This window comes from Oncorhynchus tshawytscha, linkage group LG08 (genome assembly GCF_018296145.1).
Source record: "Oncorhynchus tshawytscha isolate Ot180627B linkage group LG08, Otsh_v2.0, whole genome shotgun sequence".
Taxonomy (NCBI): Eukaryota; Metazoa; Chordata; class Actinopteri; order Salmoniformes; family Salmonidae; genus Oncorhynchus; species Oncorhynchus tshawytscha.
Window position 1 is genome coordinate 28,508,582 of NC_056436.1, and position 144,179 is coordinate 28,652,760.

General features: G+C 42.3%; 5 protein-coding genes across 10 annotated transcripts; 3 read left to right on the forward strand and 2 right to left on the reverse strand.

Annotated features, from left to right (window-relative positions):
- The first annotated feature begins 4,858 nt into the window (after positions 1 to 4,858).
- Positions 4,859 to 38,096, forward strand: pgfb (placental growth factor b). Its single transcript, XM_024430164.2, has 8 exons — positions 4,859 to 5,080; positions 5,254 to 5,522; positions 32,179 to 32,215; positions 35,301 to 35,497; positions 35,639 to 35,718; positions 35,858 to 35,887; positions 36,000 to 36,062; positions 36,185 to 38,096. The coding sequence occupies exons 2-8, from the start codon at positions 5,454 to 5,456 to the stop codon at positions 36,204 to 36,206; spliced, it is 498 nt and encodes a 165-aa protein (XP_024285932.1). The 5' UTR covers positions 4,859 to 5,080; positions 5,254 to 5,453; the 3' UTR covers positions 36,207 to 38,096.
- A 310-nt stretch (positions 38,097 to 38,406) lies between these two features.
- Positions 38,407 to 58,803, forward strand: cipca (CLOCK-interacting pacemaker a). 3 transcript variants are annotated; one of them, XM_024430162.2, is made up of 4 exons: positions 38,407 to 38,596; positions 56,242 to 56,394; positions 56,732 to 56,877; positions 57,833 to 58,803. In XM_024430162.2, the coding sequence occupies exons 2-4, from the start codon at positions 56,298 to 56,300 to the stop codon at positions 58,688 to 58,690; spliced, it is 1,101 nt and encodes a 366-aa protein (XP_024285930.1). In that variant the 5' UTR covers positions 38,407 to 38,596; positions 56,242 to 56,297; the 3' UTR covers positions 58,691 to 58,803. The 3 variants fall into 3 exon arrangements, with proteins under 3 accessions (XP_024285930.1, XP_024285929.1, XP_024285931.1); XM_024430161.2 differs by having other exon boundaries at positions 38,407 to 38,592; XM_024430163.2 differs by lacking the exon at positions 56,242 to 56,394 and having other exon boundaries at positions 38,407 to 38,592.
- Positions 58,804 to 65,609: 6,806 nt separating this feature from the next.
- On the reverse strand, positions 65,610 to 70,482 carry zdhhc22 (zinc finger DHHC-type palmitoyltransferase 22). The gene is made up of 3 exons (XM_024430160.2): positions 69,993 to 70,482; positions 66,675 to 67,232; positions 65,610 to 66,576 (listed from the first exon to the last, which is right to left on the reverse strand). The coding sequence occupies exons 2-3, from the start codon at positions 67,228 to 67,230 to the stop codon at positions 66,293 to 66,295; spliced, it is 840 nt and encodes a 279-aa protein (XP_024285928.1). The 5' UTR covers positions 67,231 to 67,232; positions 69,993 to 70,482; the 3' UTR covers positions 65,610 to 66,292.
- tmem63c (transmembrane protein 63C) lies at positions 66,523 to 121,592 on the forward strand. 4 transcript variants are annotated; one of them, XM_024430155.2, is made up of 24 exons: positions 66,523 to 66,615; positions 71,033 to 71,149; positions 100,496 to 100,753; positions 104,004 to 104,083; positions 106,363 to 106,450; positions 106,942 to 106,979; positions 107,668 to 107,810; positions 109,422 to 109,473; positions 109,600 to 109,708; positions 109,834 to 109,907; positions 110,016 to 110,096; positions 110,181 to 110,301; positions 110,516 to 110,649; positions 110,837 to 110,959; positions 114,647 to 114,800; positions 114,938 to 115,044; positions 115,722 to 115,808; positions 115,958 to 116,023; positions 116,133 to 116,295; positions 116,379 to 116,484; positions 118,339 to 118,506; positions 118,645 to 118,757; positions 119,045 to 119,134; positions 119,256 to 121,592. In XM_024430155.2, the coding sequence occupies exons 3-24, from the start codon at positions 100,544 to 100,546 to the stop codon at positions 119,469 to 119,471; spliced, it is 2,523 nt and encodes an 840-aa protein (XP_024285923.1). In that variant the 5' UTR covers positions 66,523 to 66,615; positions 71,033 to 71,149; positions 100,496 to 100,543; the 3' UTR covers positions 119,472 to 121,592. The 4 variants fall into 4 exon arrangements, with proteins under 4 accessions (XP_024285923.1, XP_024285925.1, XP_024285926.1 ...); XM_024430157.2 differs by lacking the exons at positions 66,523 to 66,615; positions 71,033 to 71,149 and adding an exon at positions 71,377 to 71,594; XM_024430158.2 differs by lacking the exons at positions 66,523 to 66,615; positions 71,033 to 71,149 and adding an exon at positions 86,032 to 86,312.
- A 16,367-nt stretch (positions 121,593 to 137,959) lies between these two features.
- Positions 137,960 to 142,240, reverse strand: ngb (neuroglobin). Its single transcript, XM_024430714.2, has 5 exons — positions 142,003 to 142,240; positions 141,676 to 141,899; positions 140,454 to 140,562; positions 139,440 to 139,559; positions 137,960 to 138,572 (listed from the first exon to the last, which is right to left on the reverse strand). Exons 2-5 carry the CDS (start codon positions 141,771 to 141,773, stop codon positions 138,420 to 138,422), a joined length of 480 nt encoding a protein of 159 aa, XP_024286482.1. The 5' UTR covers positions 141,774 to 141,899; positions 142,003 to 142,240; the 3' UTR covers positions 137,960 to 138,419.
- Positions 142,241 to 144,179: the final 1,939 nt, after the last annotated feature.

Genomic DNA, 144,179 nt, shown 5'->3' on the forward strand with positions numbered 1-144,179 from the left:
CACGAGCCATGATAACTCACTCTGAAAGCGGTTTTTCCTCCTCTGGCTGACCAACTGCATGCTGCGTCCTTCACCGTGGCTGGCTGGTGCAAGTCATGAAACTCTATCTTATAAAAACACTTGGGATTCCCTCTGAAAGTTCCTCTGCTCTGCTGCAGGTCCTCATCAGGCTCAGCTAGAGAGAACAGCCTCACAAAGACAGGAGGGCTCACTTGAGTGGAGAGGGCTATCAGAGGAACTGAACTGCTCATAGATTGTATTTTTTTAACCCTTATTTTACCAGGTAAGTTGACTGAGAACACATTCTTATTTACAGCAAAAACCTGGGGAATAGTTACAGGGGAGAGGAGGGCAGAATAAGCCAATTGTACGCTGGGGATGATTAGGTGACTGTGATGGTTTGAGTGCCAGATTGTGAATTTAGCCAGGACACCGGGGTTATCACCACTACTCTTACAATAAGTGCCATGGGATCTTTAGTGACCACAGAGAGTCAGAACACCCATTTAAAATCCCATCCAAAAGACTGCACCCTACACAGGGCAATGTCCCCAATCACTACCATGGGGATATATTTATTTTAGATCAGAGGAAAGAGTGCCACCTACTGGCCATCCAACACCACTTCCAGCAGCATCTGGTCTCCCATCTAGGCAATGGACCAGGACCAACCCTGCTTAGCTTCAGAAGCAAGCCAGCAGTGGGATGCAGGGTGGCATGCTGCACATAGAGAATTTGGTGAATCTTGCCAGTGTATCGCACCAGTACTGGTAGTTCAGCACAGACCTTGCACAGCTGCAGGTCCCTAGAATTGCTTCTCAGATGAAGACTGAAGAACAGAGCCAATATTTCTATGGATGTTTCCAGAATACTGAACATCTTCCCTCTTGGCTTGTGTTCACTGTGGATGATTGGAGCTGTGTTGTCCAAGTCACAGCTGCATCACGTTACACAATCCTCAAGTTAAAGCTCAAATCAGGGAAAACCCTGTTTTGATTTTTCTATTCGGTTAACGCTGTTTAACACCTTATGACTAAAATAATTTCCTACAAGTGTTGTGCCGGACATCCTTACGAAGGAAACAATACTCGAACAGAATAGACCATGCATGAAAACAGGATGACACCTGACAACCTTGAAGATGTGACGCGGAAGTGTAAACAGGATTTGAAGTGGTTCAAATGAAATAATGGTAATCACCTTAAGCAACAATAAGCAGATTTTTACTCAGGACTGGTGCATTTACCCCCCTGCCACTATATCATGGTTTTTCAACAGTGTGTGGGGGACAAAACATGTCAAGAGTGTCTGGGCCAATTAATGGCAGGAAGACAGGGTCTGGTGATAGGATGATGTAATATCCTGTTGAGTTGCTGGCCAGGTGGTTGAGTGTTGGCCCGGTCAGGCCTCACCGATATGATACAACTCTGAATCATCAGAGAGTCCTCTTGAGTAACCATTCCCTTAGTTTTCCTTCTCTTTATAGATCATACTGTTTTTGGAACTGAAGAACACATTTACCCAACAACAACTTCAGTGCGCCATACTATAAAAAGGGATTCCACAGCCTTTTGTTGTCGACGGGCCATATCATCAACAAAAGACCACAATGTACCATAGGAGTTACTGCAATGACTTACCCATGGTTGATCCTATATCTCAGGAGCTGAGGAGATCTCTGTACTATCAATCAGTCCTCTGAAATGGCAGGAGGGGTTCCCTTGCCACCTCCTCCCTAAAGGGCCCACCATGGAGGAAACCAGAGCTGCCCTAACAATGATGAATGGACGTCATTAATGTTGTTCATCTGTTTACCTTTTTCTCTGCAATCTGGGAAAATGAGGGGTCAACAACGAGGAGGAAATGTTCTTACTTCGGCACCCCAGTTCCTGCAAGCCACCCATTTGGTCTTCAGAACATCAATAGCCACTACAGAGTGTGCAGGGGACTCATTAACTACACGTTGACCTGACAATCTTCTGCACTACATTCTTCTGGAGCACTCCTCACAAGGCCTATTACTATGGAGTTTTAGTTAGGATTTTTTTTATATCACTTATCCTAAATTCCTTGACAAAATAATCATGGACTTGTTACATCTTTTTTAATTAATCTTTGAGATTGGGAATAAGTAATAACTTTTCTGCTCTTAATGGTCTCCTAGATTATCTGTCACTTATCCACATACTGTGGAGGAAGCAGCTCCTTTTCCATTGACTACTCCGTTTGTGGCAGTTTTACAGGCTTATCACCCACATTTAACATGTTAAGGTTTATTACTTGAACTGTGAACTTGGCTTAAAATATGTTTTGTCATTACAGACAGTTCTTGACTTCTATTCATTATTTGAAGTTCTTGAAAATAAACCGCAGTTCCATTTTACTCATACCAAATGTATGATCAGAGCAGGAATTAGACTTTCTCTTGTCTAAACACACAGACAGGCGTCAGAATGTTTGACATTGGACAAGAGAGCACAAGAATAACATTGAACCTCCAGCACTATGTATTGAGCGAAAGCACTGCAGGACCCAGGGTTGTTTCAGGGGACGAAGGACAGCATAAAGATTCATCTGCCTTTAGAGCACAGTCACTCTCACCACGTTTGCTTGTCCTGTCAGCATATATTTATACTGCAAACATACCGAGGGAGCTAATTAGCTCCTATCAGACAGTGCACCTTTAAAAACAGGCATATATCACTGGACAAGATGGTGAGCCAGCAGAGGCATAGCTCTGTACTGAGTGTTTGAGTCTGTCCTCTGAACAAACACAGCCCAAGACCACAGTTGTTGTAGGAGATGACCACTTGGGTTTTTTAGCCCTTCATTTTCACAGGTTGTACTTATTTTTCTTTCCTTTTATGCAAAACGCCTGTGAAAACAAACACCAAGTCCCTAGTCATGGTTGATGGTGCTGGTATTTGTGATATTGTAAATGTGATTGCATTGGATGATTTTAGGACATAATAGATTTGTTCCCTTCCTTCCAGGTCACCGACACCGTTAATGTTTTGCTTAATGGCGGAACTTGGTGAGAAAATGTTCGGTCCAGATAATCAATGTTGTCCGTTTGGTGAAAGTATTCCTTTTGTAAATACATGTTTCCCAAGGATTAACGTGGAGCAAGTGTGTAACATTTTTTAAATGCCCTTTTCTCCTAAAAGGAATTATAAATTTAGCAACTTTCAAAGCAGCGTCCAACTAAAGTGTACGATGCACCATTTTGAAGCGCAGAGTCTGTACTTTTAGAAAATGTAAAAAGAAAGCGAATCACTTAAATTTGATACACCCCCCATAGAGAAATGCAGACACATTTGGCACCAATATATAATTTATGTTTCTGATTTTGAATGTGTGAATACTAAAGATGCACAAAAGATCTTTGAGTTACATTTTTCCATAATCGTGTTCTGGCAGATTCTGGGAGTATATTCTGTCCAGGGTGCTGTTTAGGTAATGAAGGGATGATATTTGGAAAACTACAGATAAAGATTATTATTGCTATGAAGAAAGAATATGTCAGTCTGAACAGGAGTGGCCAGAGGTGGTCATGAGGGTAGAAGGTATCTTCCCTATTATGTAAATGCATACCTATGGTTTCCATGATATCATCTACCTGACTCATATACGCACAACCATATGAAGCAAAATGTGTGGTTTACCTTAAAGGTTCTTAAAATACATATATAAACAGCATTATATATTGTAAGTATATCTGTGTTGTAATTCTATGGTACTGTTTGAGAAGTTGTTTATCATCCATGTCCATTTGCGCTGACCCATGGTCCATAGAGCTGGGCTGGGTCTGTAGGTGGTGCTGGGGGGGGAATCGCTGGGACTCCTCAGAGTGTCTGAAATGTTTACAAACACCATCATCCTACGTGTGGTCTGTACAATAGTGGACGGCGGTGGAATCATTCAGGGCTACTGGAGGAATGTGTGGAAGCCAAGTGAAGAATCCTTGCATTCCTGTGCTACTGCAAACACAGGAGTCCCATACAGAAGATTAACTCTGTGTGTCAACAGTCAAGGAATCTCTCTGTCTCTCAGACCTAACTAAATAGAAAAGTCCATCTCTCTTAAAGAGAAAATCTCCATGCATCCTGGATCCTGAACTTTACCCATGGAGAAGGGTATTAAATTCTCCTGCTAAAAGGGGAATATAAATGTTTGCTTTGCTCAAGTGACTTTGTACGCCCTGAGTACCTTCAGGAACGCTTTCTCAGCCAGAGGATGTCCCGGTTGGAGAAAATAACCTTCTGTATCTCACAAAATTAATAGGATTATCATACACTAGAGGCTGGAAATGGACCAACTGTACAACACCAACAATAAGATGCTCTTACTGAAGCTGCTTTGGTGGCACACCATTGATCTTTTTTTTTGTTGCATTGTGGTACTAATCAGTCTCCCCAAAATCAGACTATTTGCATCAGATTTGATGGCACTGCACACATGGGGTGGGGTGGGGTGGGGGGGGGTCAGAGTGGATCATATAGTTTGACAGTGACTGCCAAAGAGCATAGTATCCTTTCTAATGACAATGTCATCAGTGACACTCATTATTCTGTAAATTGGCACATTTGTAATGTCTAAATCCTAACAGCCTGACAATTAGGGACCATGTTGGTCTCTGGGCCTGAACAATGATACATTGTTGAGAAGAACCTTAACTGCCCAACACATGTCAAAGGATTCATACAGTTATCAACAAGCTGGGCATATGGATGAAAAACTCTACACCATAAGAACACAGCATATACCTCCACTAGTTCCATGAAGTATTTCCCGAGGAGAGGAGGAGTGTATCACGACTAGAGAGAGATTGAGGGAAACTGGAGGGGAGGGGATTTAAATGGGTAACATGTTGAGAGGTAGTGAGGCAATTAGTGACAAGAATGTCACTTTGTCGAAGAAATGCACAGAGCAAGACCGAAATACCACCATTCAAATTAACCAGGTTACCGAAGTGTGACAGCAGCTCCTCGTGCACTTTTTGGAAGGAACATATATGTAAACTTTTGGAAAAATATCTATAGATTTTTTTTCGACTTGCTGATTTGTTGGACACGTTCTGGTAAAAGTATTGTTTGGTTTAGGAGGGATATTTTATGTGCAGTATTACTGTGACATTTTTGTAACCTATTTCAAAAAGGAAACAATATTATTTAAAAATAATAATAATTAAAAATTGCATATAAGATTATACAAATATATATACATTTACGTTCTGAGAGGCTTTTTCTGTAGCTCGGTCAACTTCATCAGGTTACTCTTGAGAGCGGTCATTGCCTCGCCGTTATTGAAGAAGGAACGAGGTAGAAGTGTCTCAGCTGCAATTTCTTCTCTGGACTGGAGAAGAATAATCACTGCTCCGCTTATCTGCACGTTGGAGGATATCGCTTACATTGTAAAACTTCATCATCTGGCCTTCTGACAAGAAACACGAAATGAAACCCTTTGCCTCGTTCGTCATCCAGATTGCAGTGACGCTCCAACTTCAGTTTTCACCTGCTCAGGTATGCTATGTTTCAATATTCTACACAGAACACAGCGCAAATTAAACATTTATTTTCATTTTTATTCAAGCTACAATTCATATCCAGTTTATTGCGATACCAATAGGGTATATAATTGGCCTAAATATTTGAGGATACGTCTAATGTTATAACAAATTATCAACATGATTATTTGTATGATTACACTGAAACGTATGATTATTGTGATTCGTATTGTTAACAAGCTAATATAACTATAAATACATGTAAACATATGTTTTTATTACACTGGTATTGACATATCAGATTAGACCACAAAGACGTCTTTCTAACTGACTCAGCAAAAGCCATTCAGAGCGCTATGTCGATTTCTCATTGTGTCTTGATGATACTATGATCCCTTTTTGAACGCGTGCCATGCTGACACAGTTGTGTTATGAGGTGGAACGTGACAAACTGCATCTCTCTGTCTCAGACCGTTCAAAGTTTTCATAAGGTTTCCAGGATACATTTTGGGCGATTTAAGAACTTTATGAATGATATGCGCAAATGAGCATCGTATATATAATGATTGATTTCTTTATGAACTGTTCAGGTAAAACTCGATCTGTCTCTGACCACTCAGTTCTTTTCTAAGCATAATTGAATATGAGAATTTCAGAGTTAGAAAAGAAAACCATTGTCTCCAAACGTCCTACTCCAGGAAGGCAGGAGAGCAACAGAGCCTTGTAATTCTGCTAGAGGCTTAGAGACTTGGCAGTGTCACTCTGGTCAAACTGACAAGAGAGTGCAGTAATGAGAAATTCACATCTCTGCACTTTTCACCTCACCTGCTAAAAGCTGTCATTTTCTCCACTGTCTTTTCTCCTGCCTTTAATACGGCAGTGTGTGTTTGTGTGTGTGTGTGTGTCCTCTGTCACTATATGCCGTTTTAGTCAGAAGCTAGCCTCAGAAGCCATTAGTGTAATCCAGGGCCCTATTAGGACAAAGCTGGTCTGTGTTCTCAGTGCCTTGTCATTGCCAACCTTAGTCACAAAATGTACCGGCAATACGTTTGCCCGGAAATGAGAGGTAGGCCCCATTCAAAGTCTTGTGCCATCCTGCAATAACACTTGTGCCAACAACCGGACATTGGACATTTGCAAATGTGTCTGCTGTGAGTGCAGTACCAGAGCGAATCCATTCAGTCTCTCTCTTTCTCTAAGGTGAGTAATCGTTGGCTCTGTCTACACTGCCGTTAGTCCTGCCACTCATGTTTAATGGAGAGCAGGTCTCCTCCCAGGGCCCATTCACAACCATTGTCTCACTGTTCATAAACTGACTCTGCCTATTGGTCGTAATGGCACTGCAGTTGTTGCCCTGTGCCCGTAGGCGTTGTGTGAATGAGGAGACTTGAGTTCCACTTCTCTGAGGCTCATCTGAGCTCTAAGGATGGGGGGACAAGAGCCGCACACCCCTCTGGGTTTTTCATGCAGAGCAGAGCCCTGGGTCAGAGCTCAGAGGGAGAGGCTGGCTGGCTGGCTGGCTGCTACAGGAACTGGAGTTAGTAGGAGAGTGGGAGTCTAGGAGGGGAGAGGCAGGGTCTGGGGCTGGGGCTGCCACATCATTAATACTAATCCACATAATCAGCTCATGGCCTGCTTAGTCAAAACATGAGGGGTGAGAAAATCCAGCGCTCTTAACATGTATCAGGTTAAGCTGGTGTCTGCAGTTTGTAGACGGATGGGGAATGTTAACTACCCAACCCTGCGCTACAACATACAGTAAAGGAGGCCTTTAAAATATATATCACACTTGTCAAATGTCACGTTCATATGCTGCAACATCAAATCAAATCAAAACCAATTTTATTTGTCACATGCCCCGACAACAACAGGTGTAGACCTTTACTTGAAATATTTACTTACAAGCCCCTAACCAGCAATGCAGTTTAAAAAAATAGAGTTGATCAAATATTTACTTACAAGCCCCTAACCAGCAATGCAGTTTAAAAAAATAGAGTTGATCAAATATTTACTTACAAGCCCCTAACCAGCAATGCAGTTAAAAAAATAGAGTTGATCAAATATTTACTTATAAGCCCCTAACCAGCAATGCAGTTTTAAAAAAATAGAGTTGATCAAATATTTACTTATAAGCCCCTAACCAGCAATGCAGTTTTTTAAAAATAGAGTTGATCAAATATTTACTTATAAGCCCCTAACCAGCAATGCAGTTTTTAAAAAATAGAGTTGATCAAATATTTACTTACAAGCCCCTAACCAGCAATGCAGTTTAAAAAATAGAGTTGATCAAATATTTACCAAATAAACTCAAGTAAAAAAAATCAAATAGATCAAAAAGTAACACAAGAAATGTACATAATAATGAGGCTATATACAGGGGGTACCGGTACTGAATCAATGTGCGGGGGTACAGGATAGTCAAGGTCATTTGTAAAGTGACTATGCATAGATAAAAAACAGCGAGTAGCAGCAGTGTAAAAACAATAGGAGGGGGGGGGGTCAATGTAGACAATCCGTATGGCCATTTGATTAGTTGTTCGGCAGTCTTATGCCTTTGGGGTAGAAGCTGTTAAGAAGCCTTTTGGTCCTAGACTTGACGCTCCGGTACCACTTGCCGTGCGTTAGTAGAGAGAACAGTCTATGATTAGGGTGACTGGAGTCTTTGACCATTTTCCTCTGACACCGCCTAGTATATAGGTCCTGGATGTCAGGAAGCTTGGCCCCAGTGATGTACTGGGCCATACACACTACCCTCTGTAGCACCTTACGGTAAAATGCCGAGCAGTTGCCATACCAGGCGGTGATGCAACCAGGATGCTTTCAATGGTGCAGCTGTATACATTTTTGAGGATCTGGGGACCCAGGCCAAATCTTTTCAGTCTCCTGAGGGGGAAAAGGTGTTGTCGTGCCCTCTTCACAACTTTATTGGTGTGTTTGGACCATGATAGTTTGTTGGTGATGTGGACACCAAGGAACTTGAAACTCTCGACCAGCTCCACTTCAGTCCCATCGATGTTAGTGGGGGCTTGTTCGAGCCCCTCCCTTTCCTATAGTCCACGATCAGTTCCTTTGTCTTGCTCACATTGAGAGAGAGGTTGTTGTCCTGGCACCACATTGCTAGGTCTCTAACATCCTCCCTATATGCTGTCTCATCATTGTCGGTGCTTGGCCATGCCGTCGTGGGTGAACAGGGAGTACAGGAGGGGACTAACCTCGCACCCATGAGGGGCCCCAATGTTGAGGATCAGAGTGGCAGATGTGTTGTTTCCTACCCTTACCACCTGGGAGCGGCCTGTCAGGAAGTTCAGGATATAGTTGCAGAGTGAGGTGTTTAGTCCCAGGGTCCTTAGCATAGTGATGAGCTTTGTGGGCACTGTGGTGTTGAACACTGAGCTGTAGTCAATGAACAGCACTCTCACTTTGGTGTTCCTTTTGTCCAGGTAGGAAAAGGCAGTGTGGAGTGCGATTGAGATTGAGTCATCTGTGGATCTGCTGGGGCAGTTTGCGAATTGAAGTGTGTCTAGGGTTTCTGGCATGATGGTGTGTTTGATGTGAGCCATGACCCGCCTTTCAAACCAATTCATGGCTACTGATGTGAGTGCTATGGGGCGGTAATCATTTAGGCACGTTACCTTCGCTTTCTTGGGCACAGGGACTATGGTGGTCTGTTTGAAAGGTATTACAGACTCGGACAGGGAGAGGTTGAAAATGTCAGTGAAGACACTTGCCAGTTGGTCAGCGCATGCTTTGAGTACACGTCCTGGTAATCCATCTAGCACCACAGCTTTAGGAATGTTGACCTGTTTAAAGGTCTTGCTCACATCGGCTATGGAGAGCGTGATCACACAGTTGTCCAGAACAGCTGGTGCTCTCATGCATGCTTCAGTGTTGCTTGCCTCGAAATGAGCATAAAAGGCAATTTGCTCATCTGGTAGGCTCGTATCACTGTGCAGCTCGCAGCTGGGTTTCCCTTTGTAGTCCGTAATAGTTTTCAAGCCCTGCCACATCCGGCGAGCGTCAGAGCAGGTGTAGGACTCAATCTTAGTCCTCTTATTGACGCTTTGCCTGTTTGATGGTTCCTCTAAAGGCATAGCGGGATTTCTTATATTAGTGTCCCGCTCCTTGCAAGTGGCAGCTCTAGCCTTTAGCTCAGTGCGGATGTTTCCTGTAATCCATGGCTTCTGGTTGGGTAATGTACCAGAAGTCACTGTGGGGACGACGTCGTTGATGCACTTATTGATGAAGCCGGTGACTGAGGTGGTATACTCCTCAATGCCATTGGATGAATCCTGGACATATTCCAGTCTGTGCTAGCAAAACAGTCCTGTAGCGTAGCATCCCCATCATCTAAACACTTTTGTATTGAGAGAGTCACTTGTACTTCCTGCTTTAGTTTTAGCTTGTAAGCAGGAATCAAGAGGATTGAATTATGGTCAGATTTGCCAAATGGAGGGTGAAGGAGAGCTTTGTATGCGTCTCTGTGTGTGGAGTAAAGGTGGTCTAGATTTTTTTCCCCTCTGGTTGCACATGTGACATGCTGGTAGAAATGAGGCGAAACGTATTTAAGTTTGCCTGCATAGACATTGTGCACCAGCAGTTATTGACAAATAGACATACACATTGTCTTATTACAACTTTATAACAGTGTTTTTCTGGGCTAGAGCCTGGATGGAATGCTTCTCTTTATCTGCTGCCTTGCTAAAACTGAATATACACTCAATGCTGTTATTGGGGCTGCCAGGGTATTCTGCATGTTTTTCCTAAGTGCTGGTCCAGGGTATGTTCCCAGCTTACTGTAAGATTGTAAAATGAGTGTAAACCATCTTCCTACAGTTATTCCAAGATAAGATGTTTTACTTTCCCTTTTAGGAGTCTTGATATGCAACAGTAAATAATTTCCAGACGTCTCACACAGTAGCCAAAGGATTTATCCAATGCAGGGTTTTCTACTTTTTCCCAATCCCACACACTTCATCATGAATTCATCATGTGCAGCATTCCAGGGGCACTCCATGCGTTACTTTTGAGGATCGCAGTAAGATCAGAATTGATCTTTTTCCACGTTCACATCTGACCAGAAACATTAAATCTTACTGAATGTGATGTAGTACTTGAAAACCAGGTCTGGATGGGCTTTGGGTAATGGCCTATTTGAACAAGCTTAAACAAGGTACCGAAACTTAAACAAAGTGCTTATGCTTTGGACGCAGTATGCTGTGTGAGGTCATCCTCAACAGGGTTACCTAGGTGACACTGAGTGCTCAGAGTAATTCTGCTTATGTGAGGAGGAGGACTGGGATGTTGGTACAGTTGAAGTCGGAAGTTTACATACACCTTAGCCAAATACATTTATATTCAGTTTTTCACAATTCTTGACATTTAATCTTAGTAACAATTCCCTGTCTTAGGTCAGTTAGGATCACCCTTTTATTTTAAGAATGTGAAATGTCAGAATAATAGTAGAGAGAATGATTTATTTCAGCTTGTATTTCTTTCATCACATTCCCAGTGAGTCAGAAGTTTACATACACTGAATTTGTATTTGGTAGTATTGCCTTTAAATTGTTTAACTTGGGTTTCGGGTAGCCTTCCACAAGCTTCCCACAATAAGTTGGGTGAATTTTGGCCCATTCCTCCTGACAGAGCTGGTGTAACTGAGTCAGGTTTGTAGGCCTCCTTGCTTGCACACTCTTTTTCAGTTCTGCCCACAAATTTTCTATATGATTGAGGTCAGGGCTTTGTGTTGGCCACTCCAATACATTGACTTTGTTGTCCTTAAGCCATTTTGCCACAACTTTGGAAGTATGCTTGAGGTCATTGTCCATTTGGAAGATCCATTTGCGACCAAGCTTTAACTTTCTGACTAATGTCTTGAGATGTTGCTTCAATATATCCACATCATTTTCATTCCTCATGAAGCCATCTATTTTGTGAAGTGCACCAGTCCCTCCTGCAGCAAAGCACCCCCACAACATGATGCTGCCACCCCTTGCTTCACGGTTGGGATGGTGTTCTTCAGCTTGCAAGCCTCCCCCTTTTTCCTCCAAACATAACGATGGTCATTATGGCCAAACATCTTTGTCCCCACGTGCATTTGCAAACCGTTGTCTGGCCTTTTTATGGCGGTTTTGGAGCAGTGGCTTCTTCCTTGCTTCCCGGCCATTCAGGTAATGTCGATATAGGACTCGTTTTACTATGGATATAGATACTTTTGTACCGGTCTCCTCCAGCATCTTCACAAGGTCCTTTGCTGTTGTTCTGGGATTGATTTGCACTTTTCGTACCAAAGTATGTTCATCTCTAGGAGACAGAATGCGTTTCCTTCCTGAGCGGTATGCATGCTGCGTTGTCCCATGGTGTTTATACTTGTTTACTATTGTTTGTACAGATGAATGTAGTACCTTCAGGCGTTTGGAAATTGCTCCCAAGGATGAATCAGACTTGTGGCGGTCCACCATTTTTTTCTGAGGTCTTGGCTGATTTCTTTTGATTTTTCCATGATGTCAAGCAAAGAGGCACTGAGTTTCAAGGTAAGCCTTGAAATACATCCACAGGTACACCTCCATTGACTCAAATTATGTCAATTAGCCTATCAGAAGCTTCTAAAGCCATGACATCATTTTCTGGAATTTTCCAAGCTGTTTAAAGGCACAGTCAACTTAGTGTATGTAAACATCTGATCCACTGGAAATGTAATGCAGTGAATTATAAGTGAAATAATCTGTCTGTAAACAATTGTTGGAAAAATTACTTGTGTCATGCACAAATTAGATGTCCTAACCGACTTGCAAAAAAACTATAGTTTGTTAACAAGAAATTTGTGGAGTGGTTGAAAAATGAGTCTTAATGACTCCAACCTAAGTGTATGTAAACTTCTGACTTCAACTGTATCTACCCTGCTGGGCCCACAGTAAACCATTCTGCATGCCGGCCAACCAGAATGGAAAAGCAAACATAGGCTATGCGGTTGGGGATACCATTTATAAATGTCCCTCTCCTGCTCTGGCTCTTTTAGGGTGGAGTTGTTTCTCCTCTCTGAAATATCCACCTTTAATTGATGATGATTTCTCGTCAGTGTCATTGCTGCCACTGTGGACACGTTTTTTTATGACTCTTGTCCGAGAGGAAAGTTTAGGCAGACTGGACCATGAAGGGAAGTGTTTTCAGACCTGTGCCAATTACCCATCCTGCTCCTTTCTCAGGAACAAAAGCACACTGAAGAAGGTGCTATCTAGAACCTTAAAGGGTTCTTTGGCTGTCCCCTTTGAAGAACCCTTTAGGTTTCCACGTAGAACCCTTTAAACATAGGAGAACCAAAAAGGGTTCTGCTATGGGGACAGCCAAAGAGTGTGTGTGTGTGTGTGTGTGTGTGTGTGTGTGTGTGTGTGTGAGTGAATGCATGCGTGTGCGTGTGCGTGTGTATGTGTGTGCGTGCCTGACTGTCTGTGCATCTCTTGTGTTTGCTGACATGCATTCATCAGAGTGTGTATTTTTTTTGTCAGTGTTCCATTCGTTAGAGACAGTCACTGTCGTAGATGGGTTCTCTCCATACAGTCAGGATAGGAAGCACCTGGGTTTCCTTCTAGAACAATGGTGGCCTGGCTGTCTCACCGTCTGACGATCATCCAGTCACCAACCCCATCTTACATCAGAGACAAACGCTCACATTCCATTTATTTTCTGCTCTGTCTTTCCTGTTCTATGTATTTTTAGCACTTCCTGCCCTGGGCACCAAGGTGTGAGGGTACTGATGGTCGTGTGTGTAAAATGACGACTGTAGCACCGTGTGTGTACCAGCACTGACATCCTGTCTTCACTAGCTGCATTCACACTAAGGGCCAATGACTCCACTCCAATCAGCCCACTGCCCTGACAGTAACCTTCCAACACCTGCTACCAAAACCATGGGAAGTGTCTCAATGATGTTGTTACCTTATAACAGATTCCCTATGAAGATGAGTAAGTAAGAATTTCACACAGTGGTGGCTGTCTCCTAATGTTCTCCTCTATAGTGGATTATCTATGCATTGAAAACCTCTATGATGAATGAACGGGTAGAACACTGTTCCTCTGTCTCCGTTCCCAGAAGAGGGTTTGTGTTTGATGAGAATTTCCCTCCTTGTTTACCTCCTTTGACTCTCTGAGAGAGTGCTAGCCTCTGATATGGGTGAAGGTCTTTATCATAACATTTCACAATTGATTCATTTCCTGAGCGTCCCTGAGCTGGTGCACAGAGGAAAGCCTCTAACACCCGGTGCTGTGTTTGTGTGAGTGAGGAGATGATTCTGTACAGGTGTTTCCTTTACATCAACACTCAGAGCAAAACAATACTTGAGTCTGACCATCTGTGTCACATACAGCCAATTACCTCGGCCTGGCCTATACTGAAGAGATGTATCTATTTATACACTGGCCCTGTGGTAGGCAACCCAGCCAGGCCTCAAAGTAAACACCTGACACTAGGTTACACAGCAGATAACTGGTCACACTCTCTCTCTATGATCACAAACACAAAAACACACACACACACACACACACACACACGCACACACACGCACACACACACACACACACACACACGCACGCACACACACACACACACACACACACACACACACACACACACACACACACACACACACACACACACAGATCAATTCCACCTTTAACTTCCTCCTCATGCTCAGGGTAGCTCTATTTCAGAGGTGGTCTTATGTGATCCAGATGAGGTGAATGAGCATGCCAGACTGTTTGGACAGACAATGGCAAGGTGCTGCTGGCTGTCATGTTTGTTGTAGTTGTTATGTTGTTATACTGACAAAGGTCTTTAGGTCTTTACTCCTCTTTAGTTGTATTCCCTGGCCCAGGGGAGTTGTACAATCACAATCAGGAAATATGGATTTCTCCTTCCTCCTACGGGGGTGGGGACTGGGGAGCGGTGGCGCTCGGGGCAACAGTCCACTCACCAGGCTTTAATCTCCCATCTGGCTGTAATTTACTGTAGTTTACACAGGGTGTACAGCATTTACTGTAGCAAGGACCACAATTACCACCGATCACCCGTATTCTTTAGATTGTGTGGGTGTGTGGGAGTGTGTGGGAGTGTGTGTGTGTGTGTGTCCTTTGTTACTACAGTATACGTCGTTTTAGTCAGAAGTTAGCCTCAGCAGCCATTAGTGTAATCCAGGGCCCGATTAGTGTGTGTGTGCTCGCATATACATATGGGGAAATGAACTCTATCTAAAACAGCATTTAACAAATTTAAATAGGCCCTTATCTACATAGCTAGTTTGCATGCAGGTAGCCTAGTGGTTAGAGCATTGGACTAGTAACGAAAAGGTTGCAAGATTGAATCCCCGTTCTGCCCCTGAACAAGGCAGTGTTGTCACGCCCTGACCTTAGAGGGCCTTTTTATGTCTCTATTTGGTTTGGTCAAGGTGTGATTTGGGGTGGGCATTCTATGTTTTGTTTTGTATGATTTTGTGTTTCTATGTTTTGGCCGGGTATGGTTCTCAGTCAGGGACAGCTGTCTATCGTTGTCTCTGATTGGGAACCATACTTAGGTAGCCCTTTTTCCCTCCTTTCGGTGTGGGTAGTTATCTTTGTTAGTGGCATTTTGCCCTTAAGCGTCTTTTTTGTTGGCATCATCCATAATAAAAAGGAATATGTACGCTCACTACGCTGCACCTTGGTCTTCTTCTTTAAGAAGACAATGCAAGTTGCACCCAGTGAAGTACTGTGCTCCCTGTAGACTTCCTTTGACAGGTTTTGGTTTTCAGGACTGTGTTCTTCCAGACAGTAATCCCACCCTTCATCAAATGAATACATCACAAGCTATCAGCAGAGCCTACTGTGGTGTTTTCTGTTTCTCCCCAAATGGATGTTTATGTTCCTGAAACACGCAGTAACACAGCTACTATACTACCATTAATACACTTGTACTCTTCCATTAACCCAAGCCCAATAAGTACTGCTCTTTTAGGAGTATATTTTTGGCTTTATATCCCGTTTTTAAATTATCCTACAATGTTTATATTTCACCTGTATACTAAAATGTATCTTAAATATGCTGTGTATACTGATGAGACGTGTGTTCAGTGGGCGTTGGATTGGTGGTATTTGGGAATGCTCTCTGATCACAGAGCTATGACCACCCTGGAGCTCCAGATGGACATTGTCAGACCCACAGGGGGGCTGCTGTCATTAGGGCTATGTTCACCTAATATATACAAAACAGCAGTGCTCTCCCTTTCAGACAGTGGTGATCGATACAGTGTTACACCAGCTCATTGAAAACCTTGTTATTCATGTTATGGTGGATTTTTGGAGCTGGTATCCATGACCATTAAATGTCAGTTATTTGATTGTCAGTTTGTTGTGTGTCTTTGCTAGTGACTGACCACTGACCTGTGTGGTCTCAAGTTTAGAGCCAGACTCACCATTCAGCAGGAGACCTACAACATGACACAGTTCCAGTGGAACCTGTGTTTTGGACCAGGGCACCCCAGGAGGGGAGCTGCTGTGCTCCACTGGATTGAATCCTGAGGTGGGGGTGGGATGGTGGCTGGTTTTCCCTTAGCTCTCCTAACCCATACACTCACTGACCTGCAACTCATCCAGGGCCTGCCAACCCACAATGGTATTGCCGCAGATTCAGGCCACCTTAATTTGTGCCTGAGTTTTCCCCGTTCCCGGTCCCTTTCCCTGAAAAAGCTTACGTGAAAGACAAGACAAAGAACATTATGCTTTCTGTCCTGTGTATTTTCTACACTGTAATGAGACACACTATCACAGTAATGTTTTGGGGCTGGTGTGTGTCTGCTGGATATCAACTGGCTTTTTGTTTTACTCCACTATCAACTAGTGATTGAAGATGGCCTTATTGCCCAAAATGGGCCTATTACTATACGATCTCTTTCTAGTTTCTAAAACCGGCTCCTCTGTCCGGTAATAACTGGTCATCTCACGCTGTACTGTAGCAGGTTGACAGTCCAACAGGAGAGGAGACAGACAGATGATGTAATCAAGTGCAGTGTAACTTCCACCAATACAACCATTCAGGAGAAGAAAAGGCCCTGTCTAGTTGGACCATGGAGCTATGGTTTTAAAGGGATACTTCAGGATTTTGGCAATGAGGCCCTTTATCTACTTCCCCAAAGTCAGATGAACTCGTGGATACCACATTTATGTCTATGTGTGAAGTATGAAGGAAGTTAGAGGTAATTTCGTGAGCCAATGCTAACAAGAGTTAGCGCAATGACTGAAAGTCTATGGGTATCTACTAGTATGCTAGCAGATACCCATAGACTTCCAGTCATTGCACTAATGCTAGTTAGCAATTGCGCCGGCGCTAGTTAGCAACTTCCTTCAAACTGCATGCAGAGACATAGAAATGGTATCCACCAGTTCATCTGAGTCTGGGGAAGTAGATAAAGGGCCTCATTGCCAAAATCTCAAAGCATCCCTTTAAGACTTTGATGTGTGTTATGAACGGGAATGTTTGATTTGGCAAAACCTCTTGCAGGACTCATAAGAGGTTATACACATGGCTGTTCCTGAACAATATTATCCTAATTTTATGGGACTTTTCATCTTTCAATGTCATAGTTATTGTAACAGTCTCCCATCATCTCTTCGACCTCTCAGGGTAAGAAGGCAAATAAGTACTAGTGTTTGTCTGTAGTCCTCTATTATGTACTGGAGTGTTGTGATTGGTGTGGTGGTAATTAGCAGTACAGCAATTGCAATAAATGAACAGGTCGTCTCAGCCTCTCAGCTGACATTTGAGACTCACATCCAAGAAGTCCTGAAGGACAATTATTGTTTGGTCTCCATTTTGTTTTATTTTTGCTCCTTAAACTTCCTGCCCTGCCTCCCACAGACGGCATCAAGAGCGAGAAGGTTAATAATGACACAGCTCAGCTGTGTGGGAGTCAGGAGAGAGGAGTACTGTAGTAGCATGAAGCACAAGCACAGGGCCTCGGAGCATGAAGCCCAGCTAGGGCCTCCTATCTGACCCAGGGAGGGAGCACACTCTCATCCAGCAGTTAAAGTTGTTTCATAATGCAGGAGAGAGGGTGAATCAGGGACAGGAGAGAGGGACAATCAGGTACAGGAGAGAGGGACAATCAGATACAGGAGAGAGGGTGAATCAGGTACAGGAGAGAGGGACAATCAGATACAGGAGAGAGGGACAATCAGATACAGGAGAGAGGGAGAATCAGATACAGGAGAGAGGGACAATCAGATACAGGAGAGAGGGACAATCAGATACAGGAGAGAGGGACAATCAGATACAGGAGAGAGGGTGAATCAGGTACAGGAGAGAGGGTGAATCAGGTACAGGAGAGAGGGACAATCAGGTACAGGAGAGAGGGTGAATCAGGTACAGGAGAGAGGGTAAATCAGGTACAGGAGAGAGGGTGAATCAGGCACAGGAAAGAGGGACAATTAGGTACAGGAGAGAGGGACAATCAGGTACAGGAGAGAGGGTGAATCAGGTACAGGAGAGAGGGTGAATCAGGTACAGGAGAGAGGGTGAATCAGGTACAGGAGAGAGGGTGAATCAGGTACAGGAGAGAGGGTGAATCAGGTACAAGAGAGAGCGTGAATCAGGTACAGGAGAGAAGGTGAATCAGATACAGGAGAGAGGGTGAATCAGGTACAGGAGAGGGGGTGAATCAGGTACAGGAGAAAGGGACAATCAGATACAGGAGAGAGGGACAATCAGATACAGGAGAGAGGGAATCAGATACAGGAGAGAGGGTGAATCAGGTACAGGAGAGAGGGACAATCAGATACAGGAGAGAGGGACAATCAGATACAGGAGAGAGGGACAATCAGATACAGGAGAGAGGGACAATCAGATACAGGAGAGAAGGTGAATCAAGTACAGGAGAGAGGGTGAATCAGATACAGGAGAGGGGGTGAATCAGGTACAGGAGAGAGGGACAATCAGATACAGGAGAGAGGGACAATCAGATACAGGAGAGAGGGTGAATCAGGTACAGGAGAGAGGGTGAATCAGGTACAGGAGAGAGGGACAATCAGATACAGGAGAGAGATAATCAGATACAGGAGAGAGGGTTAATCAGGTACAGGAGAGAGGGTGAACAGGTACAGGAGAGAGGGACAATCAGACACAGGAGAGAGGGAATCAGACACAGGAGAGAGGGAATCAGACACAGGAGAGAGGGAATCAGACACAGGAGAGAGGGAATCAGACACAGGAGAGAGTGAATCAGACACAGGAGAGAGGGAATCAGACACAGGAGAGAGGGAATCAGACACAGGAGAGAGTGAATCAGACACAGGAGAGAGGGAATCAGACACAGAGAGTGAATCAGACACAGGAGAGAGGGAATCAGACACAGGAGAGAGGGAATCAGACACAGGAGAGAGTGAATCAGACACAGGATAGAGGGAATCAGACACAGGATTGTTTGGGTAAGATTTTCTGATCAAATCTTTTTTAATACAAAATATACACGTACAAACGACAACATACAGACGCACACAAATATCCGCAACATCACCCATGTCCAGACCCACCTGCTCACACCCCCATCTTCCGGGGCTGACAGAGATGGCCGCCTCGCTTCGCGTTCCTAGGAAACTATGCAGTGTTTTGTTTTTTTTACGTGTTATTTCTTACATTAGTACCCCAGGTCATCTTAGGTTTCATTACATACAGTCGAGAAGAACTACTGAATATAAGATCAGCGTCAACTCACCATCAGTACGACCAAGAATATGTTTTTCGCGACGCGGATCCTGTGTTCTGCCTTTCAACCAGGACAACGGAATGGATCCTATGCGGCGACCCAAAAAAAACGACTCCGAAAAAGAGGGAAACGAGGCGGTCTTCTGGTCAGACTCCGGAGATGGGCACATCGTGCACCACTCCCTAGCATTCTTCTCGCCAATGTCCAGTCTCTTGACAACAAGGTTGATGAAATCCGAGCAAGGGTAGCATTCCAGAGGAACATCAGAGACTGTAACGTTCTTTGCTTCACGGAAACATGGCTCACTGGAGAGACGCTATCCGAGGCGGTGCAGCCAGCGGGTTTCTCCACGCATCGCGCCGACAGAAACAAACATCTTTCTGGTAAGAAGAGGGGCGGGGGCGTATGCCTTATGGCTAACGAGACATGGCGTGATGAAAGAAACATACAGGAACTCAAATCCTTCTGTTCACCTGATTTTGAATTCCTCACAATCAAATGTAGACCGCATTATCTACCAAGAGAATTCTCTTCGATTATAATCACAGCCATATATATCCCCCCCAAGCAGACACATCGATGGCTCTGAACGAACTTTATTTGACTCTTTGCAAACTGGAATCCATTTATCCGGAGGCTGCATTCATTGTAGCTGGGGATTTTAACAAGGCTAATCTGAAAACAAGACTCCCTAAATTTTATCAGCATATCGATTGCGCAACCAGGGGTGGAAAAACCTTGGATCATTGTTACTCTAACTTCCGCGACGCATATAAGGCCCTGCCCCGCCCTCCTTTCGGAAAAGCTGACCACGACTCCATTTTGTTGATCCCTGCCTACAGACAGAAACTAAAACAAGAGGCTCCCACGCTGAGGTCTGTCCAACACTGGTCCGACCAAGCTGACTCCACACTCCAAGACTGCTTCCATCACGTGGACAGGGATATGTTTCGTATTGCATCAGATAACAATATTGACGAATACGCTGATTCGGTGTGCGAGTTCATTAGAACGTGCGTTGAAGATGTCGTTCCCATAGCAACGATTAAAACATTCCCTAACTAGAAACCGTGGATTGATGGCAGCATTCGCGTGAAACTGAAAGCGCGAACCACTGCTTTTAACCAGGGCAAGGTGACTGGTAACATGACCGAACACAAACAGTGCAGCTATTCCCTCCGCAAGGCTATCAAACAAGCTAAGCGTCAGTACAGAGACAAAGTAAAATCTCAATTCAACGGCTCAGACACAAGAGGCATGTGGCAGGGTCTACAGTCAATCACGGACTACAAGAAGAAATCCAGCCCAGTCACGGACCAGGATGTCTTGCTCCCAGGCAGACTAAATAACTTTTTTGCCCGCTTTGAGGACAATACAGTGCCACTGACACGGCCTGCAACGAAAACATGCAGGCTCTCCTTCACTGCAGCCGAGGTGAGTAAGACATTTAAACGTGTTAACCCTCGCAAGGCTGCAGGCCCAGACGGCATCCCCAGCCGCGCCCTCAGAGCATGCGCAGACCAGCTGGCCGGTGTGTTTACGGACATATTCAATCAATCCCTATACCAGTCTGCTGTTCCCACATGCTTCAAGAGGGCCACCATTGTTCCTGTTCCCAAGAAAGCTAAGGTAACTGAGCTAAACGACTACCGCCCCGTAGCACTCACTTCCGTCATCATGAAGTGCTTTGAGAGACTAGTGAAGGACCATATCACCTCCACCCTACCTGACACCCTAGACCCACTCCAATTTGCTTACCGCCCAAATAGGTCCACAGACGATGCAATCTCAACCACACTGCACACTGCCCTAACCCATCTGGACAAGAGGAAAACCTATGTGAGAATGCTGTTCATCGACTACAGCTCGGCATTCAACACCATAGTACCCTCCAAGCTCGTCATCAAGCTCGAGACCCTGGGTCTCGACCCCGCCCTGTGCAACTGGGTACTGGACTTCCTGACGGGCCGCCCCCAGGTGGTGAGGGTAGGCAACAACATCTCCACCCCGCTGATCCTCAACACTGGGGCCCCACAAGGGTGCGTTCTGAGCCCTCTCCTGTACTCCCTGTTCACCCACGACTGCGTGGCCACGCACGCCTCCAACTCAATCATCAAGTTTGCGGACGACACAACAGTGGTAGGCTTGATTACCAACAACGACGAGACGGCCTACAGGGAGGAGGTGAGGGCCCTCGGAGTGTGGTGTCAGGAAAATAACCTCACACTCAATGTCAACAAAACTAAGGAGATGATTGTGGACTTCAGGAAACAGCAGAGGGAACACCCCCTATCCACATCGATGGAACAGTAGTGGAGAGGGTAGCAAGTTTTAAGTTCCTCGGCATACACATCACAGACAAACTGAATTGGTCCACTCACACAGACAGCATCGTGAAGAAGGCGCAGCAGCGCCTCTTCAACCTCAGGAGGCTGAAGAAATTCGGCTTGTCACCAAAAGCACTCACAAACTTCTACAGATGCACAATCGAGAGCATCCTGGCGGGCTGTATCACCGCCTGGTACGGCAACTGCTCCGCCCACAACCGTAAGGCTCTCCAGAGGGTAGTGAGGTCTGCACAACGCATCACCGGGGGCAAACTACCTGCCCTCCAGGACACCTACACCACCCGATGTTACAGGAAGGCCATAAAGATCATCAAGGACATCAACCACCCGAGCCACTGCCTGTTCACCCTGCTATCATCCAGAAGGCGAGGTCAGTACAGGTGCATCAAAGCTGGGACCGAGAGACTGAAAAACAGCTTCCATCTCAAGGCCATCAGACTGTTAAACAGCCACCACTAACATTGAGTGGCTGCTGCCAACACACTGACACTGACACTGACTCAACTCCAGCCACTTTAATAATGGGAATTGATGGGAAATGATGTAAATATATCACTAGCCACTTTAAACAATGCTACCTTATATAATGTTACTTACCCTACATTATTCATCTCATATGCATACGTATATACTGTACTCTATATCATCGACTGCATCCTTATGTAAAACATGTATCACTAGCCACTTTAACTATGCCACTTTGTTTACATACTCATCTCATATGTACATACTGTACTCGATACCATCTACTGTATCTTGCCTATGCTGCTCTGTACCATCACTCATTCATATATCCTTATGTACATATTCTTTATCCCCTTACACTGTGTATAAGACAGTAGTTTTGGAATTGTTAGTTAGATTACTTGTTGGTTATTACTGCATTGTCGGAACTAGAAGCACAAGCATTTCGCTACACTCGCATTAACATCTGCTAACCATGTGTATGTGACAAATAAAATTTGATTTGATTTGATTTGATCTCTAGAGCCTGTATCACACTCCATGCCGCATGGCCTCAAACGGCATCATTCTGTTTCTCTACTTCGCCCACCCACTTTCAACATTTAGATAATAAAGCATTTGACCTTTCCATTGTGTTAACGATTGAGAACTGGTTGACTTCCAGTTTTTAAATATACCTTTTTTCAAGATGATTGACGAGAACATCATCCAACCCATCGGTTATCTCACTGCACCCTCATATGCCATGTCTTGACATATGCAGACAGACAGATTAAAAGTACATTTACATTGTAGTACATTGTAATACTTCTGACATTCCCAGAATGCATGGATTATTGAGTAATAGTTAGTGTTACACTTAAGGCATGACTCTACTGTTGGGCTGTGGAATTTGTGAATTTTGTCTCGTGTAATACATTCTATACATAAGCAAAAATAATATAAGCAACATTTTCAGTTTCGTTAGTTATGCTCCAACATTCCCTCCATCTTGTGCCAATGTCAATTATTTTTAAGTCTTGGTTCCAGTAGTTTATATATTTTTTCCCTAAGAGATTGTGAGTCATTTAAAAGTATCTGCATGTACTATAAAGTTGCATACGAGCCTGTTCTTTAATGGGTGACAATATCTGAGTGAAACCTGAGTTTTCAGACAAAGGAAAGGAGCAGATGTAATGAGTGAAGAGCATTAGTGCCCTGTCTTAGGGAGCAGTTTTCTATTGAGTACAGTAACACTCAGCACAGTGGCCTTGAGGAATGGATGTGAAGAGATTACCATGCAAACCTCTCCAATGAATACAGGGAAAGGCATGGAGGAGCTTGAACTCTGCTTCTCCTCCAGACAGTGAGAATTGCCTCTCTCTGGGAGCCCTCTGGCCCAACACCAGCCTATTGACCGGCATACAGACCCGCTCCCTCATCCAGCCAATTGACCGACTCCCTTAGTGCTGTATTAGGCCTACTGCTTCTGAAATCCCCAAGGAATTGATATTGAATTCTCTTCTGATACCCGCATAGGACACAGGTTAGCTGTTCAATACCTATTAATACAGCACATACAAATGTGGGCTATGGTCTTATTCTACGCCAGGGGGGTCTGTATATGTGTCTCAGACAAGCTGAAGGAATGAGACGAACTGTGATGAGTCTAGAGTGGGACAAAACTAAGAACAGTTTCCCAGTTTATACTGAGTCATTTTGGAATTTTTCCTCAGACCTGAATTATCTCCCAAGCCTCGCTCTTTCTCACATACTCACACACCCAAAGAGTAAGGAGTTGCTACGTGAGGATCTTCATGCAGCCTTGCTAATCTGCCAAACCCCGCTCCCCTGCTCATGGCCACAGACGGTGCCAAGAGACTACCTTGTCGTGTCCAGATGCCAGACTTACGCCAGGCTCGGAAAATCCACACCAAATCCTCCCCGCCCCATCACACACCCAAAGGCATGTCAGACCTTGGCCAAAAAGACCTTGTGATGTGGTGGAGTGGAGATCCTCCCAAACCGCATGAAAAGAAGAGGCCCGAATCATATGCCAATTAACACTGGTAAAGGATTTATGTTTTTACCTCCGCATATGAAGACATTAAACAATGCCCCGCTGAGTGGGAAATTACTTGAACAATAACGCTGGTGAACTCTGCCTTCACCATGCTGTGCATGAAGAAGGATGTGTTATTGGTGGCCACTGTAGTTAACTGATGTTAAATGTATCCCTTCATAGAGAATTGCGTAGCAGTTTCACAGTTAGTACACAACAGCCACGCACAGGCCTACACACAGGCCCACAGGGGGACTACCCACAGGCCTATGATGGGAGGGGTGGAGACGCCAAGGACCAGTGACAGCCAGGTTATCCTGGTGCTTGTGTGCAGAATGTCAGGAGATATTGGGAGGACTTGCATGTTTGGTGGTTTCTGCGCTCCCTGCTTATGACTTTGTAACATCTCTTGTATCTCTGTAATGTCTCCTGATGTTGAACAGAGAGATTCTGAACCCTCTTCAGCCAAGGCCTGACTGCCACAGGAAAATGAAAGGCACTTAGGAGGAAGTGTGTGTGTCAGGCGTCTGCTGTCACGATAACAGATGGATCATAGTTATGAAAGCTGGACATTCCTCTTCATTCACATTGTTTGGACAAATTTAGCTGACCGCAGCGAACCACTGACAGCTATCATCCTCCCTATCTGATTTATTCTGGTCCACAACAGGAAGGAAGCCATTTCTGTGATGATCAGTTAGTGGGGGGTGGGGGGGACACAAGAGGCTACGGATATTAATAATATATACAGTGCCTACTCATAACCCTTCAATTATTCCACGTTGTTGTGTTACAGCCTGAATTCAAAATGGATTCACACCCATCTGCACACAGGCGGCAGCGTAGCCTAGTGGTTAGAGCATTTGACTAGTAACCGGAAGGTTGCAAGTTCAAACCCCCGAGCTGACAAGGTACAAATCTGTCGTTCTACCCACTGTTCCTAGGCCGTCATTGCAAATAAGAATTTGTTCTTAACTGACTTCCCTAGTTAAATAAAGGTAACAAAATACCCCATAATGATAGAGTCTTTAAAAAATGTTTCCAAATGTATATAAAATACAGAAATATCTTATTTACATACAGTAGCAATCAAATGTTTGGACACACCTACTCATTCAAGGGTTTTTCTTTATTTGTACTACTTTCTATATTGTAGAACAATAGTGAAACATCAAAACTATGAAATAACACATATGGAATCATGTAGATTCTTCAAAGTAGCCACCCTTTCCCTTGATGGCAGCTTTGCACAATTTTGGAATTCTCTCAACCAGCTTCATGAGGAATGCTTTTCTAACAGTCTTGAAGGAGTTACCACATATGCTGAGCACTTGTTGGCTGCTTTTCCTTCACTCTGCGGTCCAACTCATCCCAAACCATCTCAATTGGGTTGAGGCTGGGTTATTCTGCAGGCCAGGTCATCTGATGCAGCACTCCTTCACTCTCCTTATTGGTCAAATAGCCCTTACACAGCCTGGACATGTGTTTTGGGTCATTGTCCTGTTGAAAAACAAATGATAGTCCCACTATGTGCAAACCAGATGGGATGGTGTATCGCTGCAGAATGCTGTGGTAGCCATGCTGGTTAAGTGTGCCTTGAATTCTAAATAAATCACAGACAGTGTCACCAGCACAGCACCCTCACACCATCACACCTCCTCCTCCATGCTACTACTTCGCGTCTCACAGAGACAAAGCGATTGGAACCAAACATCTCAAAAAATGCACTCATCAGACCAAAGGACAGATTTCTACCGGTCTAATGTCCATTGCTCTTGTTCCTTGGCCCAAAGCAAGTCTCTTCTTCTTATTGGTGTCCTTTAGTAGTGATTTCTTGCAGCAATTCCACCATGAAGGCCTGATTTACACAGTCTCCTCTGAACAGTTGATGTTGAGATGTGTCTGTTACTTGAACTCTGTGAAGCATTTATTTTGGCTGCAATTTGAGGCTGGTAAGTCTGATGAATGTATTCTCTGCAGCAGAGGTAACTCTCGGTCATCCTTTCCTGTGGCGGTCCTCTTGAGAGCCAGTTTCATCATAGTGCTCCATGTTTTTTTCAACTGCACTTGAAGAAACTTTGAAATATTTCACATTGATTGACCTGACCATGTCTTAAAGTAATGATGGACTGTCATTTCTCTTTGCTTATTTGAGCTGTTCTTGCTTTAATATGGACTTGGTCTTTTACCAAATAGGACTATATTCTGTATACCACCCCTACCTTGTCGCAACACAACTGATTGGCTCAAACACATTAAGAAGGAAAGAAATTCCACAAATTAACTTTTAACAGGGCACACCAGCTAATTGAAATACATTGCAGGTGACTACCTCATGAAGCTGGTTGAGAGAATGCCAAGAGTGTGCAAAGCTGTCATCAAGGCAAAGGGTGGCTACTTTAAAGAATCTCAAATATATTTTGATTTGTTTAACACTTTTTGGGATACTGCAGTACATGATTCCAAAATGGTGTTATTTCATAGTTTTGATGTCTTCACTATTATTCTACAATGTAGAAAATAGTAAAAAATAAAGAAAACCTCTGGAATGAGTAGGTGTTTCCAAACTTTTGAATGGTACTGTGAGTACTCACACTCCTGAGTCAATACATGTTAGAATCACCTTTGTCAGCGATTACAGCTGTGAGTCTTTCTGGGTAAGTCTCTTAAGAGCTTTTCACACCTGGATTGTACAATATTTGCACATTATTCTCTTAATATTCCTGTCAAGCTCTGTCAAGTTGGTTGTTGATCATTGCTAGACAGCCATTTAAGTCTTGCCATAGCTTTTCAAGCCGATTTAAGTAAAAACTGGCCACTCAGGAACATTCAATGTTGTCTTGGTATATTTGGCCTTGTGTTTTAAGTTATTGACCTGCTGAAAGGTGAATTTGTCTCCCAGTGTCTGTTGGAAAGCAGACTCAACCAGGTTTTCCTCTAGGACTTTGCCTGTGCTTAGCTCTATTCCTTTTCTTTTTATCCCCAAAAAACTCCCTAGTCTTTGCCGATGACAAACATACCGAGTCAATGTGCGGGGGTACAGGTTAGTCGAGGTAATTGAGGTAATAAGTACATGTACGTACAGTAGGGATAAAGTGACTATGCATAGATAATAAACAGCGAGTAGCAGCAGTGTAAAAAGGGGTGGGCAATGCAAATACTCCGGGTAGCCATTAGCTGTTCAGCAGTCTTATGGCTTGGGGGTAGAAACGGTTAAGAAGCCTCATGGACCTAGACTTGGCACTCCGGTAGCACTTGCCATGCGGTAGAAGAGAGAACACTCTATGACTAGGGTGGCTGGAGTCTTTTGCCATTTTTAGGGCCTTCCTCTGACACCGCCTGTTATAGAGGTCCTGGTTGACAGGAAGTTTAGCCCCAGTGATGTACTGGGCAGTACGCACTACCCTCTGTAGCGCCTTCAGGTCAGAGGCCGAGTAGTTGTCATACCAGGCAGTGATGCAAACAATCAGGATGCTCTCGATGGTGAAGCTGTAGAACTTTTTGAGGATCTGAGGACCCATGTCAAATCTTTTCAGTCTCCTGAGTGGGAATAGGCTTTGTCGTGCCCTCTTCACGACTGTCTTGGTGTGTTTGCACCATGATAGTTTGTTGGTGATGTGGACACCAAGAAACCTGAAGCTCTCAACCTGCCCCACTACAACCCCATGGATGAGAATGGGGGCGTGCTTGGTGGTGATAATTGCGTTGTTTGCTCTATAACCAGTTAGTTAATTCGCCTTGACACCGTGATATATAGGCTGAGGCAATAAGAAGACACAGTGGCAGAATAAATTCAACCACACATTTGTTTCATCACAAAACCGGAGAGCATCCTCTGTCCGGTGAATTCCACAAAGCATATTGAATGTAACAAACAGTTACATGACCTAGGCTACAGCATGGTCAAGCAAGTTCATGTTTACAACATTTTTGGACAACTAAACAACTATTGATTTAGAACCACAGAGTTCCCGCAAGTCACAAAGGAAACAAGAGCTGTTTCCACTATTCCAGCACCATTTCAACTTCATCAAATCATCTATGTTTAGTCTAATACAGTGACAACTAAAAGATACCAAAGACAATTTAGTCCAATGAACGTAAGCTAAATATGATGGCTGTCAATGGTTCTGATTTGTGTTTGTGCGCACGTGCGTTCATGCAAGTAGAAAAAACATGATGACTCACCTTACTTGCAGAAAGACGCCAATGCCATCTTCCTCACTTTCTTGTTGATGAAACGGTCTATGACTGTGTCATACAGTACACGCTTTTATGTTTCGTTGTCCCAGGCTACCTGGCAAAAATGCTTGCTCGCTACCCTAACTTCCTTTCATGGGCAACGTTAGCTAGTTGACATTAGCCTTCTAGATCTAGCTACATATTGGACTTCCATCCTCTCAGTCCAGGGTCACAATGTATGAATTTATGGTTGGATCAGAATCGCTGTTATAATCATTGGCCAGTACAGAGAATTAAGTAAAACCACATGTCCAGATACCTATCTCCAACCATGGCTAATTTAGGAAAGGGACAATTTTAGCTAGCTAGCTAGTCATCGGAGGACAACAACACAATGACCTATTTCTCTTGATGTGATGTGATTTGGAGTGAAGCCAAATCCAACTGGCTTCACTTGACACTTTGTTTTGGTGTGCCAGGACCATTCAGAGTTGAACTCACTCAGTTTAGCTTAACGCTGATTGATTATTATTTTATACAAAAATTGTATCAAGGGAGGCCAAATGCTCGCTGGCTTCCCTTGCATTCAATGTTACAGGCTGCAAAAATGTCATACTCTTTATGACCAGATAGTATCAGAAAGATGGTGCCACGTGTGCTCCCTCTCCGGCCTCTAAGTCACCAGGCTGCTCGTTCTGGTGCAGTTACGCGCAGTTACGCGCAATTTGAGAATTGAAGGAAAAGTATGAAAACACAGAGAGACAAAAGATGAATTATTTTCTATGTTTTTTTATTTTACATTTTTGGGGGAAGCCTGGCTTCCCTTGGCATCCATGAATACACAACACTGCTGGGTGTTTTGATATACCATCCAAAGTGTAATTCATAACTTCACCATGCTCAAAGGAATATTCAATGTCTGCTTTTTTTTACTCATCTCAGCTAAGCCCTTCTTAGCAAGGCATTGGAAAACCTCCCTGGTCTTTGTGGTTGAATCTGTGTTTGAAATTTACTGCTCGACTGAGGGACCTTATAGATAATTGTATGTGTGGGGTACAGAGATGAGGTAGTCATTCAAAAATCATGTTAAACACTATTATTGCACACAGAGTGAGTCCGTGCAACTTATTATGTGACTTGTTACTCCTGCACTTATTTAGGCTTGCCGTACCAAAGGGATTGAATACTTATTGACTCAAGACATGTTTTATTAATTTGTAAAAATGTCAAAAACATAATTGCACTTTGACATTATTGTGTGTAGGCCAGCGTCCCAAAAATCTCTATGTAATCTATTTTAAATTCAGGCTGTAACACAAAACAATGTGGAAAAAGTCAAGGGGTGTGAATACTTTCTGAATGCACTTTATATAAAGACTTAGACAACTTTTTCTCAGAATGCCTTCCCATGAAATCAGAATGAACCAATATAAATACAACAACACAGGGAATGCAATTTGACTTTAATGTATTAGCTATTTAATATAAATGATCAGTCACAATCAATGTTCCCTCTAACTATTTTAGTCACTGAGCAAATTTCAGGTCTGCTGAGCGCAAACTTTATCGTTGTGAAAATTCTGTGTAACTTCCGGCTAGCGTTTACTGTCAACACTGAGGGTACCCACTTTAAGTTAGTTTTAACAGTGGTCAGGTAGGTTACTGTGGCTATTTGATCATAATGTAGGCCTACTATAAAACATTTTTTGGTACTTTTTACCCCAATTTGTAGTTACAATCTAGTCCCATCGCTGCAACTCTCCTACGGACTTGGGAGAGGCAAATGTCGAGAGCCATGCGTCCTCCGAAACACGACGCTGCAAAGCCGCACTGCTTACTTAAGACAAGGAGATGTTGTTGTGTTGTTTGATGCAAGAAACCACTTTACAAAATAAATTATTACAAATAATCAGACAGATTATGCTACCCTCTGCCTATTGGCTACTTAGCTTATTCACGCCTGTCTCAAAATACAACACTGCCTGTTTAAGACAAAAACAAAACATTGATAGTGTTAACTAAAGGGGGAAACTTAAGGTGAAAACTCTAGAAAGTTGAGTGAAGTTCAATCTTGTGCTTCTCTGCGAGCTCTGATATTTCTTCTGCAGTGGCAGTCCCAGGGGAACTGTGTGTCCACGCATCACACGCAGCTTAGAGGGGAACATTGGTCACAATATAAAAATAGAAACCCCCGGGTGCAGAATGCATTATTAAAACTTAGTCACTGAACCTGTTCGACATAGCAAGCTTGCAAGCTAACGTCGGCACACGTTTGAGCTCAATGGAGGCACAAGGAATTATTCAGCAAATGAATGGGAAAACCCAATGTTACTCACAGTACCATAGCAAGCTCCCAGATACAATAATTCCAAGACCGATGCCTGTCTTTAGTCCATTGTGGGAAATGCCCTGCATGCCATAGAAAAGATGTCAAAAGAAATCTGAATTTGTTACAGGAAATATTCACGGCCACCTTGTGAGGTTAGCATGTAACAGTTCACGTAATGGGAACAGCAAACATGTAGCCTTTGATCACATGGAACTACATTGACAATTTGAATTGGCTGATCATCAAACGAATGTTTGCAAGTATGGTTGAGGTGTTTCTAATATATGTTTTCTTTTGTATATATATATTTTTTCATGATATCTAATTGCGACTTTGTCTCGTCGCTGCAACTTCCCAACAGCCTCGGGAGAGGCAAAGGTTGAGTCATGTGTCCTCTGAAACATGACCTGCCTAACCTTCTTAACACCTTCCCACTTAACCTGGAAGCCAGCCGCCCCAATGTGTCACAGGAAACACCTTTTACCTGATGACTGAAGTCAGCCTGCAGGCCCGCCACAAGGAGTCACTCGACCACAATGAGCCAAGTAAAGCCCCCCTCCCCTCCGGCCAAACCCTCCCCTAACCTGGATGACGCTGGGCCAATTATGTACCGCCCTATGGGACTCCCGGTCACAGCTGGTTGTGACACAGCCTGGGATCGAACCCTGGTCTGTAGTGACACCTCAAGAACCTCAGGAGGCCTCTAATAGATGGTTTTAACAGAGTATTAAACAGACCTCCGATTTACTTCATCTGACTGTCCTTTGTCTCTTTGCTCGTGTGCCGTTATTTTCCATTGTAGGCAATGGTAACTGTTGGACCAGCATTGTTACACACACAGTAGTTGGATGGATATCCAGACAGTGTATCAAAATACTTGTCATCAGGTACTCATCACAGACAATCAGCCTGTGAAACTCAACACTGGTGTCGATGACAGAATGAGGAAGCAAGTAGTTCGTCGCCTGTCTGTCCAATGGTCCTGCTGGAGGTTATTTGAACAAATAGAGGTTTCTCTTCCTGAGATCATGCGATGGAGTCACCCAGAGGTTTTGTGTTATTCCAGCCCAATGAGAAATGCATACTGTTTATCATTGGACGATGGGAAAAATCAAGACAGAGGGGGAAGCCGCCAACGGGAAAATAAATAGAGAGCTGAATCTTACACCACAGGAAACAGGTTTTGAACCTAAACAGTTGGGCACCGAGAGGAATGTGGTATATAAGAGACTCTGGATCTGGTGTTTGTCAAAGAGAGTTTTCCATTGAAAGAATCACACAAAAAACTGCTCCTTCTGCAAGATGTCTCCGTCTCCTTGCAATTCCAACCTTAACCACCAGAGGACATAGCTGTAAAGTCAGGCCAATACATTTGGCGTGTTACTTTATGGCACACACTTTTCCAAGAACTATAACTGTCCAAGACACGCATATACTATCTGTAGCTTCTGGCAGCGCAGTAGATCTTCCAAGTCTCTATATACTGTCTGAGATGGCTGGAAAGCATTTTATTTGTCTGAAATAAATTATCCTGTCCAGGTGCTTTTTTAAAACGTTAAGTTCTTGTCTATTTTATTTTTCAGAGTACTCCCTCACCCAGCGCAAACAGCACAACTGGAGGTAAGAATCTTTTCTGCATTTTTACTGCACAAATGAGATAATGTTGATCATATATATTTCAAAGCAACATACATTTCCTGATTTGTGTGTGAGGGTTCTGTAGACAAGAGTAGCTAGCCTACAGGTGATGCTGAATATCCATTTCTGTTTCACAGAAATTGTATTTCTGGGATACCAATACCACTGATGTCCTGCTCACTGTTGTACTGTATGGCAAAAGAGAGCTTTTTTTTCATGAGCATGGCCTTATTTCTATTACAGCATATTGGATGACTGTCATTCCCATTCCATTCTCCCAGTTTAATGTAACAACAATAGGGTTAAGCTACAACATGATACTCACATTTTCCCTATACTCATCATGAAGTTTCTACAACCTAGCCTAATGAATGAAAGTTTACAATGTAGGTGCACACAGGACGAGAGAAAATGTTGAGGTGACAGACAGTGACACATGGACAGACAGTGACACATTCAATACTGTCTTGCATCCAGCTGATCTAGGGTGTAATCATTAGTTCAATAGTTGCAAACAAGAGTTTCTATTGGACAAATTCAGGTATGTTTATCCCTGTTTTGTTCCGTTTAAGAAACATTTTTTAACAGAATCGGTGGAATGAATACACCCCTGATCACACATAAACACAGTTCACTTTCATAACAACCATGTTTGATTCCTTCTCGCATATATGTGCTCTCCTCCTCTCACCTTTTCCCTTCGCTTATGGACTTCAATGCACAACACATCAGCTGTATGTGGCCAGGTGAAAAAAAACTTTCCAAACCATATCATAACCGCTACACACAGCCTACATCGTTGTCACCATATTAGCTAAAGTAACATCATAGTCAGCATAGCTAATAGAACTAATGTGTTAGTAAACCTGCTACAATCATGTAGTAATGTTAGAGTGTACCGTCAGTAAGCAGTTTTACACAAACACCGGCGGGCCCCGGGGGCAATAAATTAGTAAAACCAAAAGCTTACCTTGACTTGGAAGAGTTCCAGTGTTGTGTTGGATAGTCATAGCCACCTAGCTAACATAGCATCCCTCTGTTTGAGTGGGGTGTTTGAGTAGGCTAAACTAGCTAGCTGCATTTGCTAGCTATGAAAGTGAAAAAAAAGGATGAAATCACTCTCTCTCTCTGTCTTGCTTCTCCTTAATTTTGGAAGAAATTAATTTGTTCAAAACTGTTCAACTATTGTCTTTCTCTTTGAGTCAACTTCTCACCACATTTTATGCACTGCAGTGCTAGCTAGCTGTAGCTTAAGCTTTCAGTACTAGATTCATTCTCTGATCCTTTTGATTGGGTGGACAACATGTCAGTTCATGCTGGAAGAGCTCTGATAGGCTGGAGGACATCCTCCGGAAGTTGTCATAATGACTGTTTAAGTCTATGAAAGGGGTTGAGAACCATGAGCCTCCTAGGTTTTGTATTTCAGTCAATGTACCCAGAGGAGGGAAGCTAGCTGTCCATCTATGCAGCTTGTCTTGCTGACAGACAGACAGATTGGTGAAAGAGAGGCTGACGCTCACTGTTTTTACAGTCTACATCCTCCTGCCGTAAACCATGGGGTGCTTTCCCTCCTCTTCCTCACATGCTGCATAGCCATTTAGTACAGTGAGATATTTCCATGTTGAAATACACAAAGTACTACAACACTCTCTGTAGCTTGTTTTCTCTGAACACTCGAAATCAGAATTGATTCATCTATTAGCAGCTTAATTATAGATATGGTTGAACGGCATTAATGAATGGTCCTTGATTGGGGTGGAGGATGTCAGGTTTGTTAATAAGCTCTGAGGGTTGAGGTTTCAGGGTTGAAGGGGTAAGTGAGGACAAGCAGCTAGGGATTACAGGGGCTGCTGAAGGAGGTACTGGGGACACCCTTAAACCCCTTTGACACACTTCCTCTCACATCCTCTCTCCCCACTATATTGTAAATCACTGCAACAACAGTGAAAAAGAAAAGGAATGTGTCACTTAATGTAATGTGCACCTATAACCTGTTAGGAGGATTGAGACAACATATCCTTCACCCCTCACTGGCCTGGCCTGGCTCCCCCTGACCTGTCTGCTTTTATAAACAGCTGTTCTGGTGCCGGGCTCCATGCGGTGACCCCAGGGTCAGCCAGATCCCAGAGGTGCCTGGGGGGGCAGCTCAACTCGGCTCTGCTCCCGGGCAGGTTCTGTTCATGGAAAACAATTTCCAGTGTTTGTTTTCTCTTTCCTCTCTGTTTGTTCGGGCAGAGTTGGTCCTTGTTTTTCTTTACTGACGATGTTATGGGGACACTTTCACACATATGCTCCCACAGGAAAGCTCGTATTACACAACATTTTTTCTTAAAAATGAAAACCAGGATAGACACCAAGCATTTCACAGTGTTTCAGCATCTACACTTGATGAGTGTCCTAAATCTTTTTGAAACAATCTGCAGATGGCTCTATTTTTTGCCCTAGTGGTTGTGATAACATAGACAGTGAGTACAGTACATTATGGAGAAAAAAACAGTAAGGCAGACTGGGAAATATTAAGAAAGGATGTTGTGCCATCTCAGAATTAAGCTGACAGACAACACACACACACACAAACCTCAGCCGGTTGGTGTAAAACTCTGCTTGTTGAATTGCACAGTGTGACAGATGATATGAGACTAGGCTAATGAGGCACACTGTAATTGTGCAAGTGTGCGTCTCTATTGGCTGAAGTGTTGAAACGGGTAATCCCCTCTACGTGCAGGTTCAGCACCAGCCATCACACCAGCCATCTTTCCTCCAGTCCAGATCCATCAGGCTGGGGAGCTGCCAGGAGGCATGGGTGGATGTGATTGGGGCATCCAGGGAACTGTACAATGGCTTTATGAGGCTATATGTCCTGTGATGGACAGCTGTCTCACTCCCTCTCCTCTCTTCTCCTCTCCTCTCCTCTCCCTCTCCTCTCCTCTCCTCTCCTCTCCTCTCCTCTCCTCTCCTCTCCTCTCCTCTCCTCTCCTCTCCTCTCCTCTCCTCTCCTCTCCTCTCCTCTCCTCTCCTCTCCTCTCCTCTCCTCTCCTCTCCTCTCCTCTCCTCTCCTCTCCTCCAGTACTAATGTTCCAGGATGTGTGGGGCCGTAGTTTCTGCCGGACTATAGAGAAGCTGGTGGAGGTGGTCCAAGAGTACCCTGGGGAGGTGGAGCACATCTACAGCCCCTCCTGTGTGCCCCTGGTGCGCTGCGCTGGTTGCTGTGGCGATGAGAACCTGGAGTGTCATCCTACTCAGACCTCTAATGTCACCATGCAGGTAATAGGACACATCCCTTCTGAGGATGGATGCCATGTTGTGAGGTCGTCGGTGTATTTGATATTTGTATGCCAAGGCAAGGAAAAATGCTTTTTTCTACTTTTTCCCCTGCAACTTGTTCAACAACGTGTTCATTCTCAGCTGTTGAAAATCAAGCCAGCGGAGCAGGGTCAAGAATACGTTGAGATGACTTTTGTGGAGCACCAGACATGTGAATGTAGGTAAGAGAAAAAATGACTTCCTGTTTTGGTAGTATGTGTTTGTTCACTGTAAACCAGCTGCATTGTAATATGATATTATGTAAAATGATATGAGTGATGTTTATATAATTAATCAGTGGTGTTCATATTTAATTCCTAGAATCAGGAAGGCTGTGGTGAAAAGTGAAAGGTGAGCCTGTCAATTGCCATAATGTACATTGTAAAGTTAGAGAGTGGGACAGAAATGTTGCTGTCTCTATAATACTTGATAGTTGAGCTCATATCGCTGATAATTTCTGCAGAAGGAGACAGAGAGGGAGAGGAAAGAAAAGAAAGGAGAGACAGAGAGTGAAAGATTGTGACAGGTGAGTAATGACGTCTGGAAAATTGAGCAAAACATTTGTCCATCGACCATACATTACATCTTTCTATGCGAAGTAAAAATGCCCCACATATTAATGTATCATCTATCTCGTTTGTGTCCAAGGTGTCAGCCACCTCGCAGATAACTGCAGTAGCAGCCCTACACCTGTTGCAACCGGCATCTCTATTTATTCCCTGCCCAGCGCTAACAGTATCAAGAGTCTTCAAAACAAACACGTCAATACTGTGTGTCTCCATGCACCTAGAGACTTAAGCAGCTGGGTTGTTATGGTGACAGGCCCTCTTGCTGTAGGGGAGTGTTTCTAACTTAGGTTCCACAGGAAGCACATGTTGCTTGGTGAAAAAAATACCTTGGTGACAACTGACCTGAGAGACATTTTTGTGAAGCAGTGCAATTGAAGACCAAACATTTAAAGGTTTTAAAGTTAAAATCATGATGGATGTTTTGCATAATTACATGATTATTATTGTTTAGTGTTGTTTATTTTATTGCTGTGGTTGTTTTAGCTGCTTATCCCATTTAACATGAATAGGCCTATTTATGAATAAATGTTCCATTCATGAACTTTCGATGTTGTTTCATTAAATCTTTAGGACTAACCGACTAACCAAATACTTGGGGTCCTCTCATGGCAAGTAGGTTCATTAGTAGACTAGCAACTCCTTTCCCAAACGGAATAAGTTATATTTAACTTTTTGTGTTGTGATATAAAACATTGCACTGTCATACATGGACTATGGACTAGTACAGTCAGTGAGTTTCAGCCTTATGTGGAGTCTGGGCGTACTAAGTGCTCAGGAGCCCCTGCAGCAGCAACAGGTCTATACTAGTAGAATATCACCCTCCAGTGGTTACCAATGGCATTTTCAGAGTCATTTTTTAAAAAGAGATTTGTTTAGTATGAGGTATAGAATTATATTATTGATATAATAGGTACAGTTATGTCCATCATAATTTTTTCATAGGACAAGGTGTTGGTGTACTTTTATTTAATTAAATAGAAAATATCATAAAATAACCACAAAATCAATATACATATAGGCTATGCAATATACTGTAACATACACATTGTATTTTTCATCTTAATGTTAAAAAAAAAAATCAGACAACAAGTCACTGTTCATGTAACATAATAGTCAATAACTCCAAAGCAAGTTGACCTACAAGTAGACCTACACTACAAGTAGACCTACACTGCAAGTAGACCTACACTGCAAGTAGACCTATACCCCAGTATCAGTTTAAGGAGTTGCATTAGAAAGAGCTGAGTTAAACCAACTTAAGCTATGAACAATCATGGAACTTGAACTGACTGGTTGCTGTGAAATGGCTAATTGGACCATATAAACTCTGTTAACATTTTAACTTGGTGATCAAGACCCTCAGACTAGGTGTGTTCCTTGTTTCTCTATTTAATTTATAGGCCTATAACTTCTGCTGTCATTTCTGTTTCATGACTTACGGCGTTATTGTGTTTTTTCCAGACTACTTTGTGTTTCTGATTCTTTCACAGCTGAACCAAATATTAAAATGAGTTGCTGCTCTTAGAGTTTCAATGTTCTCTATTCCCCTCTGTCATTCACTCACCTCAAGTCATTTTACAATCTACACACTAATCGAGTACACTATCACATTGCTCTCCACCTGTGGTGGGTCTGTTTTTAACATGACTTTCATATTGGCATTTTTGTGTATTATCTGTTGAATAAAGCAGTGGGTTGATGTACAGAACCATGAATTACATTTCACGCTTAAGAGTAGAGAATTGTTTTATCATTTGTGCTTGTTGTGTATTTATTAGACAGTGTCCTTTAATATGACTAAGAACACATTTGTTCTGGAGAAGTGTATGCCTATTTTATCTAAAAAATAAAATAGAATCTGTGATGTTGTAATCAAATATGATAAAGGATATGCCCAAACATCTGAGTGAGTATTATATATTGTAAATAGATATAGATATATTATATCTGTGAAGAGTGTGCAACAGTTAATAAAGAAATATATCATTGTCTTATGTGGCTCAAATATCATACTTTTTGTGAGAAACCATTTGTTGAGAGGGTGGTGTGTGTACGTGTGTGAGTGAGAAAGATATATGTTGATCACAGCTCAATCTGTTTTGGATTATACCTAACAGTATACAGGATAATCATGGCACAGACAGTTCCATAATATATTACACATCGCACATATGATGTTACTGTTGGTTCTGATCAAACCATATCACGTGGGTCACGTTTGCTAAATACATCGCTCTGGTCGCAATGCCAATGTTGTACACCAATAGGAACGCTTGAAAAAAATAGAGGGAGTGACGTCTCCACAGTTTCCTTAGCAACGCCTGCTGCCCAGTTATACGGCAAAGGCTAGAGTGTTGAATCCGTTTTATAATTGAAAAGTTTTGGTCTTTCATCGAAGCGAAAGCAAATGCGAACTATTTTAGTTTAATAGTTGTGAATGTGAACACGTCTACGTTGTCGAATTTTCAAGAGGACTCAACACTTAAAGTAGGTACAAAACGATATATTTGATTTTGTGATCTCGTGATTGCATTGTTGGCAGTGCTCCGCCACTTTCAAAGTCCGATGTAGCCTACACAGCACCGTGTTTTGACTGAGCAGAGCCGGACAACAACAATCTCGGTTCAACCAGTCCAGACATGGCGGGCGAAGGGGCGCAGCGTAAACGACAAGCTAGCAAACACAGCTGGCTAATGCAGTTAGCTGTGTAGCTAACTTTAGAGATTGATATCCACCTCATTTTCGAACGCTTTTAAAAAACGGAAGCCAAACGGGGAAACTATGGATACAACTTCCCCCTGCGCTCGCGCTCTTCATGTGCGTGCCACTAGAAATCCCCGAATTAGCTTGTGTCTGTTAGCCGTACAGAGGAAGCAGAGGGACAAACTATTTTTATAGACGGACAGCTATTCCGAGACAGCTCCATAACACCATGGCTGTAGTAAATTCTAAAGGGACTTCAGGTTACGAAAAAAAAGTACGGGAACTGTAAAAATATCTGAACACTATGAGGTGGATATGAACACATACTACTCAATTACATGCTCGCTTACACATACGGACTTACACATACACTTGATCTCGCTCTCTTCTCTCACTCATGTCTTTCTCACTTTTTTTTCTCCCTCTATTGTCGAGAACTGTTCTATAATTTAATATGTTTAGTGTTTGTCTATGATTGGAGATGTTTGACTCATATCAAACATCTCCAATCGAAAATCAAATCAAGAGTCGGCTTTCTATTCCGCAACAAAGCCTCCTTCACTCACGCCGCCAAGCTTACCCTAGTAAAACTGACTATCCTTCCGATCCTCGACTTCGGCGATGTCATCTACAAAATGGCTTCCAACACTCTACTCAGCAAACTGGATGCAGTCTATCACAGTGCCATCCGTTTTGTCACTAAAGCACCTTATACCACCCACCACTGCGACCTGTATGCTCTGGTCGGCTGGCCCTCGTTACATATTCGTCGCCAGACCCACTGGCTCCAGGTCATCTACAAGTCCATGCTAGGTAAAGCTCCGCCTTATCTCAGCTCACTGGTCACGATGGCAACACCCATCCGTAGCACGCGCTCCAGCAGGTGTATCTCACTGATCATCCCTAAAGCCAACACCTCATTTGGCCGCCTTTCGTTCCAGTACTCTGCTGCCTGTGACTGGAACGAATTGCAAAAATCGCTGAAGTTGGAGACTTTTATCTCCCTCACCAACTTCAAACATCAGCTATCTGAGCAGCTAACCGATCGCTGCTGCTGTACATAGTCTATTGGTAAATAGCCCACCCATTTTCACCTACCTCATCCCCATACTGTTTTTATTTATTTACTTGCTCTTTTGCACACCAATATCTCTACCTGTACATGACCATCTGATCATTTATCACTCCAATGTTAATCTGCAAAATTGTAATTATTCGCCTACCTCCTCATGCCTTTTGCACACATTGTATATAGACTCCCCCCTTTGTTTTCTACTGTGTTATTGACTTGTTAATTGTTTATTCCATGTGTAACTCTGTGTTGTCTGCTCACACTGCTATGCTTTATCTTGGCCAGGTCGCAGTTGCAAATGAGAACTTGTTCTCAACTGGCCTACCTGGTTAAATAAAGGTGAAATAAAAAATAAAAATAAAAAATAAATTTGTTTACATGTGTATATATGTTTACAACAAGCAAAGGGAAGATATCAGAATAGGGGCATTGGGGAATTTAAACATATTGTACGGGATACATATGTACTAGGGATGCGCGATATATTGGTGACCATATCAGAATCGGCCGATATTAGCTAAAAAATGCCAACATGGGTATCAGCCGATTTCTAGTTGTTAAACTAGACCGATGTTAGAAATCAATGTCAAAGCTACTATGTATATCTTATATAAAGTAGGTACATGACATAATAACGCCACATTCCTAACCTAGCCCACACAATGTCTGCTGTGTGGATCGAGCAGTCAACATTTTGAGGAGTCATTTGAAAGAGTAAGAACATTTCAGCGAGACAACTCAAAGGCAAAATCCATTAAAGCCAAGATAATGGAATTCATTGCCCTTGACAATCAACCGTTCATGTTGCCCTACCAGAGTTGCACAGTAATAGCGTCAATGCTATTATCTTCACTACGTACTATGGAACGCCGTTTGGGTCTTTGCGTGTCAAAAAAGATAGTGTCACTGTCAAAGCTGTACAAAAAAACAAACACAGACCACGAACAATGTGTTTACAATACTGTGTTCATAATAAAACATAATTTGTTCAATCGCAACTACTAGGGCTAGCTTTAGCTTGGTACCTAGCTAGCACCAATACAACCAGCCTGAAAATAATAACCAGTAGGAACTGCAGTCATTTTCACTATTCTTAGCAATGATTAGGAATCATTGTAAGTAAGTATTAGCTAGGTTGCCACTTGTTGTTCGCCTATTGAAATTGAACTTCAGTTCATGAAAGTAAATAGCTAACCAGCTAATTAACCCTGTTGCCCAAAGATAGCTTCATCTGGCTAGGGAGGCTCAACTGAATGGGGTTATGAGTTGTGAAGCTAGCCATAATAAGGATTACGCACAATAGTGGAATTTGCAGTTTGCCTTCAAAATAAAAGTAGGTCATTGACAGTGATGCAAATGAATACAAATAGTAGAATTATGCCATACTTTTATTTTGAAGGATAACCGCAAAGTCCACTATTGTGGCTAATCTTTATTGTGGCTAGCTTCACATAGATGGGTCCGAGCACCATTAATCAAATAAGAACTCTCTTATAAATTAGGGTTATTTTAGATGACGACACCTTGGCTAGCTAACTATATAGCTCCTGAAACAGATTATCTTGTGTTATTTGACACGTGAAATAGTGTTATTTGACATGTCAAATGAACAACGAAAAAGCACAGCAGGTAAATGAAAGAAATAGGTTTGATTATGTTTTACTGGTAATGGGGACATATGTAAATGCCAACAAAATAACTTTTTGGTGTGTGTGTGTGTCCTTTATTTAACTAGGAAGTCAGTTAAGAACAAAGTTTTATTTACAATGATGGCCCGGACGGTGCTGGGCCAATTGTGCGTCGCCCTATGGGACTCCCAATCACGTCCGGATGTGATACAGCCAGGATTCGAACCAGGGACATTAGTGACGCAACTTGCACTGGGATGCAGTGCCTTAGACTGCGGCGTCCTTGAGTGTGTGTGTGTTAACTATTTAACTGTACTAGAATGCTTAAAAGTCCGCTAGAATTTTAAATATCGGTTATCGGTGTCATGTTTTTTGGTAAGGAAAATATTGGATATCGGTATTGGCCAAAAATGTCATATCGGTTCATCGCTAATTTGTACTGTAGTGAAGCCGTCTCTATAGTAATGCAAGGTCTCTTTCTCGATCATGTGAAACGTCAATTGCTATGGAAATGCTGGGATGTTTTTCAATGATGTTAAAGGTAATTATGATGCAACTATGATGGTGATACGATATGGATTACAATTATCATCCTGAATATTTTGGTTGCACTACATTTTACACACATAGACACTCAACCATGCAAATTGGCAGGGTTATTAATTATTTGGACATCACACATTATAGTTTTACTCTTATACAGACATCATACACGCTCTCACTAAATCACGTCCAATATCATACACATCAATCTACTCAGATTTACTACACACATAATATCTTGTCTCAATTTCCTAACATCTGTGGCATTGGCTCACAGGAAAACAGGCAAGGGAATAAAAACAAATATTGCTAGAACCTATTTCTTGAATTCTAAATATCAGACATTTGAAAGCTCTAATTTTGACTGTCATAATACCTCTTATGACAGTAACTTTACAAGCACTAATTATGGTCAAATTAGACTGAGAAAAGTATCTAGTTATGGTAAGGGATGAAATAAGTATAGCTAGTTATAATTGTAACGGTTTAGCAGATTATAAAAAAAGATCCGTCTTTACGTGGCTAAAAGAAAAGGAATATAACATATACCATTTATAGGAAACTCACTCTACAGCCTTAGATGAAGTTGTGTGGAAAAAGGAATAGGGTGGTGAAATAATTTTCTGTCATGGACAAAGGAACTTGAAAGGTGTGATTTGATATTAATTAACAAACATTTCGATCTGAATGTGCAATTTAGAGGTCGACCAATTATGATTTTTCAACGCCGATACCGATTTTTATTGGAGGGCCAAAAAAAGCCGATACCGATTAATCAGCCGATTTGTTTTTAATTATATATATGTGTGTAATAATGACAATTACAACAATACTCAATGAACACTTTTATTTTAACTTGACATAATAGATAAATAAATAATGAAACATGTTCAATTTGGTTTAAATAATGCAAAAACAGTGTTGGAGAAGAAAGTAAAAGTGCAGTATGTGCCATGTAAAAAAAAAGCTAACGTTTAAGTTCCATGCTCAGAACATGAGAGCATATGAAAGCTGGTGGTTCCTTTTAACATGAGTCTTCAATATTCCCAGTTAAGAAGTTTTAGGTTGTAGTTATAGGAATTATGATGCGTTGACTATTTTGCTCTATACCATTTTTATGTATTTCATATACCTTTGACTATTGGATGTTCTTATAGGCACCTTAGTATTGCCAAATTAATCTTGGGACTTGATAGGCTTGAAGTCATAAACAGCGCTGTGCCTAAAGCATTGCTAAGAGCTGCTGGCAAACGCAGTAAAGTGCTGTTTGAATGAATGCTTACGAGCCTGCTGCTGCCTACCACTGCTCAGTCAGACTGCTCTATCAAATATCAAATCATATACTTAATTATAATATAATAAACACACAGAAATACAAGCCTTTGGTCATTAATATGGTCAAATCCGTAAACTGTCATTTAGAAAACAAAACGTTTTACGTCTTCACACAACGAGCAACGAGCCAGGCGGCCCAAACTCCTGCATATACTCTGACTCTGCTTGCACTGGGTGCAAGAGAGGTGACACAATTTCCCGAGTTAATATAGCCTGTTAACATTAATTTATTTGAACTAAATATGCAGGTTTCAAAAAATATACTTCTGTGTATTGATTTCAAGAAGGGCATTGATTTTTATGGTTATGTACATTTGTACAACAATTGTGCTTTTTTTTCGTGAATGCGCTTTTGTTAAATCATCACCCATTTGGCGAAGTTGAAGAAGGCGGTTATTCTATGACAAATTAACAGGAAACGGTTTGATTATATGCAATGCAGGACAAGCTAGTTAACCAAGTAATATCATCAACCATGTGTAGTTAACTAGTAATTATGTGAAGATTGATTGTTTTTTATAAGATAAGTTTAATGCTAGCTATCAACTTACCTTGCTAGCTAGCAACTTACCTCCTTGCAGCCACAGGGTCCCTTTGATGCTGAACCGCGTAACAGGTGGTCAGCCTGCCATACAGTCTCCTCGTGGATTGCAATGTTATCGGCCATAATCGGCATCCAAAAAAGCCGATTGTTATGAAAACTTGAAATCGGCCCTAAAGGTCAACCTCTAGTACAAATAGTCAGGAATGATTCGCATGGTAGGTGGATCTTTTTGAATATGAAAGTGAATGAAAAAGAGATTTGGCTCATTAATCTATACGGTCCAAATCAGGATGATCCATACTTCTTCGAAAATATTTATACCAATTTATTGAACTTACAGGCAACAAATGATCAAATCATTATTGTGGGAGACTATAACATAGTGTATAACACAGACTTAAATCAAGCTAGTCGACTAGTCGTCTTGACTACTTTCTTGTCTCATTCTCTCTTGCATCAAAGGTCAAAAAAAGTTTTAATAGGAGACAGAATATGATCAGGTCATCATCTAATTGGCCTTCACATAACTCTAATATAATTTCCACGTGGATGGGGATATTGGAAATGCAATCAAAGTTTACTGGAAGACAACTTATTTTTAACTAAGTCAAGTTTGGACACACCTACTCATTCAAGGGTTTTTCTTTATTTTTACTATTTTCTACATCGTAGAATATTAGTGAAGACATCAAAACTATGAAATAACACATGGAATCATTTAGTAACCAAAAAAGTGTGTATATTTTATATTTCAGATTCTTCAAAGCAGCCACCCTTTGCCTTGATGACAGCTTTGCACACTCTTGGCATTCTCTCAACGAGCTTCATGAGGAATGCTTTTCTAACAGTCTTGAAGGAGTTACCACAAATTCGGAGCACTTGTTGGCTGTTTTTCCTTCACTCTGCGGTCCAACTCATCCCAAACCATCTCAATTGGGTTGAGGTCGGGTGATTGTGGAGGCCAGGTCATCTGATGCAGCACTCCATCACTCTCCTTTTTAGCCAAATAGCCCTTACACAGCCTGGAGGTGTGTTTTGAGTCATTGTCCTGTTGAAAAACAAATGATAGTCCCACTAAGCGCAAAGCAGATGGGATGTTGTATCGCTGCAGAATGCTGTGGTAGCCATGCTGGTTAAGTGTGCCTTGAATTCTAAATAAATCACAGACGGCGTCACCAGCAAAGCACTCCCACACCATCACACCTCCTCCATGCTTCAAGGTGGGAACCACACATGCAAAGATCATCCATTCACCTACTCTGCGTCTCACAAAGACATGGCGGTTGGAACCAAATATCTCAAATTTGGACTCATCAGATCAAAGAACAAATTTCCACCGGTCTAATGTCCATTGCTCATGTTTCTTGGCCTAAGCAAGTCTCTTCTTCTTATTGGTGGCCTTTTAGTAGTGATTTCTTTGCAGCAATTCAACCATGAAGGCCTGATTCACGAAGTCTCCTCTGAACAGTTGATGTTGAGATGTGTCTATTACTTGAACTCTGTGAACCATTTATTTTGGCTGCAATCTGAGGCTGGTAATTCTAACTCCTTATGGTATAGGGGACGCTTGCGTCCCACTTGGCCAAAAGCCAGGGAAAATGCAGCGCGGCAAATTCAAATAAAATGATATAAAAATCAAACTTTCATTAAATCACACATGTAAGATACTAAATTAAAGTTACACTCGTTGTGAATCCAGCCAACATGTCAGATTTTTAAAAGGCTTTTCGGCGAAAGCATAAGAAGCTATTATCTGATGATAGCACAACAGTAAACAAAGAGGGTAGCATATTTCAACCCTGCAGGCGCTACACAAAAAGCAGAAATAAAATATAAAACATGCCTTCGCTTTGACAAGCTTCTTTTGTTGGCACTCCAATATGTCCCATAAACATCACAATTGGTCCTTTTGTTCGATTAATTCCGTCCATATATATCCAAAATGTCCATTTATTTGGCGCGTTTGATCCAGAAAAAACAGCTTCCAAATTGCGCAACGTCACTACAAAATATCTCAAAAGTTGCCTGTAAACTTTGCCAAAACATTTCAAACTACCTTTGCAATACAACTTTAGCTATTTTTAAACGTTAATAATCGATCAAATTGAAGATGGGTCTATCTGTGTTCAATACAGGAAGACAACAAACCAAGCTACTTTTCAAGTCTTGCGCAACTCTCAACAGTGTTACGCAGTTCCTAGATGGCCGTACTTCTTCATTGCACAAAGGAATAACCTCAACCAAATTCCAGACTGGTGGCATCCAGTGAAAGCGGTAGGAACTGAAAACAAGTTCCTAAGAAATATAGTTTCCCAATGAGAACTCATTGAACAGACAGAGATCTAAAAAAATAATTTCTGAACGGTTAGTCCTTGGGGTTTTGCCTGCTACATAAGTTCTGTTATACTCACAGACATGATTCAAACATTTTTAGAAACTTCAGAGTGTTTTCTATCCAAATTTACTACTAATATGCATATCTTATATTCTTGGCATGATTAGCAGGAAGTTGAAATTGGGCATGCTATTTATCCAAAGGTGAAAATGCTGCCCCCTTTACCTTACGAAGCTAACTAACTTATCCTCTGCAGCAGAGGTAACTCTGGGTCTTCCTTTCCTGTGGCGGTCCTCATGAGCCAGTTTCATCATAGCGCTTGATGGTTTTTGCGACTGCACTTGAAGAAATTTGCAAAGTTCTTGACATTTTCTGCATGGAGTTACCTTCATATCTTAAAGTAATGATGGACTGTCATGAAACATTTACGAACATTTGAACATCTTGGCCATGTTCTGTTATAATCTCCACCCAGCACAGCCAGAAGAGGACTGGCCACCCCTCATAGCCTGGTTCCTCTCTAGGTTTCTTCCTAGGTTTTGGCCTTTCTAGGGAGTTTTTCCTATCCACCGTGCTTCTACACCTGCATTGCTTGCTGTTTGGGGTTTTAGGCTGGGTTTCAGTACAGCACTTTGAGATATCAGCTGATGTAAGAAGGGCTATATAAATACATTTGATTTAATTTGATGCTTATTTGATCTGTTCTTGCCATAATATGGACTTGGTCTTTTACCAAATAGTATATTCTGTATACCATTCCTACCTTGTCACAACACAACTGATTGGCAAACACATTAAGAAGGAAAGAAATTACACAAATTAACTTTTAACAAAGCACGCACACCTGTTAATCGAAATTCATTCCAGGTGACTATCTCATGAAGCTGGTTGAGAGAATACCGAGAGTGTGCAAAGCTGTCATCAAGGCAAAGGGTGGCTACTTTGAAGAATCTCAAATATATCAAATATATTTTGATTTGATTAACACTTTTTTGGTTACTACATGATTCCATATTTGTTTATTTCATAGTTTAGATGTCTTCACTATTATTTTACAATGTAGAAAATTGTAAAAATAAAGATACCCTGGAATGAGTTGGTGTGTGGTACTTGTGTCTTACATATATATACACACTGCTCCAAAAAATAAAGGGAACACTAAAATAACACATTCTAGATCTGAATGAATGAAATATTCTTATTAAATACTTTTTTCTTTACATAGTTGAATGTGCTGACAACATAATCACACAAAAATTATCAATGGAAATCAAATTTATCAACCCATGGAGGTCTGGATTTGGAGTCACACTCAAAATTAAAGTGGAAAACCACACTACAGGCTGATCCAACTTTGATGTAATGTCCTTAAAACAAGTCAAAATGAGGCTCAGTAGTGTGTGTGACCTCCACGTGCCTGTATAACCTCCCTACAACGCCTGGGCATGCTCCTGATGAGACGGCGGATGGTCTCCTGAGGGATCTCCACCCAGACCTGGACTAAAGCATCCGCCAACTCCTGGACAGTCTGTGGTGCAACGTGGCGTTGGTGGATGGAGCGAGACATGATGTCCCAGATGTGCTCAATTGGATTCAGGTCTGGGGAACAGACGGGCCAGTCCATAGCATCAATGCCTTCCTCTTGCAGGAACTGCTGACACACTCCAGCCACATGAGGTCTAGCATTGTCTTGCATTAGGAGGAACCCAGGGCCAACCGCACCAGCATATGGTCTCACAAGGGGTCTGAGGATCTCATCTCGGTACCTAATGGCAGTCAGGCTACCTCTGTCGAGCACATGGAGGGCTGTGCGGCCCCCCAAAGAAATGCCACTCCACACTATGACTGACCCACTGCCAAACCGGTCATGCTGGAGGATGTTGCAGGCAGCAGAACGTTCTCCACGGCGTCTCCAGACTCTGTCACGTCTGTCACGTGCTCAGTGTGAACCTGCTTTCATCTGTGAAGAGCACAGGGTGCCAGTGGCGAATTTGCCAATCTTGGTGTTCTCTGGCAAATGCCAAACGTCCTGCACGGTGTTGGGCAGTAAGCACAACCCCCACCTGTGGACGTCGGGCCCTCATACCAACCTCATGGAGTCTGTTTCTGACGGTTTGAGCAGACACATGCACATTTGTGGCCTGCTGGAGGTCATTTTGCAAGGCTCTGGCAGTGCTCCTCCTGCTCCTCCTTGCATAAAGGCGGAGGTAGCGGTCCTGCTGCTGGGTTGTTGGCCTCCTCCACGTCTCCTGATGTACTGGCCTGTCTCCTCAAATCAAATCAAATTTTATTTGTCACATACACATGGTTAGCAGATGTTAATGCGAGTGTAGCGAAATGCTTGTGCTTCTAGTTCCGACAATGCAGTAATAACGAGCAAGTAATCTAACTAACAATTCCAAAAAAAACTACTGTCATACACAGTGTAAGGGGATAAAGAATATGTACATAAGGATATATGAATGAGTGATGGTACAGAGCAGCATAGGCAAGATACAGTAGATGATATCGAGTACAGTATATACATATGAGATAAGTATGTAAACCAAGTGGCATAGTTAAAGTGGCTAGTGATACATGTATTACATAAGGATGCAGTCGATGATATAGAGTACAGTATCAACGTATGCATATGAGATGAACAATGTAGGGTAAGTAACATTATATAAGGTAGCATTGTTTAAAGTGGCTAGTGATATATTTACATCATTTCCCATCAATTCCCATGATTAAAGTGGCTGGAGTAGAGTCAGTGTCATTGACAGTGTGTTGGCAGTAGCCACTCAATGTTAGTGGTGGCTGTTTAACAGTCTGATGGCCTTGAGATAGAAGCTGTTTTTCAGTCTCTCGGTCCCAGCTTTGATGCACCTGTACTGACCTCGCCTTCTGGATGGCAGCGGGGTGAACAGGCAGTGGCTCGGGTGGTTGATGTCCTTGATGATCTTTATGGCCTTCCTGTAGCATCGGGTGGTGTAGGTGTCCTGGAGGGCAGGTAGTTTGCCCCCGGTGATGCGTTGTGCAGACCTCACTACCCTCTGGAGAGCCTTACGGTTGAGGGCGGTGCAGTTGCCATACCAGGCGGTGATACAGCCCGCCAGGATGCTCTCGATTGTGCATCTGAAGAAGTTTGTGAGTGCTTTTGGTGACAAGCCGAATTTCTTCAGCCTCCTGAGGTTGAAGAGGCGCTGCTGCGCCTTCCTCACGATGCTGTCTGTGTGAGTGGACCAATTCAGTTTGTCTGTGATGTGTATGCCGAGGAACTTAAAACTTGCTACCCTCTCCACTACTGTTCCATCGATGTGGATGGGGGTGTTCCCTCTGCTGTCTCCTGAAGTCCACAATCATCTCCTTAGTTTTGTTGACGTTGAGTGTGAGGTTATTTTCCTGACACCACACTCCGAGGGCCCTCACCTCCTCCCTGTAGGCCGTCTCGTCGTTGTTGGTAATCAAGCCTACCACTGTTGTGTCGTCCGCAAACTTGATGATTGAGTTGGAGGCGTGCATGGCCACGCAGTCGTGGGTGAACAGGGAGTACAGGAGAGGGCTCAGAACGCACCCTTGTGGGGCCCCAGTGTTGAGGATCAGCGGGGAGGAGAAGTTGTTGCCTACCCTCACCACCTGGGGGCGGCCCGTCAGGAAGTCCAGTACCCAGTTGCACAGGGCGGGGTCGAGACCCAGGGTCTCGAGCTTGATGACGAGCTTGGAGGGTACTATGGTGTTGAATGCCGAGCTGTAGTCGATGAACAGCATTCTCACATAGGTATTCCTCTTGTCCAGATGGGTTAGGGCAGTGTGGTTGAGATTGCATCGTCTGTGGACCTATTTGGGCGGTAAGCAAATTGGAGTGGGTCAAGGGTGTCAGGTAGGGTGGAGGTGATATGGTCCTTGACTAGTCTCTCAAAGCACTTCATGATGACGGATGTGAGTGCTACGGGCGGTAGTCGTTTAGCTCAGTTACCTTAGCTTTCTTGGGAACAGGAACAATGGTGGCCCTCTTGAAGCATGTGGGAACAGCAGACTGGTATAGGGATTGATTGAATATGTCCGTAAACACACCGGCCAGCTGGTCTGCGCATGCTCTGAGGGCGCGGCTGGGGATGCCGTCTGGGCCTGCAGCCTTGCGAGGGTTAACACATTTAAATGTCTTACTCACTTCGGCTGCAGTGAAGGAGAGACCGCATGTTTCCGTTGCAGGCCGTGTCAGTGGCACTGTATTGTCCTCAAAGCGGGCAAAAAGTTATTTAGTCTGCCTGGGAGCAAGACATCCTGGTCCGTGACTGGGCTGGGTTTCTTCCTGTAGTCCGTGATTGACTGTAGACCCTGCCACATACCTCTTGTGTCTGAGCCGTTGAATTGAGATTCTACTTTGTCTCTGTACTGGCGCTTAGCTTGTTTGATAGCCTTGCGGAGGGAATAGCTGCACTGTTTGTATTCAGTCATGTTACCAGACACCTTGCCCTGATTAAAAGCAGTGGTTCGTGCCTTCAGTTTCACACAAATGCTGCCATCAATCCATGGTTTCTGGTTAGGGAATGTTTTAATCGTTGCTATGGGAACGACATCTTCAACGCACGTTCTAATGAACTCGCACACCGTATCAGCGTATTCGTCAATGTTGTTGTCTGACGCAATACGAAACATCTCCCAGTCCACGTGATGGAAGCAGTCTTGGAGTGTGGAGTCAGCTTGGTCAGACCAGCGTTGGACAGACCTCAGCGTGGGAGCTTCTTGTTTTAGTTTCTGTCTGTAGGCAGGGATCAACAAAATGGAGTCGTGGTCAGCTTTTCCAAAAGGGGGCGGGGCAGGGCCTTATATGCGTCGCGGAAGTTAGAGTAACAATGATCCAGGGTCTTTCCACCCCTGGTTGCGCAATCGATATGCTGATAAAATTTAGGGAGTCTTGTTTTCAGATTAGCCTTGTTAAAATCCCCAGCTACAATGAATGCAGCCTCCGGATAAATCGTTTCCAGTTTGCAGAGAGTTAAATAAAGTTCGTTCAGAGCCATCGATGTGTCTGCTTGGGGGGATATATACGGCTGTGATTATAATCGAAGAGAATTCTCTTGGTAGATAATGCGGTCTACATTTGATTGTGAGGAATTCTAAATCAGGTGAACAGAAGGATTTGAGTTCCTGTATGTTTCTTTCATCACACCATGTCACGTTGGCCATAAGACATACGCCCCCGCCCGTCTTCTTACCAGAAAGATGTTTGTTTCTGTCGGCGCGATGCGTGGAGAAACCCGCTGGCTGCACCGCTTCGGATTGCGTCTCTCCAGTTAGCCATGTTTCCGTGAAGCAGAGAACGTTACAGTCTCTGATGTCCCTCTGGAATGCTACCCTTGCTCGGATTTCATCAACCTTGTTGTCAAGAGACTGGACATTGGCAAGAAGAATGCTAGGGAGTGGTGCACGATGTGTCCGTCTCCGGAGTCTGACCAGAAGACCGCTTCGTTTCCCTCTTTTTCTGAGTCGTTTTTTTTTTTGGTCGCTGCATGTGATCCACTCGGTTACACTGGTTGTAAAGCAGAACACAGGATCCGCATTGCGAAAAACATATTCTTGGTCGTACTGATGGTGAGTTGACGCTGATCTTATATTCAGTAGTTCTTCTCGGCTGTATGTAAAGAAACCTAAGATGACCTGGGGTACTAGTGTAAGAAATAACATGTAAAAAAACAAAAAACTGCATAGTTTCCTAGGAACGCGAAGCGAGGCGGCCATCTCTGTCGGCGCCGGAAGCTAGCTAAGCTCCTGGTAGCGCCTCCATGCTCTGGACACTACGCTGACAGACACAGCAAACCTTCTTGCCACAGCTCGCATTGATGTGCCATCCTGGATGAGCTGCACTACCTGAGCTACTTGTGTGGGTTGTAGACTCCGTCTCATGCTACCACTAGAGTGAAAGCACCGCCAGCATTCAAAAGTGACCAAAACATCAGCCAGGAAGCATAGGAACTGAGAAGTGGTTTGTGGTCACCACCTGCAAGAACCACTCCTTTATTGGGGGTGTCTTGCTAATTGCCTATAATTTCCACCTGTTGTATATTCCATTTGCACAACAGCATGTGAAATTTATTGTCAATCAGTGTTGCTTCCTAAGTGGACAGTTTTATTTCACAGAAGTGTGATTGACTTGGAGTTACATTGTGTTGTTTAAGTGTTCCCTTTTATTTTTTTGAGCTGTGTGTGTATACATGCAAGACAAGATGTTGCTCTTGCTGCGGGCGATTCCCTGATCCACCTCTACGCAGACGACACCATTCTATATACTTCCGGCCCGTCCTTGGACACTGTGCTATCTAACCTCCAAACGAGCTTCAATGCCATACAACACTCCTTCCGTGGCCTCCAACTGCTCTTAAACGCTAGTAAAACCAAATGCATGCTTTTCAACCGTTCGCTGCCTGCACCCGCACGCCTGACCAGCATCACCACCCTGCATGGTTCCGACCTTGAACATGTTGACATCTATAAGTACCTAGGTGTCTGGCTAGACTGTAAACTCTCCTTCCAGACCCATATTAAACATCTCCAATCGAAAATCAAATCAAGAGTCGGCTTTCTATTCCGCAACAAAGCCTCCTTCACTCACGCCGCCAAACTTACCCTAGTAAAACTGACTATCCTACCGATCCTCGACTTCGGCGATGTCATCTACAAAATTGCTTCCAACACTCTACTCAGCAAACTGGATGCAGTTTATCACAGTGCCATCCGTTTTGTCACTAAAGCACCTTATACCACCCACCACTGCGACTTGTATGCTCTAGTCGGCTGGCCCTCGCTAAATATTCATCGCCAGACCCACTGGCTCCAGGTCATCTACAAGTCCATGCTAGGTAAAGCTCCGCCTTATCTCAGTTCACTGGTCACGATGGCAACACCCATCCGTAGCACGCGTTCCAGCAGGTGTATCTCATTGATCATCCCTAAAGCCAACACCTCATTTGGCCGCCTTTCGTTCCAGTTCTCTGCTGCCTGTGACTGGAACGAATTGCAAAAATCGCTGAAGTTGGAGACTTTTATCTCCCTCATCAACTTCAAACATCTGCTATCTGAGCAGCTAACCGATCGCTGCAGCTGTACATAGTCTATCGGTAAATAGCCCACCCATTTTTACCTACCTCATCCCCATACTGTTTTTATTTATTTACTTTTCTGCTCAATTGCACACCAATATCTCTACCTGTACATGACCATCTGATCATTTATCACTCCAGTGTTAATCTGCAAAATTGTAATCATTCGCCTACCTCCTCATGCCTTTTGCACACAATGTATATAGACTCCCCTTTTTTTTCTACTGTGTTATTGACTTGTTAATTGTTTACTCCATGTGTAACTCTGTGTTGTCTGTTCACACTGCTATGCTTTATCTTGGCCAGGTCGCAGTTGCAAATGAGAACTTGTTCTCGACTAGCCTACCTGGTTAAATGAAGGTGAAAAAAAAATAATAATAATATATCTCTCTGTTTAGCAATATATATTTATATTGCTAAACAGGTAGGGCTCAAAACAGGTTTGGCTCTGCCGTGTCGACACTGCTGATGATGTGCCTGGACCTTGTCGGCTAATTTGCTGAGAAAAAAACCATAACTGACCCAAATGGTTGCCCAATCAGGCAGGCTTGATGCAGTTCTTTCGAGGTGAATATGCATTCAAAAGGCAGGCTTTTGAGTGGTTATACAAATGACAGGCTATTCACTGCAGTTTACAGCCTAGACTAGAGTTGTGTACTAACTTAGTGAAGTTCTTCATTACTTTGTGTTGTGGTAGCCTAGGTATGATACATGTCTTGTCCCTAGAACAATAGGTTAGCTTTTCTAGCTAGGTGTGCACCAGGGTACTGGGAGGGAGCGCACTCAGTCCAACCTCGGGAGCGCATGTAGTGTAGAGGCAACCTATGATTTCGTTATCTGATTTAACTTTTTTTTATTTTGCTGTGTAATTGGACTGCATATATTCACTGTGATATTAAGCCTAATGTTGAACTATGAATTATGGGCAAATATGCATTCGCATCTTAGGCTATAGCCTACATCTCGAGCCTGTCTGTCATCATTCTTCTGTTGCGCAATTACGCACCTGGCCTCTCCGCTGCCATGGCTATTCCTCTTAAATCTGGTGGCTTCTCAGGAAAATACAGTCTACAAAAACATGTTGGACACTTATTTTGACTGATTTTCTTTAGCCTACTAAGAGCCTATTGGAGGAGAGATGCACGCTTGCTCTTCTTGCTGAATGTAAAATAGGCTACAGCATTAAGAACGCGCGGAGAGTTGGATAAGTCCATATTTTCTTATAGTAGTAGGCCGATTTTCACCGGGCTACATCCTGACAAAATACACAATATGAGTAGCCTGCTAATGTACCTTTCTGGACCTTCTAAATTGTTGAGAATAGACCCAAACCGATCCAAATGGTTGCATAACAAAGGCTTAGGCTGTAGGACTATGCAGTTATTTAGGCACTAAATGAAATAGGACGTTTGAACGGTTATTCAAATTTGTCTAAATCGCTGCAGTTTACACCCTTTTAGACAATAATTTTGTACTCACTTGATAACAATATATTCCTCATTGCATTGGGTTTAGACCAGGTATAATATTTTTCTGGACTAAAAATGTAGGCTTAATCAATAGTGAAGCTTTGCGTTCACAGGGAACATTTTTTAAAATTCTAGGCCTAATAGCCTATTCAGGGAAAGAAGCAGGCTTGTTCTTGCTAATTGCTCAATGTAAAACAGGCCTACGGCATAGAAAATGCATGTCGGGGTTAAGTTTTAGGAGAGAAAGTGCATTGGTGTGATCACTTTTAGCCTGTTATGATAACATTGTTGTATTGATGCATTGCAAATAGTTGCACAGGACATACAGAGAGATGAGCTCAGTGAAAAAGAAGACTGAAAGGAATTGACAACCATTAGAAACATGGAAATCGGGCCTCCTGAGTGGCGCAGTGGTCTAAGGCATTGCATCGGCGTGCTAGAGGGTGTCAATACAGATCCAGGTTCGATCCCGGGCTGTGTCGCAACCCGCCGCGACTGGGAGACCCATGAGACGGCGCACAATTGGTCCGGGTTAGGGGAGGGTTTGGTTGGCTGGGATGGCCTTGTCCCATCGTGCTCTAGCAACTCCTTGTGGCGGCCGGACGCATGCACGCTGACTTCAGGTCGCCAGCTGTACTGTGTTTCCTCCGACACATTGGTACGGCTGGCTTCTGGGTTAAGCGAGCAGTGTGTCAAGAAGCAGTGCGGCTTGTCGGGTCGTGTTTCAGAGGATGGATGGCTCTCAACCTTTGAACCTTTGTTCGTACAAAATTGGGGAGAAAAAAGGATAATAAGTACAAAACAAGAATAATGGAAACATTGAAGTCACTTACAAACCACTCTGAACCAGTATATGCGTTAGAGACCTCATGAATGGTCTGTTTTGCCACTTTATTAATAGGCAGCAAGCAGTTGCATGCCTTGATCAGTTGATTGACAGGTGTAGGACTGTAAAACAAACTTTCCTCTAGTGTGGATGCCCACCTTTGTTTTTATAGTTAATACCCTATAGTTTACCATTATAGTTAGTGAATTTGAATTAAATTAATATCAAATTACACTTGTGTACTTTACTTTTATACTCTATAAATGTACTCCTTTAAATCACCGGCGTGCTGCAGTAGAGCGGAAGTCGAATGCATCACTTCCGTTGTTTGGCTTTGCCCATAGCAACGTTTGAAAATGAGGTGGATCGCTAGTAAGCTGTTATTGGCTTGCTCTCTTGACAGTACGCAAGCGTGATTATTGTGGCTAACTGTTTGTTGTTTGTTACTGTCTGCTAACGTTAGCTAGATTGCTTGCCTAGTGAATTTTACTCCATATGCGGCTGGGTTGAAACTGTGATTAAATGTTTCATGTGATGTGTAGCCTTACTACACTGTGATTATCGGCTCTAACTATAACTTTTTTTATTTCTGTGATTAGGACGATTCAACCCCATTGTAGATGGTTTGGTTTGAGAGGTCCAAGGAAGAGCAAAGATGAGCAAACCACAGAGCCACAGGAGGCCCTCATCCACTATGATGTACCACCTGAGAGCATCTAAGCCAGAGTCTGAGAGGGACTCCGGTTTCTCAGGTGTTACAAACACACGAATGTACACCCTGCCTCTCTATCAACTCTAATCCAGAAATCTAGGCCACCACCATTTCCTCAGCGAAATTGTTGTTTTGAGCACCAGGAGTGGTGACCTATTTTTTTTGTTGTTGCTGTGGGTTCACTCAGCTATGACTAGGTCAGGGCATGATTCCCATGGAATCTTTACTGTGGCTGTGGAGTTATTACCTCAAGCTGTTATCTCTCTGTTACCCTTGCAAATATTTCCAAAATTGCTCTTCAAGATCTTGGCACAAAAAGAAAACAAAGGCGGTGGTGTTTCTATTAACTTTTTGTTTTGTTTTTTTCTCCTTTCCAGATGCCAGCTCTGGGTACCAGAATGTGATGGACCAAACTGACTCGGAGGACATGGTGAGGGCCCCAGGTCCCCAGGTGGCTGTAGCCGGAGGATCCTACCCTGGCCTCTCCCCCATGATCATCATGAACAACATAGTCCTGAATCTGGTACTGTAGACTAAACTGTGCCTTGTTTGTGACCTATGTGCTATTATTCTCTGCTCAGCTTGTAGTTCAGTTGTACTGTGGTTGGGTTTATTAGCTTCAATATTCCAGGGCTCTACAGTGACTTTTTTTTTTTACAAGGAGCACATGTCCTCCTAAGTGGAAAAAAATGTAGCACAATGAAAAATATTTTAGTTACTAAAGCGACAATCCACATTTGAAACAATAACAAAGCATTTTCCCCACCAGTGTTTTGGTAAAAGGTTGAGGGATGGGGCTGGAGGAATGTAACCACCCTCAAAATCACAGAGCTATGGCTGCAAGGACTGACCATACATGATATCACAATTATAGTTTTAACCATTTAACCACACCAGATACTTTTACTTTGTTTACAAACATTGGAAAACATGTTTTATATTTTGGCTTCTAATGGGGTAAGATGGTTGAACTTAGCTAATGGGGCATTAATAAGTTATGCTCTTCAAGAATCAATGGGTTTATATCATTAATATATGTCCAACAATGGATGTAATAAGTGCAGATTGGTGCTTTAATTATAAGACTTGCCAGAAATTACAACATAGTGTTAGGAGCACCAGAAAATGTGATTTTTAAGATTGAGATAATATCCTACATTTGGCCTATATCTCCTGAAGAAGCTCTCCCTTGTCTTTTCTGTCTGTGCCACGACATGTTTGCATACTACTGAGGCTGAGGGACAGCGAAGAAATCATTACAACAATTATTACCTTTGATATTTTTTTTATCTAGGGTGCTCCCAGATAAAAAAAATCCAGCACAGCAAAATATTTAGGAGCAAATGCCCTTAAATGGTATCACTGTAGAGCCCTACATTCCTTTAACACAGGGAACAATTACAGTACTGCATTCTTCTTTGTCAATTACTATCTTTTTGTATGATCTGATGAGTGAGATGGTATTATGATGCCCCCAGCCAAGCCCAATGTCTCCAGTAGTAAAGCCCTGGGGCTTCCCTTCCTCCCTGGAGATTCTCCCCCAGTCCCAGGTGGTCCTCCTCCATCCCATGGTCCCCAACGGCAGCAACAACATCAGTAACAACATCTCTCCAAAGCGTTCCTCAGACAAGCACCGGGACTCAAAGAATAACTACCTGCCCATACTGAAATCTTATCCAAAAATTGCCCCTCACCCTGGGGAGAGCTCTTCCAGGAGGCAGGGGGCTTCTTCGGCTGAGAGGGGAAGTTCAACGCCTGGGTATCCCGGGAGGCGTAACCGGTGGTATCGTCACCATGGCGACAAACTGTACAGCTCCCATAGCCCCCAGCCAAGGCCTCTGACACCCCTCCAAACAGTGGCCACCTTAGAGGTTGTTGACAAACAAACACAGCTGGCCAGCTCTCAGAAGCTGCCAATACCTCAGTTCCTAGGCATGCCTCACTCCCTGGGCACTGAGGCCACTGCTGTAGTCTCCAATAAATGTGCACCTGTGTCGGAGGCGAGCAGTTGCCAAGGCGACAACGACCGCTGCCAAGACGGCCTGTCCACAGACAACAACAAAGGTAAACGCTTCAGCAACACCTACAACATCCTCAGCAACTCTGGCCTGCTGGGCATAACGCTACGCATCAAGGAGCTGATCAGGCAGAACCGGCGCACCCAGGGCCATTTGAAGCAGCTGCAGGAGCAGACAGATCTGTTTGTGGAGGCCCTGGGCAGTGGTGACCCCCTGGTCTGGACTAGGCTCCAGCTGACCCTGCAGCTAGACACAGACCCTGCCAGGGCTGAGGAGGGGCAGTGTCAGGCCATGGATCCACAGGTTATCCTGGCATAAGACACTAGCAGAAGGAGGTGCATGGATCATAAGCACACCTGCTGTAAACCAGTACAAATGGAGAAACGTGCTTAACCCTTGAACCCTTGCCTATAATCAGTGTTCTGTTTAAATAGCAAGTACTGCTTGCAATAGGGCTATGGCTTCTAGATTAATACATCTATCAATACATGCAGGGAATAGATACGGATAAAATAATACAATGAATTAATCCGTACCTGGCCAGAACAGTAAGTGCTTTATTATGGGGGAAACATCACTTTATGACAATGATAATCATTTTTGGGACCAAATTGTAAAGATGATTTAAGTACACCAGACATTAGAGTTTTGTGTACATTTAAAAATTGCTTTAAAAACTTTAACCAATAAGGGGAGATTAGGAACAGCTCTAAGAATATTTCATAGTTGATTGTATTTAGTCAGAGAATATTTTAGCTAGCCTAGCAATATGTCCTCTTCAGTATTTGTCAGTACTAGACTAGCGCAGCGCTCAACTGTATATTACTGATTGTGATTCTTTAGAGGGCTGTACATAAAGCTTTTGTATTATTATGACATCTTTTTTTAGGTATGTACCTAGTATGTATCTAGTGAAATATGGCCTTGTCCTTGATGTTGCTATTTCTTTTAAACCTGCCTTTGAATTAGGACAACATCAATAACTGAATAGAGTACAGTTAAACACCATAGTTACAATGCGTCTTTTATTAATTAAAGACCAAAAAATGAATGCCTGTTAAATGCAGAAAATTATAGCTACTGAAGTGACGGCACCCATTCTTATGTATGTTATTGAAATACTGTCTTGCATTATACACTGAACAAAAAACATAAACGCAACATGTAAAGTGTTGGTCCCATGTTTCATGAGCTGAAATAAAAGATCTCAGAAAGGTTCCATACGCAAAAAAGCTTATTTCTCTCTCAAAAAAAGATGTCCAGCCCTGTTAATGAACATTTCTCCTTTGCCAAGATAATCCATCCACCTGACAGGTGTGGCATATCAAGAATCTGATTAAACAGCATGATCATTACACAGGTGCAACATGTGCTGGGGACAATAAGGCCACTCAAAAATGTGCAGTTGCCACAGATGTCTCAAGTCTTTTGAGGGAGTGTGCAATTGGCATGCAGACTGCAAGAATGTCTACCTGAGCTTTTGCCATAGAATTTAATGTTAATTTCTCTACCATAAGCCACCTCCAACATTGTTTTATAGAATCTGGCAGTAAATCAAATCGGCCTCGCAATGCAGACAACGTGTATGGTGTTGTGTGGGCAAGCGCTTTGCTGACGTCAACGTTGTGATCAGAGTGCCCCATGGTGGCGGTTGGGTTATGGTATGGGCAGGCATAAGCTATGGACAACAAACACAATTGCATTTTATTGATGGCAATTTGAATGCACAGAGATGTGACGAGTTCCCGAGGTCCAATGTCGTGCCATTTATCCTCCGCCATCACCTCATGTTTCAGCATGATAATGCACGGCCCCATTTCACAAGCATCTGTCAACAATTCCTGGAAGCTGAAAATGTCCCATTTCTTCCATGGCCTGCATTCTCACCAGACATGTCACCCATTGAGCATGTTTGGTATGCTCTGGATCAACGTGTTTGACAACGTGTTCCAGTTCCTGCCAATATCCAGCAACTTCGCACAGCCATTGAAGAGGATTGGGACAACATTCCACAGGCCACAATCAAGAGCCTGATCAACTCTATGCGAAGGTGTGTCGCCATGCATGAGGCAAATGGTGGTCACACCAGATACTGACTGGTTTTCTGATCCACGCCCCTACCATTTTTTAAAAGGTATCTGACCAACAGATGCATATCTGTTTTCCCAGTCATGTGAAATCCATAGATTTAGGGCCTAAATAATTAATTTAAATTGACTGATTTCCTTATATGAACTGTAACTATTTACAGTTCATATAATTTACATTGTTGCGTTTTTTTTGTTCAGTATAGGTTGTACTACATATTACATCATAATATTTAATTCAATATTTGAGTTGAGGAAAAACCCCAGTGGTTGCAGGCTAATAAAACATTTCTTAATGATAATGTTTTTTATTCAGATCTGAGGAGTCAGATGGCTGATGAAAAGTAGCATTGTGTTGATTTTTATCTCTCTCTAACTCCAACTAGTCCTTCACATGATGTATTGTACATAACACAGAAAGAACTGTTGAAAATGTTTTATATTTGAAGTTATTACTAGTCAGCTCATTTGTAATTTACTAGAATCCCACTCTTTGTGCTAAAGTGTCTTCAGCTGAAGCAGTTCTTGTTTTAAAGGACTTTACTGGAACGTTCATGTAGGAGGAGTGGTAAAAATAGCTTGGAAGTGATCATATTTATATATTTAAATGCTATTAGGAATGAATACTTATTCAAAGATTTTGTATTTTAAATGTGTTTCCTAAATGCAAGTTACATCATTTCATTTGAGTTTTTCTTTGTGTTTTGGCCAATTATTTGATTGTGCCTATAAAATGCTCTTTGTTCTTCAACTTTAACAATAGAAAGTACTGCCAAATGTCAGTCATACATGTGTATGTCCCGGGACTGACAAAATACTGAAATGTAGGCCTAATGCTCTTCTGGTTTTGTCCAGTGTGATTAGAATATTAGTTACAGTAGGTGCTCAGTATTTTCTTGACTGTACATCTATTTACTAGAATGTAGCATTTGGTAATAGACTTACAACTGTTGTAGGTACTGATAATTCATTTATAAATGTTACAATGGCTCTCAAAGGTTTAGGTAAGCTAGCCTTCTCAAACTATTGGCTCTCTAGTAATACAGTAACTAGCTTTGTGTTGTGTGTTCTTAGTGATTTGGAGGTATTGATATGTTATCAAAATTGGTATGGCAAAATACTGCGATCATCAGTACAAAGTAAAGTACAGGAAAATTCTAGCTTTGGAGAATAGCACAAAGACCGTTTTAACCATAATTTACTGAAGTGCACTTTTTTGTACTTTTTTAAAGAAATATTGTTTGCATTGACATGGTTGCTTAATAAACAGTGGTTTTGAAATTATTTTACACTCTGTTGTTGGTGTTTTTGAGGGCACTCCATCTGAGCCAGAAAAGACCACTGCCATATTGAACTGTTTTAATGGTAATATAACAGGAATAGACTAAATAGTTCTACAAAGCAGTTTGTTTTTCCATAAGATAATTTATTTGCTCCAGATGGAATCTAATACCAGAATAAATACCAGAATATTCATTACAGTTAAAGATGGGCTGTAAAATGTTATACAGTGCCTTCAGAAAGTATTCACACCCCTTGACTTTTTCCATATTTTTGTTGTGTTACATTTGACATTTCTACAATTTAGATTGTTTTGTCACAGGCCTACACACAATACCACATAATGTCAAAGTGGAATTATAGATTTATTTTACAATTTTAATAAAAAATGAAAAGCTGAAATGACTCAAGACAAGTATTCAATCCCTTTGTTATGGCAAGCCTAAATAAGTTCAGAAGTGAACATTTGCTTAAGTCACTATACTGTAAGTTGCATGGAATCACTCTGTGTGCAATAATAGTGTTTAACATACCTCATCTCTGTACTCGTACAATTATTTGTAAAGTCCCTCAGTCGAGCAGTGCATTTTAAACCGATTCAACCAAAAAGACCAGGAAGGTTTTCAAATGCCTCGCAAAGAAGGGCACCTATTGGTAGATGTTTTTTTGTGTGTTTTTTTTAAAGCTGACATTGAATATCTCTTTGAGCATAGTGAAGTTATTACACTTTGGATTGTGTATCAATACATCCAGTCATTACAAAAATACAATGGCAAATATACAATGGCTGTGTGTGTGGAGAAAACAGAGGCTGGATCAACAACATTGTAGTTACTCCACAATACTACACTAAGAGTGAAAAGAACATGCATCGTGTTTACAACAAGGCACTAAAGTAATACTGCAAAAAAGGCTGCAAAATAAATACTTTTTGTCCTGAATATAAACTTATGTTTGGGGCAAATCCAATACAACACATTACTGAGTACCACTCTCCATATATTCAAGCATAGTGGTGGCTGCATCATGTTATGTGTATGCTTGTAAGGACTGGGGAGTTCTTCAGGATAAAAAAGAAACAGAATGGTGCTAAGCACAGGTAAAATCCTAGAGGGAACCTGGTTTAGTCCGCTTTCCACTAGACACTGGGAGATGAATTCACTTTTCAGCAGGACAATAACCTAAAATCAATAGTTAGTTTTTACTTAAATTGGCTTCAAAAATCTATGGCAAGACTTAAATGATTTTCTAGCAATGATCAACAAACAATTTGACAGAATTTAGAAAATAATAATGGGCAAATATTGTACAATCTAGGGATACAAAGCTCTTAGACTTACCCAGAAGAGACTTACCCAGAAAGACTTGCAGCTGTAATCGCGGCAAAGGTGATTATATATGTATTGACTCAGGGGTGTGAATAGTTATGGAAATGAGATATTTCTGTATTTCATTTTCAATAAATTTGCCAAATTTTCTAAAAACACATTTTTACTTTGTTATTATGGGGTATGTAGATGGGTGAGAAAACAAATCAATTTAATCAATTTTAAATGCAGGCTGTAATAACAGCCTGAATACCCCCGTATGAATACTTTCTGAAGGCACGATGTCTTGCTCAACAAATTTGGAACAAGTGTACAGTCTTATTGTAGGATCCCACCATGAACAAATCCAAACTACGGTTCATCATCTTTGTGGTCATTTGTAGGTACAGGCCATACGACAACAATGGACATAATAGTTTGGACATAAAGATCAGCAACCTCAATTCTTACCCTGTTTTCCTTTGCTGTAGATTTCTGTTTCTCTTTGTAAAGCACTGTCTGAATGTGTATCTACAAACTGCTAACACATTTCCCCTATTTTCAGAGAACTTATCAACAACAAAAAGTATTTAAATTGGTGTTCTAGTTCAAATGTTGTTATGCAATAGAATGTTCCATACTCCTGATACCATTGTAAGCCTGGCAAATTGTGCTATACAGCCATTTTAGTGAGTTTTCCCTCCAGTGGAGTTACATATTGTTAGCGACAGTAGCCCTTGGTGAAAGTTAAAACTGGGAAATCTACAAAAGAAAATCACTTTGTTGATGACAACAACATCTTCCCCCCATTATGTGTAGGTCCCAACATCTGCCCCAATACAGTCATTTATGCTACTGTGTTTTCCTGAATGTCTAAATGTTTGGAGTATCATACCTGTGCATACCAGCTAAAGACTCTAAATCCTTATTTTAAATGTTCTATCACAGCATTTTGTGTTAAATGCTATCTAGCAACATATTGCCACAAAATCCGCACAGGAAAGGTAAGCATGCACTTACAGTTATTTAAGTGTAACCACTACATGAATTATAATTGATATCATGTAGTCCAAAATAACAACACACAGTGCATTCGGAAAGTATTCAGACACCTTCAATTTTTCCACATTTTGTTATGTTACAGCCTTATTCTAAAATGGATTAAAACAATTATTTTCCTCAATCTACAGACAAGATCCCATGATGACAAAGCGAAAACAGGTTATTAGAAAATTTTGCAAACGTACTAAAAATAAAAAAACAGATCTTATTTGCATAAGTATTCAGACTCTTTGCTATGAGACTCAAAATTGAGCTCAGGTACATCCTATTTCCATTGATCAACTTGATTGGAGTCCACCTGTGGTAAATTCAATTGATTGGACATAATTTGGAAAGGCACACACCTGTCTATATAAGATCCCATAGTTGACAGTGCATGTCAGAGCAAAAACCAAGCAATGAGGTCCAAGGAATTGTCCTTAGAGCTCCGAGACAGGATTGTGTCGAGGCACAGATCTGGTGAAGGGTACCAAAACATTCCTGCAGCATTGAAGGTTCCCAAGAACACAGTGGCCTCCATCAAGTCTTACGCGGAAGAAGTTTGGAACCACCAAGACTCTTTCTAGAGCTGGCCGCCAGGCCAAACTGAGCAATCAGGGGATAAGAGCCTTGGTCAGTTAGGTGACCAAGAACCTGATGGTCACTCTGACAGAGCTCCAGAGTTTCTCTGTGGAGATGGGAGAACCTTTCAGAAGGACAACCATATCTGCAGCACTCCACCAATCAGGCCTTTTTGGTAGAGTGGCGAGACAGCAGCCACTCCTCAATAAAAGGCACATGACAGCCCGCTTGGAGTTTGCCAAAAGACACCTAAAGGACAATTAGACCATGAGAAACAAGATTGAACTCTTTGGCCTGAATGCCAAACTTCATATCTGGAGGAAACTAAGCACCGCTCATCACCTGGCCAATACCATCCCTACGGTGGAGCATGGTGGTGGCAGCATCATGCTGTGGGGATGTTTTTCAGCTGCAATGACTGGGAGACCAGTCAGGATTGAGGCAAAGATGAACGGAGCAAAGTACAGAGAGATCCTTGATGAAAACCTGCTCAACAGCGCTCAGGACCTCAGACTAGGGCGACGGTTCACCTTCCATCAGTACAACGACCCTAAGCACACAGCCAAGACAGGCTTTGGGACTCTGAATGTCCTTGAGTGGCCCAGCCAGAGCCCAAACTTGAACCTTATCGAATATCTCTGGAAAGACCTGAAAATGGCTGTGCAGCGACACTCCCCATCCAATCTGACAGTGCTTGAGAGGATCTGCAGAGAAGAATGGGAGAAACTCCCCAAATACGGGTGTGCCAAACTTGTAGCTGTAATCGCTGACAACTGTGCTTCAACAAAATATTGAGTAAAGGGTCTGAATACTTATGTAAATGTGATATTTCGAATTTTTATTTTTAATAATTTGCACACAAAAAATATCTGTTTTTGCTTTGTCATTATGAGGTAGTGTGTGTAGATTAATGAGGGGGGAAAAAGCTATTTAATCAATTTTTGAATAAGGCTGTAAAGTAACAAAATGTGGAAAAAGTCAAGGGTTCTGAATAATTTCCAAATGCAGTGTACATACTTATACATCTTCTTTGATTGCTTTTTACACCTGCATTCCATACACTTCTCAGATTGCTATTGTTCCTGTCCTTCAAGGAATGTATTCATGTATACATTCTGTGAATAGTAGACCAATGTCATTAAAAGCCATTATCAGTAAGTTATTTATATATATATACAATATATAATACACACATATATATATATATGTGTGTATATATGCTGAGCACAGTTTTCTGTATACGAGTTAAGATGAAGAGGTCAGAACAGGTATGTGTGGGCATATCTATCTATCATGGACACATTATGTTTGTTCTGGGCTTCCCTCATTTGATGTACTTTTTAAACTATCCTCCTGACAAGCCCAACAAGGAAGCATGATGATGAGTCAATGGGAAGATCTCAATTGCATACTCCTCGCGTCCTCTCTCTTCGTCTCCTTCTCATAACCCATTGGAGGAGAAGGTCAGAGTGGTGGGACCTCTGGCTTTCTCATCCAATGGGTTTTGAGACAGAGACGAAGAGAGAGGACTCGAGGGGGTATGCAATTGATATCTTCTTTATGTGAACCACTGGGGGTAGTTCATGTGAATGATGTCCAGGTTCTCTCTACCCTGGTGAACCTCAGTCATGTTTATGGTGGTGGGCAGCGACCTCTCCTGAAAAGGCCTCCACTGTCTGTACTGGCAGGAAAAGCCCCACCGCCCAGTGGGAGCCAAACACATCACTCAGGTTGTCCTTCCAGGAGCTGCAGCTCTCCACCAGCTGGCCTCGCTTCATCTGGCAGTAGGTCTGCCCCCGCGCTACCAGCAGCACCTGCTGACAGCAGAACCCTGCACACACCAAGCCGATGCCCAGCCACACATATAGCATCAACACCAGGAAGAACTGCAGACCTGAAATAACTCCTGATAGGGAGGGGAATAGAGGAGAAAGAAGAGCGCTTGGTAAGTTCAGAAACTCAATATCCTTGCATAAACTTCAAAGTGCTATATGTGAAACTCACCGAGGAAGAAGTAACCAGTAGAGAGGGGCAGAAGGGTGAGGAAAGTCAATGGGTTCTCAAAGGAGATGTTGTATTCCACAGTTAGAAAGGCCACACCAAGAACCAAGGAGTACAAACAAGTGCATGACGTGTATATGCAGAACATGATGAAGTATCGCATGTTTTTGTTGCCAATGCAGTTTCCAGTAAAAAAACAGTGGTGGTCCCTCCTGAGTATGACTTTCTTACAGAGTTTGCAGAAGTGGCGACCATTGAGGAGGTAGTGGGCGTCTATTTTATCTGAGCAATCTGCAGAACATGCAGGAATCACGGTCTCATTTGCGCTCTCAGCGGGGTACTTTATAGTCATGACATAGTTACCTAAAGCGTTCAGCATCAGGTATAGGAAAACGGCGGTGTGAATCACAGTTGATGCTCTCAGTGAGATGCCCGGTCTTTGAAAAATTGTTGGGATGAAAAAGCAGAAGTGAAAAATGAAGGTTACCGCTGTGGCTGAGAAAAAGTATGCTGGAGCGACAGCGTTGAGGAGTCTTAATTTAAACATCCTGATTATCATTCCTGTGATAAAATGGAGACGAGCGTTAGGCTACTTATAACATGACTACAGTATTGTGTAACTGGGTAGGTGTGCACAAGGCGACAGTGGTGCTGAAAAGGACAGCTCCTCTGCGTATAGGCCTATAAGCAAAGTGCAGTAAGTACACATTTTGTAAAAAAAAACAAAAACATATTTGATCTGTTGAAATGACAAGGTATATTATCTGATTTAATGTGGTATTTAGTTTCTTGACACAAGAACAAGTCAGTCAGCCAATCAAATTATATTATGAAGTTCCAGAAATTGCTTTCTGTCTAGAAAGAAAAAGACTTAAGTCAGATTTTGCAGTTACATTGTTTACATAGTTACTGTACTTTGCCTTTGTAGGGAGCTCTATGCATAAAAATAGCCTATATACAGTGCCTTGCGAAAGTATTCGGCCCCCTTGAACTTTGCGACCTTTTGCCACATTTCAGGCTTCAAATATAAAGATATAAAACTATTTTTTTGTGAAGAATCAACAACAAGTGGGACACAATCATGAAGTGGAACGACATTTATTGGATATTTCAAACTTTTAACAAATCAAAAACTGAAAAATTGGGCGTGCAAAATTATTCAGCCCCCTTAAGTTCATACTTTGTAGCGCCACCTTTTGCTGCGATTACAGCTGTAAGTCGCTTGGGGTATGGTCTCTCAGTTTTGCACATCGAGAGACTGAAATTTTTTCCCATTCCTCCTTGCAAAACAGCTCGAGCTCAGTGAGGTTGGATGGAGAGCATTTGTGAACAGCAGTTTTCAGTTCTTTCCACAGATTCTCGATTGGATTCAGGTCTGGACTTTGACTTGGCCATTCTAACACCTGGATATGTTTATTTTTGAACCATTCCATTGTAGATTTTGCTTTATGTTTTGGATCATTGTCTTGTTGGAAGACAAATCTCCGTCCCAGTCTCAGGTCTTTTGCAGACTCCATCAGGTTTTCTTCCAGAATGGTCCTGTATTTGGCTCCATCCATCTTCCCATCAATTTTAACCATCTTCCCTGTCCCTGCTGAAGAAAAGCAGGCCCAAGCCATGATGCTGCCACCACCATGTTTGACAGTGGGGATGGTGTGTTCAGGGTGATGAGCTGTGTTGCTTTTACACCAAACATAATGTTTTGCATTGTTGCCAAAAAGTTCCATTTTGGTTTCATCTGACCAGGGCACCTTCCACATGTTTGGTGTGTCTCCCAGGTGGCTTGTGGCAAACTTTAAACAACACTTTTTATGGATATCTTTAAGAAATGGCTTTCTTCTTGCCACTCTTCCATAAAGGCCAGATTTGTGCAATACACGACTGATTGTTGTCCTATGGACAGAGTCTCCCACCTCAGCTGTAGATCTCTGCAGTTCATCCAGAGTGATCATGGGCCTCTTGGCTGCATCTCTGATCAGTCTTCTCCTTGTATGAGCTGAAAGTTTAGAGGGACGGCCAGGTCTTGGTAGATTTGCAGTGGTCTGATACTCCTTCCATTTCAATATTATCGCTTGCACAGTGCTCCTTGGGATGTTTAAAGCTTGGGAAATCTTTTTGTATCCAAATCCGGCTTTAAACTTCTTCACAACAGTATCTCGGACCTGCCTGGTGTGTTCCTTGTTCTTCATGATGCTCTCTACGCTTTTAACGGACCTCTGAGACTATCACAGTGCAGGTGCATTTATACGGAGACTTGATTACACACAGGTGGATTGTATTTATCATCATTAGTCATTTAGGTCAACATTGGATCATTCAGAGATCCTCACTGAACTTCTGGAGAGAGTTTGCTGCACTGAATGTAAAGGGGCTGAATAATTTTGCACGCCCAATTTTTCAGTTTTTGATTTGTTAAAAAAGTTTGAAATATCCAATAAATGTCCTTCCACTTCATGATTGTGTCCCACTTGTTGTTGATTCTTCACAAAAAAATACAGTTTTATATCTTTATGTTTGAAGCCTGAAATGTGGCAAAAGGTCTCAAAGTTCAAGGGGGCCGAATACTTTTGCAAGGCACTGTATGTAGCCTATGACATCGATTTATCATGGAGGGTCAATGACACAAATAAGATTAAAAGGTAGGATTTGGATTAAACAGAATTACATAGGCATCTTGCCGAAATTAACATCTGGCACTCCTAAATTAGCTCATCCAGATCTGCAAATCTCTACAAACAGATGATACCACCAACAAGATCTTGTTCTCTATAGAAAAACAACAGAAACCCAGTTCACAATTGTGACATTCATTCCCTGTAGCCTATTGTGTGGTTATATTTTGACCAATGAAATCAAAGATAACGAAGGGGATATCCTGCTGTCTGACCTGAGAGATATTGTGACTGATGCTCCATATAGAAAAAAGTCCAACATTGCTTGCCATTGTCACTGTGAATGGTTAGAATTCCTTAATGAATCTGACCTGAAATCACAAGGTTACCGTCTATACATGGAAGATGCTGTGAGATTTTTTCAGTGTTTGGCAGAATCGGTGGTTCAGTACAGTAGCCTACTGTACTGAACCAAGGCACATTAAAATAATGTGCAAGGACTTTGCGAGTTATTTTCCCTGTGGGCTTATAGAACCCTTGAATAGGCTACAAGGTCCATGGTTATTTATAGAGATGGAAAACACAATTTGCAGCTTAGTTTTGTTCCGTTATCTGAACAATCGAGATAATAGTAATGTAGGCTACAGAGTACTCAACAACACCTTTCCCTTTCAAGCAAGAGCTACCGGCCTACTGAGACATACTGTACCTGTCGTCGGCTCTGTTGATTCCCAGGAGCTGTCCTTTCAGCACCTTAGCGGAATCCTCATGTGCGCAGGCACTGGCAATGGATAACTCATTCAAAAACGAAGAGCTCTTGCGCTGTCAAGACGATAGTTAATGAGCTTGTTCGTTCATTCTGCGATGTTTCTGGATTGTCTAGCACCGCCTGTTGGCGTGGATGCGGTCATAAGGATAGAGGACAACCATAGAGAATGATAGAGGCCTCTAGTGGTCCAAATTCCATTCTAGCATGGGCAGCGCCATTGAGAGCTTCCACCATGCTTCCGCCATTTTACAGTAGTCAAAGTAGTCAACTGTGTTGGGATTCCTATAGGTTGTAGCATCAATGGCACTGCCCATTTTGTCCCAGACGCTGTAATAGCATATATATAAGATGAGTCCTCTATCTATCTCTATGAAGACAACCATATGCTGTTGAACCATTTTGTTGTCAATACAGCCTTTAAATGGCCATGAGATTATATGATCGGCTTTCTATTCTCGATATAAGTAATTATCGCATGATGTTTCTATCAATGTAACCTTTGACAATATTTTGACAGATTTCTAATTTTACTGTACGTGTTTAGCCTACTAGGCTACACATTCTTTTGTCTGCGCAAGTCACTTCCAGCGCAGGTCTATTATCCAGCAGGTGGCGCTGATGCTTCGTCAATGAGTAGTCATATTCAACTTCCGAGTGTGGCAGTGGTCTAAGCATGATTAGATGCATCTACACTTGTAAAACGTTTACCTTCCAAACATACAGAGTAGACAGACAGGATACTACGAATAGGATATTTCTAAATGCCTATTATTAAAATCGAGTTAAGTACAGGCCAATGTTATGTCATATTAACACATTTAAACGTGTGTAGGCTAATGATTCCACATTCTCATGAAGGTGTGAAAGAAGTGGACCGCCATAGCCTATAACATTGAATAAAATTCCTTCATGTAAAAATTCAGTCAAAACAATAAAAGCTGGTCTATACTGAAACACGTTTGTTCTCTTATCTTGGGCAGGTGTCTTATTTACAGACGGCGCCTGTGCAGGGAGTTCCTCCTCTTGTTTCTTGTGACTGATGCAAAAATAAGCAGCATCATCCCGACCGGACGCCAGCGATAAGGAGCATTTAAGAGGTGAGCCACATTAACATTATAAATTTAATCCAATGTCGGTTTATTAATATGGAAAAATGTGCAAGCGAATTACGAGGTTAGCGGCGGCTGATTTTGAAGTTATCTTTAAAAAGTGGGCGGATTTACTGTTTTGATAGTACCCTACTGCAGTGAACAGCCACTACGGTAGTTAAGTGAACCGCTATAAAAAGAAAAAACAACGGGAATCACACCGGAAGGCGAAAAAAACTGTCGTTACCCTAAAATGTTGGATGGGAAGCATTGGAGAATTGATGTTGGAGACATTAATATGTAGGCTATTGGTTCATTCGAATAACTTGTAGTGACTTGGCCTGTCAACAGACTGCTCTCTTATCTTAAAGCATAAAGGATATATTTAGTTGCGTGTTCGTTAGATCAGAATTAGTTATTGTGCAGCGATCCGTCAGTGAGTGCGACACCGAAGGTACGTGGCAGAGATTTACGCCCTGACAAACACACTCCTCTCCATACTACACCCGCGGCTGCATTGTGTAGTTGATTAGTGCCCATGCGCCGCCTGCACAGTTAACCACTTTGCGCTCTTTGAACGCTATAGCCTTTTGAAGAAAACCAGCATCGGTTACATCAGCTGGTTCTTGTAAGATGTCTAAGATGTCTGATTTAAACGTGGTTTAGATAGCTCTATCTCTCTATATGCCTTAACGTATTTGATGCTTGCAGTCACACACCTGGCACAGTGGTTTACATAATTAATGGACTATAGCTGGAGTGTGCACTGTTCTGCCTTATTGAAAGACATATAAACAGTAGGTATTTGTCTGTAGTCTGTCCATGGTAGGCATCATTCGTGGTCCATTATTTCTACTACTTGTGATAGGCCTACTCATTGGTCTTTTATGGGGACGTGTATCCATGTCTAATCCAGCAAATGAAGATGATATCTCTAACCAAGTCAAGATGCCTAACACCCATGCTGTGTTGAAAAGTATGTGGATTCTGCATAATGTAAGCAGTTGAACCTGTTGAATCAATGTTCAGAAGCTGTTTTGTTTCTATTGTCAGTGCTATTGAGCACATGCAGTATATGCACTACTTCACTTTAGTCTAAACTCAAGCTATTTGGTTATTTTGACAAATTTTTAGCTCATGATTTACAGTTGGTCCATTACACTCAGGGCAGTCTGCAGCAAACACCAGTAGCTTTGAAATGCCAGCTATAATTGTTTTTGACTTTGAATGAAAGGTTATCTGCTTAGGTTTCAACCAGTTTGATTTATTTTGGATGCCAGTAGGCAGTAGCCTATATGCATAATCTCAGATGTATTGACCTTCCCAGTAATTCAAAATGTCCAGACATCTTGTTGATAGCATTGGTAAACAATGTTTAATGTCTTAATAGAGGTGCTGAGAGCTCATTTAGAGTGTTGAAAGGAAGGACTGCGTTATCTACAGTACCTTATCCATTGTTTTGCCGATTCAAACATCACAAACCAGGTCTCTGATGGAGAAGGAGCAGATGATGAATGTTGCCATTGTCATTTCCAAACAACAGAGTCATGAATATTTGATCAGACTGTTGGCTGAGATTGAAAGTTGATATCTCCCCCTATCCCAGCATGTTGCATTTGGCCTGGTTGTGTGGGATCTGTAGGCTGTGTTGGCGACAGGGCAGGGGGAGTCTGCCTGCCTCATGTTTCTGAGTTTGTCTGTATTTTGTGTAGGCAGGAAATGACAAGTGAGCTTTCACATTGGAAGTACAAGAGAGTCCCCATTCATGCTTCTGGGTTTACATGCTTTCTGTATTTTCAGCACCACACGTGACTGGACAGCTTCAATCAATTTGGCATTAACTGCACATCATGATCTAGAGATCAGCTAATCAGTGCCATGCCAGACAGGAGAGGTGTAGCCATCCTGCACCTGAACCCTGGTCTAGGCTTTGAACTGTAATGTGATCTGGGAAGAACTAGCTATTAAAATATTTCACAAGAGGCTAACAACCTGTTCTGATGAGCAATAAGCAGGCATAATTAGCCCCTCTATTCAGAGACAGAGAGAAAGGGTGCTTGTGTAGGCGCATGTAGGCAGGGGCATGTGAGCTTGAGGGAGGGAGTACGTGTCAATTGCATCAGATGTGAGATGGTGATATGTATTACTGTGACTCATCTCCTCCAGTCATGTTTTCAAAGCGCATGACTCAGCCATCCATGTGAGCAGAAACCCTCCCACAAAACTAACCTGTAGAAATAAAAAATATTTTCAGCAAACATCTTATTAGCTGCGTTTTGGCTTCTTATTGATATGGATGCGTTTTGAAACTTTCTCCTGTGCTCTTCTTGGTATACCTATTACCATATCTGTATGCGTATACCTATTACCATATCTGTATGCGTATACCTATTACCATATCTGTATGCGTATACCTATTACCATATCTGTATGCGTATACCTATTACCATATCTGTATGCGTATACCTATTACCATATCTGTATGCGTATACCTATTACCATATCTGTGCTTATTGCTTTGTTTGGATTAGTCGCCCTCTAGGATCATTTTTTGCAGTAGAACACCTGCTGTGAATTTTCATGCCATTCGGCATGGGTCCTCAGGGACTCCTTCCCACACAACCTAGCTCATAGTTGGCATGATTACTGACAGAGGAGAGCAACAACACTATATTATAAGCCTACAAACCAGCAATATGTTTTTCTGCTAAATGCCCTATTTTTACTCCGCTTCCCCTCACATCAGTTAATTTTCTCCCCATAGATATGTACCAACAGTGCCATGTCTCTACCTTGCATCTTCCTTAGGAATGATACTGACCTTACCCTCTCATAAGTCCCATGACTCCCCATCCAAGACTCCCCACTGCCCAGGGCTATGCTGTTTGTATCGGACTGACCCCTCAGACTCGGTGAGGCCTCTTACTGGGGCCTGGTCTGTTACTGAACTGTGGGACTCTGCTCCACTCACAGAGGTGCAGTCTGACAGCCCAGGAGCCCGTGGAGAAGCCTGTGATTTGTGGGTTTTACTGTGTTGCACTCAGTGCCTCTAATTGGCTTCATCCATGTCATTCATCTTTCTGCCTGTTACATGGGTAATGAATGGGTTTTTTATTCTCATAAGTAATTCCATGTGGGTTGTGTTTGTATGCCACTGCCCTTTTTAAAATATTTTTCTTAATTTGATAGATCAATCTGTTGATGTCTGGCAGATTTTATTTAGACATCACCAGCTAGGTTTCCATCCAATTGATGACAGATTTTATTTAGACATCACCAGCTAGGTTTCCATCCAATTGATGACAGATTTTATTTAGACATCACCAGCTAGGTTTCCATCCAATTGATGACAGATTTGATTTAGACATCACCAGCTAGGTTTCCATCCAATTGATGACAGATTTGATTTAGACATCACCAGCTAGGTTTCCATCCAATTGATGACAGATTTGATTTAGACATCTCCAGCTAGGTTTCCATCCAATTGATGACAGATTTGATTTAGACATCACCAGCTAGGTTTCCATCCAATTGATGACAGATTTTCATGCAAATATTCTAAACTCTGCATAAAATCAATGCCAGAGATGTTTCCATATGTATTTGTTGTGGATAAAAGGCTGTGCCTGATGTAGTGCACACAAAATGTACTTTTTGGCTTAAAGTGTCATGTACTGAATAACAATCTGAAATACAGTGTGTTCCCATTGCATGTTGAACTCTACTGATAGTTTTGTCACAAACTGTTGCGTTAAATAGCAAATGTGCCTCCTCTGGTCTTGGTATGTGTGCTCTAGCCAACAGCTCACAGATACAGTGCGGGTAGGCTAGTCTACATGATGACATTATTATGGATAAGAGCTAGAATATTTGTCAAACGGCAGTCAAGCATCGATTTATCATGTCACCAGAATAAGACCCTCAATACTTATTGGAAAGGAGCATCAAGATCACTGTGCACTTTCACCACCCTGTTATTTCATCTGTAGCCTAATAAACTGTAGTTTCCCAAATTGTAGGAGGACCACACACCATATCATTGAGTGACTTCAAGTTTACTTTGATTTGATGGTTATTATATCAATATTTACGCATAAAGGCGTTTCCACCACCGTTCCTTGAAATAATTCATTTTAATGACACAAAGATCCCACCGTGTCGAGCGAACAAATTATCTGTCAGCATTTATACATTTGTACCGAAACTTCCAGTTTCCATCATAGCTGTCGGAATATATTTTCTTCATACGGTTGGACTTTGCTCGCATAAACTGGATGGGAACATAGTTACTGACTTGGAACCGATCTCTCTCGGCAAATGTGTTATGATGTGGTTGTAGATCCCTTGTTTCTTATTCTACAGTTTGCCTAGATGCTTAAATGATTAGCCTCTAGTTTGTATAGTAGCATGAATAATCTTCATTTGTAGGCTACAAAACAAGATCTACTTAAACTGCCAGACTGGAACCAATGATCAATGGCATAGTCTACTCCACAAACAAGGCATATACACAGTGACAGTGCTCCTCAGTGGGCCTACTGAGCATGTGTAGTGCAGACAGGAAGCAGGTGTTCAGTTTGTTAAACAAGGTGAGTGTGTGCGCAGTCCTCACCCCAGGCACGTTATGGATCACTCAGCCTTCAGTAAGGGGCTGAGAGCGATGATGCTAACTTGGCCAGAAAACAGTCCTCTCAGCTGTGTGTGTGGGAAGGAGAAGGACCCCCTCTACCCTGGCTTTAGAACAGGTGGGGAGCAGCAGATTGTGTCCTGTCCCCCTCCTCCAGCCTGGGTCTCTTAAAGGAAAATTCCACCCCAAAACTATATTTTTGTATTTATTTCATTTGTCCATTGTTGATGTAGTCCCAACATATTTTGATTTCCAAATACAGAAATCCTCCCCATATGACACTGCGTTTTGCATTATATGATGTAAAATGCATCATACGGGATGATTTCTGCATTTTGAAAGGTACATATCTTAAAGTTGATTACTGACACATAGGGTTGCAAATGGTCAGAAACCTTCTGGTAAATTTCTGGACATTTTCCATGGGAAGTTGAACCTGGGAATTTTGCTTAAATTCATCAAAGTTAGCTTATAACTTTGAAGTTGTGGGATACACAAGGCAATTCTAGGTCTTGTGGCATATTTTAGTTCAACTATCCCCAATTCAATGGAATTGCAATCCTCTGCATGTACAGTGCATTCTTCCATCACATGAACAGCTGATTCTTAAGATCTTGCACAGAAATGAGTGCTGTTGAGCCCACACTACTACACTGTCTGAGCCAAGGACTACATGCTTTCTGGTAAGTTTTGATTACAATACTGCATGGGGTGAATATATTTTATATAACAATTTTTTTTGTTAACTAGTAAATAGTAGCCTAGAGCAAAGTGTGTTTTAAATAATTTCTAACTTGTTAACAATTTCTGCTTGTTAGTTTTTGATACCATTTGGGTTTTAGCTTGCTTGAGCCTGCTAACTGAGTGTTAATTGACCTGTTTCATACATATTTCATTTTAAAACATTTATCTTACAAAATGAGTTTTTTAATCTAACTGCTAAACTATTTATCTGTACATGGAATTATATTTGTTTTTTACTATTTTTTTCTAATCTTTACAGGAAAATGCCACAGGCACTATCTGATGTGTGGAGACATTTCACTGCAGCTAATGTAGAAGGAAAATCTGTGTACTTTTGTGAATACTGTACCAAATCATATGTGAAGAATGCAACAAAGATGCAGAATCAGCTGGCCAAGTGCATATAGTTCCCTCAGCGCTCACAACAAGCAACCTCTGACAAATGTCCCTCTACTTCTATTTGGGGTCAAAATGATGAATAACACACCTTATCGATAGCAACAGCTCATGGTCCTCCTGGAATCAGAAGTTGTTTTGACTCAATGGAGGAACCTAGTCAGAGAAATGCTTATGAATGTCTGGCACGAGCTGTGTATGCAACTGGTTCACTTCTGATGCTCACAGGCAATGGGTATTGGAAAAGATTTCTGAATGTTCTTCGCCCAGCAACCAGACATGCTTTATCAACTTATTTGCTGGATACAGAGTTCAAGTGAAGGTCAATCAAATCATAGAGAAAGCGGACTTGCAATCATCTCTAATGGGTGGTCGAATGTTCGTGGGCAAGGAATAATTAACTACATCTTCACCCCTCAACCAGTATTCTACAAGAGCACAGACACAAGGAACAACAGACACACCGGTCTCTACAATGCAGATGAGCTGAAGGCTGTCATCAATGACCTTGGACCACAGAAGGTATTTGCACTGGTGACAGACAATGCTGCAAACATGAAGGCTGCTTGGTCTAAAGTGGAGGAGTCCTACCCTCACATCACACCCATTGGCTGTGCTGCTCATGCATTGAATCTGCTCCTCAAGGACATCATGGCACTGAAAACAATGGATACACTCTACAAGGGAGCCAAGGAAATGGTTAGGTATGTGAAGGGTCATCAAGTTATATCAGCAATCTACTTCACCAAGCAAAGTGAGAAGAATAAGAACACCACATTGAATCTGCCCAGCAACACCCGTTGGGGGGGTGTTGTCATGTTTGACAGTCCTGGAGGGGAAGGAGTCTCTCCAAGAAATGACCATATCACAGTCTGCCCATATGGAAAGCCCCATCAAGAGGATCCTCCTGGATGATGTATTTTGGAAGAGAGTGGTAAGCAGCCTGAAACCTATAGCATGAGCCATTGCACAGATTGAGGGAGACAATGCCATCCTGTCTGATGTTCAGACTCTGCTTGTAGATGTAAAAGAAGAAATCCGTACTGCCCTGCCCACTTCACTGTTGCTCCAAGCAGAGGAAACTGCAGTTCTGAAATACATCAAAAAGCGTGAAGACTTCTGCCTGAAGCCCATACACGCCGCAGTGTACATGTTGGACCCCAAGTATGCTGGCAAGAGCATCCTGTCTGGTGCAGAGCTCAACCAGGTCTATGGTGTCATCACTACCGTGTCTCGCCACCTTGGCCTAGATGAAGGCAAGGTTCTTGGCAGTCTGGCGAAGTACACTTCTAAGCAAGGGCTTTGGGATGGAGATGCAATATGGCAGTCGTGCCAACATATCTCATCAGCCCACCTGGTGGAAGGGACTTTGTGAATCTGAGGCTCTTTCCCCTGTTTCCTCCATCATAATCCAAATCCCACCAATATCAGCCGCCTCAGAGTGCAAATGGTCCTTGTTGGGAACACACACATCAAAGCACGCAACAGGCTGACCAATACAAGGGTTTAAAAATTGGTGGCCATCCGGGCAAATTTGAGGCTTTTTGAGCCTGACAAGAAGCCATCCTCAACAGGATTGGAAAGTGACCGTGAAAATGAGGCCTCAGTCTGATGTTCAAGAGGTGGACATTGAGGAGGTCCAGGGAGAAGACATGGTAGCCCGAGAGGAAGACCATCTAGAAACTAAAGCTTTGATTATCATTTTACAGATATGTTTAAAACATTTTGGGAGATGCGATGGATCTATGGGGATCATTCAATATTCCCTTTTGTTGTTCAGTGAAATCATCCCATATGAAGAGTCAACACATTTTAAAGTTTGATTTGTAACTAAGTAGTTTTTTTTTCTATTGGAAGGATTTAATCATTTGAAATTGTCTACTTATGATGCGGTAAAATGTTTGTTTCTGTCTCCATATATGGTAAATGTGTCCAATGCAAAAAACATTTGAAATGTTATTAATATTAATTTGCATATATTTCTGTTAATTCCCATCTATTCCCACGGAAAGTTTCCACCTCTGAATTTTCCCCACAATGTGCAACCCTACAGACAAGCAACACAATTTTGGACTATGTCAACAATGGACTAATAGTTTTTGGGTGGAATTTTCCTTTTAAGAACCCCCTGTCTCTATAGACAGATGGCGGTTCCTCAGTAGCCTGTGGTCTGTGGACTACCAGAATATCTCAGGCCTAAACAAACTGTGGTACTGAAGTAAACCTGCCACACACAAACTAGTATTTAGCCTATTCTAATAGAATCTATTAGCAGAGAGATGCAGTCTTATGGCTTTAATTCCAATTGTATGACTAAATATTGTAAACATAATGGGAGCTATTAGGGATAGATTCACACTTCGTCACTAGCTGTGTGACTCTGCTCATGGATATTTCACAGCCTTCTGTTATCAGAGCTCCGTTGTTTTGATACAGCAGTTTTCACTCATCTCAGTGCTTATACGGAGGATTATTGCAGGGCTTTCCTCTTTCCTGTGACAAGTGAGCGATGCCAGAAATCACCCCAGTGGTCTTCAGGTGTTGGCTTCAAAATCTCTTTCATTTCAATTAGGGGGCCTCAGACCCCGTCAGTAGCCTGTGGAGAGGGTGAAAGTGGTGTGTCTGATGGCGTGCCCTGCTTTCATGTCAGTGGGATGTCACTGGCTGGTTAATAGTCCAATGGACTGGAGAAGCTTTAGGAAAGTGGATTGAGAGGGGCTTTTTAAGAGGGGCTTTTTAAGAGGGGCTTTTTTGAAGGAAGTCTTTATTTTATTTTATATATATAATCAAATTCTGAGGCAATTTATCTGCATTTTAGCTATGTAACCAAATGCTGAACAGTCCTTCTATACTCCTCAACCTTCTCCTTTATTCATTCAGTTTAATGTATTTCTTGCAGCAAGGACATCCTCTTTTTGACTTCACCTCCGCGATTGTAGCGTAACTCTCATACCTCATATTCTCATGGCCGAGATATGTAAAAGCTCATTTGTATTCCGCAGGCTCTGGGTACTTTGAGAATAAGCTGATAATAGAGAATTCACCCCTCTTTTCCCAACTGTAGGCTTTTCCATGAAAAGGAAACTACTCTTCCAACACAAACAAACAGTGACAGAGCGAGACAGCTTGTTAAACAACAAACAGATTCCTGTCGGTGCATTCAAGCACAGGAACTCTAGCAGGTTCATTGTTTTATTTATGGTAATTGCCAGTCATCCTTTAGAGACGGTCCTTTATCCCAGAGTGAGTGACTGACTGACAGACCGTTGTCGAGATGACAATGGCGGTTGAGTCAATTTGAGTTCACACTTGATTTATGGTTAATTTCTGTGCCATGGCAGCACTGTCTTCCCCTGGTGTCATCTGCTCACTGAAGCAGGTAATGAATCTGGATCTAACTGAAGGTTTTACTGTGCAGGAATCCTTGTCTCTTTATTTGTCTTTGTATTTAATACAGTAGGCAATGTCAGATACATCATATTGTATGGAGTCAGGTGATGTGTTTATTCTTTGGGTGCAGTATGTCTTTGATCTGCCCCCTATATCTCCCTCCAGAAATGTTTCAGCACTGTTACCCATGGGCTGACCCTTAGCAACCTTTTCCATGGTATCACTGTCATGTAAAACGATGTTAATTATTAGGAAGAACAAACTGTATCCCAAAGGTCTTTTCTAGGAAGAAAATCTCTTAGTATTTCTCTTGAAATGAGACATGCCTTTCATAAGTCCTACTGTATGTCAGTACCCTACTTATTAGATATAATGAATATTGAGAATCTCTATAACCTCAGAATCGTTGGCTTCTTTGTGTGAACATGCTTGAACATCACTGTCTATTCCTTGTTCGACTTCATCTCATGGGTAAATCAAATTCGGGACTACAGCGTGTTCCTCTCATGCGCTAGCAGCAACTTTGATCACAAAACCAGCTGTGATTACAACCCGGCCTAACTGAAAATTTGTGACTCAATCAGGATACTGCTGTAATAACTAGTGTTTGGCAGTATCCAGATGTTCATACCGTTTCTGTACCATACACAACCCAACCAAGCCAGACTGCTTCTTGACACAATGCCCATTTAACCCGGAAGCCAGCCGCACCAATGTGTCGGAAGACACATCGTACACCTGGTGACCGTGTCAGCGCTCGGCCCGCCATAGGAGTCACTAGTGCGCGGACATCCCTGCCAGCCAAACCCTCCCCTAACCCGGATGACGCTGGGCCAATTGTGTGCCACCCCTTGGGTCTCCTGATTGCGGCCGGCTGTGACAGAGCCTGTACTTGAACCCAGAATCTCTAGTGGCACAGCTAGCACTGCGATGCAGTGCCTTAGACCACTGTGCCACTCAGGAGGCAGAATCTTTTTTTCATACCAAACAAATTACCGGAATTACAGGCTAAAAAAATAGACTGTGAGGCCTGTGTGTTCATCTCATCATATTTCTCCAATGCCAAATCAGTGCGCCTTGTTTGCAAAGAAACTGTCACTGTTTTGCAAATGATTAAATCTAAGGCGTCGTAAGGAATCTGAGCATGGTATGGTACTTTCAAAAGTTTGGCCTACCTTTTCTACCCCAGACAAAGTAGGCCTACTGATGCAGAAAAATTTAAGGTTTAACTGCTGGCTACTCTTCTTCTGTAGCTTAACTCGATGAGCGAAGGTCACAAGTGTTTCCCTAAAAGCTGTCTGGGTTTAAACATCTTCCATTGTACATAAAGTCAATAGCTTAATCAATTGATAGTGACAGAATTACAGTGCCTTCGCAAAGTATTCAGACCTGGACTTTTTCCACATTTTCTTTACATTACAGCTTTATTCTAAAATTGATTAAAAAACACATTTTCATCAATCTACACACAATACCCCATAATGACACAGCAAAAACAGGTTTTTAGAAATGTTTGCTAATTATAAACATTAAAAAAAAGGAAAATATGACATTTTACATAAGTATTCAGGCCCTTCTCCCCTGATTGCTCAGTTTGGCCTGTTGGCCAGCTCTAGAAAGAGTCTTGGAGGTTCTAAACGTCTTCCGTTTAAGACTGATTGTGTTCTTGGGGACCTTCAATGCTACAGAAATATTTTTGGTATTCTCGACACAATCCTGTCTCGGAACTCTTGGCTTGTTTTTTTTTCTCCGACAGGCACCGTCAACTGTGGGACCTTATATAGACAGGTGTGTGCCTTTCCAAATGATTTCCAATCAATTGAATTTACCACAGGTGGATCCAATCAAGTTGTAGAAACATCTCAGGGATGATCAATGGAAACAGGATGCACCTGAGCTCAATTTTGAGTCTCATAGCAAATTGTCTAAATACTTATGTAAAGGTATTTCTGTTTTATTTTTAGTACATTTGAAAATGTTTCTAAAAACCTGTTTTTGCTTTGTCATCATGGGGTATTGTTTGTTGATTGAGGAACATTTTATTTAATACATTACAGCCGTATTCTAAAATGTGGAAAAGTTCAAGAGGTCTGCATACTTTCCAAATGCACTGTATGTGTTAAACCCTTCATTTACACACTTATTGAAAAGACAGATCACCTGTGTGGTGCTGTGATTATCTAAATGAATAACACTGTCTGTTGGCTATGTAGCCTAAATGACAACCCATTAGCTATAGCCATTATCTATTTGTTTAAGTAACAAACTGACTTGGAAACAGGACAACATGATTGTTATGATCTGGACAATTATTTTTGAATGCTCCTCAGCCGATTTGCTGTAAAGGCCTGAGTGGGTGGGAAACTGTTTATATGGCCCATATGTAGGGGGGAAAAGGGCTCAAATGTCATACAGCCTAAGACGCTGAAATTGTACCCACAGTACTTTTTTATTTCGTTGCTCTTTATTTGTATATTTAATTTTGCCCGAATTAAGGCATGATAACAGAGACATTTATAGTGCCTTCCGAAAGTACTCATACCCCTTGACTTACTCTACATTTTTTTGTTATTCTGAATTAAAAATGGATTAAATAGATTTTTCCTCACTTATTTACATACAATACCCTTAATGTCAAATAGAAATGTTAGCAAATGTATTGAAAATGAAATACAGAAATATTGAATTTACATAAGTATTCACACCCCTGAGTCAATACATGTTAAAATCACATGTTGGCAACGTTTTACTGCTAAGAGCTTCGCACGCATGGGTTGTACAATATTTGCCCAGTCTTTTTTAAATTCTTCAAGCTCTGCCAAATTGGTTGTTGATCATTGCTAGACAACCATTTCCATGTCCTGATATAGATTTTCAAGACAATTTAAGTCAGGAAACTTCAATGTCATCTTGGTAAGCAACTCCAGTGTATATTTGACCTTGTGTTTTAGTTACTGCTGAGTCCTGACAACCTCTCCCAGTGTCTGGTGGAAAGCAGACTGAACCAGGTTTTCCTCTAGGATTTTGCCTGTGCCTGATACCTTCTGTTTAATTTTTATCCTGAAAACCTCTCCAGTCCTTAATGATTACAAGCATACCCATAACATGATGCAGCCACCACTACGCTTGAAAATATGGAGAGTGATACTCAGTAATGTGTTATATTGGATTTGCCCCAAACATAACACTTTGTATTAAGGACAGGAAGTTAATTGCGTTGCCACTTTTTTTGCAGTATTAATTTTGCCCTGTTGCAAAAAGGAAACAGGTTTTGGAATGCTTGTATTTTGTAAAGGCTTTTATTTCTGTCAATTAGTATAGCATTGTGGAGTAACTACAATGTTACTGATTCAACAGTTTTCTCCTATCACAGCCATTAAACTCTAACTGTTTTTTAAAGTCACCATTGGCCTCATGGTGAAATCACTGAGCGGTTTCCTTCCTCTCCGGCAACTGAGTTAGGAAGGATGCCTGTAAGGGATATTCAATGTCTTTAAAAAACAACAACTTTTTAAATATATTTTTTTAACCCATCTACCAATCGGTGCCCTTCATTGTGAGGCATTGGGGAAAGCCTCCCTGGTCTTTGGTTGAATCTGTGTTTGAAATGCACTGCATGACGGAGGGACCTTACAGATCCTTGTATATGTGGGATACAGAGATTAGGTCGTCATTCAAAAATCATGTTAAACACTTGCACACAGTGAGTCCATGCAAATTCTGTGACTTGTTAAGCACATTTTTACTAGCCTTGCTTTAAGAAAGGGGTTGAATACTTATTGACTTAGCAATTTAATTTTTTTAATAAATTAGTAAAAATGTCTAAACAATTCTACTTTGACATTATGATGTATTGTGTGTAGGCCAGTGACAAAAAAAAAATCGACATTTGAAATGCAGGCTTTAACACAACAATGTGGAAAAAGTTAAGGGGTGACTGAGCATTTGACCTCCCTTGATCATTTTTGAAAATATATAATAGCCAATCAGCGTTGAGCTAAACTGAGTGCGCTCAGCTGTAAATGGTCCTGGCCCACTGAAAACGTGTCAAGGGAAGCCAGTTTGGATTTGGCTTCAGACCAATCACATCAGAAGCCAAACATCATTGATGGGAAAAAAATAATTGTGTCGTTGTCCTCCTGTGGCCAGCTTGCTAAAATCGGACCTTTCCTATATTAGCCATGGATGGAGTTGGGGATTTGGACTTGTGGTTTTACTTAATTCTCCGTACTCACCAATTATTATAATAGTGATTCTGATCCAACCATGAGAGGATGGCAGTTCAATATGTAGCTTGATGTATGTCGTATGCTAATGTTGACTAGCTGGCTAGCGAGCAAGCATTTTAGCCAAGTAGCCTAGCACAACAAAAACTGTGTACTGTATGACAGTCAAAGACCGTTTAGATTGTTTTTAGTGTCTTTTAGTTGTCACTATTAGACTAAGCATAGGTGAGTTAGACAATGTTTAAATTAAAATGGTGCTGGAATAGTGGAGGCAGCTCCTGTTTTCTTTGAAACTTTTCGGTAACTCCGTGGTTCTAATTCAAGTTTTTTAGTAGTCCAAAAATGTTAGAAACATTACCTTGCTTGACCATTCTGTAGGTAATGTAACTGTTACATGCAAAATGTTTTGTGAACTTCACCGGACAGATGTTGCTCTCTGGTTTTGTGATGAAATAAATGTGTGGTTGAATTTATTCTGCTACTGTGTCTTCGTGTTGTCTCGGCCTTAGGCCTATATATCACAGTGTCAAGGCATAATGAAGTAACGGGGTATAGAGCAAACAACACATTAGTTGTAATATAGCTTTTCTGGAAGGGCTTCCCCAGTGATTTTACCCACGCTACTGTATAGGTTGGCATTTATTTCATTGGAGAATTATATGGAGAGTTGAATGACATCTCTTTAATATACTATAATGATGCCTAAATTATCAAATTCATTTTATTCTCAGCTAACACAGTGATGGCAAGTGCTTTTTGTTATTTTATTGACCCTGAGAGGTTTAACCTATTCCTTTCCTTTGGCTTAAATTTAAAAAACTAGGTCGGCCTATTACACTGGCCAGGACAAATGTATAAATGTATACTTTAGGAGTGTCTCATCTACATCTCAGAAGGTAGAACCAGCCCTAGACAAGCCTCCTTAATAAGTCATTATATTTACTTCACAAATACTAATCAAATCAAAATATATTAGTCACATGCGCCAAATACAACAGGTATTACAGTAACCTTACAGTGAAATGCTTGCTTACCAGCCCCTAACCAACAGTGCAGTTTTTTTAAATATGGATGAGAAGAATAACTAGAGAACTAGTTGACTGCACATAGCATGGACACAGTACTGACACTCAGTGGTTGGGTATGGGAGCTGAACATGCGCTGACCCAGACCTCTCTACTTTCAGAGATTACACCTACTGAATCAAATTAATAAATAAACTGTGACACAATGTGCATAATTTTGGCTCTGTACTCCACCACAATGGATTTGAAAGGAGACAATCAAGATGTGCTTTAAGTGTAGATATTTGGGGCAGAAGGTCAGATGAAGTGAGGAAGAACAGATATCACGAAAGTTTTGTCTTGCAACAGAGGTGAATTGGCTGTTCAGATGTGTAAGAAGGAGACTCCGCGGAGGAGGAAGGTTTAAATACTAGTGCTTGTGTGAAGATGTCTTGGTCTGTTCATCTGTCTGACCATTTGGGTGAATAAACTTGGTTTGAGCTTTACTGGTCGTCCGTGAGTTTTTACTCTTTATTTAGAACCTAACAGTTGGCGCTGCGAGCAGGGTTCACCACGATTTACAGTCGAACTCGGGATTCCGTATCAGTGAAAAAGGAGCCGGAACCAAACGGATGTCGTAACTGTGCCTACCTTATCACTCATTCTGACATCTTGGGGAGATGAGCATCGTAGGCTGATACGGACCTAGAAAGCCTGAACTTATTCAGTAGTCCCATTGTATTACGACCGGTCGTAGTTTTATGGTATATGGTAAGTTCCTAAAGGTAAGCCCGAGCAGGCTGGTACCTGCAGATGGTACGTCCTAGGGGGGTGGGTTCCCTACTAAACCCGTAAAGAGGCGGTGAAAGCCCAGCCGCGGTTGCCGTGAGGCCTTTTGAGAGTGTGTGTGTGTGGATTGTTATGCTTGTGTACGGTAGGTTGTAAATAAGTAGTCCATGGAGAAGGACAACCGGGGGGAATGTGGATGGTGATGAGGTTGCCCATAAGTTCTGGAGGGAAGCCACATTAATTTTTTCTTTTTAAGCAAGAAGATATTCAAACGTGTGATCATGATTTGTGTATATTAGCAGTAGCAATAAGGAGAGAGGTTGGTTCAAGACAACTGTGAATACTTTTGGTAATGTGTGTTATCAACAACAGTGATATTTGAGGCTGAACACTGGAATGAGACATTAGGTCACCCTTATTCTCCAGTAATACATTTGCAGACGCGATACTATTGGTTCTAATACAGATAATAGTTAATAGAGTGGGGGTATCTAAATACTCTGGACACTGTCGGGAGAGGCTTCGGAGTAAAGAGGGGCTAGAGGAAGAACCGTTTTTACTAAAAGCTATAGGGCCGCACAAGCATTCTACCAAATCGGCTCGAATATGGGGAAAAAAATAGCAAATTGGTCAGCATTTCCCTGCTGACGGAAATTCCAATCTAATAGAGAATACAGAGATGTTGTGACTTGAATTGTGACTTGGCACAATGACCTGAAATAAGAATCAACGCTCAATACACCAGCGTTTTGATGTCAGCATTCTATCAACAAAAAAGACAAACCGATAAACCCAAAATTATGAGATGTACGCCGCTGTAAGAACACTGGGTACGTGAGTACATTGATAGAATGTGTACATCTGCTTTGACTGCAGGTTTGAAACCTGTTATCAAAATGGCAATGGCGGGGGTTGTGGATGAAATACAGCAGGATGCTTTGAGAGTGGCATCGAACGCCGCTCAATTCGCGGTCGTGCGAGGCGTAAACACGGCCACAGTGAAAGTCACGAACAGTGGTTTCAATGGCCAAGGTAATACACAGAAACAGGGAGGGAAAAGTAGCGAAAAATCATCAAAGCGTATGGCGACAGATCCCTGTTTTAGATGTGGGACCGTTGGTCATTGGAAGGATGAGTGTAGAATGGTAATGAAGACTACTGCATTCGGAGGGAATGCTGCTATGCATTTTTTACAAAAGAACCAGCAGCGAACACTTGTACACAGCGGGGCAGAAAACTCCTATAGGGGTGCATGGCCTTGGTTCGTTCGATAGTGGTTCATAGAGACGAGTTTCTATGTGAAGGGAGACGTAGGAGGCCACATCTCACACAACTTTCTAATAGATGCCTGGGATCAAATATCACTGATTTCTTATGACGAGAAATAGGCTAAATATACGCCTGGGAAAAGTGTTACAATTAGCAAGGTAACGGGCAGCATCGAAAGCGATACGATTGACATGACAGCCCGCTTGGAGTTTGCCAAAAGGACTCAAACAATGAGAAAACAGATTATCTGGACCGATGAAATCAAGATTGAACTCTTTCGCCTGAATGCCAAGCGTAATGTCTGGAGGAAACCTGGTACTATCCCTACGATGAAGCATGGTGGTGGCAGCATCGTGCTGTGGGGATACTTTTCAGCGGCAGGGACAGAGAGACTAGTCAGGTTCGAGGAAAAGATGAACGGGGCAAAGTACAGAGAGATCCTTGATGAAAACCTGCTCCAGAGCACTCAGGATCTCCGACTGGGGCGAAGGTTCACCTTCCAACAGGACAATGACCCTACGCACACAGCCAAGACAGCGCAGGAGTGGCTTTGGGACAAGTCTCAGAATGTCTTTGAGTGGCCCAGCCAGAGCCCGGACTTCAACCTCACAGAACGAGAGGGTCTGCAGAAAAGAATGGGAGAAACTCTCCAAATACAGGCAGTGGTGTAAAGTACTTAAACTACTTTTAGTAATTTTAATTTTTTCTATTTTAAGTATTTTAATTTATCTGTACTTTTATATTTTTGACAACTTTTACCTCCCTATATTCCTAAAGAAAACAATTACCTTTTTACTCCATACATTTTCCCTGACACTCAAAAGTACTCTTTACATTTAGAATTATTAACAGGACAGGAAATTGGCCCAATTTATGCACTTATCATGAGAACATCCCTACGGCCTCTGATCTGGCAGAATCACTAAACACATATGCTCCATTGGTAAATTATATCTGAGTGTTGCAGTGTTCCCCTGGCTAAAAAACAAGAAAATGGTGCCATCTGGTTTAATTTATGTAAGGAATTTGAAATGATTTACTCTTTTACTTTTGATACTTAAGAATATTTTAATCCAAATACTTAGACTTCTGCTCAAGTAGTATTTTACTGTGTAACTTAAATTTTTATTTGTCATTTTCTATTAAGGTATCTTTACTTTTACTCAAGTATGACAATTGTATACTTTTTCCACCACTGAGTACAGGTGTGCCAAGCTTGTAGCGTCATACCCAAAAAGATCTGAATACTTATGTAAATGGAATATTTCAGTTTATTTTTAATACATTTGCAAAAATGTCTAAACTTGTTTTTGCTTTGTCGTTATGGTGTGTGTGTGTTGATAGGGGGGGGACAATTTAATCCATTTTAGAATAAGGCTGTAACGTAACAAAATGTGGAAAAGGTCAAGGGGTCTGAATACTTTCCAAATGCACTGTTATGGTGCTATATCAGGATTGAAAGTGAATTGGAAAAAAAAATTAAATAATGCAAATTAAAATGTAAAAAAATTCAAGCATGAAAAATAAATTTCTGTGGAAATTTGATTGATTAGGATCCCCATTAGCCGATGCCAATGGTGACAGGTAGTTTTACTAGGGTCTGACACAAAGCAACAAATGGGGAAACAAATCTCAAGAAATTGATGAGAACTATTGGTCACTGATATGTGAAAAATGTGTGTTACTACAACCTTAAAACATATAAATTAAATTACTACACTCCTGCCACAATGCATGTAATGCATCCATAAATGTAATATGTCTGTTGGAGATGCAAAAAACAAAAAGGAACACTATTATACTTATCAAAATATAAGCACAACATGTAAAGTCTTGGTTTCATGAGCCGAAAAGATCCCAGAAATGTTCCTTATACTCATAAAGCGTGTTTCTCCTTTTGTGCACAAATTTGTTTACTGTACATCCCTGTAGGTGACAATTTCTCCTTTCCCAAGATAATCCATCCACCTGACGGGTGTGGCATATCAAGAAGCTGTTTAAACATGATCATTACACAGGTGCACCTTGTGCTGGGGACAAAGACCACTCTAAAATGTGCAGCTTTGTCACAATAGACAATGCCACAGATGTCTCAGCGCTGTTGCCAGATAATTGTTAATGTTAATTACCATAAGCCGTATTCAACGTCGTTTTTGAGAATTTGACAGAACATCCAACGGCCTCACAAACGCAGACCACATGTAGCCACGCCAACCCAGGACCTCCACATCCGGCTTCTTCACCGGCTGCATCGTCTGAGACCAGTACCTGGACAGCTGAATAAAGTGTGGGTTTGCACAACCAAATAATTTTTGCACAAACTGTCACTGTCTCAGGGAAACCCATTTGTGTGCTGATCGTCCTCACCAGGATCTTGACCTGACTGCAGTTTGGCGTCGTAACTGGCTTCAGTGGACAAATGCTCAACTTCGATGGCCACTGGCATGCTGGACAAGTGTGCTCTTTAATCCTGGTTTCAATTGTACCATACAGATGGCAGACTGTGTGTATGGCGTTGTGTGGGCTCGCAATTTTCTGATGTCAACATGTGAACAAAGTGCCCCATGGTGGTGGGGTTATAGTATGGGCTCCGGACAACGAACACAATTGCATTATATCAATGGCTATTTGAATGCACACAGATACCATGACGAAATCCTGAGGCCCATTGTTCTGCCATTCATTCGCTGCCATCACCTCATGTTTCAGCACGATAATGCACGGACCGTGTCTCAAGGATCTGTACACAATTCCTGGAAGCTGAAAATGTCCCAGTTCTTCCATGGCCTGCATACTCACCAGGCACGTGACCCATTGAACATGTTTGGGATGCTCTGGATCAATGTGTATGACCGTGTGTTCCAGTTCCTGCCAATATCCACAGAAATTGAAGAGTGTGGCAACATGCCACAATTAACAGCCTGATCAACCCTATGCAAAGGTGATGTGTCACACTGCACGAGGCAAATGGTGGTCACACCAGATACTGACTGGTTTTCTGATCCACGCCCCTACTCTTCTTTTAAGGTATCTGTGAAAAACAGATGTATATCTGTATTCCCAGTCATGTGAAATCCATAAATTAGGGCCTCATTTATTTTAATTGACTGTTCCTTCTATGAACTGTAACTCAGTTAAACCTTTGACATAGTTGTTATATTGGTCTTGTGACAAACTGACATCATTTTGAGATCATGTCTGTGCTATCATATTGTGTCTAGATGGATGGAAATTCCTATCTCCACAATTATGTCTGTTTGGAAATATGTAAATATTGGTGACCAATATCAAATACATTTATAACTTGGGTCTAATTACTGCAAATAGTTTTTATAGATATCAATTGTAAAGCATCATACTCACCATAAATAACAAACTGGAGGGCTGAACTATGTAGTTACATTAGATTCTGTTTTTTTAAATCAACTCTGGAAACTTTACATTGATCATCTTGAGGAGTGTGACATTTGCCAACGGACATAATCACGGTTTGATTTTGATATGTACTCTGTGTATTGAAAGGGGAGGCTACTGTGTGTTCATGGACTGTTGTGGTGGTTTTTTGTGGTTTTGGTATCTATATGTATGTTTATCCAAAAAAGAATAATTACCTGGGTAAATGGTATATCGCCCAAGCCTAGTAAAAACATGGACTAGGCCTTCCTCAATTGGCCTGTGTAACGCAATGTTCTGTTTGCTGGCTTGATTGTGTTTCACAATGACCTTCATTTGATCCTCTAATTGAAGGGGTACTCTAACTGGGATGGCACGGCTGTTGGTCAGAGATGCAGATAATAGCCAGAAATGTAATTTCAAATAATTATTTTACTGAACTGAATTGGTTGTGAGTAATGGGCCAAGGCAGATCCATTGAACTGTTTACATTGCAGGTTTAGTGTTACAGATTTACCTTTTTTCAGAGTTTGTTTGTATGATGTATTTTTCAGGGCAGCAAATCCTCAGTCAGGTGCACACACACATCCACCTCAGCTGTTTTTCTGGTGCGTTGAGCAGATTAACTGGCTTGAACTACAATTTGCTCTTTTCAACCCCCCCACCCTCTGCTCCTGGTAATGTCTGCCTGCCACTCATGGGGTAAAGGCAGTTCAAGGTTCTAATTTTCCCACAGCAGTCAATAGAATCAGAAGGACTTTTAAGAGGATGAGAAACATTAGTGTTTATAGATTTAATTTGATTGCCTCTTATTTAAACCAGGCTGCTTTTTTAGAGGTGGGAATCATGTGTGGTGTGTGTGTGAGCGAGTGAGAGCGTACAGTATTCAGTTGAGTCACTGCTGCAACGGTGGCACTGGTTGTAGTGCCTCATGACCCGACAGAGTGGGTAGCCCACAGCATCCTGCCCTGTAGTAGGATCCACCTCAGCCCTCTGATGGAGAGACTGATGGACGGACAACTCTGAGCGGATGCAGGTCTGTCTGAACTACTTTATGTTAAGCTCTTATTAGTTGGAGAGGGGAGTATCTCTCTCAATAGATTGTCTGACTGTTTCCCTGTGTGATAGGGCACTATTGTATAGCTCTCCCTGCGCACAGCTGTTTACTTTTGTTGTCCACACTTGCTCACTAAGTGATGTAATTGCTGTTGTTTGTGAATGCTTCTTGGTTATGGTTCATTTATGAAATATTCACCCTCCCCTCTCCATCCTTATTGTTTTATCTAGAACTACTGTGATATAGAGATTTCCATTCTACAGTAAAGTAATGGGACAGAATTGAATAGGTTGTCATGCAAGCCTATTGTGCTTTTTGTTGCTGATAGGTGGGGCATTTTGTTTTATTTCATCATTGTGTTTGCACAAACAGCAGTGTACGCGGTTGGATAATAATAATAACCCTCTATCACATTACTGTATCTCTTGCAGTATTGCTTGTTGGTAGAGAGCTTTTGCTTAAACTCTGCAGTAAACCTATGTTTGTACTGTGCAAGGCTGTACTATAGTTAAGTGTTAATAACCCTTGGGGCGGCAGGGTAGCCTAGTGGTTAGAGCGTTGGACTAGTAACCGGAAGGTTGCGAGTTCAAAACCCCCGAGCTGACAAGGTACAAATCTGTCGTTCTGCCCCTGAACAGGCAGTTAACCCACTGTTCCCAGGCCGTCATTGAAAATAAGAATTTGTTCTTAACTGACTTGCCTGGTTAAATAAAGGTCAAATAAAAAATAAAAAATAATGGAAAGGGAACCCTCATTTAACAGATAAGGAAGGTACTATGGCATGCTGGGGCAGTGAGGAGGGCAAACTCAATCACTACCCAGCTAGCACATTTGGTTCCTTGGAAGTTGTGGGAATGTACGTTTTTGGTTTGCCATTGTTCCTGGGAAGGAAGCCATACGTTTCCTTTTTTAAAACATTCCAAGAATGGAAGTGAACATTTTGCCTGTTCTGGGGACCTTCATTTTTAGGTTGCTGGGAGGTTCTAAGAATGTTTTACAATGGTTCCCTATGTTTTCCTGGGCGATTTTATTAATGTTCTGAGAATGGAAATTATAGCTTATTTGAAGGTAATTAAATAACGTTCTGATAACATGTTTCAATCATACTTTTAATAACACTGCTAGCTCTGTTTTGAACTCTATTCACAGATAGGATACATGGAAATTATTTTGCTTAGGCATTAATCATGCAAACACGTTTATTGTCAGTGAGATTCGAGCCTGAGCTTCTGTTCTCTATCCATGTAATTAGTTCGCTGCGCCACCAGGATTGAGCTAGCATGCTATGTTTTTTAAACTCCTACAAAGCTGTTCATTTTAGTCTATTGAAAAAGACCCCATTTCAAAGGAAGCAAGCACCCATTAAGATCAATTAGTGGGCTTGGCCGACACACCTGAACACAATTAACAAGATGGAGGATAGTCAGAGATTTTTGTTGATACTGAGAACGGACTGTATATGTTTTTAAAAAACGTTCTCTGAAAGTTTAACTTTTTAAACTTTTTTTTAATGGACATTTTTCCTAAGGTTCTCTGAACAATTTAAGAACATTACTTTAAGTAGAACAATGAGGAAACCTGTAGGAAACGTTCCTTTAAAAAAAAATGTTTTAACCTTTATTTAACTAGGCAAGTCAGTTAAGAACAAATTCTTATTTTCAATGACGGCCTAGGAACAGTGGGTTAACTGCCTGTTCAGGGGCAGAATGACAGATTTGTACCTTGTCAGCTCGGGGATTTGAACTTGCAACCTTTCGGTTACTAGTCCAACGCTCTAACCTCTAGCCTACCCTGCCGCTTAAATGTGCTGAGAATGTTCCAAAAGCCACGTAACTATTCTGCACCATTCCCAGAAAGTTGTGGGAAGGTTGTATGCAAAATTACCGTAAGACAAACATGCTTTCACCAAGCTCCAAGAAACATATGGTTCTCAGAACGGCATGTGCTAGGTGGGTAGAATAGAAATAAACATCTCCTCAGAGAGCTTTGTTGGGTCTGATTTTTATCCTGGATCCATGGGGACTTCCTGTTGTCCTCAGGGAAATTTCCAGATGCTGCTGGCAGCAGACAGTTGACACACAATGATCTGAAAACCAATCTCTTCACAAGATTAGCCCAGTGTGAAAGATAGGCCTAATGGTTTTTATAGCTTTAATGTATTGTCCCAGTCTGTTTGCCACTGCTATCAGTTCATCAGCTCGCCCATTGATGCCTGCAGGAAATATCCTGTTGTTGCACCAGCTCTCTAGCTGCACAGTGAGCGGCTCATGGTGTCCTCTGATATCACATACCGTAAGTTTCCCAAGAGTCACAAGAAGTGACATTATTGATGCAGTGAAATCACACCAAAGTGGAGTCCAGTAATGTTTGACATTTTGCATGCTTAATATCTTTCTTTTATCTCTCTCTCTCTAACCTCGTTCTCACTCTAGTTGCTGTCTCTTTCTTATCTCCTGAAAGCTAATAGTTGGACAGCACAGTTGTTGGACAACATTGTGATGCAGTTTTGGCTGCTTTTACTGTTGCTGCTGCATAAATTACTCAAGGTTTGAGGAACCTTAAAATTAAAACATTACCTTGTTCAACGTGTCTCCTATTCAGATCGAAGTATTATTTTGCATTACAGCAAGGTTCAGATAGGGCTCAGATGATATTGACTTTACTGTGGCAATTTGCTCAGTGAAAAGTGTATACAAATACTGTTGAGCTAAGAAATGGTCTTGTATTGATTGGTCAGAGAGCTTAGGAGTGTACGTAGCTGCAGTTAGCTTTGCTCAGGCCCTGACTGAGGTCACAGCAGTGTGAGTGATGTGTTCATACCCTCTGTGTTCTCATCCAGGCCCAGGGGACAACGGTGCATTCGCAAAGTATTCAGACCCCTTTACTTTTCCAAAATTATGTTAGAGCCTTATTCTAAAATGGATTACATTTTTTTTCTCCATCAATCTACACACAATACCCCATAATGACAAAGCAAAAACAGTTTTTTAGACATTTTTACAAATGTATTAAAAATAAACTGATATCAGATTTCAGACCCTTTACTCAGAACTTTGTTGAAGCACCTTTGGCAGTGATTATAGCTTTGAGTCTTCTTGGGTATGACGCTACAAGCTTGGCACACTTGTATTTGGGGAGTTTCTCCAATTATTCTCTGCAGATCCTCTCAAGCTCTGTCAGGCTGTGTGCTTAAGCGCTCTGGAGCAGGTTTTCATCAAGAATCTCTCTATACTTTCCCTCGATCCTAACTAGTCTCCCAGTCCCTGAAAAACATCCCCACATCATGTTGCTGCTACCACCATGCTTCGCAACAGGGATGGTGCCAGGTTTCCTCCAGACGTGATGCTTGGCATTCAGGCCAAAGAGTTCAATCTTGGTTTCATCAGACCAGAGAATCTTGTTTTTCATGGTCTGAGAGTCCTTTGGGTGCCTTTTGGCAGATTCCAAGCGGGCTGTCATGTGCCTTTTAATGAGGCCACTCTACCATAAAGGCCTGATTGGTGGAGTGCTGCAGAGATGGTTGTCCTTCTGGAAGGTTCTCCCATCTCCACAGAGGAACTCTGGAGTTCTGTCCGAATGACCGTTGGGTTCTTGGTCACGTCCCTGACCAAGGCCCTTCTCCCCCGATTGCTCAGTTTGGCCGGGTGGCCAGCTCTATGAAGAGTCTTGGTGGTTCCAAACTTCTTCCATTTAAGAATGATGGAGGCCACTGTGTTCTTGGGACTTCAATGCTGCAGAAATTGTTTTGTACCCCTCCCCAGATCTGTGCCTTGACACAATCCTGTCTCAGAGCTCTACGGACAATTCCTTCAATTGCTCGGTTTTTGCTCTGACATGCACTGTCAACTGTGGGACCTTATATAGACGTGTGTGTGCCTTTCCAAATCATGTCCAATCAATTGAAATTTTCAAACATTTCTAAAAACCGGTTTTCACTTTGTCGTTATGAGGAATTGTGTTCAGGTTGAGGATTTTCATTGAATCCATTTTAGAGTAAGGCTGTAACATGACAAAATGTGGAAAAGGGGAAGGGGTCTGAATACCTTCCGAATGCATTGTATACCGACAAACTTTGAACCCCAGCAAGCTGCTCTTGGATCAGTTGAGTACACAGTGAAAAGCCTCTAAGATGCATAGCATGATATGCTTAACTTTTACAATACCAATTTACTGTACATCACCTCAAGTATTGGTAGAGGTGCGTGCTATGTAATGTTTCATGAATGTTTTATTTAACCAGGTACGTCATTGAGAACACATTCTCTTTTACAATAATGACCTGCTCCTGTGGTCAAACGTTTAATCGCCAGATCATGATTTGCGTTTCTTCAATACATTGCTTTATCTGCAGGCTACTGAACTGTTCACGGCAGCCAAGCCATGTGACCAGTCCACTTCCTGTCTCCGTGGGCCAGTGAAGATTGATGGCCACTCGTTATCTCCACCTGGAGCTCCAGTCCACTGCTACTCTGTTATTTACATGGCATTGTGTAAGCCAGCCATGGCTTTTTAATAGACGTATGTCTTCCTCCTGTCAGCTCATGGTGAATGAGGGAAGCCTGTGTTACTAGGACTGCCTTCACTCTGCCATAGCATGCTGACAAGACCAGGGAATATCACTCAGTGGGTGCTTCACCAGACATAAATGAGTGTTGATGGGGTGAAAAATAGCAGGAGCACACAACACCTATCCTAGTTTTTAAGATCTACTGTAACCAGTATGTTTAGACAATAGGCCTAGGTATGATGAGATGAGAGCCGGCCAACAGGCTGTAAGCTATCCGTTTTTTCACTGGGAAGATTCTTCAGATGGCTGTACCTGTTTTACTGTAATTTGTCATAGACGCTTGCTAAAAAACATTAACTGGCATTTGTCAAATTTGTATAGAATCAACTTGATCCCATCTGTCGAAGACGCTTGGACCTTATTTTTTTTATATTTTCAGTGGTGTTGTTAACGAACACGCCCCATAAAGAAAATGAGAATTAAAAACAGGTTCAGCCCCTGGTTCGGACGTGATCTTGCAGAGTTACTCCACCTCAAGAATTGCATTTGGCAAATTGCATTTGGCTCGCCACACGCATAGTCAGGCTGACTGGCTCTCGTTCAAGCAAATGAGAAATAAGTGGCGGCAGGTTGCCTAGTGGTTAGAGCGTTGGACTTGTAACCGAAAGGTTGCAAGATCGAATCCCCAAGCTGACAAGGTCCCCCCTGAACAAGGCAGTTAACCCACTGTTCCTAGGCCGTCATTGAAAATAAGAATTTGTTCTTAACTGACTTGCCTTGTTAAAGGTAAAATAAAAAAGTGGACTCAGGCTATCCAGAAGGCCGAAGTTAGTTACTTTAAAGAGCAGTTCTCTCTCTGTGGGTCTAACCCCAAGAAGTTCTGGAAAACGGTTAAAGACCTGGAGAATAAACCCTCTTCACAGCTGCTCTTAAAGTTGATGTGGTTGTGACTTACAAGAAGCACATGGCTGAGCTCTTTAATCACTTCATTAAGTCAGGATTCCTATTTGACTCAGCCATGAGTCATGTTGGCTGTCCAACATTTCCTCATCTCCCACCCCTTCTAATGCGACTATCGGGATGCTTCTCCCTCTATTTCCCCTAACCCGCTACAAGGTCACAGAGTCCGAGGTGCTAAAGGAGCTCCTGAAACTTGACCCCAAAAAAACGATCTGGGTCAGATGGTTTATACCCTTTCTCCTTTAAGGTTGCTGCCACTATCATCGCCAAGCCTATCTCAAACCTTTTTTAACCTGCCTCTCCTTTCTGGGGAGGTTCCCATTGCTTGGAAGGCAGCCACGGTTCATCCTTTATTTAAAGGGGGAGATCAAGCTGATCCTAACTGTTATAGGCCTATTTCTATTTTGCCCTGTTTATCAAATGTGTTGGAAAAACTTGTCAATAATCAACTGACTGGCTTTCTTGATGTCTATAGTATTCTCTTGGGTATGCAATCTGGTTTCCGCTCAGTTTATGGATGTGTCACTTCAACCTTAAAGGTGTTCAATGATGTCACCATTACCCTTGATTCTAAGAAATGTTGTGCTGCTATTTTTAATGACTTGGCCAAAGCTTTTGATATGGTAGACCATTCCATTCTTGTAGCTCAGGCAGTAGGAAGCTCTCTCATCCATTTATATGCAGATGATAGTCTTATACTCAGCTGGCCCCTCCCCGGATTTTGTGTTAAATGCTCTACAACCAAGCTTTCTTAGTGTCCAATAAGCTTTCTCTGCCCTTAACCTTGTTCTGAACACGTCCAAAACAAAGGTCATGTGGTTTGGTAAGAAGAATGCCCCTCTCCCCACCGGTGTGATTACTGCCTCTGAGGGTTTAGAGCTTGAGGTAGTCACCTCATACAAGTACTTGGGAGTATGGCTAGACAGTACACTGCCCTTCTCTCAGCGCATATCAAAGCTGCAGGTTAAAGTTAAATCTAGACTTGGTGTCCTCTATCGTAATCAGTCCACTTTCACCGCAGCTGCCAAACTAACCCTGATTCAGATGATCATCCTTCCGATGCTAGATTAAGGAGACCTAATGTATAGATCGGCAGGTAAGGGTGCTCTCAAGCGGCTAGATGTTCTTTACCATTCGGCCATCGGATTTGCCACCAATGCTCCTGATAGGACACATCACTGCACTCTATACTCCTCTGTTAACTGGTCATCTCTGTATACCCATCGCAAGACCCACTGGTTGATGCTTATTTATAAAACCCTCTTAGGCCTCACTCCCCCCTATCTACTGCAGCCCTCATCCTCCACATACAGCACCTGTTCTGCCAGTCATTCTGTTAAAGGTCCCCAAACACATCCCAGGGTCGCTCCTCTTTTCAGTTCGCTGCAGCTAGCGACTGGAACGAGCTGCAACAAACACTGAAACTGGACAGTTTTATCTCAATCTCTTCATTCAAAGACTCGGTCATGGACACTCTCACTGACAGTTGAGGCTGCATTGCGTGATGTATTGTTGTCTCGATCTTATTGTCTTTTGTGCTGTTGTCTGTGTCCAGTAATGTTTGTACCATGTTTGTGCTGCTACCATCTTGTTGCTACTGTGCTGTGTTGTCATGTGTTGCTGCCTAGCTATGTTGTTGTCTATGATCTCCCTTTGTCCTATTTTTATTTTTTAAATCCTAGCCTCCATCCCCGCAGGAGGCCTTTTGTTAGGCCATCATTATAAATAAGAATTTGTTCTCAACTGACTTGCCTAGTAAATAAAGGTTAAATAAAAAAATCCAGTCTATTGGATATGAACACTTACTGCAATATCCCCAGGGAGAGAAACCACTCTAGAGAGGGCGTTGGGTTACAGGAGTCACTTCTTGTTTAAATGGCATTCATTCCCTCATCCTCAACTTTAAGGACACTGGCAGCCATTATAATTGGACTGGGGGGAAAATGCTCTGAAATCAGACTTAAAAATATGCCTTTGTACTTTGCAGTGTTGGGGTGAATGGAAAAGACAAAGTAATATGATGACATGAAGGAAGCACATGCCAAACATTATCTCAGCAAACAGTTGGATTGATGGAGGTTTTGAATTTCACTGGGTCCATTGTGACCTCCAGATTAAATGTATTGTGTGTAGATACACCGTCAAGCCCATATCGCCTGGACCTGAAGGCGTTGGAGAGATCCTCTTTGTGCCTGTACAGAAAAAGGCAGAGTGTGGCCCATAGGGAATCCATACCTTAGTCCTAAACAGTAGCATGCCAAGGCCAGTCGGATAACAATGCAATATTTGACAAGGAATAGTCAACCATAATTGAGCAGTTTTCACTGATTTGGAAATGCAAGAATAACATGCTTGCAATTCCACTCACTTGATAGTTTGTAGCTAACTACTGTACAGCTTGTTTGGTCCGGCGTGCGTCAAGTCACTCTGGTTCACACTGACCGTGTGCAGAAAGTAGTCCATCACAACTTCTTCCCATTGAACTTTGTCGATAGCACCTGCTAAATTCAGGGCAGCAATGTTGTTCAGCAGAGTTCTCCATGGCTAACATTATCTTTCAAAAAAAGCTGCGGTAGCAAGGATTATCTACACATACTAAGCAGCTCATGTTATAGACAGAAGTGTGCTACATGGCAGACCAATCTGAACTCATCTCTCGGCATATCCAGCCCATCCATTATCTCAGCCAATCATAGCTAGCAAGAAGGTTCCTAACTTTTTCCGTGGCTAAACCAACTAGGCTTGTAATTTAAGAATTGTATTTGTATTTACAGATGGCATACAAGTTTGTTATTAAGGCACATGAAAGTTAACATATTTATGAAGGCATTTCTGCCCCAAAATGCATTTTGATAAAAATGTTCAAATGCCTCTCCTGTGAAGTAGTGATGTGTGACATACTTTGATAGCGATTGAGCGCAAACATCAAAAGCATGGCGTGGGATATGGCATACCGTTCAATATGAATCACTTTCCTTTTTCTATTTCCTCAGTTATGGTTGCATGACTTCAGCCCCTGAGACTTAGGCCTTGGCTCACTCATGGTGGATTCTGAGTTTGTGGTGAGGGCGCCCCCTCTGGATGGGAGGGATATGGAGCTGGATGTGCTGGGCTTCCTGGACTCTCTGGGGGAGGACAACACCACAGCAGCAGAGAGGTGCTACCGCTCCCACTCCCGCAGCAGTGTCCTGCAGGGCCTGCCTTTTGGAGGGGTGCCCACGGTCCTCGCCATCAATGTTGTCCTGTGGCTGGTATGTTGCTGACACAGACACACCGATACATGTATGTATACACAATCGCGCGCACACACACACACACACACACACACACACACACACACACACACACACTACAGTGCTACAGCAGTACCAGAGACATTTTCCCCAAAGACCCATCCTTCACGTGAAGTGCAACATTGTATCAAATCATCAACCGGGTTGACCCAAAGCTGTCCCTCATGAACTTGCAAAATTATATCATCTAGCTTATTCCGGGGCGTCAGAGTTTCAGACATCTGTTTTTAATGATGATCCCACTGGATGTTTGGAATCATCAGATCATGATATTTTGCTCTTTCACACCAAGTCTGGGTGATTATCGAAGCTGGGAGTGTTTGAAAAAGACTTCAAATACTGAGGAACTAAACAGACATTGTTGACTTACTGTGTGAGATGAAGAAAAAATGACTGAGAAGCTCAGCTCATTAGTGGTGGATGTGGTGAGTTATGACAATCAGACATTGCCAAATGGGCGCTTTCTTACTTTTGCATGCAGCAGGCCCGGTAGGCCTACTTCTGTGTGTACTCAGGTTCTCTCTCTCCCTCAACTTTATCAGGAACGAGAAACCAGACACATGCTCATTGCTGACATGGATTACGCCAAACAAAAGCCAATGAAAACATTTACAAAACTCATGGTTATGAAATAAACCAAAATGTGTTTCTCACAAGTGTAGCAGGTTGTAAACTCCTCAAACAACGTTTCCAGTCTGGGAATGAGAGCAGTAAATGACTGTAATTAATACAATACAGGCATTAACATAAATGAATGTAACCAAATGATGGGGAATTAATGGTACATTTACTAGGCCTACTGGTGACCTGTAATGGAGAATTGATAGAAAATAAACAAATGGAAAACGATTCACACAATTAAACAATGAATGCACAAGAATTGGCAGGAGACAGCTGAACGCATTCTGGAGAGCTGAGCACATGCATTCTGGAGAGCTGAGCACATGCATTCTGGAGAGCTGAGCACATGCATTCTGGAGAGCTGAGCACATGTATTCTGGAGAGCTGAGCACATGCATTCTGGAGAGCTGAGCACATGTATTCTGGAGAGCTGAGCACATGCATTCTGGAGAGCTGAGCACATGTATTCTGGAGAGCTGAGCACATGCATTCTGGAGAGCTGAGCACATGCATTCTGGAGAGCTGAGCACATGTATTCTGGAGAGCTGAGCACATGCATTCTGGAGAGCTGAGCACATGCATTCTGGAGAGCTGAGCACATGCATTCTGGAGAGCTGAGCACATGCATTCTGGAGAGCTGAGCACATGCATTCTGGAGAGCTGAGCACATGCATTCTGGAGAGCTGAGCACATGCATTCTGGAGAGCTGAGCACATGCATTCTGGAGAGCTGAGCACATGCATTCTGGAGAGCTGAGCACATGCATTCTGGAGAGCTGAGCACATGCATTCTGGAGAGCTGAGCACATGCATTCTGGAGAGCTGAGCACATGCATTCTGGAGAGCTGAGCACATGCATTCTGGAGAGCTGAGCACATGCATTCTGGAGAGCTGAGCACATGCATTCTGGAGAGCTGAGCACATGCATTCTGGAGAGCTGAGCACATGCATTCTGGAGAGCTGAGCACATGCATTCTGGAGAGCTGAGCACATGCATTCTGGAGAGCTGAGCACATGCATTCTGGAGAGAGACACGCCATGTCTTTGCCAGACACCCCTCCCTTCTTCTTGCAACATTTTAAATTATATTCAACACTATCTTCACGCATTTTAGATGCTTATTACTGACAGCTGCTACTCAGTCAGCTAGACCTTTTGCCACTCGCACTACCCAAATTGCGGGCTTCCCAAATAGGCATAGGCCTACACACTTGTGATTTGAAACAATCCACAATAAAATATTTTTTAAATAAGCTAATGATCCTCTGTGGCTAAGTCATGCGCCCTGGTGAATTATTTTGAATGATTTAATTTAGACACGAGTAATTATAGCCAATTTTGTCGAAACAACAATTTCCTTTAGGAGAATCCAGCATCCTAACAGTGCACTCTGCACCCGCCAATTTTCCTTTCCAATTCACAAGAGGCTGAAACCAGAGATCTGTATAATGACGAGATGGTCATGTCTCCGCACTAACAATAAGAGTTGCAAAGGTGGGAAGGCAGGCGACAAGCTGCATATTATGCCCATAGAAACGCATTGGGCTTATTCTGGACAGATTTTACCCAGAGTCAGCCCTCTAGTTTTGCCTCTTCCTCTCTGCTGAAATTATATCACCGGAGTGGAGAAAGCATCCGAGTGAGCGAAACAGCGCCCCTCTATATGTAGCCCATGTATCTGATGCTGTCTGGCCAGAAATAGTATGACATGTCATAATACTCTTTTGGTCCAGGCAGCATCAGATACATGGTGTACACATACTGAGACCGAGGGGCGCTGTTTTGCTCGCTCGGGTGCTTTAACTGAGATCGATGCGTCTTTCCGTCAGCATGCGTCTCGGTCAAATAAATTATCAATATTTCAATATTTTATTTGTACAGGCAAGAAGGTGGGGCGGGCTAGGCCCCCTGAGGCCCGTCCATAATGCTGGATCTGCTTACAAGCCTTCACATTCATCGTTTTATGATACAAACACTACTCCATTCTCCTCTTCTCTATAAAATACGGTGTGTTTAGAAATCTGCAGAAAGATTACTCTTCCCACTCCAGGATGATGATAGAAATCCATCTGTCTCCAGATTTGTGAATGTACACCTCTGTTCCGCTGTCAGTTCTTGTCAAACTAGATTTTCTCTCTGGTTATCAGTCTTGTCTACCAGCCCATGTTTAATTGATTCACTGTGATTGTTCCCTGGTAGTCAGGACAACACAGAAGATTAATAGCAGTGTCTTAATGACGATTTCAAGTGTGTTTCAAACCTTGATTTTCCCCCCGTGTGACAGCGTACCGCCTCTGCACCATTCCTAACATCACACAAAATAATCATCTGTGGGGCATCAGCGGAACGTGGACACCCACCCAGGGACAAGAGATGGAAGATACAACGAGGGGATATTATATATGCAGAGAGCTTAGGAATTGCATTTGGCCACGACTATAAAAGCAGAATGTATTACTCATCTTAGTCCAATACCTTGTTAAACATTGTCCTGGTTGCCCATGCATGGCTTTAGACCAGTATGGAGGCGCAGGGAGGTGGTGGTTGATGAGCTCTGTGTGTCTTATAACTCGTTCTTTGTATTGCAGTTTCTTTTGCTCATCTTTTCCTGTTTGAGGAAAGCTGCATGGGACTATGGCCGTCTGGCTCTACTCATGGAGAATGACAGGTAGAGTAAAGCCCTTCACCTCAGCTTCTTCATTCTCACTGTATTTTAAGTCTGATTTAGAAGTCGAGGCAACACTCAAGATGGAGAAATCCGTATCGAAAGCATAATTCATGACTGATTGACATTGTGCTACTTGAGATTGGCTCCCCCTCCTGAGAAGAAATGGTACTGCCCAGGCATTCTCATGCTCATGAAATACTTTGTTTTCCTGTCTCTCTTGCTTTGATGGAGCTCGTTTTTACACTTACATTGCTTTAATATAACTATGCCTAACAAAATATAAACGCGACATGCAACAATTTAAAAGATGAGTTATAGTTCATATAAGGAAATCAGTCAATTTAAATAAAGTAGTTAGGCCCTAATCTATTGATTTTACATGACAGGGAATACAGATATGCATCTGTTGGTCACAGATAATTAATTATTATTTTTTTAAAGTAGGGGTGTGGATCAGAAAACCAGTCAGTATCTGATGTGACCATTTGCCTCATGCAGCACAACACATCTCCTTCGCATAAAGTTGATCAGGCTGTTGATTGTGGCCTGTGGAATGTTGTCCCACTCCTCTTCAATGGCTGTGTGAAGTTGCTGGATATTGGTGGGAACTGTGGAACATGCTGTCGTACACGTCTATCCAGAGCATCCCAAACGGGCTCAATGCGTCACATGTCTGACTATGCAGGCCATGGAAGAACCTGGACATTTTCAGCTTCCAGGAATTGTGGACAGATCCTTGCGACATAGGGCCGTGCATTATAATGCTGAAATATGAGGTGATGGCGATGGATGAATGGCGCGACAACAGGCCTCAGGATCTCGTCACGGTATCTCTGTGCATTCAAATTGCCATTGATAAAATACAATTGTGTTCGTTGTCCATAGCTTATGCCTGCCCATACCATAATCCCAGCGCCACCATGGGGTACTCACTTCACATTGACATCAGAAAACCACCCACCACACAACGCCATACACGTGGTCAACAGTTGTGAGGCCGGTTGGATGTACTGACAAATTCTCTAAAACGGCTTATGATAGAGAAATTAATATTATCTGGCAACAGGTCTGGTGGGCAGGCCAACTGCACGCGCCCTCAACTTGATGTCTGTGGCATTGTGTTGTGACAACTGCACACTTTAGAGTGGCCATTTTTTGTCCCCAGGACAAGATGCACCTGTGTAATGATCGTTCTGTTTGCCAAGTTAATCCAGCCACCTGACAGGTGTGGCATATCAAGAAGCTGATTAAACGGCATGATCATGTAAACAAATTTGTGCACAAAATTTGAGCTAAATAAGCTTTTTCTGCAAATGAAACATTTCGGGGGTCTTTTATTTCAGCCCTTGAAACATGGGACCAAAACTTTACATGTTATTTTTATTCCGTATTGTATACATACATAAAATGTAATCACTTTTTACACATTATCACAATCTGTGAGTACAATTTTTTTCCCCCCAAGCATTGATACCATAATATGCAGAAGGCAATAATGGCACACTCATTGTAGCTCTGATTTTCCTGAATCTTAGGACCTTGTTAGCTTTTACAGTGACGTGAGGTCCAGTCAGTCCTCTGTGTGGGTCTGCAGAGTGAGGCTCTGCAACAGCTTACTTCTGCCTGACCTGGAGCCACTCCGGTGTGAGTGTGGGGTTGATTTAGTTCTGCCTGACCAGCAGCAGCTCTCTGCCACCCTGGGGCAGTGACATCTGTTTGTTCTGCGGAGCGGGCGGCCGTCGCGCTAATTCAATTATTACGCTTAAAGTGGCACGCTGTAGAGCTGTCAGCAACTTCAACTTGAAAAAAACATCACCAAACTCAATCATCACAATGCTTCATTGAATTCCAGGGACACTGTCCATCCCTCCTCCCTCCTATCATTGATATGATCTCAGATTGACTGGAGTTCTAAGGGGAGGACCGCATCCTGCATGGAATAGCTATTAGACCCAGCCAACACAATTAGCGCTCATGCTGTCTGCAGGCTCTGTGCCTGACCGTCTGTTGGAAAGAGAGGATATTAAACTTCCCACAGTCACTCATTGCAAAATGGGTTCACGTTTGCTATATCATTTTAGGATGCTGTCCAGGCCACTGAAAATCATCCTTCCAAGAATGTGTTTAACGGCTGTAGTCTCATACTGTGCAGTCTTGTTGCTCGTCCAGTATAGTGGCTTCCATCTTGTGATCTATGTGATGAGCTTCCTTCCTTCCTATTCTGTAGGAAGAGACCCATGCACCATAATGATAATCCTGGTATGTCTTCTGTTGCTCAGCCTCACGTCCCTGTTCTACGGAGAGCAGAATGAGAAGGAGAAGTCCCCGTCAGAGTCCAGCCCGTCAGACTCCGACACCAAGGACTTGGTAAGTCCAACTTTATTATGGATCCAAGTCCAGACAGTAGGATAAGTCTGGAGGTATAGCTGATAAAGGGTGACCCTGTTTGAGTGTGATTCCACTCTTTTTGTGACCCTGATCAAGCACTTTTCCTTAATTGAGTTGATGAAACATCCAGCTGCACAAACAAAAACATTAAGAAAAGGCAGATTATTTAGAAAATGACTTTATATATATATACACACACACACACACACACACCTGCCTGCATGACTCGGTAAGATCACCATTAATGTAACACACTATGTTAATGAGGGAGTAGGACGGAGTAAGACAGGAGTCTTCTCCCAGAGTTTGACAGCAGTGAAGTGGTTTAAACCCCATCACTCTCTCAGTGCGTAGGCCTTAATGTTATGCACCGCGGGCCAGGCGTGCTTGGCACTGCCTATCACATATGTGGTATCGATTTTGTTTTTGATAAGCGATCCACTGAATGTTTTATGTCTTTCCTCCTTTAGGGCTTCTGCTCTTGGCTTACAACACTTTACCATATGAAGTAAGTGTAAAACCTCTACCTGTTATCACTTCTATCGCCCTTCTCTTCAATGTTGTCATCCCATTAAGCAGCGAAACGCAAACGAGTGTGTGTGTGCTCATGGAATTGTTTGTGCCGTGGTTTACCATAGACTCGAGCAAGTGCAAATACTCTAACTCCACTAAATGGATTTAGATCCGTAACTTCCTCTGTGTCCATGGTTTCCATATTATTATGGTGGAGTTTGGGTTCTTCTGGGTGCTGTTTTTAGCTCTTGTGTTAGTGGCTGACTGTAATACCTCACCCTGGGATCCCTGGGAAAGTGCTAACCCACCCTGAAAGCTCTCTGTGTGGCCTGGCCTGCCTGCCGTGGGACCAGCAGTCAACTCTTGTTTCTTCTCTTTTATGAGACAAGTGGGTTTTCTGACCCTCCAGGAGTGCAGTGAGGTATGAGGAGCAGGCCCCACAATATCACTACCACGGAGCCCCTGACTCTGTCTCCCCATAGAAGAGAAGGATTCTGCTCTTCCCACTACAGTCCCATTACACCCATGTGTCTAGTACATGCTGTTTCCCCGTAGACCCCTTCTCAACTGCACAATGCTTCTTTGTAACTCTGCGCTTAGTCTCCTTAGTTTGAATCCTGCCACCCTGGGAAGATTCCCTCTTCCCTCCCCAGTTTCAGAACCTCTCTGTGTTGTGTCTCCAGGGATGAGGAGATCAGGAGTAAGTGTGGTGTCGACGCTACGACCTACCTGTCCTTCCAGCGCCACATCATCCTGCTCATGACTGTGGTCTGCCTGCTGTCTTTGGCCATCATCCTGCCTGTCAACTTTTCCGGAAACCTCCTAGGTAATTTAGAACGAAGCCTTGGCCTACGTTGGGAGGCCCAGGGATATCCTAGATGCCATGGGAGGTAGAGGGGCACCTCGCCGGGAGAGACCAGGCCACACATGCATATGCAAACACAAACGCATACAGGGGTGGGCTTGCACGCATGCACACACACACCACAGTTATAAATACAAATGGACAAAGTCTGCCCATGGATATCTTAAATGTAGGCCACACACACACACCACAGATCCAAACACAGACAGAGTGAAATGACACCGGGGAAGTGAAATGATAGGCTACAATGACTTTGTTCATGATCATGCACTCCGCAAATGACTTGTAACTATAGACAGGTTGGTTGTTTAGCAACAAAGCCGACGCGTGCACAACTATGAGGCGAAACGGACTGGGTTGGCTTTGCTTTTTGATAACATGTAAGCTATACTTCGCCTCCGATGTTTGTTTACTGAAAACACAAATACATTTGCACAAGTACTTGTCTCTCAAATACATTGTTACAATTGTTAGCTAGCTTGCGAATTTGACCCATATTAGCATTGACATTAAATCAGTTAAAACGCCTCAAAACAAGACATGGTATCAAGAACATTATGAACCGAGTTGAAACAAGACAATAACGATTCCCCACATAGCAGTTTCTTGTCATTCTTGCTAGCAATCTGACCATCCAGAATCACAACATGCTGAATAATGCCCAATGGAACCATGCACATCGTTTTTGTGACGACGTCCGCTAACCCATCTAGAAATTCCTTGAATTTTATTTAGTGGGGAGTGAACAAAGCGTTTGTTGTCAAAACCATTCATCTTGTGTTGTCGGGCACTATCGGTTCGGGGGGGCAGTGCCCCCATAAGAAGAATTTTGGACCTCCCTGTGGCCCCCCTAAATGTGGAGTATGAAATCATTTTTACATAACTCATTTTTGCTTTCGTTCTTTTTTTACATCCGTTATTAGACAGAAAATGCAAATAAATTGTTGAATGATTGTGAACATGGTCTTTTGCCTGCAATGCAGTGACAATAACGTCTAATGTAACTGGCCCCTCTAACAGTACAACTGGCCCCAGCTTGGCCCCCCCAGTTGAAATGGTCTAGAACCGTGTCGGGGGGAGCGGGTTAGCAAAATGCTATCATATGCAATTAAACCATTTGTAAAATGGTCAGCTATATTTGTAATACAGACTAGCTCAAAACGAAGTGATTTTGATAATTGTCTGTTAAATGAAAGTAGAGGTGCTGTCTTTATTTGCTCCATAGCTCAGGCGGCTCGAGGCTGTTTGGCTCATCTCAGTCACCAAGAGGAAGAACTTTGCAGCTGTTTCTGAGTTAATAAACAATGCCATGCTACTGGATGGTAACATTCAAATAAAACCCAGCCCTGAAACAAAACGTAGAATGAAAATCATTTCTATGTCATATCATAGGAATTTGCACGAAGTGGGCAGTTCAGATTTGTCACTTCAAGCCCAGATATGTCATACTTTGTGCAACATCATGAGAAAAAGTGGATTTCTAGTGGTGTGGGTGTTTAAAGTCCCTCCCTTTTACTTTAGAAAAATAACTGTTACACACACATTAACTGTCGCATGTTGTCTTTTCTATAGGGGATAATCCTGAAAATTTTGGAAGAACGACTGTGGCTAATCTTCCTGCGAAGTAGGTCAAATGGCTATGGCTTCTCTTTTTGCAGAGGATTCATAATAATTCAGGAAATGTTCAAGAATATCTTGAGACCATCATGGTTATCCAACAGTCATGTGGAAACCTTTTCTTTCTTCTTAGGGACAGCTTCCTGTGGCTCCACAGTATCTTTGCTCTGCTCTACTTCATCATCACAGTGCTGTGTATGGCCCACCACTCCTCACGCCTGGAGTACAGAGAGGACGAGAAGGTGTGTGTGACTGCTCCTCAAACCTAGCCAAATGTATAATGATTACAGCAGGTCAGGTTACTGTCTCAGAAAACCTGAAAGAGACACCATTTGGTGTCTGTAATTTATTGTTACCATCTTGTCAGGTGGCCAGGACTCTCATGATCACCTGCATCCCCAGAGAGATCTCAGACCCAGGCCTCATCACCAAACACTTCCAGTAATCTTAAATGTTTACTTCCCACTTTCCTTACTCTTTCAAGATACAGCTGATACTAATACAGCTGGTGTGGATAGGTGGTTTAACTCCCTTTTCCCTCCACTCTAGTGAGGCCTACCCCAGCTGTACTGTCACTGACCTCCGCTTCTGCTTCAACGTACACAAACTGATGAGGCTGGACTCTGAGAGGTACAGTAACTATGACAATATGGAGAAATTAGTTACATTTTTTATTTTTGTTGCCTTGTGCAGATTTGAGTTGTTGTGTTTCAGACGGAAGGCGATGAAAGGAAGGCTGTATTTCGCCACTAAGGCCCAGAAGGAGGGGAAGATCATGATTAAGACCCACCCCTGTGCTACCATCTTCTGCTGTGACGTGTGCGGCTTTGAGCAGGTGCTTTTGGAACAGAAATGTTCCAGTAAATCTTGGTCATAGTAATTATGTTGCATTGATTGCATTTTGCCACTGGATGGCACTAAGAAACTCATTTAGATTTGAGCAGCAACGTGATTCCTCGTCTGTCTGAATTGAAATACAATAAGGGATACAACAAGACTTGATGAATAATACCGGTATGTAGCTGATCTATATTTTCAACTCTTTGCAGGTGGATGCAGAGCAATACTACAGTGAGCTAGAGGAGAAACTGACTGATGAGTTTAATGCAGAGAAGCATCGCATCTCGCTCATGAGGCTGGGCATCGCCTTTGTGACCTTTCGGGACGAAAGGATGACTGCTGTGTGAGTAAACTATGACCTCTGACTGACCATGGTAATGCACTGTACTGCAGTTTCCCGCAGTGCCAAATTACATGTTTTACTTTCCCCAAAATTCCTGTTACAGGGTTTGATTGAATATGTTCATGAGTGTGTGTCTGCCTGTTTTGTGTGATGACTTTGTGTCTGTGTGTGTTGTTTCTCTTCGCAGTATTGTCAAGGACTATAGCAGGGTCCGTTGCCGTCAGAAACCACAGCAGTCAAGCATCACCACGGTAGTTCAGTCTCACAGGTGGGGTGTAAACTACGCCCCGGCACCAAGCGACATCATCTGGTGAGCGAGGTTATCTGAAGCAGATGATGACTAGAAATTCCCTCCCATTGGTTTTCAAACTGTTTAGTAGCTTTATCTTACCTGATAGGTGAGTTAAAATATGCAGTTCGGGATTTGAAACTGACGCATATTAACGAGCGGTACCCTGCATTTTTACAGTTAGATTTGTCATTTAGAAGACGCTGTTATCCAGAGCGACTTAGTTGTTGCATTAGCAATTCGTATTTCAGTTAGTAGCAAAGAGAGACAACGGCGTATCCCAGTCAGAGTAAGCTATTTTTTCCTCAATAAGTTGCTAGCAGTAAGGTCCACGCTAGTAACAGGCTTCCAAAGACATTTGCACAGATTGAGATCACCGTTTGACAGCTCAAGCATACTGTAAATTGCCTTTGAAAATCAATTGCAGTGCGTTAATCTGTGTTACTTAACTTACTCTTACAAGAGGGCCATTCAACAATATAACCAATGAAATTATATGGATTTTAGAATGATTGTTGTGTGGGAGGTCTTAGAACTTGTTTTAAAGTCCATTTGAGATATAAAATAAAGTGATAACCATCAGCCCCTATGAGGTTACATACAGTTGAAGTCAGAAGTTTACATACACTGAGGTTGGAGTCGTTAATACTCATTTTTCAACCACTACACAATTTTCTTGTTAACAATCTATAGTTTTGGCAAGTCGGTTGGGACATCTACTGTGTGCATGACACAAATGATTTTTCCAACAGTGGTTTACAGACAGATTATTTCACTTATCTCAATTCCAGTGGGTCAGAAGTTTACATACACTGTGCCTTTAAACAGCTTGGAAAATTCCAGAAAATGATGTCATGGCTTTAGAAGCTTCTGTTAGGCTAATTGACATAATTATTATTATTTTTAATTTTTATTTTACCCCTTTATCTCCCCAATTTCGTGGTATCCAATTGTTTTTAGTAGCTACTATCTTGTCTCATCGCTACAACTCCCGCGATGAGACAAGGACATCCCTACCGGCCAAGCCCTCACTAACCCAGACGATGCTAGGTGACGATGATTGCCTTGCCTGGTTTACCAACTACTTTTCTGATAGAGTTCAGTGTGTCAAATCGGAGGGCCTGTTGTCCGGACCTCTGGTAGTCTCTATGGGGGTGCCATAGGGTTTAATTCTCGGGCCGACTCTCTTCACTGTATTCATCAATGATGCCGCTCTTGCTGCTGGTGATTCTCTGATCCACCTCTACGCAGACGACACTATTCAGTATACTTCTGGCCCTTCATTGGACACTGTGTTAACAAACCTCCAGACGAGCTTCAATGCCATACAACTCTCCTTCCGTGGCCTCCAACTGCTCTTAAATGCAAGTAAAACCAAATGCATGCTCTTCAACCGATCGCTGCCCGCACCTGCCCATCCGTCCAGCATCACTACTCTGGACGGTTCTGACTTAGAACATGTGGACAACTACAAATACCTAGGTGTCTGGTTAGACTGTAAACTCTCCTTCCAGATTCACATTAAGCATCTCCAATCCAAAATTAAATCTAGAATCGTCTTCCTATTTCGCAACAAAGCATCCTTCACTCGTGCTGCCAAACATACCCTCATAAAACTGACCATCCTACCAATCCTCGACTTCGGCGATGTCATTTACAAAATAGCCTCCAACACTCTACTCAACAAATTGGATGCAGTCTATCACAGTGCCACCCGTTTTGTGAGCAAAGCCCCATATACTACCCACCACTGCAACCTATACGCTCTTTCGTTGGCTGGCCCTTCCTTCACTCTCGTCTCTAAACCACTGGCTCCAGGTCATCTACAAGTCTCTGCTAGGTAAAGCCCCGCCTTATCTCAGCTCACTGGTCACCATTGCAGCACCCACTCGTAGCACATGCTCCAGCAGGTATATATCACTGGTCACCCCCAAAGCCAATTCCTCCTTTGGCCGCCTTTCCTTCCAGTTCTCTGCTGCCAATGACTGGAACGAACTGCAAAAATCACTGAAGCTGGAGACTCATATCTCCCTCACTAGCTTTAAGCACCAGCTGTCAGAGCAGCTCACAGATCACTGCACTTGTACATAGCCCATCTGTAAACAGCCCATCCAACTACCTCATCCACATACTGTATTTATTTATCTTGCTCCTTTGCGCTCCAGTATCTCTACTTGCACATTCATCTTCTGCACATCTACCATTCCAGTGTTTAATTGCTATATTGTATTTACTTCGCCACCATGGCCTATTTATTGCCTTAACTCCCTTATCTTACCTCATTTCCATTCACTGTATATAGACTTATTTTTTCTACTGTATTATTGACTATATGATTTGTTTATTCCATGTGTAACTCTGTGTTGTATATGTCGAACTGCTATGCTTTATCTTGGACAGGTCACAGTTGCAAATGAGAACTTGTTCTCAACTAGCCTACCTGGTTAAATAAAGGATACATTTTAAAAAACTGAAAGGCCGCTCTGCAAGGAAAAAGCCACTGCTCTAAAACCGCCATAAAAAAGCCAGACTACAGTTTGCATCTGCACATGGGGACAAAGATTGTACTTTTTGGAGAAATGTCCTCTGGTCTGATGAAACAAAAATATAACTGTTTGGCCATAATGATCATCGTTATGTTTGGAGGGAAAAGGGGGATGCTTGCAAGCCGAAGAACACCATTCCAACCGTGAAGCATGGGGGTGGCAGCATCATGTTGTGGGTGTGCTTTGCTGCACTTCACAAAATAGATGGCGTCATGAGGATTGAAAATGATATGGCTATATTGAAGCAACATCTCAAGACATCAGTCAGGAAGTTAAAGCTTGGTCGCAAATGGGTCTTCCAAATGGACAATGACCCCAAGCTCCAGTTCCAAAGTTGTGGCAAAATGGCTTAAAGACAACAAAGTCAAGGTGTTGGCCATCACAAAGCCCTGACCTCAGTCCTATAGAACATTTGTGGGCAGAACTGAAAAAGCGTGTGTGAGCAAGGAGGCCTACAAATCTGACTCGGTTACACCAGCTCTGTCAGGAGGAATGGGCCAAAATTCACCCAATTTATTGTGGAAGGCTACCCACAAAGTTTGACCCAATTTGAACAATTTAAAGGCAATGCTACCGAATACTAATTGAGTCCATGTGAACTTCTGACCCACTGGGAATGTGATGAAAGAAATAAAAGCTGAAATATATAATTCTCTCTATTTTTCTGACATTTCACATTCTTAAAATAAAGTGGTGATCCTAACTGATCTAAGACGGGGAATTTTTACGAGGATTAAATGTCAGGAATTGTGAAAAACTGAGTTTAATTGTATTTGGCTAAGGTGTATGTAAACTTACTACTTCGACTGTATCCCCCATTAGCCAATGAGACAATGCTCGCTCTGCTTCATGCCGCATTGGCTGTGTGTGTTTGTGCGGCAGGAGTGCTCCCTGGTGGTGTCACAGGCTCTGGGGTCGACCAGTGATTGACTGACTAACTGACTGTGTTTTCTTTCATTAAAACGGAGCACTCGAGTGTGCTGTATCCAACCTGTTATCCACTCCAGTGTGGTTTGTTATTCCCTCCCACGTTAAGGGTTGTTTTTGTTGTATTCATACTTTGTGGATATAAACAGTAGTGCAGAGACAGGACGTGGAGAAGTCTGTCATGTCAGCCGTCCATCAGGATAGATCAGTGACCATGTTTTTCCTTCGTCTCCAGGGAGAACCTCTCAGTGTGTGGCTCCCGCTGGTGGCTCCGCAGCGTCCTGCTCAACATCCTCCTCTTCCTCATCCTCTTCTTCCTCACCACTCCCGCCATCATCGTCAACACCATGGACAAGTTCAATGTCACCCGGCCTGTGGACAGCCTGAGGGTCAGAGTTCATTCCTGAATTACAGTGCTTGAATGGTCCTAATGGGGTGATGGTGCTGTACAAAAGCAAATAAACTCAGTATTTCCAGAATTAACTATAGCATGATGAACTCATGAGGTTTTGGTTTCTCCCCATAGAGCCCGATCATCACTCAGTTCTTCCCTACTCTATTGCTCTGGGCATTCTCTGTCCTGCTGCCCTTCATAGTCTATTACTCAGCCTTCTTCGAGTCTCACTGGACCAGGTAGAGTATTGCACTGCTTGCAGGCCCCAGCAGATACTGCTCAACCCAAGGCCCACTTCTGTCCCTGAAAAGACAAAACACTGTATTCATATTCCTCAGACCCTCTTCACTTGTTTTTGTCTGTCTTCTCGACACAATTACACACCTCTCACTGTTCTCTCACTGTTCTCTCACTGTTCTCTCACTGTTCTCTCTCTGTCTCACTTTGTGTGCTCTGTTTGCCTGCGTTACTTCTCTAGTCAGGTTGTCGTAACGATCTTCTGTGGCGATAATGACATGCAAAGTGGTCACGATACACTGAGGAGCAGAATAGCTCTGCATCCTGGAAGAGACAACCTCACACTGCACCTATGAGCACTGTCTCTTTACATAACCACCCACCCATATATTGTGAAGGACTTAATGCAAATCAATGTTCACTGTTATTGTGGAAGACTCTGCTCGTGGTAATGAGCCCACTAAGTTGTTTGCATTTGAAACGGAATCATTAAATATGTGAGATGTTGCTTTTTGAATGTCGCGTGTGAGTGAGTGCGATTGTGTTTGTGTGAGCTTCTGTCATTAGTGTCTCCTGAAAGTATTTCATATTCTAACATGTACTACATGTCCAAAATATGTGTTGTGATGTCCAAAACATGTCCTCTGTTGTGATGTGGTCCATGTTGTGGTGTCCTCAGATCCAGTGAGAACCAGATCACGATGCACAAGTGCTTTGTACTGTTGGTGTTCATGGTGATCATCCTGCCCTCGCTGGGTCTCTCCAGGTATGAATATAGGAACATACATGCTGATGTGTAACAGACCACTTATTGCTCACTGCTATGATCATTACAGAGATTGTGTATGATCCAGGATCCTGTGCTTCTGCTCTAATGTACCTGTGCTTCTTTCCTCTCCTTTTGCCCTACTCTAGTCTGGATCTGTTCTTCAGGTGGCTGTTTGATGTCAACTTCCTGGAAGACAAGGATGTTAAATTGGAGTAAGTGTAACTGTCCAGGCCTCTACTGCTATGGTACCATCTGCGTAGCTAGCTCTGACAGAACTGCCATGGCAAACACACTTCTAAGATATGTCTCCTCTGTGTACAGGTGTGTGTTCCTGCCTGATAACGGCGCGTTCTTTGTAAACTACGTGATCACGTCCAGCCTGATCGGCACGGCCATGGAGCTGCTGCGTATCCCAGCTCTGATGGTGTATGCTCTGCGTCTCTGCTTGGCCAAGCCCGGGGCCGAGCGCATCCACGTCAAACGGGTGACAGGAGCAGTATTTGACTGTAGTATTTGTGTGCATCTTTGATTTATCAAATAACCTTTTTTTTTAAATTTTATCTCCAGAGCCAGGCCTATGAGTTCCAGTTTGGTCTGGAGTACGCCTGGACCATGTGCATCTATGCTGTTAGCATGACTTACAGTATCACCTGTCCCATCATCATGCCCTTTGGTGAGTGTGTGTGTGTGTGTAGGCTAAAGAAGCACGCTTGTCTTTGCTTCTCACATCCTTCCTTCCTATGTGTGTGTTTTGTGTGTCTCCTTTCTGTGTGTGTGTCTCCTTCCTGTGTGTGTGCTCAGTGGAAACCTCTCTCCTGCTACTGTAACCTTGGTCACCTCTGCTGCCAGCCTGGTGCAGACTGTGAAGTGTATGTGCTGTAGTTTCAGACGCTCAGGCACCGCGAGTTGTGAGCCAGACGCCCACTCCACTTCTGTCGCTACTCTCCTTTATTTACTGCCGCTACTCTCCTTTATTTACTGCCGCTACTCTCCTTTATTTACTGCCGCTACTCTCCTTTATTTACTGCCGCTACTCTCCTTTGTTTACTGCCGCTACTCTCCTTTGTTTACTGCCGCTACTCTCCTTTGTTTACTGCCGCTACTCTCCTTTGTTTACTGCCGCTACTCTCCTTTGTTTACTCTCCTTTGTTTACTGCTACTCTCCTTTGTTTACTACTCTCCTTTGTTTACTGCTACTCTCCTTTGTTTACGCTTTGTTTACTCTCCTTTGTTTTGTTTACTGCCGCTACTCTCCTTTGTTTACTGCCGCTACTCTCCTTTGTTTACTCTCCTTTGTTTACTGCCGCTACTCTCCTTTGTTTACTGCCGCTACTCTCCTTTGTTTACTGCCACTCTCCTTTGTTTACTACTCTCCTTTGTTTACTGCTACTCTCCTTTGTTTACTGCCGCTACTCTCCTTTGTTTACTGCCGCTACTCTCCTTTATTTTGTTTACTGCCGCTACTCTCCTTTGTTTACTGCCGCTACTCTCCTTTGTTTACTCTCCTTTGTTTACTGCCGCTACTCTCCTTTGTTTACTGCCGCTACTCTCCTTTGTTTACTGCCGCTACTCTCCTTTGTTTACTGCCGCTACTCTCCTTTGTTTACTGCCGCTACTCTCCTTTGTTTACTACTCTCCTTTGTTTACTGCCGCTACTCTCCTTTGTTTACTGCCGCCACTCTCCTTTATTTACTGCCGCTACTCTCCTTTGTTTACTGCCCACTCTCCTTTGTTTTTGTTTACTGCCGCTACTCTCCTTTGTTTACTTTCTCCTTTATTTACTGCCGCTACTCTCCTTTATTTACTTTACTGCCGCCACTCTCCTTTGTTTACTGCCGCCACTCTCCTTTGTTTACTGCCGCTACTCTCCTTTGTTTACTCTCCTTTATTTACTGCCGCTCTCTCCTTTGTTTACTGCCTTTGCTACTCTCCTTTGTTTACTGCCGCTACTCTCCTTTGTTTACTGCCGCTACTCTCCTTTGTTTACTGCCGCTACTCTCCTTTGTTTACTGCCGCTACTCTCCTTTGTTTACTGCCTCCTCTCCTTTGTTTACTGCCGCCACTCTCCTTTGTTTACTGCCGCTACTCTCCTTTGTTTACTGCCGTTTACTCTCCTTTGTTTACTGCCGCCACTCTCCTTTGTTTACTGCCGCTACTCTCCTTTGTTTACTGCCGCTACTCTCCTTTGTTTACTGCCGCTACTCTCCTTTGTTTACTGCCGCTACTCTCCTTTGTTTACTGCCGCTACTCTCCTTTGTTTACTGCTGCTACTCTCCAGGCCTTGACACCTGCCTTCCACATTGTACCAGGCCTGGGCCCTGCTGCATGCTGTCTTTAACCTATTATTCATTCTGTAGCCCAGAGTTGGGGTCAATTCCATCTAAATTCTAGTAAATTCCGAAGTCAGCCGACAGGAATGGGAGTGTAATTCACCTCAACTATGCTTTAGACTGAAGTTAACACTTTACAATAGGTGATTGGCTGCATATGTCCTCATCAGTCAGCTCGGTGTATGTCTGTCTCTCAGGGCTGCTCTACCTGATCCTGAAACACATGGTGGACCGTTACAACATCTACTATGCCTACGTGCCCACCAACCTCAACCAGCGCATCCACACTGCAGCCATCAGCCAGGTCATCGTGGCGCCCATCCTCTGCATGTTCTGGCTCCTGTTCTTCTCTGTGCTCAGGCTGGGTACTTCCTGGTTCATGTTACCATAGCCTATCAAACAGACCGATACATGTGGGTTACCCACTGTTAGTCAGACATAGCTTAGTGAGTCGTCATATATGGTGATGTGGTCTTGATTGTGGTTCTTCTCTTGTGCTCCAGGCCCAATGCGTCCCATCACCCTCTTCACATTTGTGTCGCTGCTCTCCTGCCTTGTCTTCTCCCTCTTCAGCTTATGCCTTAGGAAACAGCCTGACAAGTCATCAAGCTACCAGGTCAGCGATAGTATGAACAATGGGACATAGTGCTGTACTGGTGTTATTGCTAGCACAGCCTTAGTTTTTGACAAACTCTATGTAATGTAATTTATTAAGCCTAAGTACCTCGACCTTGGGCTATGTCTTTATGAGATGTGGTATTTAAGCATCTGCTGTTGCAGTGCAGCTATGCTCTTTAGATAAATCCCTATAATTTCAGTGCGAGATTATTATTGACACCCCCCCGGTGGGTGTAGAGCACTGGCCCTCAATGGCTTAATTATCACTGTCCCAATGTGTTTCAGATGTTTGACCAGATGTCTGCTGACCAGCCAGCAGAAGGGGCCTTCACTGATGCAGAGAGAAGCTCCACCCCCTCCACCACCCCCTCCAATGTACCTGCCTTCATTCACACCACTCTCAATCCCTGTACAATAAGCTCATAACTAGTATATATGTATGAGTCATTTCAGTTTTAGTAATTAGTAACTTCTTTCTCTGTGTCTCTCCTCTCAGCTGTTTGTGGCATCTGTGTTGCTGGAGCCGGAGTTAGGCCTGACCCCCATGCCCTCCCCAGCTCACCAGAGCTACGGGACTATGGCCAGCTCCCAGGACAGAGAGGAGCAAGAGGAGGAGGAAGACCAGGTTGAGACTGTCGAGACAGAGCTCCAGGACCCTCCAAACCCCTATTACTCCAGCCCCCTCATGGACAGCCCAGTGGGCTACCAGTGACTCACCCCCCTCCCTAACCTCCATACTGTCTCCTATTTGTAAGAGAGAAAGATGTTTTTTTTAAACCCTTGTTTTACCCTCTTCCACATCCAAGCCCCTCTGACTGTACAATGTTTGTGAGGGACCCTTTTGGATTTTGTGTTTGGAGGTTCTTTGGAACCAAAGGCTGAAATAGGTTCTTCCCCAGCCCAGTGGAGGGGATGTGGGGGCTTCATCTTAAATAAACAATACGGAGGATACTTCAAACAAAAGTGCATCTGTAGTTTTCTGACTACTTCATGTCTCCCTTTTTTCCCCTCTATAAGTGAATGAACTTTACCATACTGTATGTGACCTGACTGGGAGTGACTGTGTAGTGAAGGACACTATCTTTATGTACCACTGGGAAAGGAGTAGGGATGAATTTCACCAGTTCAGTGGGTTTTAACCCAACGACCCTACTAGACAGAGTGGTCTTGGCTCTGGGGGATCTGGCTCTGGTGGGGTAGAGCTCTGCGAGGCAGGGCTGCGGGTCGGGATCAAGCCATCTGCAGTGGGAGAACAGGACAGACGGAGGGAAGGCAGAGTGGAACTCCGAGCTCTAACCCTATGGAGGAGAAGGGACAACGGGTCTGATACTATTGCATTTATTGTCAAGGTTCTTGTTTTTGCTCTTCTGTACTGTCAGTTGTATGTGATATTATTGTGCTGAGGGGCGGACTGTGTGTATTGTTTAATAATTTATGTATAGTGCCATCCCTTTTTATTAATGTTTATCAATGACTGTTATTATGAGAACATCATAGTTGTGTTCAGTAGGAGGAAATGGGAGAAAAGATTTCAAAACAGAAAACAGAAAGGAGTACTCTTATCGGACAAGTTCAGGGAGCACCTGAAGTCCTCCATTTTTAGAACATTATCTCCAATTGACTTGGGTTTTAAAACGTTGTGCGTAAAGGTCCGGCCGCAAAAATAGTCTTGAAAAGATACTAGTAGTACCCTATTGCATCATGGTTTCAGTAGTCCAAACCAGTCGTCCGCTCCACTGCATGTTGCGAACGTATACATTGTAATACTCCATGTCCACCCATCAAACTAAAGACTCTGCTGACCTCACTGTTTGATTCAATCATACAGTAACCTTTGCTAGTTTTGTATTGCGAGTGTTTTGCTGCTCGGGGGAGAGGAGGTTTCCATGCAAAACTAAATGTAAACTGATTGAGGTTTGTCATTGTACTCTCTCGCTGTGCCTTGAAGAAAAACTCACTATGTTGCATGAACTGAACTGAAGAGCAGGGAAAAGCGGGAGACCGATTCAAACAAACATGCGTAGTTCTGGCCATAGTTCTATCCAACGCAATTGATAGCTATTATCCTACTCCCTACTTTGTGTGAGCAGCCATCTTCCTGTGTACTGTGTGTCATACAGTTCCTTCAACCAATAGACAAGCAGCAGACCTGGGTTCAATAAAGTACATGCATATAAGTCTTTAGTAAAAGTTGTATTTTCTGTGTTTTGAATATTTTCTAATGTAGCTGAATGTTTCTACCTTTTCTTGAAGTATTAGAAAGTATATTCTAATAGTTTCCTATAAATAGCCTACTTTTTTGACATGCTTATTTCCAAATCCATTTATTTCAACAACAACAGAAACAATTAGCCCACGGGACAAGGTTCGAATGCATGGAGTATTTAAATGCACTTGTCTGTGTATTTGAGGATTTTCAAGTACATGCCAATACTTCCAAATACATTCAAATATTAAACTACTTATTTTCAAGGAAAACACATCGACATACTTGCTTCAAAATGTCTTTGAAAGTAATTGAAATAGTATTTGAACCCAGGTCTGTCGAGCAGTGTGCTCCACAAACCACCGAGCTAATGATGTTGACTCATTATGTGCAGACTATTTGCTAGCCTGATGGGGTTTTTCAATGGAAGCATTTGGATTGTAGCTTAAGGTGCCTTGTCGGTGTCTTTACAGTTTCTAACTGCTGTATTCTGTGATCATATATTCAAGCTCTTTGTCGATGATATAATGGGATTTGAACGTTGATTCTCTGGTGTCTTTTCCCTTCCTATGAGTTGATTATAAGCTGTAGTTACAGTACCAGTCAAAAGTTTGGATACACCTACTCATTCAAGGGTTTTTCTTTATTTTTACTATTTTCTACATTGTAGAAATATAGTGAAGACATTAAAACTATGGAATCATGTAATCATAAAAGTGTTTTTCAAAGTAGCCACCCTTTGCCTTGATGATAGGTTTGCACACTCTTGGCATTCTCTCAGCCAGCTTCATGGGGAATGCTTTTCCAACAGTCTTGAAGGAGTTCCCATATATGCTGAGCACTTGTTGGCTGCTTTTCCTTCACTCTGCGGTCCAACTCATCCCAAACCATCTGAATTGGGTTGAGGTCTGGTGATTGTGGAGGCCAAGTCATCTGATGCAGAACTCCATCACTCTCCTTCTTGGTCAAATAGCCCTTACACAAACTGGAGGTATGTTAGGTCATTCTCCTGTAAAAAACAAAAAAACAAATGATAGTCCCACTAAGGGCAAACCAGTGGGTTGGCATATCGCTGCAGAATGCTGTGGTAGCCATGCTGGTTTAATTGTTCCTAAAATTCTAAATAAATCAGTGTCACCAGCAAAGCACCCCCACACCATCACACCACCACCTCCATGCATCACGGTGGGAACCACATGACATCAAGGCAAAGGGTGGCTACTTTGAAGAATCTCAAATATAAAATATATTTGGATTTGTTTAACACTTTTCTTTGGTTACTACATGATTCCATTTGTGTTATTTCACAGTTCTAATGTCTTCACTATTATTTTACAATGTAGAAAATAGTTTTAAAAAATATAGAAAAATCCTTGAATGAGTAGGTGTGTCCAAACTTTTGACTGGTACTGTATGTTTTGTCATGTTGTCATCATTCATATATTGTGGTTTTTGGTTTTTCCTGAACCCAAAGGAAGCTACAGAATGTATATAATAGTACTCCAAAATTCAAACGGTATAATTGTCAACCTAAGAAATGTCCAGTGTACTTTAGTGCAGCCCTGTGAAGGTAGTAATTTTATAGTCATTGAAGTATATTCTTGATATACTGTCTTTTTGAAATAGATTTTGTCAGAAGTGATTTTGAGAAACGGAGGGAATATTATAGGATAAATGTACTGTGTCTCATAAAATCAAAGTTATTTGTTTGATTTGAGGGGGGAATAGAATTGTGTTTTATGAACAAATGTTAAGCATAACAAGAAACCAACCTTTTGGCCACACACAAACTGTGTAGGCATAGGCTACCATCAAATCAAATGTATTTATATAGCCCTTCGTACATCAGCTGATATCTCAAAGTGCTGTACAGAAACCCAGCCTAAAACCCCAAACAGCAAGCAATGCAGGTGTAGAAGCACGGTGGCTAGGAAAAACTCCCTAGAAAGGCCAAAACCTAGGAAGAAACCTAGAGAGGAACCAGGCTATGTGGGGTGGCCAGTCCTCTTCTGGCTGTGCCGGGTGGAGATTGTAACAGAACATGGCCAAGATGTTCAAATGTTCATAAATGACCAGCATGGTCAAATAATAATAATCACAGGCAGAACAGTTGAAACTGGAGCAACAGCACGGCCAGGTGGACTGGGGACAGCAAGGAGTCATGTCAGGTAGTCCTGTGGCATGGTCCTAGGGCTCAGGTCCTCCGAGAGAGAGAAAGAAAGAGAGAATTAGAGAGAGCATACTTAAATTCACACAGGACACCGGATAGGACATGAGAAGGACTCCAGATATAACAAACTGACCCCAGCCCCCCGATACATAAACTACTTCAGCATAAATACTGGAGGCTGAGACAGGAGGGGTCAGGAGACACTGTGGCTCCATCCGAGGACACCCCCGGAAAGGGCCAAACAGGAAGGATATAACCCCACCCACTTTGCCAAAGCACAGCCCCCACACCACTAGAGGGATATCTTCAACCACCAACTTACCATCCTGAGACAAGGCCGAGTATAGCCCACAAAGTTCTCCGCCACGGCACAACCCAAGGGGGGGTGCCAACCCAGAAAGGAAGATCACATCAGTGACTCAACCCACTCAAGTGACACACCCCTCCTAGGGACGGTATGAAAGAGCCCTAGTAAGCCAGTGACTCAGCCCCTGTAATAGGGTTAGAGGCAGAGAATCCCAGTGGAAAGAGGGGAACCGGCCAGGCAGAGACAGCAAGGGCGGTTCGTTGCTCCAGAGCCTTTCCGTTCACCTTCAAACTCCTGGGCCAGACTACACTCAATCATATGACCCACAGAATAGATGAGTCTTCAGTAAAGACTTAAAGGTTGAGACCGAGTTTGCCTCTCTCACATGGGTAGGCAGACCATTCCGTAAAAATGGAGCTCTATAGGAGAAAGCCCTTCCTCCAGCTGTTTGCTTAGAAATTCTAGGGACAATTAGGAGGCCTGCGTCTTGTGACCGTAGCATACGTGTAGGTATGTACAGCAGGACCAAATCAGAGAGATCGGTAGGAGCAAGCCCATGTAATGCTTTGTAGGTTAGCAGTAAAACCTTGAAATCAGCCCTTGCCTTAACAGGAAGCCAGTGTAGGGAGGCTAGCACTGGAGTAATATGATTACATTTTTTGGTTCTAGTCAGGATTCAAGCAGCCGTATTTCGCACTAACTGAAGTTTATTTAGTGCTTTATCCGGGTAGCCGGAAAGTAGAGCATTGCAGTAGTCTAATCTAGAAGTGACAAAAGCATGGATAAATTTTTCTGCATCATTTTTGGACAGAAAGTTTCTGATTTTTGCAATGTTACGTAGATGGAAAAAAGCTGTCCTTGAAACAGTCTTGATATGTTCTTCAAAAGAGAGATCAGGGTCCAGAGTAACGCTGAGGTCCTTCAGAGTTTCATTTGAGACGACTGTACAACCATTAAGATTAATTGTCAGATTCAACAGAAGATCTCTTTGTTTCTTGGGACCTAGAACAAGCATCTCTGTTTTGTCCGAGTTTAAAAGTAGAAAGTTTGCAGCCATCCACTTCCTTATGTCTGAAACACATGCTTCTAGCGAGGGCAATTTTGGGGCTTTACCATGTTTCATTGAAATGTACAGCTGTGTGTCATCCGCATAGCAGTGAAAGTTAACATTATGTTTTCGAATGACATCCCCAAGAGGTAAAATATATAGTGAAAACAATAGTGGTCCTAAAATGGAACCTTGAGGAACACCGAAATGTACAGTTGATTTGTCAGAGGACAAACCATTCACAGAGACAAACTGATATCTTTCCGACAGATAAGATCTAAACCAGGCCAGAACTTGTCCCTGTAGACCAATTTGGGTTTCCAATCTCTCAAAAAGAATGTGGTGATCGATGGTATCAAAAGCAGCACTAAGGTCTAGGAGCACGAGGACAGATGCAGAGCCTCGGTCTGATGCCATTAAAAGGTCATTTACCACCTTCACATGGGGTCTAAAACCAGACTGAAGCATTTCGTATACATTGTTTGTCTTCAGGAAGGCAGTGAGTTGCTGCGCAACAGCCTTTTCTAAAATTCTTGAGAGGAATGGAAGATTCGATATAGGCCGATAGTTTTTTATATTTTCTGGGTCAAGGTTTGGCTTTTTCAAGAGAGACTTTATTACTGCCACTTTTAGTGAGTTTGGTACACATCAGGTGGATAGAGAGCCGTTTATTATGTTCAACATAGGAGGGCCAAGCACAGGAAGCAGCTCTTTCAGTAGTTTAGTTGGAATAGGGTTCAGTATGCATCTTGAAGGTTTAGAGGCCATGATTATTTTCATCATTGTGTCAAGAGATATAGTACTAAAACACTTGAGTGTCTCTCTTGATCCTAGGTCCTGGCAGAGTTGTGCAGACTCAGGACAACTGAGCTTTGAAGGAATACGCAGATTTAAAGAGGAGTCCGTAATTTGTTTTCTAATAATCATGATCTTTTCCTCAAAGAAGTTCATGAATTTATCACTGCTGAAGTGAAAGCCATCCTCTCTTGGGGAATGCTGCTTTTTAGTTAGGTTTACGACAGTATCAAAAATACATTTTGGATTGTTCTTATTTTCCTCAATTAAGTTAGAAAAATAGGATGATCGAGCAGCAGTAAGGGCTCTTCGGTACTGCACGGTACTGTCTTTCCAAGCTAGTTGGAAGACTTCCAGTTTGGTGTGGCGCCATTTCCGTTCCAATTTTCTGGAAGCTTGCTTCAGAGCTCGGGTATTTTCTGTGTACCAGGGAGCTAGTTTCTTATGAGAAATATTTTTAGTTTTTAGGGGTGCAACTGCATCTAGGGTATTGCGCAAGGTTAAATTGAATTCCTCAGTTAGGTGGTTAACTGATTTTTGTTCTCTGAGATGTTTATAGTGGAGAGCACCACAATAAAATCAGTTTGAATAGAGAAACCCCAACCCAGAAGTCCCCTAAGCTCACCAAACGTGTGCTCTGAATTCAGCAGGTTTTTACACAGGTCATACAGTTCTTTAACATAATCTTATAAGAAAATAATCCTGTTTTTTCACAGGTCATACAGTTCTTTAACATGTTCTTATAAGAAAATAATCATGTTTTTTCACAGGTCATACAGTTCTTTAACATGTTCTTATAAGAAAATAATCATGTTTTTTCACAGGTCATACAGTTCTTTAACATGTTCTTATAAGAAAATAATCCTGTTTTTTCACAGGTCATACAGTTCTTTAACATGTTCTTATAAGAAAATAATCATGTTTTTTTATGATGGTAACAACAGTTGATTCCATTTCATTTCAGGTAATCATGTGCAAACATCAAAAAGTTCAAGAACCAAACTTTCTTCATGTCCCAATAACATTGCGAGGAGGAAATGTACTTGTAAAACCCACAGATTTGATGCTAAATGAGCTCTATTGTTCCTCTGTCATTTGTGCTCATACATCAGATGCTCTTCACATGGGCGCTCCGGCTCTGTTTTGGGAATACAGTGGTTTTCCAGACTTTGCTCAAGCTCTTATTTTCGTCCTTTACGGGAAACTGCTGTGTTCTTTCTGAAATACTACTTATAGATTTCTCTGAAGCATCTACTTTCGCAGGGAAATAAAGTAAAACTAACATTATGTCATCTTGATGAAAATGTGTGGCTTGTTTTTTTTTTATTGAGACCTGAGGTTGAGGAACCGTGGGACAGTGTGTGTGTGTAGTAGTGACCTCCATCCGACCGACAGGCCTGAGCTGTTCTCTGTGTCAAAAGTCTTTTGAAGTGCTGTGAGTTCAATTAAAACTGAATCTGTTGCTGCCACGCATCTTGTGCTACAGGCTCCTTATTCCCTCTCTGTCTGCTGTGGTCTGTAGGGAAGGGCACGGAGTCACAAGTTCAGCAGAAGGCACAGAGGTTCTGGTCAAGGAAAAATCAAAGGGGCGACTGCAGAGAGCTAACCAAGCTTTTATAGTGGATTTTTACAATCTGGTTTCTCTTGTTGTCCGTGAGAAAATGTAGCCTACAAGTGACCGAGGCTCAATGTCCAAGCACATTTGGATATTCAGCAATGCGTGCAAGTTTCTCACACATGGTCCAAGAGACGAAAGATTATCTTACACTGAGCATACAAAACATTAAGAACACCTGTTCTTTCCATGACTGGAGTGATCAGGTGAACGTTAGGACCCCTTGTCGATGAAGTGGTTTTAACAAGTGACAATCAGTAATTCAGGTATTTGAACCATCTTGTCGGCTCAGGTATTGTTCTCAATCTGTTATCCTCAAAGGTTCTGATTTGTAAGAATATGATGTATGTGCCATACTTAACATTTTGGCATGTTTTCTAAATCACCAGTTTTGTCAAAATTAATTTGTCAGCCTGTCGCTGCTGAATCAAGGTTGTGTGGGAAATGAATTCCACTATGGCTCTCTGCTGATCAGATTTGCTCCCCAATGGTCATGAATTTGCCTGGCTAGAGAGTTTAATATGGCAGACAGAGCTGCAGACGCTGGGTTAATGTATGCAGGTGCTCACCTCCATGATGGCCCATTTTCTGGAGGAGTACTGCATACAAACTAGCCCGGGGACAAGCATGTGTGTATACTGGAGACCTCATTGGTCCCGTAAACTTCATGTGGGGATTGTAGTTCGAATGGGGGCAATTAGTTGATCTAGCCTGATCTGTCGCCAGATCAGGGTAGAGGAGGAGGAGAGCTGAGACTCCAATGCCAGTGAATAACATCGCTCTTAGTGCTGTGTAGAACTTGCCTCAGCCTCCCTAAGATCTATCAATTATAATGAATTTACAGAGACTTTAAGATAAAAACCTATTATTCTAATTTATATATTTCAGCTTTTCTATGGGATAAGTGTAGTGTTTTATCAGAATCCCAATTAGGTACTGCTAAAGCAGCAGCTCCTCTTCTTGGGTTCTGCACAAAACATAAAACATGACAATGCAGAACATTAATAGACAAAATCAGAACGACATACATTTAAAATAAGAATATACACTTTCATACATTCATACCTTGGCATTCCATGCATCATGTGCTCATTATAATGGTAATACTGCAGCCATTCATTTTCCCATACATTGCGATCATTTGCTCTACTGTTACAATTGCTTTTGTCTAAGCAGGTCCTGATATCCTAATCTCACAGCATCCTTGCATCTTGATATCCTCACAGCATCAGTTGTTCGTAAACACCAGAGAGAATCTCTCAGCAGGAGCCATCCTTGTCCTCAGTTCTTCCGTTTGACGTCAATACTATGCATAATCATGTGGTTCATAGATGCTGCACACCACGTCTTTTCAATGTGGATAATTGGGTCATATTAGGTAAATATGTTCCAACCTATGTTCACCCATTTAAAAAAAGACAGCCAAAATGTTGCTGAATTCCCAATGCTATGCTTTCCACCATCTAAAAGCACAACTAAATTCCAACGTAAAATCAATGTCAGATTTTTGGTTTAGTTGTCTCCTAAATGTGTTACCACTGCACTTTCAGCCATCTAAAAGCACAACGAAGTTCAAATAGGAATACAATGTCAGATATTTTGTTTATTTATACAACAACTTAATGTGTATCACTGTGCTTCATCTAATAGCACAGCCAAATGACCTGGTTTGCAGTTGTGATTACATTAAAGTAGGCCTACATGGCATGTGATCAATGCCGTTTGAGGTTCTGTGCAGATTATTATAGCAATTGTAAAGATTTCCACAGACCTTGCGACCTGCAACGCTTTCTATGATTGCATAGAACATGTATGGTTACAGTATCCTCAAAATGTGGCAATGGGATGTCTTACTCTTCAGGTTGAATAAATATTGTTACATTCATTTATAAGATGGCCTTAACATTAGGGTATTTACCTTACTGATCTTATTAAATTACTTTAATTTCCATTTCTATGCTATTTACTGTCTTAAAGTAATATTGAATTGTGTTTTTTTGACATCTCCTTTAAATGTTGATATTTTGTTGTATCTACTGGTTGGATAGTTCCATCTTAGCCACTGGTGAAGAAGGCACAACAGTGACTCTTTAATTAACCTCAGGAGGCTGAAGAAATGTGGCCTGTCCCCGAGGGACCTCACAGTGTTCTACAGGAGCACCATCGAGAGCATACAGCCTGGTATGGCAACTCCACCGCCACTGACCGCAAGGCACTACAGACGGTGTAACGCTCAGCCGAAAGCCCCATTGGGTGCACACTGTCCCTTCAGGACACCTACAACACCAGGTGTCGCAGGAAGGCCAAGAAGATCATCAGGGAACCCAGCCACCCAAGCCATGCCCTGTTCTCCCTGCTTCCATCACTCAGACGCGGGCAGTACAAGAGCATCATGGCTAAAACTGACAGACTGGCCAATAGCTTCTACCCCCAGACCATCAGACTGCTGAATAGCTACCACCAATCAGCTACCTGCTCCCCTTGTCCCCTTCCTGCCCTCCCAGACATACATTTTTGGGGGGGTTGAGAGGGAGATGTGAGTCTAACATATCATTTGTAAAGTTGTAGACAAGGTAATAGGCTATTTACCATATTGTAAAAGGGATATTGAATTGTGCTTGGATAGATCCATCAGTGCCACCTGAGTCTGGCTTTAGCTTGTCTACAAATTAATCATTTTATATGTTGAATTCACATCTCCATTTCAACCAAAAACCTAAGTTAAAGAATAGGACTAAATCAAATCAAATCAAACTTTAAATGCACTTAATATAGAGTTTGATTTAATCCTATTCTTTAAATGTTGGTTGAGATGGAGATGTGAATCCAACATACAGTAGATATTATTAACTTGTATATTGAATTTGAAATCAACCAAAGCTGAAAATGCTAGGCCTATGTACTGTCTATTTCTTATAGTCTTTTTCTTATAGTGGATATTACATTGACAATCTGACATTGTTTCAAAGGTACAAATTCAAGATTTTTAGTCAAATTTTGTCTATGTTGAAAATTTGTTAGCGAGAGAGAGAGAGAAAGAGAGAGAGAGAAAAAAATATGCCTGACATTTTCCCCTGTCACCACAGGCAACTGCTTGGAGCACGCTTCTTAGGGAAAGGTGAATTCCTTTGGGTGTGTGACACAGAACTTTTCCCCTCTTATCTCCAGATGCTCAGAATAGAATATTATCATTCCCCCACAGCTTATGCTGCCTCCTTATTTTCACATGCAAATTCAGCTTAATCAGTTGCTGTTGTTTTATATTTACATATCTTTAGTTAAAACATTTAATGTAATGAAAGTATAAGTTACAGTTGTCATTTCATTTCACTCTCACTTTTTATTGCACCCCAGATTGCAAAAATTTACACAAGATTGTAGAAGCAGGCTATAGTTGTGAGTGGCTATAGTTGCTCATTGTGTTCCAGGCCAGCCAGGGCTTTGAAGGCCAGACAGGGGGGACAGTGTCTTGCCCTCAGATCTTGGAGGAGATCGATGTGAGATCCAGCGTGGCGCTGTAAAGGTCTTGGCAGGCAGCATCACAAAAGGTTGAGCTCATTAGAGGAATGTTGTCGGCATGAAATGCCACTGTCTCCATCTCCCAGCAAAGGTGTCAAGATCTGTTATCTAATGCAGGAGAACAGGGCCATTAGAAGGTGGCTTCTTCTGTTACCATGGCTTCATACTTCAATTAGAATGTAACCTTTCTGGGCCTCCTGAGTGGTGCAGCAGTCTAAGGCACTGCATCACAATGCTAGATGCGTCACTACAGACCCGGGTTCGATCCCGGGCTGTATCACAACGAGCTGTGATCAGGAGTCCTATAGGGCAGCGCACAAATGGCCCAGCATCGTTTGGGCCCAGCATCATCTGTTTCCTCTGACACACTGGTGGGGCTGATGGGCGGGTGTTAAGAAGCATGGTTTGGCGGGTCATTTTTGACCTTTGCCTCCCAAGCCCGTTGGGGAGTTGCAGCAATGAGACAAGATCAAAATTGGGGAGAAAAGGGGGGTAAAGAAATAAAGAATGTAACCTTTCTAATGTTTAGACTGCAAGCCAGTCAAGAGAGAGAGAGAGGGACTACCTTACTTGAATGATGTTCTGTATCACTGCCTGTACTTTTTAGTGGCACAGTCTGTACCAACATAGAGGAAAATATAACAAACACTCTTTGCCAATTGAGAAACCTCAAGTTGACTGGGAAGTCAGTTGTAAACCCCGTAAGATTTCAACTGAAAATCTTCACCTGTTTATGACATTTTAACACTGTCATCAAACTGTCATGAAAGAGCACAAAAAGAGAAGTGCTTCTCCTCTTGTTGCTAAGGCAATGGTGGTTGCCATGCTGCAGTGGTTGAGCTGAGGCGACGCGAGATGGCAGACTCACTCATTAGTATTCAGCTGCCTCCAGGCTGGATGATCTTAGAGTGTTAACCTGATCAGTCCCAGTCTGCTAGCCCCCTCCACCTCCCTACAGACCCCCTCTCCTCTATATCATACATCAGTTACCCTACCCCGCCCGCCAGCCAGCTCCACTGCAGAGTGTCTGTCTGCCTCCAAAAACAAATATCTCTCTGGACCCTTGCTTAGCAGTTTCCATGACAACATCCAATCCCCCTTCATTCCAAAGCACATTGCAGACTTTCTAAAAAAATAATGTGTGTCTTGTCTTTTCTAACAGACTTGTCTCCCCCAGAAAGCCCCAGGACTGATCCCCCAGCAGCCATCAGGTATGGCACAATATCTTCAGTTGGCGTCATGGGACAACATTTGATTACTCTGCAGTACAGATAGTTTAAAGTTTCAAGTGTTATTATTCATATGTGCGGGATGCACAAGGTGAACACCGTCCAACGAAATGCAGGTTCCTACTCAACAATGCAACAATAATAAGAAATCATAAACGATAACCCAGTGGGTACAGACATCAGTTCAATGTGCAATTTTAATTTACATTTGGTTGAATTGTCAACTAACGTGAATCCAACAAAACATTTCACCATGTCATAGGATTTAGGTTAAAAGTTGGGTGAAAAAACAACTAAATTCCCTTACGTTGATTACTTTTTGCGATACCAATCAGTTTGCATGTTGATTCAACATGCGTGCGTGTGCGTGCGCGTGCGTGCGTGTGTGCGTGCGTGCGCGCGCGCGTGTGTGTGTGTGTGTGTGTGTGCGTGCGTGCATTTGTGTGTGCGTGCGTGCGTGTGCGTGTGTGTGTGTGCGTGCGCACGTGTGTGTGTGTGCATGCGTGAGTGTGTGCGTGCGTGTGTTTGTGTGTGTGTGTGTGCGCGTGCGTGCGTGCAGCCAGGTCACCGGTGATACAAGTCAGTATTTAACGTCCATCCATGTCTGAGGACGTTGGGAGATGACTTGTAAACCGGCCACTAGGGGCAACAGTGAACAGTTTCCATTTTGCTACAGCATTGTGGACCGGATGTTGGATGAGCGTAAGCATCTGCCTCAGGTTGCATGTTTGAATCCAGCGATAGATATTTTTGTTTTTTGTTTTTAAGCCTATCACAAACCTTAACCCTTACCTTAACCATTCAGAGTTAATGCTTAACCTTAACCCTTACCTTAACCATTCAGAGTTTATGCTTAATCTTAAGATTTTGGAGTTAATGCCTGAACTTAACCTTAAACACGATGAAATTGTACAATTGGAACAACTTCAAAATTGGATGTTTGAGAAACATGGATGAACATTTAATTCTGACATGAGACTGTGAGAGCTGGTAGGCGTGCGTGAGTACATGATGTGCTAAGTTGCAGAGAGTCTGTGCAGGTGGTCAGTCCAATTAGTGTTCAGCAGTCTGATAGCTTGTAGATAGAAACTGTCTCTGAGCCTGTTGGTATCAAACCTCAAGCTCTGATACCGACTGCCTGATGGTAAGGGAGTGAACGGCTTGTGGCTGGGGTGTGTGGGGTCCTTAATGATGCTGAGGGCCTTCCTCAGGCACCGTTCTGAGTAGATTTCCTAGATGGGTGGTAGCACGGTCCCAGTGATGTACTGGGCCATCTTCATCTCCGGTTGGAGGGCCTTGCGGTCGTGGATGGAGCAATTCCCGTAGCAGGCTGTGATGCAACCGGTCAGGACGCTCTCAATGGTGCAGCGGTAGTATTTGGCGAGGACTCGGGGTGGCATGCTGAATTTATGCAACCGCCTTAGGTAGTAGAAACCCTGTTGCACCCTCTTGACAAGAGTGATGGTGTTGTTGGTCCATGTCAAGTCCTTGGTGATGTGAACACTGAGGAACTTAAAAGTGCTGACTCTGCTGCAGTTCTGTTGATGTGCATCACCTCAGTGCTGCTGTATCCACCTTTCTCGTCTCTATATCCCTACATCTGCCAATGGCCGGGTTATACAGCTGCGGCCTCACTAGACCTTTATACCTGACCTGTAGTGGCAGTATAGTGGAGGTGACCGTGCTATAGCAATCCTCAGGACAGCAGATACTCTCCATGTTATGGGATGAATCATGTGTTAAACTAATGGAGGCCACACCACTGCTTTTCTCAACCTAATCCCCTGAACTCACACCCCAGCCTCAGTGTTACTCTGTGGGTCATAGTAGGACAGCCAGCGACTTACTAGCATCAATAAACCAACCTTTCAGATAGAGGGGAAGATGAAGAGCACCGCAGAGAGACAGATTTGTGACACGTCAGTTACTGCTTTCTCACCAGGGCAGACAGCGAGCCCATGGATGCAACTTTTACAATGACGCAAGCAAATGTAATACGGGAACGCTTTATAGGATAGATTAACCCAATGTGTTGAATGGAGTTCAGGCCATCTGGGACAGAACAACTTAGCTGCCATCTCTCTGTCTTTCTCTGTTTCTTTCTCTCTTCTTTCGCACGCACACACACACACGCACGCACGCACACACACACGCACGTACGCACGCACGCACGCACGCACACACACACACAAACAAAGCTTTAGAGCTTATCTTAATACTTACAAAATAGAGCTGTCTGCATTTTAAGGTCAAGAAAGCACATTAGCTGTGTAGCGGCTAAGAGTTCTTGGAATCCTGGAGATGCGATGAATGTGGCATTTGCATGATTAAGTAGGATGATATTCACTCAGCTCTCTGGTTTTCAGACGAAGTCTCTATACCCCCAGGGAAGGAGCCAGCCAGTACACTGATGTTACATAATCCCAAGGAATAACCAAGCGAAGCGAGAACAACCGGGCATCGTGTAACTGATTACAAACCCTGAACTCAACATTAATACCATCACATAAACATACAAACCATCAAAGTGGAAGAAAAACAGTAAACATTGTCCCCTTTTTTGAGTTGTATGTCCACAGAAGATCACCTTTATTTAGTCTTAATTGAGTAAGCACACAACACATTACATAGGTGAAATCATTGCTGTTCAATAGCAGCTGAGTTTGATGAGGTAGACATGGAGACACTCATAATCAAAATATCAGGTTATTTACATGTACCAATGCAATCCACACATACACATTAAACAGACCTACTCTCAGAAAATTGAAAATAAAGACATTACCCACAACAATCTGCATAGTACATTATATAGATGTTACAAAATGTGTTTAATTCATAGGGCTGGTTTCTTAGACTCAGATGATGCTTATTCCTGGAATAAAAAGCACTTTCGATGTGTATTCTCTATGTATAATGCTTTTTGGTCCAGGAGAAGGATTCATCTGGTAAGGGAAACCCACTATGCTAGTTGGAAAGTGGGAGAGAGGATCCCCCTGAAGTAGTAAAGTACTGCGATAGCCTTAAAGAAAGCTCACAGGTAATTGAACAATAAAGTGAAATAGTAATGAAATGGTTCAGTATCCGATGCCAACAGTAACATTCTTTTTAGGGTTGACAAATTGATAATACGGCAAATATGTTTACCGATTGAGGAGAAATTGCGCTCTTGTTTGTAGCACAAGGCTCTCGGGCAATTTAACCACATTGAGTGATTGTTATATCTTAAGTCATGATACATGTTCAAGGGAACACCATGTATTTTACATTTTTGTTTTGGGTAATTTAACATGTTAGGAACATTTGTGTTCACAATGGTATATAGTCATTTACACATATAAAACACTTGAAAATACAAAAATAAACTTGTAAAAAAAAGTAATCTCGGACTAAAGCAATATTCACCACATATCAGCAGCTTGGATATACAGTAGTGTAGTGTTATCAAATACTTTACGTATTATAGCTAACTTGGAATTTTGTCTTTCATGCCACTGATACACACTGTATAGAAACATATAGGTAAATGTGTTCATAGCGGCAAAAAGGATGTACACATCTCTAACTATCATCTCTAACTACAGTATCATCTCTTATCTGAGCAGGCTCAGGTAGGATGTAGTGAAACTTGTTTATTCATAAATGTTTTAGGGTTGTCCACAGAAAGACCCTCAGCGCTCTAAAAGTACTTAACTTTGCAAAAGAAAGAATAAATCCTGGCTTTGTCAATGACTATGATCGTCTAATGGGTCCAAAAAGCCAAAGTACTTCTGTAATTGTGGCTTGTTTATAACGTATCATCACAATATTGATACATTATGTGGTTCAACACCACTTCACATTTACAATTAGTGAAAACTAATTGCCCAAAGTCACTCAAGCAAATAATCTGCTGTTGGGTTCCATCATTTAGCTTGAACTCAAGAGGAAAATAACAGTCTATTTCGAGTAAGTAACAGTCAGTTGAAGTCTATTGAAATATGATATTGAAATATGATAATACGCATATGGCAGCGTGATCTTTACAACCTCTACTGTCAGAGGAGAGTGCCACTTAGACTCTATGAAAGAAAGGTGCTCTCTAGAACCTACAAGGGATGTTCAGCTGTCCCCATAGAAGAACCCTTTGAAGAACTCCTTTTGGTTACAGGTAGAACCCTTTTTGGTTCCATGTAGAACCCTTTCCCCAGAGGGAACATGGAACTAGAAAGATTTCTACCTCGAACACAAAAGGGTTCTACCTGGAACTACAAATAGTTTTCCTATGGGAACAGCCACAGAACTCTTTTGGAACCCTTTTTTTCTATAAGTGTTCCACTTTCAGACAAAGGTGCCATTACAGTCATAGAGGTCCCATAGAAAAACCTTTGAATACATTAACAGTTCTTGTCATTTTCTATTGAGCATTGTCCAAAAAAACAGTTTACTTAAAAATATCAATGTCTTTAAGAATCATGTTCACCTCTAAGGGTTGTTACACCCCAGGTCATGAACACACACAAAGAAAGGAGAGCATTTTATATGTGCCATTATCAGATCCCTAGCCTAACTCAAAGAAATATAAATAGATTTGTGATAATCACTCGAAACAATAATCTTGTATATACTTTTGTGATCAATGTTTCTTTATCATTGGTTTGATTTGGCAAAGGGCCCATCTCATAGCCGCCCATTCCAGCTACAGTAATAATCACAGTAGAGGTAGTGATGCCAAGTAATACAGCCATTGTGTGATTCTTTAAGATACATCACGAAGAACCCCACAATCATTGCTATTAGAGTAGAAACAGTGCCTTGCAAAAGTATTCATCCCCCTTGCCGTTTTTCCTATTTTGGTGCATTACAACCTGTAATTTAAATAGATTTTGGGGGGATTTCATGTAATGGGCATACACAAACTAACAATTTAAAAAATAACTTGTTTCAAAAAATGATATATATATATTTTTTAAAGGGAAAAGTGGTGCATGCATATGTATTCATCCCCTTTGCTATGAAGCCCCTAAATAAGATCTGGTGCAACCATTTACCTTCATAAGTCACAGAATTAGTTAAATAAAGTCCATCTGTGTGCAAATAAAGTGTCACATGATCTCAGTATATGTACACCTGTTCTGAAAGGCCCCAGAGTCTGCAATACCACTAAGCAAGCGCCACCACCAAGCAAGCGGCACCATGAAGACCAAGGTTCTCTCCAAACAGGTCAGGGACAAAGTTGTGGAGAAGTAAAGATCAGGGTTGGGTTATAAAAATATATCAGAAACTTTGAATATCCCACAAAGCACCATTAAATCCATTCTTAAAAAATTGAAAGAATATGGCACCACAACAAACCTGCCAAGAGAGGGCTGCCCACCAAATCTCACGGACCAGGCAAGCAGAGCATTAATCAGAGAGGCAACAAAAAGGCTAAAGATAACCCTGAAGGAGCTGCAAAGCTCCACAGTGGAGATTGGAGTATCTGTCCATAGGACCACTTTAAGCCGTACACTACACGGAGCTGGGCTTTACGAAAGAGTGGCCAGACAAACGCCATTGCTTAAATAAAAAGAAATAAGCAAACACGTTTGGTGTTTGCGAAAAGGCATGTGGGAGACTCCAAACATATGGAAGAAGGTACTCTGGTTAGATGAGACTAAAATAGAGCTTTTTGGCCAACAAGGAAAACGCTATGTCAGGCGCAAACCCAACACTTCCCATGATTCCTACAGTGAAGCATGGTGGTGGCAGCACCATGCTGTGGGGATGTTTTTCATCAGCAGGGTCAGGAAAACTGGTCAGATTTGAAGGAATGATGAATGACGCTAAATACAGGGAAATTCTTGAGGGAAACCTGTTTCAGTCTTCCAGAAATTTGAGACTGGGACGGAGGTTCACCTTCCAGCAGGAAAATGACCCTAAGCATACTGCTAAAGCAACACTCGAGTGGTTTAAAGGGAAACAGTTAAATGTCTTGGAATGACCTAGTCAAGGCCCAGACCTCAATCCAATTGAGAATCTGTGGTATGACTTAAAGATTGCTGTACACCAGCAGAACCCATCCAACTTGAAGGAGCTGGAGCAATTTTGCCTTGAAGAATGGGCAAAAAATCCCAGTGGCTAGATGTGCCAAGCTTATAGAGACATACCCCAAGAGACTTGCAGCTGTAATTGCTGCAAAAGGTGGCTCTACAAAGTATTGACTTTGGGGGGTATGCACACTCAAGTTTTCAGTTTTTTTGCCTTATTTCTTGTTTGTTTCACAATAAAAAATATTTTGCATCTTCAAAGTGGTATGCATGTTGTATAAATCAAATGATACAACCCCCCCCCAAATTTTTTTTTTTTAATTCCAGGTTGTAAGGCAACAAAATAGGAAAAATGCCAAGGGGGTGAATACTTTGGCAAACCACTGTATATCAAGACAATTATTTACAAAGCAAATTCAGTCATTACATTAATTTAACCCTTTCTCTAATTTGAGGAACTCAAACTGAAGACTTAGAGCACGTGCAAAGCTGGTTGACACATAACATCCCCACAAAGTTATAGCAGCATTATCTACAGCTACAACATCCCCAGCAAAAACAGTTAACTCTGAACATCAGGTGATTCAACCATCGTTTGTGGTGTCAAGTGTGATAACATTATTTGTTCCCCCTACTGTAACCCTAGACTCACTGAGGAAATATACAGCAATCAAAACCTTCAGGCTGTGAGCTGTACAACCTTACTCCGTAGCAACCATGAAGGTCATTAGACAGAAACTGGTAGCAGACCCCAGCAAATGTTTCAGTCAGTCTTGTGTTCCCCTTTCTTGGCCCATCCTCTGCTCATGGCCGCCACTACGATGGTGTACATGTTGAGCCAGGCCTGACGCAGTGGGCCAGTGTACCCATGACCCAGACTACACTGCAACATGTAGAGAAGGGACTCCCCCACCACCTGCAACATACACATGCACACACGGATGCACGCAAGCATATATTATGAATATTGGCCTACAACTATAAATTGTTGCAAGTTTTGTTCCTTAAACGTACACTGTAAAATATTATGTTGATTTCAATGTATGGCAAATGCCTTCAATAGGATTGTGAGTTTGCTCAACAACATTTTTGTTGATCAAACTCACAATCTTATTGCAGCTGGTTGTCTTAAAATCAGGGTTGGGGTTAATTCCACTTCCTCTAATACAATTTCCTCTCCCTGTATATTCAATTGAATTCAAATCAAATTCCAGGTCAGTCTTTGAATTCAGAGAGAATTCATTTCCAATCTCAATTCCAATCTTAAATCAATGCTAAGAATTCAATTCCCAATTCAATAGTATCCCCAACATTTCCACAAATTCCAATTTGAATTCAATTCTCTCAGACTGATCATATCACTGTCCTGACAGCCTGGTTATACTGGAAATATAGAGATAGAACTTGATATGATTTAGAACAAATCCTGCAGCACATTTTTATACTAAGTGCAATAATTCCAATAAATGGGAAATTTACAGAATTTACAATTCAATATCAAATATATAAAATGTTTTTACAATTCCAATTCAAACAGTCCAAATTCCAGTTAAATTCCAAAACGTAAAGATTTTTGAAATTCACATTGAATTCAACATGAATTCTCCACTTCATGAGTTAATTCAATATTTTAATTGGAATTTCAAATTAAATTGGAATTGACTTGCAATTGTACGCAAAATCAACTTTTCTTTTTTGGGTTTTACAGTGTAGTATAGTGTACAGTACACTCAGTATGACAGCAGTGTATTACAGTGAGTAATCAGAGTGACAATATTCTTACAGCGAAAGACTGGGTGTTAACCCCAACTGCCTGGTGCTTCTTCCCCAGACTGAGCAGAAAATCCTCCAAGGTATGAAGGTCGTCCAGATGACTGACTGCTGCATCGATCACCAGCATTACCTGGACACATACGCACACACACACACACACACACACACACACAATCATGTATGTACATACACAAAGAAATGTGCACATACACCAACACGCAGCAAGAAGTTATTGCTGTGGATTTGTTTTCAAGAATCAACCATTTACAGTGAGGGAAAAAAGTATTTGATCCCCTGCTGATTTTGTATGTTTGCCCACTGACAAAGAAATGATCAGTCTATAATTTTAATGGTAGGTTTATTTGAACAGTGAGAGACAGAATAACAACAGAAACATCCAGAAAAGCGCATGTCAAAAATGTTATAAATTGATTTGCATTTTAATGAGGGAAATAAGTATTTGACCCCTCTGCAAAATGACATGAGATTGACAGTTATTTTGTGTTTCTTCCATTTGTGAGTAATCGCATCAACTGTTGTCACCTTCTCACCATTCCAGCCTTGTGTAGGTCTACAATCTTGTCCCTGACATCCTTGGAGAGCTCTTTGGTCTTGGCCATGGTGGAGTGTTTGGAATCTGATTGATTGCTTCTGTGGACAGGTGTCTTTTATACAGGTAACAAACTGAGATTAGGAGCACTCCCTTTAAGAGTGTGCTCCTAATCTCAGCTCGTTACCTGTATAAAAGATACCTGGGAGTCAAAAATCTTTCTGATTGAGAGGGGGTCAAATACTTATTTCCCACATTAAAATGCAAATCAATGTATAACATTTTTGACATGCGTTTCTCTGGATTTTTGTTGTTGTTATTCTGTCTCTCACTGTTCAAATAAACCTACCATTAAAATTACAGACTGATAATTTCTTTGTCAGTGGGTAAACATACAAAATCAGCAGGGGATCAAATACTTTTTTCCCTCACTGTAGATGTCAGTTTTAATGGTGATGGGCTACGCAGGGTTACCTTTGTGACATGGTCCAGGAACTCAGGGCTGGAGAGGCAGTCTTGTGTGGGGCTACAGTTTGTGTTGTAGTGAAAGAGGTTGAGGAGCGCAGGCTCTAGTTCAAACAGTCTGCACAGACATAAAACACAATTCAGTACTACAGGTGCAGACAGATACATGTAGTCGTAAGTCCCTCGAATGCCACAATAGCTACGATTTTAATGTCTGGTTAAAGAAAATAGGACAGTCAGCAACAGTTCTTCTCTAGTCTGTTTTAGCAGAAGCTGTTTCAAAATAAAGACTATTGCAGCCTGTCGCCAAGCAACAACTCAAGCCACCAGTCCCAGTATAGGGAGTGTGTGATGCAGTATCTATGTAGGTGAAGTGTATTTTTCTCTCTAAGTACACAAGTACTGTTTACTATGACAACTACATTATTTACAGTATCTTTGCACTATACTGACATATTTGTACTGTATACAACTGCAAATTGTAGTCAATGGTTACGTTTCAGTAAACTTTCTTACAAAAAATGCTGCAGATATCAACCAACACTCTGTTTTTGTACACAAACAGTAAAGGCTGATATACTAATCACATGAAATCTTCATGGAGGAACACATGCATGTATAGTTCTCAGTGTTTCCCATTGGATTTTTTTCAGCAGTGGTAGCAGAGTCGAATATAGGGGAAACACTGGTTATAAAGTATAGTGTTGTACACCGGTACCCCTGTTTATAATCTCGTTATTGTTATGTACATTTATTGTGCTACTTTTTGATTGATTAGATTTGTTTTACTTGAGTTTATTTAGTAAATATTGTATTAACTCTATTTCTTGAACTGCATTGTTGGTTAAGGGCTTGTAAGTAATCATTTCACGGCAAGGTCTACACTTGTTGTATTCGGCGAGTGTGACAAATACATTTTGATTTGATCTGAATAGATAATACAGTATGACAAGCAATATCACAACTTCTCCTAACTCCTTCATTTCCTCCATACCTAACTCCTTCATTTCCTCCATACCCAACTCCTTCATACCTAACTCCTTCATTTCCTCCATACCTAACTCCTCCATACATAACTCCTTCATTTCCTCCATACCTAACTCCTTCATTTCCTCCATACCTAACTCCTTCATTTCCTCCATACCTAACTCCTTCATTTCCTCCATACCTAACTCCTTCATTTCCTCCATACCTAACTCCTCAAATAAAAAGCTTTAGATCACGACTGTACCTGGAGAACATGACGACTCCGTGTGGAACTTTGTTCTTGCCAAGACTCTCCCAGCTGCCTCGGATCAGCTCCTTGTCTTTCTCCGTCAGCTTCTCCATGCCCGGGGGTCACTCAGTGTGAGGACTAGCTCTCTTTGCAGAATCAGAGGAAAAGTCTCTGATCTGGGCAACCCATTACACTTTGGTGGACTCCGCTTGGGAAACCTTTGATGACCCACCTGGAAACTAAGTGTAAGTGCAAGAGCTAAAACATAACATGTTAAAACCAAAACAATAGAAAGAGGAATTCATGATAGTTGTACATGTGCAAATCTAGATCCCAGCATACCTCTTCTCTCTTCACACGCTTCCTGTCTGTACCAGGCTGTGGAGTCTGTGTGTGTGTGTTTGTGCATCTGGAGAACTGCCTTGGCTGGTACTCTTGGTACTTACTTGCTCTCCTGCTCACGGTGCATTCAGAGAGAGACAAGTCATCCTCCGTGCTTATCTGTCAAACTGACTACTGTCTCTTGCTCCCTCTCCCTCACTCTCTCCCACTATACTCTCTCTCCAGCGCTGTGGATCTGTTCACTCCACTGAAGAAGGAAAGGCGGGATCGCTCTCTTTCTCTCCTTTGAGGATGTGACGAGCTATAGCTCCTCCTACAGGTGATCCAAGGGCTGTCAAAAACATCAACCTCCCTCCAGATACACTGAACAAAAATACAAACAACATGTAAAGTGTTGGTCCCATGTTTCATGAGCTGAAATTAAAAATAAAAATAAATGTTCCACACGCACAAGAAATGTGTTTACATCCCTGTTAGTGAGCATTTCGCCTTTGCCAAGATAATCCATCCCCCTGACAGGTGTGGCATATCAAGAAGCTGATTAAACAGCATGATCATTACCCAGGTGCACCATGTGCTAGGGACAATAAAAGGCCACTCTAAAATGTGCAATTTTGTCACACAACACAATGTCACAGATGTCTAAAGTTTTGAGGGAGCGTGCAATTGGCATGCTGACTGCAGGATCACGTGTATTGCTTTGTGTGGGTGAGCGGTATGCTGATGTCAACGTTGTGAACAGTGCCCCTAGGTGGCAGTAGGGTTATGGTATGGGCAGGCATAAGCTACGGACAACGAAAACAATTGCATTTTATTGATGGCAATTTGAATGCACAGAAATAACGTGACGAGATCCTGAGGCCCACCTCATTTTTCAGCATGATAATGCACAGCCTCATGTCGCAAGGATCTGTACACAATTCCTGGAAGCTGAAAATGTCCAGGTTCTCCATGGATTGCATACTTACCAGACATGTCACCCGTTGAGCATGTTTGGGATGTTCTGGATCGACCTGTACGACAGTGTGTTCCAGTTCACATCAATATCCAGCACCTTCGCAGAGCCATTGAAGAGGAGTGGGGCAACATGCCGCAGGCCACAATCAACAGCCTGATCAACTCTATGAGAAGATGTGTCACGCTGCATGAGGCAAATTGTGGTCACACCAGATACTCACTGGCTTTCTGATCCACACCCCTACCTTTTTTTTAAGGTATCTGTGACCAACAGATTCATATCTGTATTCCCTATCATGTGGAATCCATAGATTAGGGCCTAATTTATTTATTTCAATTGACTAATTTCCTTATGTGAACTGTAACTCCGTAATATCTGTGAAATTGTTGCATATTGTATTTATATTTTTATTCAATATAAATAATCCCATACAGAGCACCATGACTTGGACTGTCACCTACTATAAGGTCAGAGGTCAATGAACCAAAGGGACATGATCTTGAGTTATGGGACATTTGAGACCCTTTGGGGCCCCAAATGTACCTTTTGGAGTTGCTCTTTAACCTTGCTATGAACCTTTCTATCGTCAGATTGTTTTATGCTCAAAAACTAAATTGAATGAAACTGTGGAGTGCTAACCAACCACAGACACTTGATTTGGAGCACTTGAAGCAATTTCATAATGAAATGTGTGGGAATGTTAATATTGTAGCTGAAGTAATAACAGACCTGAGGGCTCCACTTTTGTAAAATGGTACATGATTGTTTAACTGCTTTGAGAGGCGTATTCTCAGACACTCAGATAACCAAGTCTGATGGCCAAATTTAGAGGATGTCATTACCCCATATAAGAGATGTTTTTCTCAACCATGTTATTGCCTGCTTCATTTAAATGCTTGATCAAATTCATAACATATAGTACCAGTCAAAAGTTTGGACACCTACTCACTCAAGGGATTTTCTTTATTTTTACTATTTTCTACATTGTAAAAAAATTGTGAAGACAACACTATGAAATAACACATGGAATCATGTAGTAACCAAAAAAGTGTTATATTTAAGAAATAAGGCACAAGGGGATGTGGTATATGGCCAATATACCACGGCTAAGGGCTGTTCTTAGGCACGCATCGCGGAGTACCTGGACACAGCGCTTAGCCGTGGTATATTGGCCATATACCAACAACCCCCGAGGTGCCTTATTGCTATTATAAACTGG

Coding starts and splice junctions, on each gene's coding strand:
- pgfb (XM_024430164.2), top strand. CDS start 5,454: ATGAAACCCTTTGCCTCGTTCGTCATCCAGATTGCAGTGACGCTCCAA. Junction 5,523..32,178: donor TTCAGTTTTCACCTGCTCAG/GTATGCTATGTT, acceptor TTTATTTTTCAG/AGTACTCCCTCACCCAGCGC. Junction 36,063..36,184: donor AGAGTGAAAGATTGTGACAG/GTGAGTAATGAC, acceptor TTTGTGTCCAAG/GTGTCAGCCACCTCGCAGAT.
- cipca (XM_024430162.2), top strand. CDS start 56,298: ATGAGCAAACCACAGAGCCACAGGAGGCCCTCATCCACTATGATGTAC. Junction 56,395..56,731: donor GAGGGACTCCGGTTTCTCAG/GTGTTACAAACA, acceptor TCTCCTTTCCAG/ATGCCAGCTCTGGGTACCAG. Junction 56,878..57,832: donor ACAACATAGTCCTGAATCTG/GTACTGTAGACT, acceptor TGATGCCCCCAG/CCAAGCCCAATGTCTCCAGT.
- zdhhc22 (XM_024430160.2), bottom strand. CDS start 67,230: ATGATAATCAGGATGTTTAAATTAAGACTCCTCAACGCTGTCGCTCCA. Junction 66,577..66,674: donor TACTGGTTACTTCTTCCTCG/GTGAGTTTCACA, acceptor CCTCCCTATCAG/GAGTTATTTCAGGTCTGCAG.
- tmem63c (XM_024430155.2), top strand. CDS start 100,544: ATGGTGGATTCTGAGTTTGTGGTGAGGGCGCCCCCTCTGGATGGGAGG. Junction 106,451..106,941: donor ACTCCGACACCAAGGACTTG/GTAAGTCCAACT, acceptor TTCCTCCTTTAG/GGCTTCTGCTCTTGGCTTAC. Junction 114,801..114,937: donor GGCCTGTGGACAGCCTGAGG/GTCAGAGTTCAT, acceptor TTCTCCCCATAG/AGCCCGATCATCACTCAGTT.
- ngb (XM_024430714.2), bottom strand. CDS start 141,773: ATGGAGAAGCTGACGGAGAAAGACAAGGAGCTGATCCGAGGCAGCTGG. Junction 140,563..141,675: donor GGAGTCGTCATGTTCTCCAG/GTACAGTCGTGA, acceptor ATGTCTGTGCAG/ACTGTTTGAACTAGAGCCTG. Junction 138,573..139,439: donor TTAACACCCAGTCTTTCGCT/GTAAGAATATTG, acceptor TGTATGTTGCAG/GTGGTGGGGGAGTCCCTTCT.